This window comes from Heterocephalus glaber, unplaced genomic scaffold (assembly GCF_053883595.1).
Source record: "Heterocephalus glaber isolate CG9 unplaced genomic scaffold, H.glaber_assembly_v1.0 deba00001572, whole genome shotgun sequence".
Lineage (NCBI taxonomy): Eukaryota > Metazoa > Chordata > Mammalia > Rodentia > Bathyergidae > Heterocephalus > Heterocephalus glaber.
In genome coordinates this window covers 6,554,988-6,699,166 of record NW_028258357.1, presented here as the reverse complement: position 1 = coordinate 6,699,166, position 144,179 = coordinate 6,554,988, and the positions used below count along the sequence as shown (strand labels likewise).

At 35.1% G+C, this 144,179-nt stretch overlaps 1 long non-coding RNA gene, 1 other non-coding gene and 1 pseudogene across 3 annotated transcripts; 2 read left to right on the top strand and 1 right to left on the bottom strand.

Annotated features, from left to right (window-relative positions):
• Positions 1-80,931: 80,931 nt before the first annotated feature.
• LOC147823555 (U6 spliceosomal RNA) lies at positions 80,932-81,037 on the top strand. Its single transcript, XR_015443688.1, has one exon. It is a non-coding gene; the product is annotated as a U6 spliceosomal RNA (small nuclear RNA).
• A 6,521-nt stretch (positions 81,038-87,558) lies between these two features.
• Positions 87,559-92,628, top strand: LOC101725785 (nucleolar GTP-binding protein 2 pseudogene; annotated as a pseudogene).
• Positions 92,629-106,963: 14,335 nt separating this feature from the next.
• LOC110346228 (uncharacterized) lies at positions 106,964-117,431 on the bottom strand. Of its 2 annotated transcripts, XR_002390144.2 has the most exons (4): positions 117,070-117,431; positions 115,986-116,077; positions 114,230-114,396; positions 106,964-112,816 (listed from the first exon to the last, which is right to left on the bottom strand). It is a non-coding gene; the product is annotated as an uncharacterized LOC110346228 (long non-coding RNA). The 2 variants fall into 2 exon arrangements; XR_002390143.2 differs by lacking the exon at positions 115,986-116,077 and having other exon boundaries at positions 117,070-117,401.
• Positions 117,432-144,179: the final 26,748 nt, after the last annotated feature.

The window sequence follows — 144,179 nt, the reverse complement described above, 5'->3', positions numbered from 1 at the left end:
TATTCAGCCCTATGTCATAATTTAGATCACAGCAATCTTGATCAGTTTTTCTTTCCACAAGATATCACAGAGCTATGTTACATTGATGAAATTATGCAGATTGGATATAGTGAGGTAGTTATATCAACACTATATACTTATTAGTAAGATATTTGCATGGGAGAAGGTGCAAAATAAATCTAATAAAATTTCAGAATGTTTCTAGCAATCCGATGTGTATACCATGTCAAGATAGCCCTTCTATGCCATCACTAAGTGGGTATTATTGGTCCCAGTGAGCTATAAAGTTGGATATACAGAATTTTCCATCATTAAGTAGAAGTAGTGTGTATATGATAATGCCCAAATAGACAATGAGAGTATAAATCAATTTCATGATGAAATTTTCCTAATGTTGCCCTTGCTCTTTCTATATTCCCATTTTTATTTTAACCTCCACTAATGACCTTATCGGTAGTGTAATCAGTTTTGACAGAAACAGAAGACCTGGGTCAGGTTTACAGAAGATTCTATGGGACATTCAGGAAACATCCCCAATGTTAGAATTACAGTGTTACATCCCCTCTCTGGGATATCACTAAAGGACAGTGATAAAAAGAGTTCTCTGTGATTGAAACTTCAAGTGGTGAACACAGTTGTTTACTTTTCTTGAAAGGAAAATCATCAGATATCTGATAGATTCCAATTCATGGATTACAGCCAATGGCTTGGCTAGATAGACAGGGACTTTGAAAAATCACATTTGAAAATTGATCACAAAGAAATATGGTTAAGAAGTGTATCAGATAAAAATGTTCTGAGGTATATTAAAAAGCTTTGCACAGCATAGGATATAATCAGCATAATGAAGAGACAACCTACAGAATGTGAAAAATCTTTTTGCTAATTACTCTGACAAATGGCTAATATTTAGAATTTATAAAGAAAGTTAAGATATCAGTGAAAGAAAACAAGCTGAAACAGGAGCACCCAATGCAAGGCTTTATTGGGAAGGACCTGCTGGGCTACCTTGAACAAGAGAGAGGGCAAGACTAACTGGGGTAAGGTTTATATAGGGCTGTGCAGTGGGAAGAGTATTGTGAGAGTTGAGCAACAGGATGCCAGGATGTGATTGGAAGGGGAGGATCACGTGGGTAGCAGGGTGCAGCAGCAAGTTAGGTTTTGCTTCTCCAGAGGTGGTAGGTTTCACACACCCCTCCATGGCTCATTTTCATAATTGGGAACCATTTTAAGAATGGGAGACATTTTAGAATGTAGGACCATTGGGGCCATTTTGTCTGGTAGAGAACTCTTATCAATCAGATCCTCTCAAAATAAAAAAAAAAATCAATCAAAATGGGCAAGTGAAATGCATAGATATTTCTCAGAAGTGCAATTTGCCAAGGAATACCCGAAAAAATGCTCAGCATCTTTGGCCATCACAGAAATGCAAATTATAATAACATTGAGATTCTACTTTACTCCAGAAAGAATGGCTATCATCAAAAAATCAACTGGTGAGGCTGTAGGGAAAAAGGCAACCTTCTATATTGTTGGTGGGAATGTAAACTTCTACAACCATTAGGAAAATCAGTATGGATATTTCTCAAAAAATTGAAATTCCATTTGACCCAGCTATCCCTCTGCTAGATATCTTCCCCAAAGAATTAATGACATTATGCCATGGTGATACATGAATACCTATGTTCATAGCAGTGCAACTCAAAATAGCTAAATTTAGAAAGTGGCCTGCATATCCATCCACAGATGAATGAAGACAATGTGCTATCTATACATAATAGAATACTACTTTGCCATAAAGGACAGATTTGAGTAATTTGTAGGAAGATAGATGTACCTTGAGAACGTCATGGTAAGTGAAACAGACACACAAACTTAAATATTCCATTACTTCTCTTATTTGAGAAACACAAAATAATTAATTTTTAAAAGACAAATAAATAATAGACAATAAACAGGGAGATTATCAGGAGCCATTCTACATAATTTTTGGGAAATTCATTTCACAATTAAATTCTGATTAGGCCTAGTCTTTTTGTCTACAGGCCGGCTATGACATGCCAAAATATTACTACATTTTTGCCTCCAATCATAGCTGAGACCTCAATGGTCTTGTGATCCTGTGACATTCAAGGGAAAGATTACGTCAGTTGAAGACATCCTGGTTCCTTGAGTACTGAGTAGTAAGAGAAAGGTTTCACCTAGGGAGGGACAAATTCCTTATCAGTTTAACTCACCTCACTACTGTTATAAGGTCTTTGCTCATCTTACTGTCCTAATCAACATAAACTTCTCATAGAACTAAGATCCTCATTATCAAAAGATCCTTATGGTCAGAAGATTACCACCACCCTCCCTCCGAGACATCTGATATTTCCTCCAATTATAAAATCCTTGTCAATTTAGGATTATCACTGCCCTCTGAGTCACCTGATACTCTCTATGAACCCAATAAATAGTAGCAAGCTCAGGGTGCCTTTGTCTTTGCTACCCAGAGCAGCATTGGTCAGGCCCAGAACCCAGCTTCTTCTCTAAGTCTTGTTTCCCATCTTTATTCTTTAATTCACCTTGTGCTGTCATGGCTCACAGGAGACCAGGGCCCTGCAGGGGTTCTAGTAATGCCCCCTTTCCCTGTTTCCTACAAGAGATGAAGCCTTTGCAAATGGAAAAGGGATCTAGAGAAAGAGGAGAACTTTAGACAGGGGAAGGGAAGAAAAAGAATTAAGATATATTAAATGTACTTCCTAAAATGAATTAAAACATTATGAACTGCAAACATGTACTAATAAAAGATATAATAATAAAACAATATATGGTTAAAGCCTAAAAGTGTAAAAAATATAAAACTATTAGTGTCCTATGTGAATTTTTGCCAAAGTTAACATCATTGGAAGAGGAATTTAATATCCAAGTGGATAGGATGAGCCTTTCTTTGAATACCAGTCAGCCTGTTTTCCTGAGCACTTCTATCATTGCACAGTGGGCTCATGAACAAAGTGGTCATGGCAGTAGGAATGGAACTTGTGAAACAGCCACACAGACTTTCACTCATCAAGGCTAACTTGGCTGTGCCCACAGCCGGATGCCCAATCTGCCAGAAGCAGAGATCTACACTAAGCCTCTAATGTGGCACCATTCCTTGAGGTGATTAATCAGCTACCAGGTGGCAAGTTGATTACACTGGACTGCTTTCAACGTGGAAAAATCTGCATTTTTTCTCATTAGAATAGACAGATACTCTGCATGTTGGGTTGCCTGCCTGATACACAATGATTAGGTCACAATCATAATCTGTGGACTTAGGAATGTGTTACCCACACTTAAGTACCCCATGTAATATTCTCAAGAAGCCTACTTTCTGCAAAAATGTGAGAAATGTTCATAAAATTTACTAGTCTTGTTCTCTACCATTGTGAAGTAGACATGAATAAAAGGGTAATTTCTCCCTTTTCTGTCTTCATCTTCAATGTCCATTAAGACAGGCGGATTTTTTCTTCTTGAGAAATAAGAATGTTTGGCAGGAAAATGAAAGACAATTCCACTCTTGTCTCTGTGTGTCCCTTTCTTAGATCAGACTAGTGATAGAAGAAACCACACCAGTAGACCAAGTTTCCATGGTCCTTTTAAGAAAAGGGCTGAATATTTTTTATAACTAAATATGGTGGTGGTGTAGCTTTTTAAAAATGTAAGGCTGGGCCGGGGATTTAGCTCAGTGGTTTCGCTGCCTGCTGCACAAGCACAAGGACCCAAGTTTGATCCCTGGTAAAAAAAAAAAAAAAAAAAAAAAAAGTAAGGCCTTTTGTAAATTTAAATTTCTTTCTTTCTATAGTTTTGGGACTAATCTCATTTTTAACAAGGGTAAAAAGAAGGAAGAAATAGATCGGTTTTTTCCTATGTAATGTCCTACAAATGTAGCTATAGAAAACTGCTTTTCAGTTTAATAAAAACTATGCTTGATAAAGATCCCCCCACATAAAATGCTTTTTTTCTCTCTTCTATTCCAGTACCATGTAAAATAAAATATATTGACTTCTTATCATAATATATAACTATTGTTAATAATTTTTGAGACATAAAGGAAAAAGATTAGCATCACTGAGTAATTTTGCTTTCTCTTTTAGGGAAAAGGTTATTGCATTTTGTCTTGTACATAGAATAGCTGTCTATTTTAGGTAGATTGAAGATATTACTATTTTTTAAAATTAGAAATTATTTATGGCTTAAAGAAGTATTTAAAATGCCAAGTTAATAGAGATGGAATGTGATGACTAATTTTAGGTATCAACTTGACTGAGCCAATCATCAGATATCCAAATATTCCATTAAACTTTATTTCTGGGTGTGTCTGGGAGGGTGTTTTTTTAAATATAATTAACATTGGAATATGTTGATTAAAACAAATTGCTGTTCTCTTTGTAGGTGGTTCTCATTCAATTCATTGAGGGCCTTAGAACAAAAGACTGAGAAAGAATTCTTTCTCTATGTCTAATGGTTTTCAAGCTGAACATGGTTTTTGCCAGCCTTTGGATGCAAATTGAAAATACACCATAGCTTTTTTCCTCTTGGGTCTAGATTTTATAATCCTATTAACCAATTCCTCAATTCCTTATAATAAATCTCTCTGTCTGTCTGTCTTTCATCTATCTTTGATTCTGTTTCTCTTAATTAAGTCTGTGTTTCTGAGTAGTAAAACTTTCATCTTCCTGAGCATCTGTATGATCTACCAGCAACTCTCCAAAAATGCCAGCAAATAACCTGTTAATCTGTCATTCAATTGGAGAAAAGTTTACAATCTAATGTAGTAAGGGAAATGCCTCCTTGACTCCTCAGAATAATTTAAATTTATGTCTCTTTGTCATTAAAGATAAAATTCTTTTCTGATAGTGCTTATGAATTGTGTTTGTGTCAGGGCCATATATTTATTACATTCTAGGATCTGGTATATGCAGGTGAAACTCTTTGATATAGAAATTTTATTAGGACCGGCTGAAGTTCATGGTACGATAGAATTATTTAGAGCTGGTGGACACAGTGAGGTGAACATTTGATGAATGAATTACTTTGATAAGGAAGTAGTTTACCCAGCTGAGTGATTTATGCCCTCAGAAGGGAGCTATTTACCATACAGAGTAATCTACTGTCCTGAGAGAGGCCTAGACAAGCAATGCATTGTTCAGAGGAATGGATTTTCAGCAATTTCCTGAAGTAAAATCAGTCATAACTTTGTTGTTCCAATCTAGACTAAAATTTTCTTGAGAAGTGAGATCTTGTTCATAACAACTACTAAATTAATTTATGGTCCTATGAAGATCTTATCCTGTGTAGATACATGCAAGCTGTTTTTAATGTATAGTAGAGCATTCCTCTGAAACTTGAAGACCTGTGTTAGACATATTCTCCTTTTTCTCTGGGTATATAGACATATGGAGATGTAAGGGGTTTTTCATAGCCTAGAAACATATTGTATCAATATTAAGTCATTCAGTGAAGTATATCAAAATAAGAATTAAAAATATATTTCAAGCTAGAAAGAAGTACTTTTATCTTTAATGGCACAAAGATTTAGAATTTAAAATATACAACTCCATGACAAGTACAAGGTCCTAATAACCTCATTGAACATGGACATAACGTACCATAAACATGAACTAAGGTCAACAATATCAACAAAAATGAAAAGAGAGAAAGAGGAGCTAGAGGAGTGGGGGAGAGAATAAGAATAAATAAAGAAACCAGCTGTATTATGTACATGTACCAGTGCTCCAAGATCACCGTAAAATGCATGCACTGCAAACGTGTTAATAAAATAAAAATTTTAAATATTCTTATTAGATAAAAAGAAAATATAATATACAACTTTTTCAATTACTATGAAAGTATTCCAGAACTAAAACAAAAAAAATCCTAGAAATAAAAATATTTATAAGATGAATTTTATTATGAATGAAATTTTACCTAAGGGCATAGAAATACATATTGAAGTATCAATGAGACAATTTTGTTGAAAAATAAGCAAGAATTAAAATGTGAGCTTATCCAGTGATGTTTAAAATATTCAGAATTGGAACAATCCCCATTGCATATTGCGATTATCCTAGAGTATGATTTGATGATGTGTTGCAAACACATGCAGCCAATTCTTTCTAGAAGTAATTCCTCTACAGGAAAATGTGTATCAGATTCATGTTCAGGGAAAGCATTATAGATGTGTTTTTGTATAAGGAGATTTCCAAACTTCATGCCATGTTCTAACAGAATGAAGGTGTAAACAGAGAGGAAGAAGGAAAGGCACACACAGCAGCATTTTACAGACAGTTCCAGGAGGCTTTGTCTTACCTTTTACATGAGAGAATAGGAAGTACATTCATTTTAAGAAGCCAATATCCACCTAAAAATCAGCTGTTCTATAACACTATGGGAAGAGGCTTTTACATTGTTTCATTGAGCAAATTAACTCCAATTTGCTTCAACCTCTATAATCTAGTCTCTCCTTAGAATAACTACAGAGCTCATTAAAGTTTCCCTCAAACAAAAAATGTTTTTTCTTTTAAAAATATCCTGCTACTTCCATAGCATTGAAATGATGCACTCATGTTGTTAAAAATAGCCATTGTTTCATTTTAAGGCAACATGATTAAAAACTGCCTTTATAGAATATTCTGTTTTAAATTTTAAATTATAAACATGTGGAAATAGAAATGAATTCAGGGAATAAAGAAAATTGGTAACAATATTTTTTGGAAAGTGGAACAGAATATTATTTAACTTGAACTATTTATTTAATGCATTTTCCAGATACTTAAAAAAATAAATACATTGAAATATGAGAGGAGAGATAGCAACTGCTATACATAATATCAGGACATAAATTTCATTAATGGGGGTATTGATCATTTATCTCATAAAATATACTTAATTATTCCATATCTCTCACATCAATCACCATAAATCAATAAGCCATGTTCCCTTTTGTCACGTGTACACCTCCTATTACAGTGGAATGACTTAGACACAGTTGGTACAGATGTGAATCAGTTCCTGTTTTTGGACTCAGCAGATTCTCACTACTCAGCTCTAGGGGCCAAAACAAAGTTTGTGCTGAGCCTGAGTATTGAAGTGAGCACAGGAAGGTGCTTGTGTGAAGGCTGTATGTCTAAAATGCTATACGACTACAAGTGCAAGAACTTTATGCACATTTTTGACTGGTCATGTATGTGTGAGTGTGATATACATATATATGTGTGTGCATGTGTGTGTGTGAGACAGAAATAGTTTGAAGAATAAAGAAGTTCACAGATGTCCGTAAGGGCATGACAAAGTCTGAATTTGTTGTTCAGGGCTTGTGTAGACATCAAAAGATTCCGATGAACTGAGTACTGTCCTAAGATTTGGCTTTTAGGAAGTGGTACATCGATGCTTCTATAACCAATGATCCTAGTCTCCGGGAAGCTTTCAAAATATACAGAAAAAAATGAAATTTAAGCCAATAAATTGGTTTATTTGAGAATTTTCAATGTCCACATAGTCCTGTATCTTTAGTGCATGAATGTCAGTTCCTCCCTTAAGTAGCCAGAGTATGAACTCAGTGTTCATTTCAGTTGTTTTTATTCTAGTAATGCATTTAACCACACTTCAGCTAGCTATTCAGGGACTCACCACTTCTGGTTCCAGCTCTGGCATGATTATCTTTTAAACCCCTAACACTACAACTCGACACAGCTTATCTCTTAAGTATAGCACACATGTGCGGCATACGTATCACCATATTCTCAGCTTATCTCATAAATCCAACATTGTACATGCATTCATTTTGCTATCCTAAATTTATTTTTTTCTCAGTCCTCTTCACTCCCTAAGAAAATGGTGTAATTATGCACTGGACCTAAGATTAGTGCTGTAAATAAGTGTCAAGGAGGGCAAGACTGTACAGTGAGAGAATCAAAACCTGGAAATATTAAATTAAATGACAAATTGAGTACAAACAATACCAAAAAGTAATAAAATAGTTTAAAATATGGAGGCATTTTTATTATTTTGATTGTTTTTTATTTTCTTACCATTCAGACTAAAGGTGTAACACTCTTCACAGAGCACCAAAGAGCACCACGGAACATGCAAGGATACACAATCTAAGCAGGCTTTAGAGCACTGCGTACTTTCCTCTCTTACAAGTGAGAGACCATATGGGAAAACCAAGCCAAAACTGTAACAAAAGCCTCTTATATGCACTTTTGAAAGAACTCAATCTTTGCATTACTCTGAAAGTCTCCAGAGCACATGTGACCAATAAAGGGCAGTCCTACTTTTAGCACAGGTATTATTGTGTGAAACTCACAGAAATTAAAGAACTTATTTAATTTTATACAAGTTCAATATGGCAGGATGAAAAATATAGCAGACTCCAAAATCTTGTTATCTATAGACATTGCAGTTTAAACATCGACTTCATTGAGATAATCTTATTTTATTTAAAGAGCTTACATACAATTGATCAAATAAACATTAAACATGAATTAGAGGGCCAGGGATTTAGCTCAGTGGTGCTGCCACCTGCCTCAAGCACAAGGTCCTAAATTCAATCCCTGGTACAAAAAACAAAAACCAAACCAAACCAAAACAAAACAAAAAAAACCATGAATTAGAAACTCATTCTCTAATATCAAATTTGATTTTTCACAAATATTGATGTTTTGAAAGTATTAACAATGTTCTATGAAAAATTACCAATGTGGCTATAATTTTCCTTCTAGCTCTAGTACTATGTTTATAAATTTGAGTATTCTAGTCAATCTTTTATTTTTCATTTCTTTAAGACAGTAAGAATCTGCATTCTTTACATATTTAATAAAAAAGTTTTCAAATAGTCCACTTTTGTTAAACTAGTGCTCTATAAACTTTCCCAACCAGTAAGAAGAAGAAAAGTAAAATATTATTATCCTTGGGAATTTGTGAGTAGATTCCCAGGAGGGTAACCATAATTGTGAAATTTCTTTATGATCTTATGCTTATCCTAAATTATTGATGTGGATTTTGCATTCTATTTTGTAATATATTCTTGCTTGTTTTAATAAAATCTGTTTTAAATTATTTACTATCTGGAAAAAAAATCTTCCTGTGTTTTGGTTTATGGATATGTTTATATTGCTTTGAGTGTATCATGGGAAATAAAAACAGTCACATTTACCCAAGCAATTGTTGATTGAGAATATTGTTTGCCTTAAAAACAATTTCTGCTAAGTAAACTGATTCTTTGAGTAGCCCTTTATCATTTGGGTGAGCAATGTATTAAATTATTTTGATATTGTCTTTTATTATATGTTATTTCTTTCATATAAAAGAATAATGACTTAGTCTTAAATTTGAAATCCCTAAATTACCCATATTCTCCAGTAAACTACTTCATACATGTGTAAGTAAGTAGATTTTCAGAAACATTTTCCTAAGTCATGATAATGTAATCTAAGAGGCAGGCATATGCTATGTTTGGATGTGATTTAAATGTATCCTCAAACTGTTGTGTGTTCCAGTCTTGGTCCCCAGTGTGGTAATGTGGAAAGTGATAAGACCATTGAGAAGACCTTAGTGTGACCTCTTGTTTTGTCATAAACTTCTTTTGTCACAATGCCATCTACAAAACATCTACAATGATGTTCGCATCAGGGCCCAGTCTATGCCAATGCCTTGCCTTCAACTCTCCACAATTATGAACTAAATAAATCTCTTCTCTTTATAAAGTTAACATACCTTTGGTATTTTGTTATAGTAATAACTCAAACAGCCCATCTGTTAGGCATATCTCAGTACTAATACTATAATCATAGCAGAAGTGGCTGGTTCCATGCTAAAACAGGATATGATTAGAAAAATTGAGAATGGAAAGAAAGTATTCAAAATTAATACCTGCTATTTTTATCATTACTTGAATCAAAGATAAAATATAGTGTGACTTCACAAAATTCCTAATGTAAATATACCCGAACAAGAAACTTATGACTAAGAAACCTGAGAAAAGAATAAATTCCTAAATTGTGAAAGTTATTTTCAGATGACATCAGTAAAAGTAGAATACATTAATGGACATTAGTGGAGCAAAGGTGTCTTTATGCCCCTCACAAACAAGAAAAGACTATAGTTTAGAAACTGTTTCAAAGGCCAAGTCATGTGAGAAATTTTAAATTAGAATTATTATTATGGTAGACTATCATTTTGCCAAACAAAAGTATATTTGATGAAATGTAAGTGGTCATTTTTTTTTAATTTATGTTTTATTTTCCTGCTCATTCCATTGACATTTTCAAGGATACTACCTTAGTCATAGTAATTTCTGTCCTCCCCATCCGAGGTACAGCAGGGAAGAAAGTGTCCACATTTTGTTCTGTATGATCATTTTCTTGTGCCCATAGATTATTTGATGAGTAGAAGTCCTCTTACACAGGAAAAGTCAATTAACTCTTTGTGTCCTAAAATATGCTGCAAAAGATTGACTTGATTTAAACACATTCCTTTTTTAATGATGTGGTTTTTAAAGTAAAACTTGGTTTAATTATATGGACTAAATCATATATTTTAAGCACTTAACTTTCAAGTCCCATGATGGTCATAGTAAAAGAAAGAAAATACATTAAAAAAGGCAATAATAGGTAGTGTGCACACACACATGTGTGTGTGCTCCCATGTGGCCACTTATGTGAAGTCATGCTACTCTATTTTGTTTCTGAATAACAGAGAGCAGATTGGGTGAGTGGCTAATTAATAAATTAGGATGAAGTGGATAAGTCAGAGAATTCTGACCTGCTTTGCAGAATTTCAGAGAAGTTCTGGATATAGATACTGCAGGTGCCACAGATATGAAAAGGTAAATGAAAAGTAGCACAGAATCTCAGGGGTGGTGTGAGGAAAATTCATGGCAATCAGTTGGTTCATGCAGTGCCTCGATTTTCAATTTCTCCTTCTTTGATCCTTTTGAAATTTTATCTTGACAAAAGCATTGAAAAATAGATGTAACTTCTTTTTTTTTCAAATTATTATCCATTTGTCCTACCATAATTGTATATAATTTTATCTCTTCACTGATTCTAGGTTTTTCTTTCTGTTGCATTCATTGCTACATTCATGGACCTGTATTACCCATCAGCTTTAAATATTAGAGAATTATTGTGCATTTAGTTAGCTGGTAGGTCAGTTTTCCTTAAGATTATACATTTTTAGATCTTTTCTGGCTATTCTTGCTTGGACACTTTCCATGAACTCTAAAATTAATTTAGCTAGTTAAACAAAATAAGCAAAACAAGTTATTTTTATGTTTATGAGGTTGGGTTGGGTTTATAAATTGTCCTGGAAAAAAAACACCTTTATGTTGACCTTTCCTATTCAAGCAAATAGGTAATTTTCCATTTGATAGCTCTTTATCACTTACAATCAAAGAACCAGAAAACACAACTACCCATTTATTGTATGTTTTTTTAAAGCTATAGATTTTGGAATCTACAGAGAAAATTTAATTTGTTTTAATTCTTTGATTAGAAAATTTATAGAATCAAATCCCACAAGAAGTTGCTTAATACAACAGGTTTGATGTCAGATCTAAGATGAAATTTATTTCTTCTTTACCACATATTTCCATTGACAGTCTTATAAGAGAGTTCGGCAGATATTTTCATTTAAATAGTTTTAATTGGAATATCATGTCAATGGATTATTTGCAGTATTTCTTTATTTTTAACTCCTATGCATCCACATATAAATTCTTGAAATTTTGAACATGAGTGATTTTTTAGATATATTCCTCGCTAGTATACATAAATTGACAATCTATTCCATACTACCTTGTTCAAGTCTGTAATTCAACAGAATTTGACCATCAGTGTGTATCTACTGTAACTTTTCCCCTTTTGAGCCCTACGCACTAAAACTTGCTGAGAGTTTTCTACCCACAGATATTGTTTCAAATTCACCCCTTCTTATTCACATTAAAACTTACGTTTTTTTCTGGTTTGTATTTTCTGCCATGTCACTAACATTACTGTTAAGGGAAAGGTCACCAATGGCTCCCATGTTATTCATTTTGATTGCCCATGGAGACTGGAAAGATGCCTGATTTATGGTTTGAATTTGGAATGTCCTATAAAGACTCATGTGTTGAAAGGTTGGTTTCCAGAAGATGGCGCTATTGAGAAGTTTGTGTATTTTGCCCTAAGCCTTTGGATTTTGCTGACTCTGCTTACTGGTGCCCTGAGATGAAGAGCTTTCTCCTGCCACGTATGTCTGCCATGATGAATTGCCTCATCATAAGCCCAAAAGCAACCAGTCCAACAAACACGGACTGAAACCTCTAAAACCATGAGCCAAAATAAAATTTTCCTCACTTTAATATGATTTATCAGATATCTTGTCACACCTATGGAAAGCTGACTAATACACCATTGGCCACATTTCAATTCACTGAACTTTTATCCTTCTCATCCACTGTCCAAGGCCATTTTGATCACTTTAAACGTTTTTAGAACACACCAAGTTGTTGTCTGTCTCTTGAGCTTCTTACTTTCAGTTTCTTGTGCTTGAAATATTTGCCTCTTCTCCATCCCTAGCTGGCTTTTCCTAATTTTTTAGGACTTGGTTTAAATATCCTCTGAGAGAATCTTCACTGATCAGTCAGTCCCTAGGTATAAAGGCACTATTAACTCCTCATTCATTATCTTGGCAGCAAGCCTGCTTCACTCATAATGCTTATCATTTTTGGTTCCTTATTTATGGTCTTATTAACCACTGTGGCTCCATTGTCTAGCAAAGATGTTATTATTGATAATTTCTCAATCAACATTTTTGCATGAATGAATTGAGACACAACCCCTCCTTTGAGACTTCATATGTCTTCATCCTGTAAGAAAAAAATGAAAGAGGCCAGGGATTTAGCTCAGGGATTTTGCCTCCTGCCTTGCAAGTGCAAGGTCCTGAGTTCAATCCCTGGTACCAAAAAAACAAAAACAAAAACAAAAAAAAGAAGAAAAAAGTGAAAGTTTGAGAAACCTGCTTATATTCAATAGCTATCAGTTAAGTGTACATTCTTGACAACTTCCAGAAATATAAACTGATCATAAGAATGATAAGCGCTCACTGTGGGTGGCTTAAACAGACTTTTAGAATGCTTATAAGCACACTTTTGGTGTTTACTACTTAAAAATAAAATATCCCCCTTCTCTAGTCAGATATTAAAGAGATACCTTTAAAGACTCTGAGACATTCTTATGGGTATTAACCTTTATTCTTAAAATTTTTAGCATTGTTATCTTAGCTAATTGGCTGCAAATTCTTGTACTCTGCTTAATCACAATAGTTAGTTTCTGCCCCTGCCAACCATCTAGTTAGAAAGGAGGGGAAAGAATTCTTTATAACTCTTTTATATCCTAGAAGACAGGCTAACCAAATATGAAAAGGGCTTTTGTGAAACTTTATCTGAAAAATACTTTATTTTAAGTTAACTTCCCTTCACTTTTCTTCTCTGTAGCCCTTGGTAGATTCATGGCTTTTCAACTGTTTTAGTTCAGAGGTAAGGTGGAGAGGCTGCGTGCCTGAAAAGAAGATGACCCAGGTACAAATGAAAGGTGGGGCAGCACAGTATGAGAGGAGGCAGATGTCCAGAGATCAAGGCCTCAGACATGGTAAAGAAAGGGAAAAAAATTACAGAGGGCATAAGGACTAATGCCTCAAGATTTCAAAGATGTCGCTTTCATCGTGATCTACAAGAGAGAAAGAAGAAAGGATTGATGTTCAAAGCATCTTAAAATTTCTGCTGCCCATAAAACTCTGCCTTGCATCCTTTGATTTGACTGCTAACAGCAGTGCATTTTCAGGATCATGGAGGGGTCTCGAGATCACAAATGGAATATAGTTACTATAAGTTTTTTAGCACTTAAGAAATTGAAAAAGAATTTCACTGAAAATCATTGACTTCTATACAATTTTCCAATCTCTGACATTTTCTATTTGTTCAGTTTGTTTAATAGGCAAATGCTGGGGGAGGATTGAAGGCAGATAGGATCAAAGAAAGATGTTAATGTGAAAAGTAAGCTACTGGGAAAATGCCCTCTGTGTGTGCACTGCTACTTGTTTATCTTGGCCAGAGAGTGAAGAGTAGAAAACAGACCTCCTCTTCCCCATTTAGATCATAAGGAGAAGACTGTTTAGTGAATACTAGACTTGGAAGCACATGATTATTGCTATAATAAACTGACACAGTCCTTGCCCCTTGAAATTTTCCTCTTGTTCACATATTTTCTTCTTCCTTGATAATGGAATGAGCCAAATGGCATGAGTCAAAAATAATCAGAAGGTACAAATGGTAGAATGAGACCACTGTAAGGTAAATCTCTACACAACCTATCTCCTGGGGTAGCAAGTATTGGAAGTTAAGCATTTAGGAATAGGGTTGAGATGTAGATAGAATTTAATAGAGCAGTTTTATTTTGCTTCCTCTTGCATGGTTTCAGAAGAAAAGAAGAGGACAGAAATATCTTTTACTCAGAGTTCACAACTTTGTGGAACTACAGGAAAATAATTAGAGAAAACAGTTAAGACTATAGTTAGCATGCTTGACATTTCTCTGTGATGGCTCAGTTCAATAGATAGAAGGCCAGATAGTTCTGCCCAATTGCAGTGTGTATCCACTAGGGTATCTTTAGCTGAGATTGTTCAGAGAAGATCTTCATGGCAAGTTCCATGAGGCTTAAGAGACTTGAGACTGCAAGTTAGGTAAGATTGACATGCCTTTCAGATCATTCCGCATTCATTTTATTTTGCTGTATTTCTGCTTATTTTCACACTTATTCTGAAACTCCTTTTTTGTGTGTGTTTCATTTCCAAATTTGAAAAGAGTTGAGTGATTTTGTTTTCTATGCATTTGTAAGCAGTGAAGTGAATAGAAAACAATGGAACCAATCTTACTGTCAATTACTTAATTGTACATTTTCTATCTGTCTCTCTTTTTATAATGGAAAAGATTCTGTTAGTGTTTTTCCCATCGTTTAAGCCCTACTTAGTATGATTTGTGTTCTACAGTCCGTTTTGTGAACTTGGTATTAACAATTCTGTCTATGGAGAAGAGATATTTCTCTAAATCCTCTTCCATATGGTCCAAGCTATAGCCAAGGATACCAACTCATGCATGACCTCAAAGATGGAATTAAAGCAGACACCATAACTTTCAATAACTGAGGACCACCAGATGTGGGACTGGTAGCCTCCACATTCTAGTCCAACTCTAGGCCATGACAACAAACTGAGGTTTTATGCTAATCCAGAAGAGCTTGACTGTACTTTATAGAAAGGAAGCAATTTCCAGAGACCTCTGCATGACTATTTCTCTTTTCTTCTTTGTGCTACTTTGGCAGCCAGATATGACTGGTTCCTGGGATTTTCCTGAAAGTTCTGACCTTTTCACACCAACCAGTACTCCAAGTGTCATGCTTAGTCACTCTGATCCTGCAACAGCACTCTCTTCCAAGAATTTCACATCTTCAGTTCTTTCTACATTGATGTATATTAAAATTCTTACACCAAATTACTTGTCCACACAATATTTTTAATGGCTATGGTTTTCTAATTAATCCCTCATTAAGAGAGATGTTTTATATTTGTTCTAAGAAAGCTTAGAATTAAAAATCTTAATGACCCTTTGCCAGTGGTAGGCAGAACAATGTCTATCCATGACATTTCATGGCGTAATGGTGATTATAATTCTAGTTTTAATTATCTGGAGTCAAGTGTCTAGAAGAAACTATGTTTTGGATGGTTACATAGCCACTGCCACTGACAATTACAGTGGAAATAAAGAATGTAAGCACTCTGATGTTAGTTTTCTATACATATACTGAGGTATATGGAGGAAGAAAAAAGATCAACACAGTGTTTTATACTACTAACTCAAGACCAGAATAAGTAAGTAGTGAGTTTTTACAATTTTTTCTAAAAAAAATTGTATCTTCTATCACTAAAGATTTAATATTTGTACAATCAAAATCTCTTTTCCTTTATAGCTGGCTATATTATACATTAAAATTGCTGCCTTGCAAATTCTCTTATTAAATTCAGAGTATTGATCAGGAAACAGTCACATTAGAAAATGAAATTGGGAACATATAGGCTAACTATAATAAAGCTTGACACTTAAAATTCTGAGAAGTCACCTTTGCAAGTCTACACTTGCTGGAGGAGGGTGGCTGGTAAAAGGACCTGTGATGATCACTGATAAGAAAATAATACATGTTTGGTAGGTCTGGCAGGTTTAAAACTGTCCCCAAAAGATATTAAGTTCTCTGTTATCTGAAAACGTAACCCTATTTGGAAGAAAAAACCCTCCCAAATATAATCAATTTAAGGACGTGGAGATAGGAGATACTTCTGTACTATCTGTGTAGACATTAAGTCCTTATAAGACTGAGACACCACACCACACGGGAAGACAGGAGAAGCTGCAGTGAACACAGAGTCAGGGATTGGGGCAGTGCAGCCACAAGCCAAGGAATGCTAACAGTGAGCACAAGTTGAACACAGAAAGGGGCAGAATCTCCCCCAGAGTCTCGAGCGAGTGTAGGACATGACTTGGCTGACTTTGGCCAAGGAAGCTGATCTTGGACTTCTGAGCTCCATAGGTGCAAGAAAAAACATTTCTGTTGTTCTAATTTACTAAGTTGGCAGTAATCTATTTATAGCTCACTGAAACTATTATAATGGAAGAACTCAGCACTTCTTCAAAACTCACTGCTGGCAACTCTAAGATTTCTAGAGCTGCGAGCAAACTCAAATTCCATTACTCTTCAAGAGGTTGGGTACAAAGTGTCATTAGTAAAAAATACCTTAAGCACCTGTTAAAGGTAGAGAAGAATATAAAGGATAGCAGTAGAAGGATACGATGCTGGAGAAGGATGGATGAGTTTATTAAAATGTATATACATTCCTGTAAGTTCTGGATTTAATAATAATTAATCTGAGCAAATCAAAGTGACTCTTAACAATTCCCTGGATTGGGTAACTGGAATCAAGAAACAGTCACCATAAGCACAAGGGAATACTTTCCACAGAGATGACAGCTTTCAAAAGCCTCTTCATGACTTCACATTTGTGATCTTACTTCTGTATCAAGAATAGTACAGCATCAGGAATTTTTCTGCAAACTGAGCTACCCAACCAAGCCTTTGCTCAGGCTCTCCTGATAAGTGACTTCCTTTGTTTCTCCAACTCCTGTCTCCCAGATCTCAGCTTCACCAGATCCAATTTTCCTTTTCTCCATAACAGTTTCAACTATCTCTTTTTCTGACTGGAAAATGACTGGTACAAGTAGTATTTTAATGACAGTGCATGATACAAAAAATTTTAAATTTTTTGCTGGTATGGTATAAAGCAACTCCTTCATGAATATCACATATTCATGAAGTGTATAATAACAATAATATGCCCGTAGAAGGGACTATCCCCATACAATAAGTGTGTGTCAATAAGTAGAAAAATACATAATTAATGTAATTTCTATCTTTCTTTTTTAGATTACTTTTAGTGGTATTCTGTAAATAATATCTATATCATTAAGACTTGATTGACAGATGAAAATCTAATAAGTCTTCTACTACTATAAATGCTGTGATTTTGGATTTTTTTTTCTGATCATGTAAAAATTGTTAGTTTGAAGATAACCCAATTTCAACATTTTGGCTTAGGATGGAATTTAGAGATTGATTTTTCTTTTTAAATTTATTTATTTATTGGTACCAGGGATCGAACTCGGGTCCTTGTGCTTGTGAGGCAGGCGGCGAAACCACTGAGCTAAATCCCTGGCCCTTGATTTCATTTATTTATAAATTCACTTTCTAATTCTTTTGATTGTTTGAAATGAACTTTACCACACTTCTTACTCCAATAGAAAAGTCACCCAAATAGAGAGCAGAACTGCATTTGTAACAAATATGTAAGCAAACAAACAAAAAAATCAGTTGTTTAAATAACATTAAAATTTACTATATACAGCAAACTTTCCCAAATCATCTAAATTGTTTTGTGTTTCCTCTAGAAAGCAGGTGGTCTGATTTCCCTTGACTTTACACAAAAAAATCTCTGCTCGTCTGATAGTTTCATAATGTTGGCCATCTTGCATTTAAGGTTTTTCTTTCCTAAAACTAGTTTGGGGAGTAATATCTATTACAAAGGCCGTGCCTTTCAAAGATGTGTAAAGAGAAGTTAGTGGCACAGAACAGTAGGTAGTAAAGCATGGCACAAGTCAATGAACAACAAGGTCAATTACTTCATAGCTACATGTGGCTCAACACAGCTGGAGGGAAAAAAATCATCATGCTTGGCCAGCACTGTGCAGATGTCTAATAAGGGAGCCAAAATTATCAGTTTATGAAGGAAGTGGTAGTCTGTCAGGCAAACTGCCTATCAATATTTTAAAAACTGGGAGAAATAAGAATGGAATCAAAAAGCACAGGCCTCTGCACTCCTTTAGAAGACAGACACAAAGTACTAATATTGCTGCTAAATTCTATTTTAAACCAGTATCAGACTTTCTGTGAAAGCAGCAGTCCTTATGGTATTTGCAATTCTCCAAGCAAAAATAGGATTTTTATAGTGGTAATCAGGGCACAAAACTTGTTGGAGGAAACTAAAGTTTTATGAAAGCTTTAGTAGATTCTGTAATTTTACAATTTTTCGTTATACAAGACTTCAAAGAGCAAGGATTTTTATTTTATTGTGAAGTGTGTTTACCTATAAAATAGTTTGTAATGACACACGCAATTGAAAATACATGAATTAATACAAATTTATACACAGAGGAAGGAGTTGTGACACATGGAGATAGTTATGTTACAATAGATCTTGTAAAAATACCTTCAACACTGAGAAAAGATAACATTGTAAATCAAGATGTTACCTTTTCCTTTTCTCAAAGTCCCAAGATTTTAAGGTCACTATGGGCTTTGAGTGCCTCACCATGGGATTTTGGCCTTACGACTAGCAAGCACAGTGCCTGTTGACGCCAGTGAGAGATTTACTTAATCTGTTAAAGACCAAGTGTCTAAAGTCTGCTTTCTTCTAAATAAGATATTTCTAGGATATACACATTTTTTAAGGAATTAATGCTACTCTGTACCCACATCACTGCTCTTTGTACTTGTCTGGGGCTGCAAAATCAATTATAGAAACATTAAAATGGAGCGGTGCTCAGCTAATGATGCATAATGTCGGAGGTGTAGCTCTTTGCTTTTGTCTTCTTTGCACATATGCTTTTTGAAGTGAAAAATCAATTAAGATGACTAGCAAAACACACCATAGACATTCTGAAGGAGTCTTTTTCTATTTTCTAATGTGTTTAGAGAGCTTCCCAATCATTAACAAGTCATATTCAGGAAACCTCTCCTATTAAATGGCTCCTTTTCAGCTTTATAGATGAGGCAATTGACTTTCACTTAGTAAAATGCATTTATTCTTTTCAGTCATTCAGAGGATAACTGGTGGGTGGTTATCTCTGTAGTTCAGGATCTCTTTGGAAGAGATATTCCCAGGTGTAAAGAGTCAATAAAACAGAAGCACTGTCAAACACATTCTTAAAATTTGTATCCATGGGTTAGACCTGGATTTCTCTTTCCATATTCACAACAATTAGAAATATTGTGAGCTTTTTTTAAATTTGAAGAGTGCTAAGTGAACAAACAAACAGTGAAAAGCAGAGCCTATAACCTTTCCAACCCTCTAAAATATATATTTACACATTTCACTTAGATGAAGAAAGAATAAAAATTAGAAAATAAATGAAAAAGACAATTCTACTTTTTTGGAAAATTTTCAGTGATTATACTTTCATTTGGTTTTTCTGCTTTACAGTTATTTTTCTATTTAGATCAGTAAAAGACTGAAATCAATCTTTTGTATGGAATGAATGACAAACATTTATAACCTATATACTAATAATTCATCTGCCAATGATTTGCATAAATAATAAAATGTGATAAAATATCAAACCCAATTCTCATTGAATTTTCAATGAATTCTCATTCATATTCATAATTTTAATTTACTATTATTGTATTTATTTCTTAGCCAAACAAATTTTTTTTAGGTCTGCACTTTTACTTTAAATTGTATAATGTCTAAGTAGTGGCATTATCAAGAATATGGCTTGTGCTTCAAATTCTAGTTGATCATTCCAAGAATAGGTTAACTTATGGTCTTTCCTGACCTACCAATTTATTTCCATTATTTAAAGCATTAGTTTTATTATAAAAAGGTATTTGCAATAGTTTTTCAACAAATAAAATTATCAATTTTTGTATAAATAATCCTTCCTTTTTATACTGCAGATGATTAATTATATTAGCCATGAAAGCATTTAAAGTATCCGCGCTAGAAAGTGAAGGGAGGGAAGGAATGGGAAAATGATTTACAATATCTCGGACTTTAAAATTCTATCAGTTAAAGGTAGGCTGCAAAAAAGAAACTTGCCAGAGCTAGGTTGAATTCTCAAAACTTGAGCCAATCAAAATTCTTTTAAAAACCAATTTTTCATTTTGTAATGATGTACTATGCATGATTTCTGAGAAGCATTTTAAATGCAGTGAGTCAGAAAGGTTTTCTGTCCCCTGGGAAATAACCTCGGAGGAAAAAGTTACATCTTCCTTAGCTGCTGGGATGGTAAATGTCAGATGAACTTTGTTGTTCTCATTCTGTCTTGGAACACAAGCTACATTTCTGACAAGCTGTCAAGCCGCCCAAAGGTTTGCATACCCTTCTTCTCAGTAGGTGATGTCTTCCCCAGTGAGAATTGAAATGGGAAATATATATAAAAATAGGATGGAGAGAAGCAGGCAATGAGATAATTAAGGGTTTTCTGATCATCTAATCCTTGCTGAGGGAAGGGATCAGCTTTTTAATAGGACCCATTTTGAAATGCTTTGCCATGCGGATTACAGCGTGAGAAGGGAGGTTCCTTTATGAAATTGTGTAGTGTGATTTCTAAGTTACATATTTGAGTATAATTTTGGAATTTTATATTCTAAAATATCTATACTCCAATGTATAATATATATTTTTTTATTGCCAATGTATTTATAATACATAAATTTGAGGTAGACATATAAAAGGTGCTGGCGACCTGATTTGGTAGAATGTTATTTTGAAGATTTTTTAAATACTAGTCTGTGAAAAATTATTTTGTCCTGTGAATATTAATTTTGTATATTGAAAAATGTCTGCTGTTTCATATTTTATTATTTCCTTTGTCTTGTCTAAGTAACCACTGGGAACTTTGCATGTTGCCATATTTTTTCCCTTAAACTCCTTTTAGTAAGTTAATGTGTCCTTTTATTCTGTTGCTTTAAGGTTTTTGTTAGAGCAAAATTGGAAAATGGATATGTGCATAAAAGGGCAGATGTTCTAGAGTGAGCCCTGCAGCGCAGGGTGACAGTGAAAAGCCATGCTGTTAGGCTCTGGCACATCGTGCCTTTCATGAGCAATCTGGGTGAGGATTTGAAGCATCTGCATGAATTATAGGTTCCTCAGAGGCCTTCAGAGTGGAAAATGTGGGTAGCGCTTTGTTGATTTCTAGCCTCATCTTTGTGAGACCCCTGCAGTCTCCAGTTAACCTACAAAGGGAGGTGTCACCTTTCTTATTTGTAAAGATTTAAAGGTTCTAGACAAAATTAGAGGAAAAAAAGAAAGAAAGGTGCTTTTTTAACTCAAAAACACAGTAAAAAGCTGAAAAATTTCCCTTTTCCTGTCTTTGACTTGTGCTCCATATTTACTTCAATCACCGTGCAGCATTTGGTTTTGGTAGATCCTTTGAGAAGGAGGCTGGGTATTTTTTCCCCATTGTTTATTGGTACATTTTAGGTATATAATACAGTTACATTCATCATTGGGATCTTGTACCTTTACCTGACATATCTTGGATTTCTTATTTTTTCCCCATTCCCCTACCCTCCCTTTCCCCCTCCACCCTTCGCTATTTAAAAAGACTTTGTTTCCATTTTTTTTCCTTTTCTCATATTTTTTCTTTTCCTTTCTTTCCTTTCCCCTACCCCTCTCACTTCCCCTGCTCCTCTAAAACTTTTCTTCCTATTACACAATATCAATTATACATTTTGATCCTTATTTACACTTTTGGTTTTTCATACCAGAGAAACTATTCAGTATTGTCATGTGTGTCCTATTTATTTCACTTAAGAGTATGGCCTCAATATGCATCCATTTAGCTATAAATGTCTCTAGTTTCTCATTGTTTATGGATGAGTAGTACTCCATTTTATAAAAAAGGCACATCTTCTTTATCCAGTTTCCAGTTGATGGGCACTTGGGCTGCTTCCAAGTTTTAGCTATTACAAACTGTGCCTCTATAAACATGGGTGCACATATATCGGTGTGGTATGATTCTTTTAATTCTTTTGGAAAGATACCCAGCAGAGGAATAGCTGGGTCAAATGGGACCTCTACTCCTAGTTTTTTGAGGTATCTCCACATTGATTTCCACAGAGGTTGCACCAGTCTACACTTCCACCAACAATGGAGAAGCATTCCTTTCTCCCCACACCCCTGCCAGCAGGTTGATTTCTTGATAGCAGCCATTCTTTCTGGGGTGAGGTAGAATCTCAGTGTTGTTTTCATCTGCATCTTTTGAAAGACCAGTGATGTTGAACATTTTTTGATGTTTATTTGCTGCTTTTCCTTTGAAAAATATCTGTTCATTTCAGATGCCGAGTTTTGAATTGGGTCTTTATATTTTGGGGGGTCTGATTTTTTTTTTTTAGTTCTTTATATATTCTAGACAGTAGACCTTTGTCTGAGGATCAGCTGGTAAAATTTTTTTCCCACATTGTAGGTTGTCTGTTAGCTCTGTTGGTGGTTTCTCTTGTAGTGCAGAAACTTTTTAATAAGATGAGATCCCAGTTTTTGATTCTTTGTGCTAGTTCCTGTGCTACTGAGGATTTGTTCATAAAGTCTTTTTCTATCCCAGTGTCTTCAAGAATTCTACCTAACTTATCTTCCAGAAAGTTTAGTGTTTCTATTTTAATATTTAGATCTTTAATCCACTTGGATTTTAGTTTGGTGCATGGTGAAAGATAGGGGTTGAGTTTTAATCTTAGGCAAGTTGACATCCAGTTTTTCCAACACCATTTATTAAAGAGGCTATCTTTCCTCCAGTGAGGATGTTTGGCTCCTTTGTCAAAGATGAGGTAGCTGAGTATGTCTGGAGTTGTTTCTGCATCTTCTAGTCTATTCCACTGATCCTTGGGTCTGTTTCTTTGCCAGTGCCTTGCTGTTTTTATCACAGTATAGTTTCAAGTTGGGGACTGTGATACCCCCTGGCATGTCTCTGTTGCCTAGAATTGCTTTTGCTATTCTAGGTCTTTTCTGGTTCCAAATGAATTTTGGGATTGTTTTCTCTAATTCTGTGAAACATGTTGTTGGGATTTCAATCAGCATTGCATTAAATCTATATAGCAGTTTTGGAAGTATGGCCATTTTCACTATATTGGTTCTTCCTACCCAGGAACAAGGGATGTCTTTCCATTTTCTTATATCCTTTTCAATCTCTTTTTTTCAGAGTGTTGTAGTTATGAACATAGGAGTCTGTTGCTTCCTTTGTTAGATTGATTCCATTTTTTAGATTGCTATTGTGGAAGGGATTGTTTCCCTAATTTCTCTCTCAGTGAGTCTGTTATTTGTGTACAAGAAGACTGTTGATTTTTAAGTGTTGACCTTGTATCCAGCTACTCTACTGAATCTGTCAATTAAGTCTAGAAGTCTTTTGGCAGAGTTTTTTGGGGTCTTCTATGTAGAGTATCATATCGTCAGCAAATAATGATAATTTAATTTCTTCCTTTCCTATTTTTATTGCTTTTATTTCTTTCTCTTGTCAAATTTCTGTCGCTAATGTTTCCAAAACTACATTGAACAGGAGTGGTGATAGTGGACATCCTTGTCTTGTTCCTGATTTTTGCATGAAGGTTTTCAATTTTTGATCATTTTGTATAATTTTGACTATTGGTTTTTCATAGATAGCCTTTATCGAGTTGAGACCATCTATTTCAATTTTCTGCAGTGTTTTTATCATGAATGGGTGTTGAATTTTGTGGAATGCTTTATTCTACATCTATTGAGATGATCGTATGGTTTTTGTCCTTGACTCTGTTAGTATAGTGTATTACATTTATTGATTTACATATGTCAAACCATCCTTGCATCCCTGGGATAAATCCGACTTGGTCAGGGTGTGTGATCTTCTTGATTACCTTCTGTATTCTGTTTGCCAGTATCTATTGAGGATTTTTGCCTCTATGTTCATTAGGGAGATTGGCTTGTAGTTCTCTTTTTTGGTTGGGTCTTTCCCTGGTATTTGACACAAGGCCCTCACCTCTGGTGCTACCCCCAGGGTTGTCCTTGCACTAATGCTGGATAATGAACTTCAGTTTGTCAAGAGAGTGAGTTGCTCAGTGCATAGCTTTGTGAATACACACACATACATGTTCTCCAAGTACTGAAATTAAGTCTTACATATATGCCAAGTGGAAGAAAAGTGAATATGTATATTGAGTATGTGTATTTTGTGAAAACATGATTTGACATGTACTTTAAAGTACTTTCTTTAAACAAAAATTTTCTAAAGTGGTAGTACTATCTAGCCTGAGAAGATGACTTTCACATACATGGATATATCTTTATGGACAAACTCATTGAGCAATAATCTATGCCTTCATTGCTTTATTTTGGCTTCACAAAATACAAGGGTTTTCTTGTGGCTAGTGAGTCATTCTGCATTTCAACAAGATAGTTCCTAGAAGTCTTTGGAGAAAAGTTTTACTTCAGGAAAAGCCCAGGAGATGAGGATTTAGGATGAGCAGAAAACACTATCACTCACCATTTTGTGGCTTTATACTTCTCATTGTATACTAAAAAAAAAAACAGTTTTGTAGTGATAAACTACTTAGTCACCTGCCCCATTTTCTTGCCGACCAAGCTGAGGATCACAAAAGCCTCAGAAATTATATCTCCAGGAGCAGATCTCAAGCATTTGGGCCACAAGGTGAGTCCACATTCAAAGAGCAACCTGGTTACTTTTGCTGGAGAAACTGAATAGAAATGAAGTGTTTTTATTTTTAAAAAGCAAACAAATAAAATTGAAACAAAACAAACCTATAGGAAGAACCCCAAGGGAACCTGCCTAATGATTAATTCTTCTGAGATAAATTGAAGATAGAACAAATACAAAATTACAGACTAACCAACTTCAATGTTTAGTATCTCCATTGCTTTTTTTTGTCCTAAGATCTTACCATCATCACTGCTTAACTGGATAAATAAAATGAATATTTGCATTTGTATTTGTCCTCCATTGGAAACTAAAAGGCTTCTCCAAATTTAACTGCTAAGACCGTGAACAAATAGCTTTTCAAATCTCATAGAAAAGGCAGAGGAATTTTCTAGCTATTATGGAGCCAGTAGTTCCATCTATAATTCATCAATTTCATTGTATTTCTATGCATAAATAGCCAAAGAGTTAGTACGAATAAAAGTTGCCTTAAAGCTTTGCTGAATATCTGAGCAGTTTTCGATGAGGAATATTGAATAAAAATACAACATAGAGTTTACAACATAAACCAAACTGCAAAAAAAGCCTTTAGGCTATAATGATAGGTATAACTATGTATGTTTTAATTTACAATCACAAATCACATATGACAGCAGTAGCTCCTATTTACACTTCTTTTTTTGTATGAAAATTCATCAGAAAATTATTATTTTTTCTGAATATTAGGAAGAAAACAATCTTGCTCATAAACATATACGATTCAAAATAGTATACATAAGTTGAAAAACAAAAAGCTTAGCTAAAAGCCTTGTAGTCATTGGCAGCAATAAATGTTGACTTAGTGAGTGGATACAACAATCTAAAACATCTCTCTACTTTCAAGAAACCTCATACTCTTTAATTTATTAAATTGTGCTGAAGTCAAGAATGACCTTTAAAAAATCTCTTAAGCAAAATCCAGTGATGTCAGGTTCCTGGTAGGAAATTCTAGCAGTGTCAGCCAATATCCTACTGATGTCTTCATGATTCCACTATTTCCATAAAATTTTTGCAAGAGAACCATATGAACTGAATTGTAAAATAGATGTGTTTTTTCTTTTGTAAAAATACAGTGTTAGTGTCCAAGATCCAATAAAGTATTTGTTTTTATCCTTGGATTCATAATAAACAACTAGGAGTCTTTTCATGGATGTGATCATAATCAAATCCATAAATTTGTTAATGAACATGCTACATTTATTTCTTAATAATTTAATGTAGATTTCACCTTATTATTTATTCTGGTGTTAGTAGATAAATCAAGGATGTATTTAGCAACTGGTATGAATTTCCGTTCTGTCTCTTACTGTCTGGGATATGAAAGTCTAGTAACTTAAGCCTCATTTGCCTCATTATTAAAATAAGGATTTTAATAGTATCCTTATGAGTTTGAGGGAAGAGTAAATGATCTAAGTGTCCAGTAAGTTCACTCATTTAACACATTATTTTAGTTACTTTCAAATTTTTCTGAGCTATTCTTCTACACCTAAAGCTACCATTCTGATCTCCCCAGGCATAACATTTAGTGAGATTCTATACCGAAAAGTCTTTACTTCTTGAATACTTATCTCTTCATTTCCATTTCGGTCTATTATTTGCATCAATTGCTACAATCAATTTTTCTCATTGATCTCCAAATTTACAGGATGTTTTGCTATTGTTTGTATTTTCATGCTTCTTGACTTGTCTATGTTGTAGATTATTTTGCAATCCACTCCTTGGAAAATCCCACTGTGATTTCTATGATGTTATCCTCTCTTGCCTTCTCTTTAAAAAAGCAACATAGCTCAGTTGTGTAAGAGAACAGGTTTTGGGACCAAACTACTTCATTTCAATTCCTAGGTTCAAAACTTTCTAGTCATGTTACCCCAGGGAAGTTGGGAAAAGTCTCTCTGCTTCTTGGTGTCTGTAATGAAGGAAATATTGTAACTGCATTATAGATCTGGTAGGAGGACTAATGAGTTAAGGCTACAAAGTGTTCAGAATTGTACCTGTCACAGAGTGCTCACTATTATCTTTTTTACCATATATTTACTTCTCAATCTGGTCTTTGCCTCCTTTCCTTCAATCTTACTTTTTGTCTCTTTTGTGGATATATCACATAAGTTCAGTTATTATACCACTATTTTATCTATTTGAACACTTTCATAGCTTAATATAGTGATTTTTTTTCTGATTGTACATTCATTTTACTTTTCATCTGTAAAAGCCTTTATTTTCAATTTTTTATAACCATATGTAGGTAGTACACAATGTTTCCATTTCTAGTGGGGAGTTGGCATATGTATGTAATACATCTTAATTCTTTTTCATCCCTTTTCCCTTCTCTCCATCTCCTCCACCCAACTCTTTATTCTCTGGCTTTTTTTGGTCCATGTTCACCATGCATGATGTTTACATTGCTTGTATGAAGTTAATATAGGTACACGATACATCTTAATTCATTTTGTCAACCTTGTCTCTCCCCTCCTTTCACTCTCTCTCTCCATCTGTTGATTCTTTTCCCCTTTGAGAAAGAATATCTCCCCACTTCTTCTTATCTATCTTTTATTTTGTTCTTTATACTTAAGATTTATCATCTAAGAGAAAGCACATGATATTTTATCTCATGTGTCTGATTTACTTCACATTTGATCTCAAGCAGCATCCGTTTTTGTACAAATCAAACAAGTTTGACTTTCTTTGTGGCAGAGTCATACTCCATTATGGGTAATATGATATTTCTATATCCATTCATCTGTTGATGGACCTATAGGCCACTTTCAAGATTTAGCTATCATGAATTCCTTCTGTGGTAAGTTGGAATCTTAGTTTTGTTTGAATTTGCATTTCTCTAATGGTCAATGATGTTGAGCATTTCTTTACATATTTGTTGACCATTTGTACTTTTTCTCCTGTGAAGTGTCTATTCATTTTGCTTAACCATTTTTGGAATGGGTCATTTATTTTGGGGAATCTAATTTTTTTCTTAGTTCTTTGTATGTTCTAGATACGAGTCCTCTGAAGAATAGCTGGCTAGCTTTTTTTCCCATTCTGTATGTTATCTTTTCACTCTGTTGGCTATTTCTTTTGGTAGGCTTTTTAATTTGATATGATCCCAGAAGCTTTTCAATTTGATATGAGCACACTTGTTGATTCTCACAACTATTTCCTGTGCAACTGAGTTGCATTATGTCTACTTAATTTTTCTTTTTCAGTTTAAATTTATTTCTAAGTAACATAGTAATTGTACAAATTTTGTGGTAAGAATGTGATAGTTTGATATACACATACATTGTGTAATGATCAAAGTAGTGTATGAAAGGTCGCCAAGAAGGGGGAACACACAGACGTTCAAGCAAGCTTTATTGGGGTGGCAGTCTGTAGCCTGCCGGGCTGACTCACAGAATGGAGACCAGCAACTCCATGGGCTGAGCTGGAAGACTGTATAGGGATCTGGCAGGTGGGAGAGCACTAGGCCATTGGTGGGGGTGGGGAATTGGGGCTGGGCTATGTAGCAATAAGTTTCCGTCTCACTGCTTTCGGGAAGCCCCTATCTCACTGGAACATCTGACTAAGAAACCAGTGGGGCAGAAAGACCTTAACTAGGCAGAAAGTCACTAACAAAGGGAGGTCAGGCCTTAGCTATGCGGAAGCTCCCTGTTCCTTGTGGCCGGAGTGGGGTAAAGGGAAAGGAGAGGAGGGGGCTTGCTCTGTGGGGCTCTGAAATACCTAACAGTGTACTTACCAGATTCATCATTCCAAATATTTGTTTCTTTGTGGCGAAACACTCATAATCTTCTTTTCTACTTATTTTGAAATATATTATGCATTGTTATTCTTGATTTTGTTTTGTTGTTTTTACCAAATCTTAACTAAAAATACTCTGTCCTTAATTTTAATATCAGTGTCAAACAGTTGGAGTTTTTATAACTTTGTCAACTCAATCATTCTTTCTACTCTGCTTTTTTTAAAAGTTAGAATGTTTTGATAAATATTTTTAGTTTTTTGTAAAGTTGGCTCATCTACTTCCACCGTACATACTCACAGAGAAAACATTGTGAAGCAATAATAAAACTCTTAAAATATACCCAGGCTTGAAACACAAAAGGAAAGCCTACAGTTACCAAAAATAAAGCAGCAACTTCAGGAAGACTCTGAAAGGAGTTGGTGTGAATCGGTCCAAGAATATATCAAACCACATAAAGACATTATGATCTGGAAGCTGGAGAGAGAAAACATTGAGCGCGTACAGTCAGCCTTTGATTACACCTGTGTCTATAGTAAAACTGACATCCTGACCTTGCTGTATGCCGTGTTCCAGATAATGGCTTCTTCTTTAATCCATAACGTTTTTAATACTTCATTATGTTCTTTCTGTCTTTCCAAGAAAGATTTAATAGATGTAAATGGAGAAAGAAAAAATGATGAATTTGCTAACATAATATTCAACTAGAACAACAGCAAGCATAAAGGGCTATTGTTTTTGTTAAACAATGAACTTTACAAGTGAGCCAGAAAATAAAAATGTGGCAAGAAGTATGAATATAAAAATCAAAGAACATAGTAACAAGTAACTTATGACACTATAAAAAGCAAAACTTTTCACTCAAGCAATCATAACAATAAATTATTTATAAGAAATTAATTAAATTCAGAAATAATCTCAATTAATTCAGTATAGACCTGGAAAAGTAAAACCTATCATACACTGTTAATAAAAATATAATCGATACAAACCTTTTGCAAGCATATTATATAACACAAATTGTGTGTCTTAATTGGCAAGGGTATCCCTTAATTTTCATATGAATGTATAAGTTAATACAAATAAAATTAAAGTAATAATATATTTTGGGGAGAAATTCTAAGTGGATTCTCTAATAGATTGATTAGATTGATCTAAGTGGATTCTCTAATAGAATCTAATAGATTCTCTAATAATTGATTCCCAGAAATCTACATGAATCTTTATCTATAAAGAGAAACATGTGATATATGTGATATGCATATAAATATGCTAGTGCATATGTGGTTTTTAAATATGAGTATTTATAGTACAGTAGGGTATAACTGAATTGGCATTGGTTAAATAATTATAATATTTTTATATGAAATAATTTTATTCTGAAATTATTTCAGAGAATAATGGCATAAAAATGTTCATGGTACATATTTAATTTAAAAGCCCTATAGGCAATTTTATATAAATAAAATTTCAATTATTTATGTACAAAAAGAATAAAACAATAAATTTTATCACCGATTTGTTGAAATATATTTGATTTTTCCTTTAACTTTTCTAGACTTTTCATATTTTTGACACAAGAGAACAATAATATATCAAACTAATATAAGAAAACACCACTTTAAAACAAATTATTGAAGTAATCAAATGTAAACCTTAAGTTAGAACACTTATTTTCTTAGTATTGCAGTTCGTTTCTCACAACTGTCCCTTGGAAATGACCATACGAAAATCCACATTTGAGAAAATGCTATGTGCTTGTAAAATAACGTATTTGGGAACACTGAAAACTTGGTTCATTAAAATAAGACCTCCTGGTATTTTATTTTGAAAATAATAGCATTGAGTGGTAGCAGTGATCCAACTACCAGGCCAGAGACTGATGGAGGTGAGTTTAATTATGGAGAGGAAGAGCCATTAGTATTTGATGAATATGAAAGAGATTGCAAATGAAACCATCTAAAGTTATATTCAAAGAATAGGAAGGAAGGAAGGAAGGAAGGAAGAGGAAGGAAGGAAGGAAGCAAGAAAGGAAAGAAGGAAAAGAAAGGGAAGGAAAGAAGTTATCATTAGGCTATTTGCTATTTTTGTTATATATTTCTGCATTTTCTAAGTTTTCTATAATGTACATGTATTAACTTGCAGATCAGAAAAAGACATTATTTTAATCAAAGAACTCATTATTCATTAACATATTTTAATTTTAATATACTTTTCCCTCTTCTCTCTGTTCCAATCTCAGATGAAAGGGACTTGGTGAAATCCTCTAGCTTAAGAAAGGAAGGTAGGCGCCAATACTGTCAAATATTGCACTTCTCTCTCTTTCTGTCATCCCTGGGAGTGACACTTCATTTTGAAAGTGGCCTGCCTTCCGGAGCTCAGAGAGGGAATATCCTGTGACCAGCCACAGCTCTCCACTGCAGTTTCCTGGTTAAGGATCTGGACTTTGGAGCCAAAATAATTGCAATATACTCACTTTACCACATTTGACTCATTGCTTCAGTTATGTAAGACCGAGGCCCTTACCAAACGCTCCAAGGAGCTGACTATAGTGAAGCACACCCAGGGATCCCAGCCGCGCCTCCAGAATGCAAGGCCAAGGGCCTTACCAAATGCTCCAAGGAGCTGAAGTGGAGCACACCCGAGGATCCCAGCGGTGCCTTCAGAATGTAAGACCAAGGCTTTACCAAACGCTCCAAGGAGCTAGCTACAGCGAGGACCACCCGGGAAGGAACACACCGGCCATGTTGGAAAACAGACCTTTATTAGTCTGGCCAGACGGCACTCCCGAAGCAAAATAGCTCAGAGAGGCACCTGGCTCAGAGTCCGAGGTTATTTTATAGGGGGTTAAGGGGGGCGTTTAACATGTGGATTCACAGAAAAAAAAAAAAAAGAACAAAGGTTAGTGGCTCATTGTCACATGCTGATGTTCAGCAGACATCCTGACTGACAGTTACGACCACCCTGTTTACAGATTGTCCTATAGATACTGGGCCCCGGGACATTTGGATTTAGGGCAAACAGATGGCTGAGTAACCTCGCCCTAGTACTGATTGTCCATTGTCCCGAGGCAAACACACTCCAACCATCAAATTTACAACAGAATCTAGGGGAGTAATTAACTTTTGAATCACACAGTCCCACAGTTATGCTATCTCTAACATGAGAAAATTATCATGCCTGCCTCATAAAGTTGTTATTAACAGAATGAATGTAAGTAAAGTGCTACAAACTGTACTGGGAGTTTTAAAAAATTCAATAAACTTGATAAACATTATCCTCCTCCTTTTTCTTTCTGTGCTTCCTATATATTTTCCATTTTCATTTCGTCTTCCTTTTCATGAAAATCCACTCATTTCATGCATCTTTACTTTAAGGATTTACTGGGGACTAGTGACATAAAGAAGCATTTATCACTCTTCATATTATGTTTTTATTACATCATGTAGGAATCTGATGGATTAATATGTTGGCTGCCTTAAAGTACTAAAATAAAATAATTTGAATTAGGCATATAAATTTATGCCTCATTACAGGATGGTCAAAAAGATTATGTACTACAGACTAGCAGCATATTTTAAAACATACCATTTTACACATGGCTGTTAACTGTACTTGTTTACTCCTACTGCTTTTGCTACCAGCCCTATCCCTCTATTTGTATATCACTACTGAAAATAATAAATGCTATCATTTATTGACCACTGAATGACATAGGCTGAAAAGTGTTGTTGTGCCCAGATTGTGAGGTCCCAAAGACCACCCGGAGGCCGTTTCCGATGTAAGTGCATGAGAGTCGTTTATTCAAGCTTAAGCAGGGACTCTCAATTGTCACCGACACAGCGGATCGAGATTGAGAGCCCTGAGTTCCAAATTAGCGGGGTTTTTATAGAGGTTACAGCAAGGTTTGGAGATTCTCTACTTAGCAGTTACAATGATTGGTCAGCGCTTAACATGAATGAAGTGTACATTTCTGATTGGGTGAACTCATCAGGGGTAAGGGGTGATTACGTATAGGTTTTACAAAAGAAAAGAAGGACTAAGGTTAGTGGGCAACTGTCACGTATTGATGGTCAGCAGACACGGTGACTAATGGTCACAACCACCCAGCATTGACAGTCAGCCCATTAACAGACTGTTCCTACAGATAGTGGGCCCAGGATGTTCATTTCCTGGATAAACAGATGGCTGAGTAATTAACTTAGGGACTTTGGTTTGTTACAGATTGTGTCTTTTGTCCTAGATCAAGCACATTTTAATCATTAATGTGAGAGGACAAAGGAGACTACTCCATTTTGGGCAAAAGTGGAGTCATTCTGGTTTCACATAAGCAAAATGGAGTCACTTTGGTCTCACAGTGTCCCTCCAAAATATCTACATTCTAATACCTGGAATAAGTGAATATCCTACCTTATATAATAAGAGTGACTTTGTAGATATGATTAAGCATCTTGAATTAGAAAAATTATTCTGGATTTACTGGGCAGCTCTAATGTAATTGGAAGAGGTTTTATGGGAGAGACAGAAGAAAAGGGATCTTGTAAATAGAGAGATTTGAAAATGTGATGCTGCTGTTACTACCTTTGAAGATAGAGGAGGACACCATGAGCCAGTGTATGGAAGATCTATAGCTCTAAACTCCAAAAAAGGCAAAGAAAAGGGTGGTCTACTCGGAGCCTCTAGAAGGAACTAACCCTGCTGACAACTTGAGTTTAGCCACTCCACTAATTTCAGACCTTTGACCAAAGGAACTGTGCAAGAATGAATTTATGTTGTTTTAGAACACTAATTTTGTGGTAACTTATTATAACAGCAAGAGGAACTAGTGAAACCATTTATTATATGCTATATTTGGATTGCGAGCTTGATGTGGGTTAAGTTCAACATGCAACAATCCAAGGTCCTTGTGCTCTAGAAGCAGGGCATCTACATACCTTTATAAACCTTTGTGGTTATAAAGCATAGACCCTAAATTCTAAACAGCTGGACAGAGAAGTCCTGATTACTTGATTCTAGGTCTCCAGTAGATTTTCACATCCCATATTCTTCATGCAAAAATACGGTATTCATTCATTCAAACAGGGATTTTTTTGTAAGGCTGAATAAATTATATAAGTTCAAACAACTTTGAAGTACCCTTTATTTCTCAATATTTGCCCTAACAAAATAAAGTAACTAATATATTTTTAATAACACAGGTGAAGAACTAGAGACATCTTCTTAGGTATCATCTGAATTGAAAGATGTCATATTTTGACACAATGTATAGATGAAAATAAAACACAACATCACAAAGTCACCCATGTAAAAGATACAGCCATGGGATTAGTCTGAGAAAAGAAATATCTCCAAATATTGCAGAATTCTATTATGAAAGTTGTAGACTGTTACTATGTCATGAAATATACATCTTTTACATTTTCCTTTTGACACATGCAGATGAAGCTCCTGGTGTGATTGCATTTATGGAAAAGCTGATGGCTGGGTGTTAAAATGTGAAAAGTGACAGTAATTCTTAAAGATGGGGAAAAAAAACCCTTCAGAATGATGATGACAGAAGATAGTGTGAATGGCGAATACAGATTTGGTAGGCATAGCTTTTATTTTCCTGTATTATCTTTGACAAAAGTATCACATCTTCAAAATGATACCTAGAGTGAATAAGGAAGGCTAAACTTTGTGTTTTCTTTGCCAGATTATTACATATAAAATAATGACTTTTTCTATAGCATCTCAGTTTTGTGTCAGTTTTGAAAAAATATAATGCTCATCAACATTCACATTTTTAGTACATACAAGTGTATGATTTTTGAAAATGGTCGCAGGTGTAGATTTTTGCATGAGCAATCACACACACTGCTGTGATTGGAAGCACTAAGGCCTGAAAGAGAGAGGAAGCAGTGACACGGTTTTGTAAACATGTAGAGAGTGTATCTTTACATTTATTCATGACTTACATGCAAAGTGTGTCTAAAACAAAAAAGGGCTATGAGAATTTTAAATTGCCTAATGGTTTTGTAAGATTTTGAAAGAATATTTATAAATCTGCTAAGTGTATTTCAATAGTTTTGCACTAGGTAAATGAAGATAAATTTATCACAAGAAAGGATTTTGGTATTTGGATACTAGATTTACGCTGATTGAGCCCACATGGAGTATTTATAAGAAAGACCTTTAAGGATAATGCACTGATAAATCTATGAGATTGTGATTGGAGGTCCAATTAGGGATATGCCAGGCAGGTAGGAGGTGCCAAACATATGGACACATAGTCCTGCCATGTTTTGGTGTAGAATTCTTTGTTTAATTTATTTCCAGGTATGATTTTTTTTCCAAGGAAGGGATATTTTTTGTTAGTGTTTATTTATTTTACATGGGGATCTGTATTTTATAGTCTAAATATGGTTACTCAACATAGGCAATTACAAATTTTTCTCTACAGAAAATACTGTTTTCCTTATACTAGTCCCAACAACTGCATCCCCTAAACACTATAAATGTGAGAACAACTGTTAGAGACTTTACCCGCATTATTTCTAATCCTAATAAAAACTTTTAAACATAGATATCATTTAATACCCATCTCAGTGATTTCACATTATTATTTCCTGTGTAATGAGTTTATAGGATAAAATCAGGCAGCACATTTTTATTCAGCAGTTTTTATTTCCAATAAGAATATGAGGATCCATGAAGAAACTGCATTTGTGATTTGAGATTATCAATACAACTGTTTAACAATACAAGAATCACATAAAAGGCCATAGACCAGGCACTGAAGCCCAGAACTCTCAGGCAGTTCAGCTTCCATACCTTCCTCACATGGCTGATGCTCCTCTCACCCTGCCTGCTAGCCTGTGAGTCCTGGGGATGTGCTGGCTTATGTGTTCACGCTGTGACACCCTAGGCATTTGAGGCCCCAGCACACTATTACAACGCTCTCCAAGCCGTGATGGAGCCATCCTCAGGCTGCCAGGGCTACTGGTTTTCAAGGCCCAAATCTAGGAAAATGGAAAACATGCTGAACTTGTGGCCAGGAATTCCCCGTCCGGTTCCTGTCTGCATCCACTGCTGTGATTCCTCGCCTTCCTTGCTAACAGTTTGGCAACCTCGGCCTTTCCATCAGCTCAGATTCCTGGGCCCTTGGTTCTGCCTTCACAGAAACCCTAGGCTCAGAAACCTTACGCCATTGTTGCAGCCTTCATTTCACTCCACTTTAAGTACAGACATTTTGTGAATGTTCAGCCACAAAATGATAAATATAAAGAAGCAAAATAACTTCATTTCCTGGAAAGTATTTCCTTGTCTTGGCACTTGTTTTTTTCCCACACATGCTGATGAAATTAGCTTTCTTGCTTTATCACCAGCAAGTGTCATTTTAAGCATATTTTTTTTGAAGCTTTTATTCCTTCAAAATCCTCAGACCCTGTTTCCTCTGGTTTGTCTTATTAAAAAATCCACATCACCTTTATATTTGTAATTTTTCTGTGGTATTATTTCTCTGGAAAACAACTGATTCAGAATGGTTCCCCTCTGAAACAAATGAAGCAATAAGTGTATGTAACTCGAGGGATTTTTGCAAAGATGAAATCACTTAACACACATAAGATGCTCTTCAAAGGCATAATAAATCTCAACTATTATTATTTTTATTTCATTGATGAGGACCTATGCCCACCACCTAATTAATGGCAACATTAGAATTTGAGAAGATTAATATTCACTATAATTCCCTTTGGGTGGAAAATAATGTTTTTTGAAATGTATTACTTTATCACAAAATACAGAGAGATGGGACAAAATGGACTATAAAGCACTTGCTGCCAAAACATCTATTCTTTTTTTTTTTTTTTTTTTTTTCGGTACCGGGGATTGAACTTGGGTCCTTGTGCTTGCGCAGCAGGCAGCGAAACTGTTGAGCTAAATCCCCGGCCCCACAAAACATCTATTCTTAAATATGTTGATTGTAAAACATTAAAAAGGAAAAAAAATACTAAAATAAAATATGTACATAGTAACATTTCAGCTGTTTAATAGCATCAGTATAGAGTGCTGTTAATAAGTTTTATTTAGAAACAAGTCTTTTCTTTTTTTTAATTTTGGTTCTGAATCTTGCTTCTATTAATGAAATGAACCCATGTTTCAAGTCAGATCTAAGACCTCCACTTGTCAACTGTCATCTCAGGCAAGTTGTTTTATTTCTTGAACCTTAATTTCTTCAACTATAAAATAATGATCTTTGAAGCAGACCAGTATTAATTAAGCACTTAGGAAGCTTTTCTAAGTGCTTTACATGGATTAGCTTGTGTAGTTCTCAGGGAAATGAGAGCGCAGGTCTCAATTCTCGATGCACATTAGAATTATGAAAAGATTCTTGTCAAATAGCAGAGACAATTTCAGGATGGTCATGAGGTGACACCATGAGATATGTTAAACCTTTCCGAGGTGATTCCAATACGCATCCCAAATGAGAAATACCAAAATAGCACTAAATTCAGTTAATGTTCCACTTTTAGAGGCTGCCCGTCTGCTTGGTCGTCTGTTTCCTTCTGTCTTCAAAGCCAGAATGCCTGGTCAAATCATTCCCACTCTGTATGGCTTGGACACCAACATTTCTGCCCCCACTAATTCACTGTTTTTTCCCTGTTTTAAGGTCAGAGCTTAGGAGCTATACATCTATCGTACCATAACATATTCACAGGTTCTTGAGATTAAAACACAGACACACGAGGGGAGTCTTTATTCTGCCTATCACAGTCTCGATAGTTTCTTCTTTTTCCCCAGGCATTTTAATGGCAGTACTATCAGGACACAGTTCTCTTCTCTCTCCTATCTTCATTCTTTGGCCTTTTCATCACTAACAGCCTTAAATACGATTTATACACAAAGAATCTTAAATTTGTATCTTTAGCACAGAGGAACAATTTGCATTATCCAAACTAGATACTCATGTCCTTGACAACTCATTAGATGTTAATATTTTCAACCCAGTGAATCCCAAGCAGCAATCTTGATATGCACCACCCTCAAATTCTGCTTCACTCCACAACCTTCCACAACTCATAGAATGACAATTCCATCCTTGTTTGCCTAAGCCAAGTGTCTTAGATTCATCACTAATGCTTTTATTTCTATTCCACTCTATCTTCCCTCTATCATAGCATCCTATTGTCAAGGTCTTCAAAATACAGGTATGACTTGTAGAACTTATTCTTAGGTAACATTTTTCTTATGAGGAAGCACCTCTAATTTTTAATACCTTTATTGAAATGTAATTTACAGGGCCAGGGATTTAGCTCAGTGGTTCTGCTGGCTGCCCTGCAAGTGCAAGGTTCCTGGTTTCATCCCCAGTACCAAAAAAAAAAAATTATAATTTATCCATTCTAAGCATACAATCAACAATTTTTAGTTTGTTCATAGAATTATGCAATCTTTATCACACTGATTTCAGAACATTTTCATCAGCTTAAAAGAAAAACTAATAGTCATTCCCTATCCCCCACCATAACTACCCCCTCCCAATCCCAGGCAATCACTTATCTACTTTCTTTCTCCCTATTTTCCCTACATAATTGTAATTATATATAATTTGATCAACATTTGCCTCATCCATCTCTCCCCTCTAAAGACTCCAGGCTCTGGTAAACAATATAAAACCTTCTGCTTCTATGAGATCAGTCTTTTAAGATTCTGAGTATGAGTGAGATCACAATGTTTATTATGGTACCTCTTGAATTTTGAGTTGAACTTCAGGAAATGTATATGTCCCTAAAAATGGGAAGGGGAAGGAAAAAATGAGAAAAGAGAGGAAAAATAGAAATGAAGCTTTTCTAAATAAAGAGTGGAAGAAATATTGAAGGGAGGGTAAGGGAATGGGAACAAATAAGACTCAAGATATATCATTTCCATGTACAAATTCCCTGTGATGTATGTGATCTCATTATGTATACTTAAAATGAAGCAAGAAACAATTAATTTAAAAAATCTTCTAGATGAATTTTAGAGGAAAAATTATATCTATAGCCCCCAAATCCAACTCAATAGACTCTTTTCCAATGTCCAGAAATATTAACATTTTAATACATTTAAATGAACATTTTGACAGAATGATGTGTGAGAAAATCTTGAATACATTCCAAATAAAATTCATAAAATGTCAAAATCATGTGGAAGGATTTTAAAAGTTCCAACAATGGAAATAAACCCTGCAGACTTTTCTAAAATGGGCAATGAGGTGAAAAATACCAACAAAACAAAATTTTATCAATATCCATATGAAGAATTTGATTAAAAGCATTTTCTATTGTGACATATTTCATGACATATATAGCTTTTTATTATGTTTCAGATATCGTGTTTGGTACTACATTGTAGTTTTAATATTTGAAAATAATTGAGAAATTGAGGCAGAAAGCCTAGCTTTAATGAGTGGCTTGCTTATATATATATTCTTACCACTTACCAATAACTCCACGGCTTTGGTCCTGTTCTGAGCCAGCTATTCCTCATCAGGGTGACTGAAATTACCTTCCCAAAGGGTCTTGCTGCTTTTCCCTGTATGGCATTTACCTCTACTTTACCCTTGCTGCAGGTACTTCCACTTCTTTTCCTCTGGCTAATTCTCTTGTCACACATACAGAACTCCCTCACTTCTCAAGCACTTCAGTCTCACAGCTCATAGACCTCCGTCCTAGTGTTCCCTGCCACTGGTGTCATTCTTCCTCACAGTACCTTCTTGGTTTATATTCACTCCAATTAGTTTCTCAGATTTCACTTATGCTATGAGCCTCACCCGGCTGGCATATTTCATCTTACAAACTGCTTTCTCTACATCACAGCCTGTGTGTAACTCATTTTGTCTTTTTTCCCTATAATATTTAATATTTTTATCATGTTATTTAAGTGACTTATTTATGTTTAGGGTTTACTGTTTTGCCTTTCCTTCATCTATAAGATCAGCTTAATGAAAGAAAAGAATTTTTTACATTTTCTTGCCTGTAACAATTGTCAGGAAATACTTGTGGAGTAAAGGACTGAATGGATAAATGACATTTCATAATATTAGTGAAGCCATGTCTGACTACAGGCTGTTTGATTCTTGTCTATATTCTTAAACTTTCTTTCTTCTTTCTGTATATCCACACACACATATACATTCATGTATGTCTATATATTTAAATTTACTGCTGTCAATATTTGAATAACAATTTCAATAGAAAATGTCATATTTTATTAGAAAATCTAACCCAAAATTTCATATAATATATGAAATATTTTAGGGTAGAATAAGAAAACCTTTCACTATAGAAAAGTGTTTCAGCTTTACAATAACAATTTTGAATATTAAGTTACTTAATATGTAAATGAAGTAAAGCATTCAATAGGTATTCAAAATGGAAGTAATTAATATTTATAAAACATGAATAATGATAGCTCTGGATTAGATTGCCTTAAGGATTAAACTCTATACACTATGCAAATATTATTCAAATATTTGTTTCTTCTGTTTTTCCCTGCAGTCTTTACATTGAAGTTCAATATATAATGGTTTATAAACATCACAATTTTCATTTACTGCTTCCTATGAAAATATACACTAAGGGCAGATATAGTTTGTTGTTAGAAAGGAAGAATAGTGAAAATTATGAGTTTAGAGTCAATCAGCCTCTAAATTTTCATTTTACATTTCCATTTTCCTTATCTGTACAACAGAGAGTATTGTAAACCTTTGACACTGCTAACTAGAATAAGGATTAGGTAATATTTCAAACTTAGCAAGTTGTGTATATTAAATATGTGCAGTTTTTTTAAAATGCCAATCATGCTTTAATAAAGTGGTTTTAGAAAAAGTATAAATCAAACTGGTATCATCCTTAACTTCTCATGGTGAAAATTATAACTTTAATGAAACCCAAGGCTGAAAAGAGCATGAAAAAAAGGTATTTTCACACACTCCTTGGAGTGCACAAACTTGCTGGAAAGTAAAAAGACAATTTATATCAAACCTTAATTATAAATTTAATCCTTTGTGTCAATAATCAGCTGTGAAATTGTAAGGATTTACTCAGAATATTTATGGAGAAAAAAATACTAAAGTATGCATTATAGTCTTATTGGTAATAACAATGGCATCATAAACAAAGAACTATCTTATCCCTAAATTAGAGATTTCTGAAATTTGATAAGAACAGATCCTATGTTGTAGAGTTGTGAATAACTTTCTGTTTACAGTGTCTTTTAAAAATATTTAAATAAGATTGTATACAATGTTATGTAAAACTCAAATTTCCTACAGATGAAAGTGTAGAGATAATATCTGTATCACTGGTCATTCCTTTTATTCAGTGCTGAGGAAATTAAAAAATACTTTTTAATCTTAAATAATTATATATATATAATATGGAATAAAAATTTTAAATGTACATGTCAGAGAAAAAATATTGGAGGAGATTTTGCATTCTGAAAGCAATTTCAAATGTGTTTCTAGTCCTCTCGAACAAATTTCACCCTCTTCTCTTTTTATGAGTAATACAAAGGAGGATTTTATGAAGAGGTAACTATATGAAGTATTTTACATAATGTCTGAAACATAATAGGTGTTCAGTAATTTTTAGTTCCACAAGCCCACTTGAAGTTTCACAATATGTTGAAATTGAGCCCTCTCTTGATTGATCTTTTTTTTTTCTATTCCCTATCACAAGCACAGTCGCAGTAGATATGTTCTAAAAATGTAACTGTTATGAAATAATCAAAATACAGAATAATTTTGTTGGTCAACCAAGAAGTGTCCTCGTTTTCGTTGATGGAATGTATGCTGGTTACTATTTTCTCCCGACCTTCCCGAACTTTGTGTATCCTCACTACTTTTTTACTATCACCTTTTCTCATCTTTTTAAAAGTTTCTCTTCTCTTGCATGTCAAATTTGGCATTTTATAGATCCAACTAGACAGCCAGAGACTTTTTGCTTTTCTGGTCAGTAGAATGACCAACCAAAACATTTTCTTTCCACTTAAAGCCACCATTTTCTTTCCTTCTAGTGTAAAAAAACTCAATCACCTATTCTGCTTTCTTTAATTGTAAATATATTGCATCTCCTTTATCTCTCTCTGCCAGCCAAACTTTCTCCCCCATCTTTTATTTTGCCCTCCTTTGCCTTTCCCTACTTTGTTTTTTAAAGGATAAACTGATTACATGAAGACTAAGCTATTACTAAGTAGATGATAATATTTATATATAATTCAATTTATTATAAATTTGCTTGAAGTTCAAATATTGAAAACTAAATTATATTACACATTAAAAGAAAATTCTACAAGTGAAGAATCATTTCCTTTAAGTATTTATTTTATAAACTTAGATGATAATATACTTGGTTTCTAAAAATAAAGCATCTCTAAACTGTACACAATACACACAGATGTTTAATATATACGTATATGCACAGCCTAGAACAATTGATAAAAATTAGTATAGAAAGAAAGTTATGCTTAGCTCTTCAAAATTCTGACCCTTTGTGAGATTTAAACAAAGAAAAGGGTCATTTTTGAAAGGAAAGATTTTGAAAATATTGCTGTCAGCAACAGAAAATGATAGACAGGTAGTTCTCTCAAGCAAAACTTTTAATTGCAAATGGAAAAATCTTGTCCTTAAACTCTAAATGAAAACATAAAAATTGAAGGAACACTGATGAGGGATTCCATAAAAATACAATACATATATTTCCTGCTCAAATAACAAATAATTTTGGGAAAAATCCCTGGAATGAGATATGTTTACAGATTCACGCATTTCACTTAGGTTCTTCAGTGCAGAGTATAATAGAATATAACGTAGATAAACTACTTGAGATACAAGTGAGTTTTTTAAAAAAAACAAGCCTTCTTTGAAGCCCAAAGAAGTGTCTACATATATATGTTTTCAATCAACATCTGTTAAATGAATCAATGAATAAAGGAAGTCTCCTTATTAAGTAATCAGTTACCCAGGCATATAATATTTTAAGAATTGTGAATTATGGTAACACTTTTATTTGTAGGAATAATGGTACATGTGTTTAGAAATATTTCACTTTGGAGTGATTATTAATATTTCCTTTTTTACCATATAATGCTGCCAAGTGGAAAGAAAAAATTAACATTTCGTAAGTATTTCAGGTCTAAGAATGCTGAAAGTCTTGACAGAAAGGCTGTTCCATTTATTTATCTCATAGATAATTGTTGAGGATCTACTATGTGCCAAACACTATGTTGATGGCTGAGATACAAAGTTAGAAATACAAGGATTCACTATGAAAGACCCCTAGGTATAGAAAGCATGAACCATGTAGTAAACAAATGTATTGTGAAGAACACAATCATATAATAAGTAAGTTTGTTAAATCTTGTATGTTTAGAGAAGATGATATTAAATATATCTGTATGCTTTTATTAAGCTTTCCAAGAGGAGGTAATAGTAGGCTAAGACTTTGTAGTAGAGTAGGAAGTTTTATATATATAGAGAAAACTCATGTTCAATGAGCAGAGAAGACTAACAGATGAAAAGCTCATGTCTTAAGATGAAAGACAAGGAAAGAGTTAAAGTACACAGGTAGGCAGGGGCCACATATTGTTGAAAATATTTAAATTTTAGAGCTGGGATCAAATAACTTATTTTACTTTTTTCTTTCTATGTCCTTTTATGGGTACATTTTAGGTGTACAATATAATGACATTCATCATTGGAAATTTGCACCTTTACCTAGTCTCTTGGTCCTTATGTTTTCCCCCCTTCCCCTGAGCTCCCTTCAACCCCTCCATCCCTCCCTATTTACAGACACTTTCTTTGCTTTTTTTATTTTCTTATATTAATTCTATTCCCTTCTTTCCTTTCCCCTACCCCTCCCACTTCCCCTTCCCTTTTTCCCCTTTTCTTCCTATTTCACATTATCTATTATACCTTTTAGTCCTTATTTACACTTTCAGTATCTCACACTAGAGAAACTATTCAGTATTTACACATGTGTGTCCTATTTATTTCACTTAAGAGTATGGCCTCAAAGTGCATCCATTTAGCAATAAATGTCTCTAATTTCTCATTTCTTATGGATGAGTAGTACTCCATTTTATATAAAAAACCACATTTTCTTTATCCAGTCTCCAGTTGATGGGCATTTGGTCTGTTTTGAAGTTTTAGCTATTACAAACTGTTCACATATGTCAGTGTGGTATGATTCCTTTAATTCTTTGGGGAAGATACCCAGCAGGGGAATACCTGGGTCAAATGGGACTTCCAGTCCTAGCTCTTTGAGGTATCTCTGTACTGATTTCCACAGTGATTGCACCAGTTGACATTCCCACTGGCAGTGGAGCAGGGTTTCTCTTTCCCCACAGCCCCGCCAGCATTTCTTATTGGTTGATTTCTTGATAGCAGCCATTCTTTCTGGAGTGTGGTGGAATCTTAGCATTGTTTTCATTTGCATCTCTGAATTGACCAGTGATGTCGAACATTTTTTCATATGTTTATTTGCTATTTCTACTTCTTTGTGTGAGAAATGTCTGTTCATTTCAGATGCCAATTTTTGGATTGGATCTTTAAATTTGGGAGGTCTGATGTTTTTAAATTCTTTATAGATTCGAGATAGTAAACCTTTGTCTGAGGGACCGCTGGTGAAAATTTTTCCCACATTGTGGGTTGTCTCTTCACAATGCTGGTGGTTTCTCTTACTGTGCAGAAGCTTTTTAGTAAGAAGAGATCCCACTTGTTGATTGTTTGTGCTAGTTCACGGGCAACTGAGGTTTTGTTCATAAAGTCTTTTCCTACACAAATGTCTTCAAGAGTTTTACTTAACCTCTGTTCCAGCTGATTCAGTGTTTCCGTTTTAATATTTAGGTCTTTAATTCATTTCGATTTTAGTTTAGTACATGGTGTGAGATATTGGTCTAGTTTTAGTCTTTGGCAAGTTGAAACCCAATTTCTCCAGCACTATTTATTAAAGAGGCTATCTTTCCTCCAATGAGGGTATTTGGCTCCTTTATCGAAGATGAGGTGGCTGAATGTGTCTGGAGTTGTTTTGGCATCTTCTAATCTGATCCACTGGTCCTCAGGTCTGCTTCTTTGCCAGTACTATGCTGTTTTTATCACAGTAGCTTTGTAGTAGCTTTTTCAAGTTGGGTGTTGCAATACTCCCTGCCATGTCTCTGTTACCTAGAATTGCTTTTGCTATTCTGGGTCTCTTCTTGTTCCAGTGAATTTTTGGATTGTTTTCTCCAGGTCTGTGAAGTATGCTGCTGGGATTTCAATTGGGATTGCATTGAATCTATATAGCAATTTTGGAAGTATGGCCATTTTCACTATGTTGATTCTTCCTACCCAGGAGCAAGGGATGTCTTTCTATTTTCTGATATCCTCTTCAATCTCTCTTTTCAGAGTGCTCTCATTTTCAGAGAAGAGGTCTTTGATTTCTTTTGTTAGGTTGATTCCTAGGTATTTCAGTTTTTTGGAAACTATTGTGAAAGGAATTGTTTGCACTATTTCTCTCTCAGTGAGTCTGTCATTTGTGTAGAGGAAAGCTTTTGATTTTTGTGTGTTGACCTTGTATCCAGCTACTTTACTGAATTTGGTTATTAAGTCTAGAAGACTTTTGGTGGAGTTCTTGGGGCCTGCTATGTAGAGTATCATGTCATCTGCAAATAATGACAATTTGACTTCATTTCCTATCTTTATTTCTTTTATTTCTTTCTCTTGTCTAATTGCTGGGTCGAATGTTTCCAAAACCAGATTGAAAAGGAGTGATGATAGTGGACATCCTTGTCCTGTTCCTGATTTTAGTATGATGGATTTCAGTCTTTGACCATTTAGTGTGATATTAGCTGTTAGTTTTTCATAGATGGCTTTTATCAGATTGAGGTAGAGACCCTCTACTCCAATTTTTTTGTAGGGTTTTTATCATAAATGCGTGTTGGATTCATCAAATGCTTTTTGTGCATCTATTGAGATGATCATATGGTTTTTGTCCTTGACAAAGGATATAGATATAGTGTATTACACTGACTGATTTGCATATGTTGAACCATCCCTGCATCCCTGGGATGAATCCCACTTGGTCAGGGTGTATGATCTTCTTGATGATCCTCTGCATTCTATTTGCCAGTATCTTCTTAAGGATTTTTGCATCTGTGTTCATTAGTGAGATTGGCCTATAGTTCTCCTTTTTGGTTGGGGCTTTCTCTGCTTTGGGGATCAAGGTGATGCTTGCTTCCAGGGATGAATTCGGGAGTATTACTTTACTTTCAGTTTCGTTGAAGAGTTTAAACAGTAGTGGCAGTAGTTCCTCTCTAAGTGTATTGTAGAATTCAGTGGTGATGCCTTCAGGACCTGGGCATTTCTCAGTTGGTAAGTTTTTAATTACGTTTTCAATTTCATTGATTGATACTGAGTTGTTTAGGATTTTATGTCTTCTTCATTCAACTTTGGTAATTCATACATGTCTAGGAATCTGGCCCTTTCTTCTGTGTCTTCCATGTTATTGGCATATAGGTTCTCAAAGTAAGTATTGGTGATCCTCTGGATTTCTGCTGGGTCTGTTGTAATTTCATCCTTTTCATTCCTAATTGCATGGATTTGGGCATTTTCTTTCCTTTTTCTGATAAGGTTGGCTAAGGGTTTGTCAATTTTGTTGATTCTTTCAAAGAACCAACTCTTGGCTTCATTGATTTTTTGTATTGTTCTCTTGGTCTCCATTGCATTGATTTCTCCTCTGATCTTTATAATTTCATCCTTTCTATGGGCTTTGGGTTTGTCCTGCTCTTCTTTTTCTAGAAGCTTGAGGTTCAGCATCAGGTTATTTAATTGGGCTTGCTCTGTTTTCCTAATATGAGTATTCACTGCTATGAATTTCCCTCGTAAGACGGCTTTCATTGTGTCCCATAGATTCCAATTTGTTGTAACGTCATTGTCATTGAATTGAAGGAACTCTTCAATTTCTTCTTTAATTTCCTCTGTGACCCATTGGTAATTCAGGTATGTGTTGTTCAATTTCCATGTGTTTATGAAGTTTTTGAGGTTTCTTTTGCTATGGATATCCAATTTCATTGCACTATGGTCTGATAATATACAGGGGATAAGTTCAGTTCCTTTGCACTTACCTAAATATATTCTCTGAGTGAGGATGGGGTCTATTATGGAGAATGACCCATGTGCAGCTGAAAAGAATGTGTATTCTAATTTTGTGGGGTGGAACACTCTGTAAAGATCTGTTAAGTCCATTTGTTCAAGAGTTTGATTGAGTTCTAGTATTTCGTTACTTGTTTTTTGTCTAGTTGATCTATCTATTTGCGACAATAGGGTATTGAGGTCCCCCACTACTACTGTATTAGTGGTTATATGATTTTTCATATCTGTTAGTATCTGTTTTGTATAGTTGAGTGCACTAGTGTTTGGTCCATAGATATTTATGATTGTCATCTCTTCTCCTTGCATTGTTCCCTTTACAAGGATGTAGTGTCCTTCTTTGTCTCTCTTAATCAGTGTGGATTTGAAATCCACTTGGTCTGCAAAGAGGATAGTTACTCATGCTCTTTTTTGGGTTCCTGTCACATGGAGTATTGTTTTCCAGTCTTTAACTTTCGGTCTATGAGATTCTTTTTAAATTAAGTGTGTTTCTTATATGCAGCATATTGTTGGATCTTGCTTCTTGACCCATTCTGCCAGTCTATTTCTGTTGATTGCTGAGTTGAGACCAGTAACATTTATGGTTATAACTGATACATATTGAGTTATCATTTTCATGACTTTTTCTTTTTGTTGGCTTCTCCCCCTTAGCTTTTAATTTCTTGTTGTGCCCAGTGGATTCATTCTTGTGGGATTCCTGGATTTGTGATCCTCATTGTCTTTTCCTAGGATTTTGTCTACAATTTTTTGGAGTGCTGGTTTGGTATTCATGAAGTTCCGAAGGTGCTCTTTGTCATGAAAGTATCTTATTTCTCCATTAATTTTGAAAGATAGTTTTGCAGGGTACATCAGTCTAGGTTGGAGTTTGTTTTCCTTTAGTGGTTGAAATAAATCACTCCAAGCACTTCTTGCCTTGAAGGTTTGCATTGAAAGGTCAGCTGTGATTCTGATGGGCTTTCCTTTGTATGTGATTTGTTTCTTTTCTCTAACTGCCTGTAGAATTTTGTTCTTCTGTTGGGTTTCTGGCATCTTAACAATTATGTTCCTATGTGCAGATTACTTTTATCTAGGCTATTTGGAGTCCTATATGCCTCATTTATCTGTATGTCAGGTTCTTTTCCCCTGCTTCGGACGTTTTCTGCCATCACTTCTGTGAACAGTTTTTTATGTCATCTGCACTCTCTCCTTTTTCTTCATTGACTCCAGTTAGTCTTATGTTATTCTTCTTTGGATCGTCTAGCAGCTGCTGGATTGATTTCTCATGGTCCCTTATAATTTTAAAGAAAGTTTTCTTTTCCTGATCCCTAATTGCAATCTTATCTTCTAATATCTGAAATTCTATCTTCACATTGGCTCATTCTGCTGCATAGACTTTCAGTGGAGTTTTTAATGTCCTGGAAATCTGTTTACATCTGTTTTATGGATTCTCTTTGTTGCGTATGTTGGGATTCCATCATGTTCCTCATCTCCACTATTTTTTTTATCTGTGTTCTCTCTATATTTATTAATCATGTCTTGCACTATGGGCACAATCTCTGCTGTTATGTGAGAAATTATTTCTGATTTCATTTTTTCCATGTTGTCTTTTGTTGCCAGTTCAGGCAGTCCAGGTGGTTGAGTATCAGAGTGTTCCATCTTGTTTTCCTTTTGGGTTGCTGTAGGTGATCTGGAAGTCTGGTTCTGAGGCTTGTTTATGTGTCTTCTCATTTGGATGAGGGGTGGAGGTGTGTGCTGGTGGTGCCCGCGTGGCTCACCTCCTCTGCACTGGGAGCTGTGGCATGCCTATCTGGAAGCCTCTTTTGTTGTGGGAGCTATGGCTCATTGACTGGAAGCCTCCTCTGCACTGATAGCTGGGGCATGCCTGAAGAAATAACTTTTAAATGGTTTTCTTTATTTAGCCAGAGACTCTAATAAGTTTAAGGCAGAATTTTATATGTACAAATGGGTAGATATTCATGTAACCTGTAATAACATTTTATTTAGATATTTCTATTTTTTGTTCAAAATTTCTTTTTAGTAGAAAATATATGTATTATCAAAATATTAGTGTATTATGAATAAAAATAAAACTATGAATAAATATAGGTATTATATGTATGAGTGGGATAGATTATAGATGTTATTGATAATTTTAAAAAGTACCTTTAAAAACACTGTGGCTTACCTAATTTCTTTTCCTACCAAAAGCATTTTTGGTTAATGATTATGTCCTTTTATTAATTCCAATAGCAATTTTTCCCTCGTACATGTCAAGTATCATAAGAAATGGAATCAACTCTTCTTTAGTAATAAGCTTGATTTTTAAATATTATGCTCAAATTTGGGGAAATCCAATGAGGATTTTTGTCATTGTGAGCCTATATTCTACTCAAAAGTACTTCCTAATCTCAAAATTCTTTTGTAATATTTTGTTGGAAGGAATTTCCATAAAAGCAGGTTTTAAACTGCAACAAAATTAGTTTTTATTACATTAGATTTATTTCTGACCAAGATGCTAATATTCATACTGATCATCAAATTTATTTCTAATGCTTGTCTCCAGATGATTTTAGGATATTTTCAAAACTAATCTGCTCTCAAGAGAAAGACATTTTTTTCAATATTATGAATAGTTAAATAATGTTCTATAAGCACAAAAAGCAGTTCACAAAGAGAAATTACCAAAATATTTTAAGTAATAACTTGTCTATTAGAATATATGAAAAAAAGAATATATGAATAGCCTGTTTACATGAATACTATAAAAAAGAAAACGTTAAATGGACAATATTGTCATGGTTATTAAGATTCATCAATTTTATTTCTTCTGAGTAATATCTTTGTAAGTAAATAAGAAGCAGATCAATTCAGTAGAATTTATCTCAAATACTTTGCCTGAATTGAAAATAAATCATCTATTGTGAGGTTGTTTTAATATAAAAAATTAAATCTCACATGTATTAAATTATATTTGAGTTTATAAAATGTAATATTTACTAATCAATAATATATTAAATATAAATGTTAGAAGTCCTATTTCATCTATATATTGAAGGCATCTCATTTTATAGTCAGCATGTACTAAAATCAGTAGCTTCCTGAGATATTAGTGAAAATTATTTTAATGAAATTGTAGGTGATAAATGAATTGATAATACGTTAATTACCTCCCATTTCTGCAATAATAGAAATAGTTTCATATAATTTGAAACATCAAAGAGCTTTTGCAATTCTACCATAAGATTGATTTTATAACAGATAACTTTCATTGATAAAACCCAAAAGACAGAGTCTTTCTATGAGAAGTTGACTTATAATAATAAAAAATGCTTCATTTTTAAGTATCACATTCCAGAATTCTCTCATTTCTCCTCTTTTTCAAAGGAATAGATATATCTTAGAAGTTATCTCAAAGCAAGCAAGCATATCAAGGTGGATCCTGGAATAAAGACTAATGGAATGTAGAGTATGAAAACAAACAGGAAATTTATGACAAGATTGTAATGAAAACTTCATATGAATCAATAATATTTGTTGATATGTGACATAATTAGAATATATATTGAAAAGACCTTTGTTGGTTTAAAATATTTTCATAGGATTAAAGAAAAGAATATATATCAGCCGAGAATACCACTGTATAGAAAAGAATAAAGTAGAAGGTAAAAGTTGGATTAAAACTAAATAGAAATTGTAAATGTAACTACAGAGAGAAATATCACAAAGCTAGCCTATTAAATGATGGTATGCAGTGAACTTTCAACTGTCCAGAAAAATGAGAAATCTGACCTTGTTTTAAAAAGTTTCAGTAAATGTCCCATGTACAGTACAGAAAATTTCATTAGTGACAACATGGACAAAGTATCCGGACGAACTGACACACTCAGTCTAATTTTTATCATCAAAAAGTACTGCTTTGTGACAGATGGAAAGCACATAGACAGTGATACTGTGATTTTAAAATCTATAACAACAAAGGTAAAGTATGCTGAACATATCTGTCCTGAGCCATTTGGAAAGCAGGTTGAAATATTTTTTTTCAAGCTACGCTTCAAATAGACTGATTTCAGAATCTCTGCAAATGGAGAAGACAAATCTGTATTTCTAGATTTCCCGCAGATAACCTGTGGTAACTGGTAGGAGCTGGTCTCAAGAATGCAGTGATTTCCCATTATTCAGCTTTCTCACAGCTCCGTGAAGCTTTCTGAATGTTGCTCTGTGTTTTTGCATGAAGAAAGGGTTTCACTGAGAGGAGAACTGAGGATCAGCCTTTTGGATTTTTAAAAAATATTACTTCTACAGGAGTACTAACAGGATAGCTTCTGCAAATTCTGCAAACCTTGGCTTCAGTTTACTTGTTTTCTTTTGTTTTTTAATGAGAGTGACAGACAATGGAGGAAATGATAATACTTTCAGGAAATCAGACAAGTGTAGCCTAGCACAGCTGGCTATCTGCTATTTTTCAATCCAGTTCTCTCAAGCTTTTAGCTACAGCAGATTTTGCCCACATTCTGGCAATTGGCTGTCAGTCATAGTTTTCTGTATTGGAAATTTTCAAAATTGTCTGCCTTTTCTGAGTATATTATTGGAAGTTAGAAATGTATGTAGCAGGGATTTTCAGCCTGATTGCATTTTAAACCTAACTTTTGCCTCATTGATTTTTTTTTTTATGACAGATCCAATCTTTTCATTTTCCATTTTCTTCAGTCTTAAAATGCCCTATTGACCTATGAGGAATTGAAAAGCAAAGAACAGAACTACAAATTTCTATTTATTTGTGTAAATTTTGTCCTTCTAAGAAATGTAAAATAAGGTCATACTGACTGTACTTCAAACACCTCAAATGAGTAAAGGCAACAAATACTTATATTCATCATGTAATTTGCTGATATTTTGCAATGTTGACTTAAAATTTACAGAATATCTCTACTTACATTATTTCATTATTTCATCTGTATACAGATTATTTCTTTTTCATCCCTCCCTGAAAGGCAGGTATAATAATGTAAGATCCAGAGAAGTTGAATAATTTGACCACATGGTGAAGAATTAAATGTATTTTATATCTTCCCATAGCAGATTTGTCCTTGATTCTTGATAATAATTGAACTGAATACTTATTATATGGATAACATATTGTCTTAGTCTGTTTTCTGTTACTAAATATATAATATCACACACTAGGAATATTATGCATAAAAGAGGCATATTTTGGGTCACAGTTCTGGCCAAAGGTCAAGGGATCATATATGGTTATAGCATTCTTGCTATAGAGTTCCAGAAGGATACAGGGCATCATATGGTGAGAAAACATGTATATTTGTTCTGGTTTCTTTCCCTTTTTTTATAAAGTCACCAGTATTCAACCTTCAGGGACCCTCACATGATCTCATCTAAACCTAGCCATTGCCCAAACGTTGTACCCCCAATACCATAGTCAGATTATGTTTAGACTTTTGTAATACTTCACAAAAGTATATTAAATTTCAACATGTGTTTTTAAAGCAAAAGAATTAAATTCATACTATAGTAAATATATTTTGTTAACAATAGAGATATTTCTGTTCTTGACTCCTAAACAAAAGTAAAATTCAGCCAATTTTGTGAGGTTAACATTTGCAAATTAGAAAGGAATTTCTTGGAAGTTCTGGTTAAGTTCTGTCAAAGCTTTTTGAGGGTTTAGAAGGTAATTCCAAAATGAAAATATCTTATATGTATCTGCTGACATCTCATGCATGAGTTAGGGAAAAAAGACAGGTGACTACAGGGTATGTAAGTAGGCAGTGTAACAGTAAGTCAACTTGAATGCATCATTTCAGTATTTTGAGTATGAATTATTGTATCAGTTCTTTATCAAACTAATATTTACACAGAACTGCCTGCACTATTGCCCCTGTCCCATAAAAAAGATAGCTTCATTTATTCTCTTCCTGTAAATAGTACAATATCAACTCAGTATTCCATTTACCAGTGTAATTGCTTAAGGTATACATTAAATAATGATGAACATTGATGAGCTTCACAGAGATAATGCATTTATCTTATTGTGCATCTTGGCTAGCCAATTAAAAAGGGGCTGGATTAAGGAGATCTCTGTTTTATATACCATGTTCTTGTCCATTTTGTGTCGCTATAACAAAATATCTGAAACTGCATACTTTATGAGGAAGAAAGTTTTATTTAGTTAATATTTCTGGAGATTAGTGATCATGATATTGGAATCTGCTTGGCTTTACAAAGGTCCTTATTACAGACAGCATAAAAATCATGGAAAGGTGTATAGAAGAGATGAAATAGGAAGCAAGACATCAGGGAGAGACCAGCCTGACCTGTGAACAAACTGCTTTCATGGGAACTGATCCTCTTAGTTAGAGCAGCCTTAATCCCTTCTAAGGGCAGCACTCAGATGACCAAATATCCTTTCACTAAGCCCTAGCTGTTAAAGTCCATCGTCTCAGCCTTGTGACGGGGGTGGGGGGTGGAGAGGGACTGAGATTTCTGCACATAAACTGTTGTGGGAAACAGTGAAACTATACCAAACCATAATTTACCATTTTTCCACTTAATCACCTTTCCTCTTTAGTCTTGGCATTGCTTTTTTTTTTTTTTTTTTTTTTTTCTGTAAAGTGAAATTTGGAGACTAAAGGGAATTCCTTCACTGATCTTCAAAATCTACACCCATTGGCCTTTGACATGAGCAAAGTTTTTACATTACTAAAATAAAATAATAGGGATCTTTTTTGAAGTTAGTGGAGCTGAGGTTGGGGAGAGGTAGAAAAAGACTAACCCTGTGATAGGATTTTCTTATTGTGAAAATTTCTTTGATAGTTTTTTCTTAATTCTTTAACCTCTGATACATCATGTCTTCTAGTGAATTCCAGCAGGTGAGAAAATTAATCAGCAAATAACAAATTGATTTTAATTTGAAGTATAGAAAAGGAAACACTAGACAGCTCTTTGTAATCTTATGTATTCCATAATTTGTAGATTGTAATAAATATCGTGTGAGAAGTGATTACTGTGTTTCTCACGATCACTAGCACCACCCTTGTAATGATTACAAAGCAAGGAATGGTAATTAAAAATGACTTATTGAATTACCAACTTTATATTGGATGAAATAATAGCCTTATCTTTGGATAATGCTATGCTAATAAATGCTCCTGCCTATTTTATTTTATAATCAGGTATTCTTCCTAGAATTTCATGTGTTGACACTTTAGTCAATTGAACAGTCAGGTAAATATTCCATCTTTATGTAAGGGGATATTATAGTTCCAAATTGCTAAATAACTTCCTCAAATAAAAGATGGGAATAGATTAAAATCTCTGTCTTTAATTCCTAATTTCTCTTTCTATACTAGGTGTAAAATACGTCCAAATGTACATAGCTGTAAATTGATCAGTATTTTTTGGTGTTCTATGAAAACTTACTCCAAATTACTCAAAATGATAACATTATAAACATGTTTATCATCATCAAACTGCTAAAATTATTGAGAGTTTACAAATTCTTTTGTTTTTCTTTATAGGCATTTGATTCACTGAACAAGTTTATGTTCTATTGTGGCATCCTTCATTTTATACATAACAAAATAGAATTTCAGAGAGATTAAGAAATATGCTAAAAAGTCTAGTCAGTGTTAAAACTGATATTTCAATGTTCCAACACATGGGTAACTTCCTGTACTCTGAAATACCTCATCCTGTATTTGTATATATGTGTGATGTGCACAAAATATACACAATGAACACACCCATACACATGCCATTCATACACATACTCATAAGCCTTATATAGACCATGACTAAATTTATTTTTCTAACATAAAGAAAACTCTGTGGGATGCTATTTTATTATCGTATATATAGGATCAAAGTATAGATACATTAATTTTTTCTTTGATATTTGTGTGTAAATGTACATATTAGTGTATGACTGCTCAGAATAAAAATATTAATTTCTCAATTCAACAGCTACTGGATAGACAAATGGACATATAGCTTTCAAAAGATGTTTAATTGGGCCAGGGATTTAGCTCAGTGGTTCTGCTGCTTGCCTTGCAAGCACAAGGACCCGAGTTTGATCCCTGGTACAAAAAAAAAAAAGATGTCTCATTTATGATAAAAAAATTTTCCTCTGTAGTATAATTATATATAACTATAATCATCTAAATATATGGTAATATGATTTGTGTTTGAGTTACCATTATTAAACATCTATTTTGTGCTCATAATGTCCTGGTATTGTTTGTATATATTATCTACATGCCATCCTATAATTTAGCAAGGTCAGAAGTATTATCCCCTATTTAACATATAAGGAAATGAAAACTGAAGAAGGTATATGACCTTTCCTGGATTGCACAGCTAATACTATTTATAGCCAGGTTTCTCTGCTTACATAGCACAGGTTTTTCCTCATGCTGCTTCTCATAAATTCAAACAAATATTTAAAGAGTACATACTTGTGCTGATTTCATTCTAATTATCACCCTGTATCAAGGACTTGTGATTTTGCTCAAGGGTATAACACCTTCTCTCTCACCAAATATCCACAGTAGTAGATGATTTTTTAAGATTCTCTCTCGAAGGCATTCAGTAGAAACCAAAAAGTTTTTGGATAATTAAATGTAAGTAGAAGCCCAGTATTCTGTGAGTCTGTGAGAAATTTTCTTTCCAAAAAATACAAAATAAAAAATAAATGCAAGATGAACCACCTAGGCACTATATTGTCCCTTTCCTTTATAAGTTAATCCATATGAGTTACTAACAGTTGTGGCAGATATCCTTGGACCATGAGTTGAACAGCATAAGAATAAATACTTCATGACCTAAGAAGGACAGAGTGAAAAAAAATCAGAAAGAACTTTATTCCCTGGATACTTCTTGATTTCCTGTTATATAAACAAAAAATATCCTCATGATAAAGTACTATCGATTAGATATTCTATTTCCAACTGGCTTCAAATGAAGAAAGTTCTAATGACCTAAAAATAGGTGTTTGAAAGAGAAAGAGTAAATACACCAGAAGCAGTAACTCAGAAATATCTATAAGTAAGATAAGCTATAGAGAGGACTTTCAGAATAACATTGTGAGAGACTTTATTGACTATTACCCAAACAAACAACTATAAGAAAAAATAAAATATGAGATGTCATAAAAAATAAAGCAAAAGACCCATTGTATTGGGGATCCCTGCAACAGATCCTGAACTCCTGCTCAGTACTATGATATATGGTGAGAAGAAAGTCTTAGAGACAGAATCAGAGAGGGAGATAGGGAACTGGGATGGCCAATGCTTGATTAAGCAAAGGCCCTGGCCAGCCAGAACCACTGATATTTATTGGCGACACAATCATTTTTAAGTTGGGGTAAGGGGGCTACATGTAGGTGCTAGGGATATGTTGCTGACCCAGGCAAGACTTGTAAGAGAAGAGACAGCATTCTTGCATTAAGAACAGAACACATCAGATATAAGTTGTGGTCAATGATTAAATCTTGTCTTTTCAATTAAGGTTTTAATTCTGGGTATGGAATTTGGGGGTGAGTCACCTTGACCTTGGCTTACATTGGACTCCTTAAAACAAGCCAATTGCAGGGTTAACTCTTTACAACCTGAAGTGCTTACAGCCTGCTTTGGGCATAATCAACAGGGTGGTCTCCCACAACGTTGTCATTAATTTCCCTCAAAATATTCCTCCATACTTCAAATACACTTTTCCTACTTGCCACTTTCTGAAGCAGTTCTGGAAGTCCTATACCTTAGTGTCTTTAGTTGCAATGCCCTGGCTGTAATGTCCTTAACTGGTTCAAAAGGTTTACCTTCCATAGTGATTTTGACTTTTGAGAAGAACCAGAAGTCATACAGTGCCAGATGTAGTACATAAGGTGGATGAGGACACACTGTAATGTTTTTAACAGACTTCTTTCCTTCCCATTGAATGGCACTACAGTGGCTCTAGGCAACAACATTCACCACATGTTTAATCACTTCGTAAAGACACTCCAGAATAACTTCCAGGTCTGCTTCAGAACATAGCACTAATGATGAAATAAATGTGTTCAAAGCAAGGGGGAGAATTTTGAGGGGAATTAATGGCAACATTTTTTTACTATAATATTTTTAAATTTAAGTAGTCATGGGGCCAGGGATTTAGCTCAGTGGTTTTGCTGCCTGCCTCGCAAGTGCAAGGACACGAGTTTGATCCCTGGTACCAAAAAAAAAAAAAAAAAGAAAGAAAACAACCAAATTATCCTTGTCTTTGGGCCGGGGATTTAGCTCAGTGGTTCCGGCGCCTGCCTTGCAAGCGCAAGTTCCCAAGTTCGATCCCTGGTACCAAAAAAAAAAAAAAAAGTAGTCATCATATATTATGATCATCTCTTCTATATAAAATTATAAAGGCAAATTTAGAATATAAAATGATAAAAGACAACCATTTTGATTATCTTGAAATTGTTCTAAACACAAGGCAAAAATAAAAACATATACTTATGAAAACCTAAAATCTTGATAACGGCAATGTGAGCCTATGATATTTAAGCTGTGACCTACTCTTTTTTACTCACTATTAGAAAAGGTCTACTCTAGTGTAGTCAAGCTCATAGGACTAACTCTTATTCAGCTCCTTATGCTGGGTGACAGTTTTTTTCTGGACATGGGCAAGCCACCAGTATTCTCATGGCCTTCCTTCCTTATTTTGAAAGCTTTATTTTAGGAAAGTGCATCCAAGAGGTCTAGCATTTGTTTTATCCATTCAGTCCCCACCCTTAAGAGTGGAGGTTCTTTCACAAGCATGGCTGATTATGAACCATGGGGCCTTTTCATCCCAATCTCAGCTTGGTTTTTAGGGTGGTAATTCCATGCCAAGAGAAGCAAGCCAAGAAGAATAGAGAGTACTGATACCAACGAATGCCCTGTTTATAGAATAGTGGTGTCACTCCAAGAGAAATGGGCTAAATGTCCCTTCTGCCTCCAACTATGAAGCACTGAAACAGAGGTTCTGTTCTGGAACAGAAGCAGGCTATAGAACAGAGAACTCTATGGTACCTTCCTAAGGGGACTGATGATGTTTAACATAATGTGAGGAAGTTCAACTTTAAGAATGTTGCCAAAACAGTTAAACTTTAGGTGGTGAACATGTAAGAGGAGGTTTGTGGTTTGAAGACAGTAACAAGTGAAATAGTAGGCAAAGCAGCAGTTCAAAAAGAGTGCCAAAGGAAAAGACAGATGTAACCAGCCCCATGGAATTGGAGCAAGCCTAAATGAGCTTTGAGGAATATACCTGCAAAGAAGTCTGAGTTTAATGCAATAAAAACAGTAGAACAATCTATAAATTGGGGCATGGTTGAAAACAATAGAGCAATCAGGTAGCAATTAGTGTATGCTGAACTATAGGTATGCTACCAACCAGGTTAAACAAACAAATATAACAAGGAGTTTAGGAAAAGACAGAGAAAACTACGGTTATCCTTGGAGTCAGAATTTTCATTTGAATGTGTGCAGTTTGTGTTTTCAAGACTGGCATTGATGTCTGACCAATGAAAAGGAAAATATACCATGATGAATTACTTTAAGTTACTAAGCAAATAAGCAAATTATGTTATACTGGAAAATCTTGCCAGGAAAATTAGGTAGGGTAAACACTGAAAAAAGCTATCCAGGATGGAAAAAAAATAAAATTTTCTTTATTTGAAGTTCACATGTATGTAAAGAATCATAGAGAATGCATACACACATTCACAAACACACACAAATTGCTACCAATAAACAAGTTGAATACTGTAAAACCCATTCATAAAATTTAATTGCATCAATACAGTGTATTACTAGCATGAGGATAAACATACAGATCAATGGAACAGAATTAAAAGTATAGAAATAAACCCATTCATCTATTATTTGATTTTTTACAAGGGTACTAAAGCAATTAGATGAAGAAGTAATATTTCAATGAACAATTATTAACAATTGGATATTCACACAAAAATTATGAACATCAAACCATTCCTCCAGTCATAAATGAAAGCTAATTCAAAATGGATCAACAATATACATATAAGAGATAAAACTATAAAATTCTTAAAACATATGAATAAATCTTTATGCCTTTAATTTAAGCTAAAAAATTTTAGATATGACACACAAAGGATAAGCAACTAAAAAAGTAAACGCGATATCATGAAGAAAGAGAAAATATATCCCTTATAATTAGAGAAAATATTTCCCCAAACTTGTTCAGAATAAAGGGTTTGGGTCAAATTGACTAGACTGCACATTCACAGATATTTGGCTCAACATCAGTTTTGGCTGTCTCTGCAAGTTTGTGGGTGAGAATAGCATTTGGATCCATAGGGAAGGAAATGGATTTCGCTAATGTGGTTGCACATCATCTAGGCTTTTGAGGACTTGGATAGCACAACGATTGGGAACAAAGGGAGAACTGTGCTCCTCTGCCTGAGTGCTTGAGCTGTCCTCAGACTGAGACTTTTACTGTCTGCGGTTTCAGTTGTCAGGCCTTTAGATTTGTATTAAACTACACTTCTTGCTTTCTTGGGTATCCACTTTGCAGATAGCAGATTATGGGACTTCTTAATCTCCATTATTATGTGAACAGATTGGTATCTCTCCTCCTCCCTCCCTTTCTTCCTCTCCCTCTTCCTCTCCTCTCCTCCTCCTCCTTCTTTCTCTCCCTTCCTCTCTCCCCCTCCTTTTCAATATATCTGTACATATATATTGCTTTTGTTCTCTAGCTAACCCTGCCAAACATGATCTGCACATAGGAAAAATAACCTCTTAGAACTCAACCGATGAAGAAACAACCGAATTTTAAAAACAGACAAAGTATTTGAACAGCATTTATCTAGTGAAAATATGCCACATAGTGCTCAATATTGTAGTCCTTAAGAACTGCAAGCCAAAACCAAAATAAGATAGCATTACACACACGTTAGGATTGTTTTAGTTACAAAAACAAACAATAACAAAGGTTGGCAAATATATGGAAAACGTGGAACCCTCATACTTTGCTGATGGCATTGTAAAATACTGCTACCACTTTGGAAAGTAGCTTGTCAGATGTTTGAAAAACATTGCCATATGTTCCATCAATTCCATCCTTAGACATATATCCCAGAAACGTGGGAACATAACTTCACACTAATACTTGCATCCAAATCTTGACACTGTTTCATTTACAGTATCCCCAAATTGAGACCCAAATTGAGATCAACTGATGAGTGAATAAACAAAATGTGCTCTCCCCATAATATAGAATACTACTTAGAAATTTAAAAGAACATTATAATACAGGCTACAACATGGATAGTCACTGAAAACAACCTCAAAGAAACAAATCACTGAAGTCCACAAGTTTCACAATTCCATTTACATAAAATAATTGTCTTTTTTGGAATGGGAGATTTGGGTGGTGGGTAAAAGGATGAACTACTAATCTTACAATATATGGTATTTCTTATAGAGTTTGTTTATAATGTCCAAAAGTAGATTGTGGTGATGATTGCACAATTCAGGGGATTTAGTTTTTAAAAAACCCTTCATAGGTAAATTGTAGCATTTGTGAATCATACTTTTAAAAAAAGAACAAATACATTTCAGATTAACCTTACTGAGTGATATATTAGATAATTATTTCAAAGTAATTCATAAATAATCTTATAAAAACTGGAGAATATCAGAAAACATCAGTGAATATAACTACAAAAGCTGAAAAATACTGAAAAATGTACAAAAAACTTTTTGAAAGTCTGAGAAAATTAGCAGTATAGTAAATATTTACTGGAAAAAGAAGATCAAAATTCAGATTTGAGTCTGGACTTATTATGCAGAGTCATTTACTAATTCTGAAGAACAAGCAGACAAATGGCTGGGAAATAGGGCTGCACATGGAAATATCTATTGGACTAGAAGAATGAAATTCAGAGGCCACAAAATTCAGGGACGTATGGGTTTTTTTTTTTTTTTTTCAAATCCTGAAGGACCATGCTATAGGAATAAAGACAGAAAGAAGGTAAATCCTCAAGGGGACTTGAAACACTTGTGAAAATGCAGCAAACCTTTATGACTGATATTTGTTAAAAGAAAGAAAAGCTAAACTTTAAAACCTCTGTCGTAAGAACTCAGAGACTCTATTTGGAAATACATCCCTGGGAGCCTTTTTATTTCAATAGACTATGACCCATTGTAAACATTTTAAACTGAGTTCCATCAACACACAAATACTAAATTCACACATGCACTTCATGAAACACTTTTTTGGTCTAGCATTCTCATAGCTGTTGTTTTATTTATGTTTAAAATTATAAATATAAGCAACTAAATTTTTAAAACTCTTACTAAAGAACTTCTTCTTCCAGGGCATTGGAAAAGAGACTACAATAAAGATAATCACAGAAGATTGTTTATAATTTGAAGCAAGCAATTGTCAATGTACAAGATCCATGTACTTTATTTTTTAATTATTATTTTTATCAGTACACATTTTTAAAAATTTTGATTTAGTATGTGTTTACAGTACATCTTGATTACATTCATCTTGAGTTGGTATTGCACATAACATATCTTCATTCTCTTCTTTGTCTTCTTCACCTCTCCTCTCTCCCTGTTCCTTCATCTCTTGTTCCCTTCCCTTTTGCAAAGGATCCATCTTCCTATTTCCTATTATCTATCTTTTATTTTGCTCTTTCATTTATTTACATTTTGGTTTTCTCACATGAGAGAAATCATGCAATATTTCAGCTTGTGTGCCTGATTTATTTCACTTAACAGTACGATGTAAAAGTGCATCCCTTTTCTTACAAATGACTCAAATTTACCCTTCCTTATGGCAGACTAGTACTCATTGTGTATAAATACTAAATTTTTTCCATCTATTCATCAGTAATTTCTTAACCTGATAATTTATGATATTCAAGAAAAGAACACGAAGTAGAAAATATTTAAACATGACTTGCACAGAATACACAACAATTATGGAGAATTCATAAATGCTACTAGAAGATATAAAATAAATGGAATGCATAGAAAACAGCATTTTTATTAATCAGATGCTACATATCATGAATATATTAATTCTATTAAATGGAATTTGTAAAATTGGTGTAATTCCTATAAATATTCCAACAAGATTTCTGGAACAAGTGAATAAATATTTCCAATAGTTACAGAAGAATTATGTTAATAAAAATTGGAAAATACGAGGAATATTAAGATTAATCATGAGCTGTTCAAGGAGACCAAAAATACTGATATAGAAATTGATAAATAAAGAGTGAAACAGAGTTCAATGGCAAACCTATGTACAAGTGATAATTTGATTATATGTATGTATGTATGTATATAGAATCACACTATATATAACATATATAGTATATATCATCACAAACCAGTTATAAATGATAGGTCACTTAGTATAATCTGTTTTTAAGTAGGAAAATAATTAAATTGCATATTCAGTTAATATTCTCTTCAAAAATAAACTCAACATTGATAAAATTCTTAAGTGAAAAAGAACTATTAATGGAAGACAATCTAGACTACATTTGTTACTGTGTGGATGGAAAAACTTTTTATATAATATTTCAATAAGAGAATATTTTAATAACACTTTTTAATAAATAATTTTATAAAACTAAGCGTTCTCTCTTTTTTTACTATGTGTCTGTGTATGGTGCTGGGGATTGAGCCCAGGGATTCATACCTGCTAGGCAAGCTACTTCTCCAGCCCAACTGAGGATTTCTGATCAATAAAGGATCCAGAAAATCTATAATATCTTAAACATATGTTACTTGGAATCATATTTTTAAATATTTATAACCTTGGTAATTAGGAATTAGCAACAGAAGTAATAGCACTGTTTAATCAAAATTTTTCCTTTTTTCCAACTCTTTACACAGCTTCCCTGAGGGTAGAATTTATGTCAGTGCACCAGACTTTGGTTGTTTCCCTGCATGTTCATGAGCTATAAAGCATATAAATAATGGAAAATTTGAAGTTGTCAATTCCATAACTTTATTAAAGGCCAACCTGACTGATGAAGACAATGTTTGTGTCCATGCCAAACTCCACGTGTCTAGGGGCCAACTCCCAATTTGATGGTATTTGTAAGTGGACCTTTGGGAGGTTAGGTATTTTAGATGAGATCAAATGGATGGGATCCTCATGAAGGGATTAGTATCCTTAAAAGGGGAGACAAGTTCTCATGTAAGTAGCATTTACAATAGTGATCAAAGCAGGCTACCAAGGGTAGGAGATGAGAGGAATAGAAGGAGTCTAGGTAACATGTACTGAAACATAGGAGGAAAATGTTCCAATGCTCTATAGTATAGTTGGGGGATTATAATTTACAATAATTAATCATATATATATATATATATATATATGTTCCCCCCCACTGGGGATCGAACTCAGGACCTTGCACTTGCAAGGCAGGTGGCAGCACCACTGAGCTAAATCCCCAGCCCTATCATATATTTTATAAAGAACTTGAAGAAAGGAATTTGAAGTGACCCAATACAAAGAAATAGTTAAAGGAGATGGAAATGCTAATTATTCTTATTTGATCATTACAAAGCATATACTGTATATGTATCAAATTATCACACTATACTTCATAAATACAACAAATTTCTATATGGCAATTAAAATTAAATTGATAAATGAAAAAGACCAAATAACTTTCCCTCTCCTCATTGAGAGGTAGGGTGAATCATCACCAGAAATCAAATCAAACGGTTCATTGGCTGTGTCTTTCCACCCTCCAGAACTATAAGAAAGAAACTAAGCCATCCAGTCTCTGATATTTTGTTATAGCAGCTGGAGCAAAAGAAGCACTGAGTAACAAAATGAGTAAATTAATTGTGGGTTACACATAGCTTTGAATACAATAAAACATAATAAATAGTGTCATATTGATTTTAAAATCAATACTTACTGATATAATTGAAATTGATACAATTGAAAATACTTATTGATATTGATATTGTATTGGAAATACAATACTTATTAAAATGTATGTTGCATTAAAAGTAAGCAATTACATAGCTATATATATATAATAGTTTCTTGCAATTAGCAATACATTATGTTAGTATTTGTCAGGAGTTTATTGTTGAGGATGTAGAGAGGAAAGGAGAAAACAAAATAAAATTGAGAAGCTATGCACAGAATGATGGAGATGGTATGAGTAAAACTGAGGTCTAAATTAAATATACATATGTAAGAAATATAAGATATGATTACTTTTTAGATCTTGAGAATACTGGTACTTGTAGTAGTAATATTTTATAATTGAATATGTTTTTCAACTTTAAAGCTACCTTTGATTTTTGCCATTCTCAAATTGAATAAGCAAGTGAACTTTGTACTCTTTGATCACATATACACCATATATCCCTTCAAAAGGATCTACTAATCCACTTAAGAAGAGACCACAATACAGTGGAATCTTGGGGTCCCTTGTTCACAGTTGTACATTCAAAATATGTAGATGTCCTAGACACACTGAGAACACTGAACACTTATACATTAAATGAATAAATGAATGATAGTCATTAATAATGACCGAAGAACAAGAGGGGAAAAAAGGTTCACAATGTAGAAAGCTCTCACTAATGTTGATTCTCACAATAAAACTGTGAGGTAAGTTTTATTATTGCTATTTTGCAAAAGAGAAAACTGCAGGTTAGGATGACTCAGTAACTTTCTTAAGACAAATAGGTTAGTATTTCAAAGATCCATTGTATAACTATTTCTCCTGACACTAAGAGATTCATAGATAATTTAAATATATTTTTCAATCTTAATAAGGAAACACTCAAAGTAATGAATAATTCAGTAATATAAGAGAAAATATTACACAATAATTTTCAACTTTGTGCTCTGCTCCTTTTTTCCCCAAAGATCCTGTTTTGCTCTCCTTTAGGCTGTTAGAGATGAGAAACAAAGGAAAAGTTGATTAGTAATATGATTGTAAAATGTTCTATGATCCTCCCCGATCTGTTGGACCCAGCAGACCAATTTCAGCGTTAGAAAAAAATAATATATACTTAGGAATCTAATAAACCTAAATTGCATTGAGAGAAATTATACTCAAACAGCAGAGAGATTAGGATAAATAATTAAACTTCTGAAAAGAAAATTGCTTTTGTAATTCCCTAAAATATGCTGTCAACCCACTTGAGTTTTTCTTTTCTTTGTTATGAATATTAGAATTCTGTGTAAAAAAGTTTTCCTTATGTGTACAATAAATATTAATATCATATACCCATTAATTATTAACATTCTTAATTGCATTTGCTGTCTTAGCAAATGAGCATATCTAAAATATTTAAATACTTCTTAATGTAAAAGGCACACCAAATGTTATAAATCTGAACAATATGATAAATGAAGGGTTTATTGTGTCTTGAGTTGTACACAAGGTAACTGTATCATGTTAGGTGGAATTATGAACTTATTGCGTTCAAATGAAGATTAAGTGTGCTCTAAGAAGATGTGTTTTGGCGTCAACATGACAAGGGATGGAATGTGGTGGTTAAATTTAACTGCGTTATTTTTATTGGCTTGGGAGTGGGTCATGGAGTTATGACCTTGGGTACTATAGCTTCTCCCTGGCCCCTTCCTCTCTGGCACAGCACTTCTGACCTCTTTATTGGCTGGCATGAAGTAATCATCTTTACTTTGCCACACCTTTCTACCACGATGTTTCTGTTTTAGAGACAGCCAACCATGGATTGAATCACCTGAAACTGTGAGCCAATTTAAAATTCTCTTTCTTTAAGTAATGGGTGTTGGGTGTTGTGTCTTGTCGTTGGGAAAGATGACTAATACCATAATTTAAGAATTAATCAGAAGAAAAAAAATCAGTTGCCATTTGGGAAGATGACTTAAGGAATCAGAAAGATGTCTAATGTTTATAAGATAACCACTGTATCACCGAATACTTTTTGTGAAAATTGAGCATCTTTATTAAACCTGAATTTAGTAACAAAGGCTTTATTGATTAACTATTTTATTAAGTAATACCTAACTTTTTAATCTTTTCTCTATGTAATTTTTATAGCAATATGGAAATAGAACTGAATCATATTGGTGATATTTAAATGAAATTTTAATATTTGAACCCTTAGAAAAAAAATATTAAAACTGCAGGTTGGGCATGGTGATACATGCCTGTAGTCCTAGCACTCAAGAGACTGAGGCAGGAGGATTTCAAAGAGTTTGAGGCCAGCCTGGGTACTTAGTGTGTTCAAGGCCAGCTTGAACTGCATAGTGAGAACCTGTGTCAAAAATAAATAAATAAATAAATAAATAAATAAATAAAACTGCCTATGTCAGTTTCATTTAATTTTATTGTGGCAAACATTATAATCATCTGCATAAATCCTGACATAGTGACTTTTAAGAATTTTCAAAAATTTGATAGCGAGTTGACCAGTATCTTAATGATGGTAATCTTTATCTTTACTTTCCTTTTCTCTTTTCTTTTCTGTTTTACAAACAGCAGTTGGGTATGGTATAATAGCAAAAATCTGTAGTTCTGTCATGATGAAAACAGGCAAATTTTATTTGTATTCTCAATAAGGATGGTGTGGTAGTTAATTTTGGTGTCAACTTAAATAAGAAATGCCCAGATGATTGGTTCAGCATCATTCTGTGTGTATCTGAATGATGGACTTACTGAAAAGGACCCAACCTGGATGTGGGTAGCACCAACCAATAGGATGAACCTGGATGGAGTAAAATGGAAGAAAAAGGAAGTCTCACTTCTGTTTCTTCAGAGGAGTTCTGGTTTCACCATCACCGGTGGACAGGTTGTTGCTGCAGACTCTTCAGCTTTGCAGTGGAGACTCTTCAACCTTCTAGCACAGACTTCTCAGCCTTTCAGTACACACCTTGTGGCTACTTGATATGGACTCACACAGGAGTCTGGAGTTAGCTCCAGGCCTTTGACTTCTGACAGGGTCCTCTGGCTCTCCAGCACACAAATTGCCCTTTTGGATTCTTCCACACCTGAATCTGCAGGTGCCCTTGACAGCCAACCATATATTCACAGTCAGTTCCCATAGTGAATGCTGACTGATACTCATGGCCATTCTAGAACTTCCTGACACTCTCTGGGCCAATAGTTAAAGATGGTAACTTGATGGAAGTGGGAGTTTCCAAGACTGTTTATTGTATAAGTGTCTAGAAGTACATCCCCAAAATCATTAAAAGATTTCCAAAGATTGGGATGTGTTGGACAAAAGAGAACTCAAGTAGACTGAAGAAAACTAAGAATTTCTATGAAACTGAGAATTTTCCAAAGAGCTATTTTTGTATCTTATAAGCAATATGTAGCAATTTTTAAGTTCCCAATAAATTTCCCTTTTCTTGAAGTCTTGAACATAGATTTTATGGAGCAACACCTCTGAAAGCCTCTCTGGGAATTTTTCTAATGATAATTCACTCTCAACAGGAGGTATAAATTTTTACTTAATGATATTTCTTATCATGGCATAGCTTTACACCTATAGTGGATTATAGTTTTGCATCTTCAAATAGCCAGGTGGAACCTAGTTTCTCTCCATGGCCTGAATTCATTAGAGTGTTAACATAGGTGTGATATACTGGAGGAAAAATTTAGTGCTATCTTTAACAACAGTGTATGCTTCTTCAGACTGAAACAAGATGATATTTATCTCTGTATTTGTGCTAACATGTTCATGATTTATTCAGGTAAAATTACCCAATCATCACCAATAATTACACACACAAATGTTATTCTTTCCTGTTCATACACATGTGTCTTCACATATGTATGTATATATTCATACATAGAGAGAAACAAAAATCCTGTATTTTCAGGGCTTACCCCTAGTCAAATATTATTATTATTATTATTATTATTATTATTATTATTATTAGGCCCAAGATGTACAGAACTCATAAGCATCTATAGTTATTCTCTAGGAAACTAATTTTGCTTACTTATAATAGACACTTTTCAAAAAATATGATTATCTTTTAAGTTGGTAATAATTGATAAACTTTTCCTTCAGACTAATGTATATGCTCATGGTTTTATATTTATGGTACAGTTCAAGATGTATATTAAAATATCTGAACTGCTCACTCTATAGATTTCCTTATTATCTAAATCTCACTGCCTATATACTCAGAGTGAGGTTCCTGATGCTCACTGTTGTTTTTTCCTTTTCTTTCCTGCAGTAGGCAGATGGATTCAGAGGCATATTCAGACTCAGGTTCTATCCCTTTGCAGGCACAAAAGGTAGTGATGCACTCTTTCATCAGGAGGCATTTATTGTGTTTATCTCTATTGTAATGGTTTCAGCTTAGATACATTCATTCATAGGGCTTAAAAGTGATACTATTCCACTTTTACAGTTTAAAAATGTTAATACATAAATACATAAAAGATACTTCCTCTCACTATTTGATTTTCAAATGCTCCATTTTGTATACAAAAGGTAGGGTATATATGTTTGCCTCTCTCTTTATCTCCAATTGTCAATGTAATGAATCAGTTCCCCTATTTATCTCCAAAAAAGCTCATGGATTTTAATAAAAGGTTTTGACTAATTTGAAACCATTATATAATTTCTCTTATCAATGCTCAACTTCACCCATCTTTGACCAGTGGATGCTTAATACTAGCCCCAAACTTTTTGACATGACTCTAGAAATCTTTGTTAGCTTCTTTTATATCAAGGACTATGACAAAGTATTTTCTAAAAATTTATATATTTATTATCCCAATCCTGGAAGCAGCCATTCCTTTAAGACAGTCTAATTTAATTTAGTGGGAATGATATTTATAATCTAACATTAGAGGTGCTCAGTGGTATTAAGTTGCTAACATCTCAAAATTTTGTTTATTTATTTATTTTTATTAAATTCTTTTATTGGTACATTGTAGGTATACAACACAATTACATTTCTCATTGGGAATTGTACCTTTACATAATGCATCTTGGTTCTTATTTTTTCCCCATTCCTAGCCCTCCCTTCACCCCCTCCACCCTTCCCTATTTACAAAGACTTTATTTCCATTTTTTCCATTTCTCATCATTTTTCCTTTCCCTTCTTTCCTTTCCCATACGCCTCCCACTGCCCCTACTTCTTTGGACCTTTTCTTCCTATTTTGCATTATCGATTATTCATTCTAATCATTGGTACATTTTAGGTATACAATATAATGACATTCATCATTGGAAATTTGCACCTTTACATAGCCTCTCTTGGTTCTTATTTTTCACCCTTGCCCAGCCCTCCCTTCAACCCCTCCATTCCTCCCTATTTACAAAGATTTTGTTCCTATTTTTCCATTTTCTCATGTTAATCCCATTCCCTTCTTTCTTTTCCCCTAGCCCTCCCACTTCCTTCCCCTTTGCCCCTTTTCTTCCTATTTCACATTACCTATTATACATTTAGTCCTTATTTACACTTTCAGTTTCTCACACCAGAGAAACTATTCAGTATTTACACATGTGTGTCCTATTTATTTCACTTAAGAGTATGGCCTCAATGTGCATCCACTTAGCTATAAATGTCTCCAATTTCTCATTTTTTATGGCTGAGTAGTACTCCACTTTATTTAAAAAAACACAATTTTCTTTATCCAGTCTCCTGTTGATGGCCATTTGGGCTGTTTCCAAGTTTTAGCTATCACAAACTGTGCTGCTATGAACATGGGCACACATATATCACTGTGGTATGATTCTTTTAATTCTTTGGGGAAAACACCCAGCAGTGGAATAGCAGGGACAATGGGACTTCCAGTCCTAGTTCTTTGAGGTATCTCCATACTGATTTCCACAGTGCTTGCACCAGTCTACACTCCCACCAGCAGTGGAACAGGGTTCCTCTTTCCCCACAGCCCTGCCAGCATTTGTTATTGGTTGATTTCATGATAGCATCCATTCTTTCTGGAGTGAAGTGGAATCTCAGCATTGTTTTCATTTGCATCTCTCGAATGACCAGGGATGTTGAACATTTTTTCATGTATTTATTTGCTATTTCTACTTCTTTGTGTGAGAAATGTCTGTTCATTTCAGATGCCCATTTTTGGATTGGGTCTTTAAATTTGGGAGGTCTGATGTTTTTAAGTTCTTTATAGATTTGAGATAGTAAACCTTTGTCTGAGGAAGAGGAGGTGAAGATTTTTTCCCACATTGTGGGTTGTCTCTTCACACTGCTGGTGGTTTCTCTTGCTGTGCAGAAGCCTTTTAATAAGAAGAGATCCCACTTGTTGATTGTTTGTGCTAGTTCACGGGCAACTGAGGTTTTGTTCATAAAATCTTTTCTTACACCGATGTCTTCAAGGGTTCTACCTAACCTCTGTTCCAACTGGTTCAGAGTTTCTATTTTAATATTTAGATCTTGAATCCATTTTGATTTTAGTTTAGTGCATGTTGAGAGATACAGGTCTAGTTTTAATCTTTGGCAAGTTGAAGCCCAATTTTTCCAGCACCATTTATTAAAGAGGCTATCTTTCCTCCAGTGAGGGTGTTTGGCTCCTTTGTAGAAGATGAGATGGCTGAGTGAGTCTGGCATTGTTTCTGCATCTTCTAATCTGTTCCACTGGTCCTCAGGTATGTTTCTTTGCCAGTACCATGCTGTTTTTATCACAGTAGCTTTGTAGTATAGTTGCAGGTTGGGGATTGTGATACCCCCTGCCATGTCTCTGTTACCTAGAATTGCTTTTGCTATTCTGGGTCTCTTCTTGCTCCAAATGAATTTTTGGATTGTTTTCTCAAGGTCCATGAAGTATGCTGCTGGGATCTCAATTGGAATTTCATTAAATCTATATAGCAGTTTTGGAAGGATGGGCATTTTCACTATATTAATCCTTCCTACCCAGGAGCAGGGGATGTCTGTCCATTTTTTGATATCATCTTCAATCTCTCTTTTCAGAGTGCCACAGTTTTCAGAGAAGAGGTCTTTGATTTCTTTCATTAGGTTGATTCCTAGATATTTCAGGTTTTTGGATGCTATTGTGAAAGAAATTATTTGCCCTATTTCTCTCTCAGTGAGTCTGTCATTTGTGTAGAGGAAAGCTATTTATTTTTGTGTGTTGACCTTGTAACCAGCTACTTGACTGAATTTGGTTGTTAAGTCTAGAAGACCTTTGATGGAGTTCTTGGGGTCTTCTATATAGAGTATCATGTCATCTGCAAATAAGGACAATTTGACTTCTTCATTACCTATCTTTATTCCTTTTATTTCTTTCTCTTGTCTAATTGCCATGGCTAATGTTTCCAGAACTATATTGAACAAGAGTGGTGATAGTGGACATCCTTGTCTTGTTCCTGATTTTAGTGTGAAGGATTTCAGTTTTTGAGCATTTAGTATAATATTGGCTGTTGGTTTTTCATAGATGGCTTCTATCAGTTTGAGGTAGAGACCATCTGTTCCAATTTTTTGTAGGGTTTTTATCATAAATGCATGTTGGATTTTGTCAAATGCTTTTTCTGGGTCTATGGAGATAATCATATGGTTTTTGTCCTTGGCTCTATTGATATACATTGATTGATTTGCATATATTGAACCATCCCTTCATCCCTGGGATGAATCCCACTTGATCAGGGTGTATGATCTTCTTGATGATCTTCTGCATGCTGTTTACCATTATCTTATTAAGGATTTTGGCATCTATGGTCATTAGTGAGATTGGCCTATAGTTCTCCTTTTCGGTTGGGTCTTTCTCTGCTTTGGGGATCAAGGTGATGCTTGCTTCCAGGAATGAATGTGGGAGTATTGCTTCCCTTTCAATTTCATTGAAGAGTTTAAACAGCAGTGGCAGTAGTTCCTCTCTAAATGTCTTGTAGAATTCAGCAGTGAAGCCATCAGGGCCTGGGATTTTCTTAGTTGATAAGATTTTAATTACATTTTCAATTTCATTGGTTGATATTGGGTTGTTCAGAATTTTTAGGTCTTCTTCGTTCAACTTTGGTAATTCATATGTATCTAGGAATCTGTCCATTTCTTCTGTGTTTTCCATCTTATTGGTGTATAGGTTCTGGAAGTAGGTATTCATGATCCTCTGGATTTCTGCTGGATCTGTTGTAATTTCACCCTTTTCATTCCTAATTGCATGGATTTGGGCCTTTTCTTTCCTTTTTCTCACAAGGGTGGCTAAGGGTTTGTCAATTTTGTTGATTCTTTTGAAGAACCAACTCTTGGCTTCATTGATTTTTTGTATCATTTTCTTAGTCTCCATTGCATTGATTTCTCCTCTGATCTGTATAATTTCCTCCCTTGTATGAGCTGTGGGGTTGTCCTGCTCTTCTTTTTCTAGAAGCTTGAGGTTTAGCATCAGGTTGTTTTATTGGGCTCGTTCTGTTTTCCTAATATATGTATTCACTGCTATGAATTTCCCTCATAAGACTGCTTTCATTGTGTCCCATAGATTCCCATATGTTGTATTGTCATTGTCATTTAATTGAAGGAACTGTCTGATTTCTTCTTTAATTTCCTCTGTGACCCATTGGTTATTCAGAAGTGTGTTGTTCAATTTCCACGTGTTTATGAAATTTTTTGAGTTTCTTTTGCTATGGATCTCCAATTTCATTGCACTATGGTCTGATAATATACAGGGGATAACTTCAATTCCTTTGCACTTACTTAAACATGTTCTATGTGTGAGTAAGTGGTCTATTTTTGAGAATGACCCATGTGCAGCTGAGAAGAATGTGTATTCTGATTTTGTGGGGTGGAAGACTCTGTAAACATCTGTTAAGTTCATTTGTTCAAGAGTTCAATTGAGTTCTAGTATTTCATTACTTATTTTTTGTCTAGTTGATCTATCTATTTGTGACAGTATGGTGTTGAGGTCCCCCACTACAATTTTATTAGGGCATATTTGCATTTTCATGTCCATTAGTATTTGTTTTATATAGTTGGGTTCACTAGTGTTTGATGCATAGATATTTATGATTTTCATCTCTTCCTCTTGGGTTCTTCTCTTCACAAGGATGTAGTGTAGTGTCCTTCTTTGTCTCTCTTAATCAGTGTTGGTTTGAAATCTACTTGATCTGCAAAGAGGATAGCTACTCCTGCTTTTTTTCAGGTTCCTGTCGCATGGAGTATTGTTTTCCCCCCTTTAATCAGTCTATGAGTTTCCTTTTGAATTAAGTGTGTTTCTTGTATGCAGCATATTGTTGGATTTTGCTTCTTGACCCATTCTGCCAGTCTATTTCTTTTGATTGGTGAATTGAGACCATTAAAGTTGATGGTTATCACTGAAACATATTGACTTGTCATTGCCATGACTTTTTCTTTGTATTGGGTTCTCCCCCTCTACATTTAATTTCTTGTCATGCCAGATGAGTTCATTCTGCTTTGCTTCTTGGGGTTGAAATCCTCAATGTCTGTTCCTAGGCTATTGTGTAAAATTCTTTGGAGTGCTGGTTTGGTATTCACGAAGTTCCTAAGGTGCTCTTTGTCATGAAAGTATCTTATTTCTCCATCCATTTTGAAAGATAGTTTTGCAGGGTACATCAATCTGGGTTGGAGGCTGTTTTCTTTTAGGGCTTGGAATATGTCACTCCAAGCTCTTCTTGCTTTGAATGTTTGTGTTGAGAAGTCTGCTGTGATTCTGATGGGCTTTCCTTTGTATGTGATTTGTTTCTTTTCTCTGACTGCTTGTAGAACTTTGTTCTTCTGTTGAGTTTCTGGAATCTTAACAATTATATGCCTATGTGTAGATTTTTTTTTTTTTGATCAAGGCTATTTGGAATCCTATACGCCTCACTTATCTGTATGTCAAGTTCTTTTCCCCTGCTTGGGAAGTTTTCTGCCATTATTTCTGTGAAGAGATTTTTTTATGTCATCTCCACTCTCTCCTGTTTCTTCACTGACTCCAGTCAGTCTTATGTTATTCTTCTTTGCATCATCTAGCAGCTGCTGGATTGATTTCTCATGTTCCCTTATAATTTTGAAGCAATTTTTCTTTTCCTGGTCACTAATTGCCATCTTATCTTCTATATCTGAAATTCCGTCCTCACATTGGCTCATTCTGCTGTGTAGACTTTCAAAGGAGTTTTTCGTGTCCTCGAATTCTATTTGCATCTGTTTTATGGATGCCATTCATTTCCTATGTTGGGATTCCATCATGTTCCTCAGCTCCTCTCTAGATTTATTAATCATGTCTTGCACTAGGGGCACAATTTTTCCTGTTATCTGAGAAATTATTTATGATTTCATTTTTTCCAGATCCCCTTTTGTTGCCAGTTCAGTGGGTCCAGGTGGTTGAGTATCAGAGTGTTCCATCTCTTTTCCCTTTGGGGTTGCTGTAGGTGATCTGGAAGTCTGGTTTTGAGACTTATTTACATGTTTTCTCATTTTGACTGGAGGGGGGGGTGTGGTGGCTGTTGGCACCTGCATGGATTACCTCCTCTGAGCTGGGAGAGGTAGGACAGGGGCCAGGAGTATTGGTAGTGATGGTGGCCCAAAAGCCCTTTCCTGTGGGCTGGGAGCAGTGGGAGGGATAGTGATTGGGAAGCCCCTTCCTCTTGTCCAGGAGCAGTGGCACAGTGGCTCAGAAGCCCCTACCTCTGGGCCGGGAGTGGTGGGAGGGATGGTGGCCCAGAAGCCCCTTCCTCTAGGCCAGGAGTGGCGGGACAGAAGGTGGCCCAGAAGCCCTTTCCTCTAGGCTGGGAGCAGCAGGAGGGATGGTGGCAGGAAGCCCCTTCCTCTGGACCAGGAGCAGTGAGACGGTGGCTCAGAAGCCCCTACCTCTGGGCTGGCAGCAGCGAGACTCTGTACCATGGTCTGGTGGTCCGGTGTCATCTGCATCTTTGTAGTGTGGAACCAGGTGGCTGCCTGTCTGTAGTGGGCTGATTCGGTGTGTTCCACATGACTGGTGACCTTGGTAGGGCATGCACAGACCTGCCTGTCTGCAGCAGGCTGATTCGGCATGTTCCACGTGACTCGGGACCTGGGTAGGGCCTCAAACTTTTTAATAGACAGACCTTGAATGTGTCTGCAGACAGCAACAAAATTCTGTATAAGTATACAATAATAGTGCCAAATTAAATTCAGGATTACAGAGTTTTGAGTTAAGTATATTACATCTATATCTCATTTGCTATACCTAGTGAATAATGATTCACTTGGGCACAGGGAACTGTAAAATCAGAAAATACTATGATTGATTGTATAGTTCTTACTCTACACTCTTTTAACTCATTTTTTCTTAGTTCAGCAAGTAATCATGTATTTAGTCCTCCTTGCCAGTTGTTAGATCGATATCTCTTCAGTCAGAAGTCATGTTGTGCTTCTGTAGCTACTTTTCAAGTAGGTGGTTTAATAAATGCTCATGGAAATAATAATCTTATTATGAGGTTTTATTTAGTGATAAATGTTTAGCTTTACCTTTGTTCTTGAAAGTTGGTTATTTTGGAATATAATAAAAAACTTTAGCTCTAATTTTCCTCTTAAGTTATCTTAAATATGCTACTCCATTTATTTTATGACAGTGAATTCCATTATGAAGTCTTATAATAATAAAATGTATGTTGCTTTATAAATGACTTGTTCTTTTTCCCTAAATCTCCAAAGAAAATTTTTCTTGTTAGATCCCAGTGATTTTACTATAAGCTGAATTTGATTTCAGACCATTACAGGTTAAAATTCATAGTAACATGGATTTTTTTTTCAGAAAAGTTTCTTAAATGATAGTTTTTAGTATTTGTTCTGTTCACATATTTGGTTCTCATCATCAGGGACTGATATACTAAATATGTTGGATGATATCACCTATGTTAGATATTGTTATTTTTTCCAAAATTATTCTATTATTTTTTTCATTTTTAAGAAAATAAGATTTGTTTATTTTATTATGATTGTTTTTGTTTTTTATTCCTTGTAGTTTTGTCTTCATGTCTGTAAAATTACTTTTTTATGTGTTTCTTTTCCATAATTATTTGCAAGTAGAAAATAAATCTTTTGTCAGTCAAAGATAGTTTTCATTTATTTTGTGGTTCATTTATTTTTGTCTTTCTGATAGGATTTTATTGTTTAAAGCAATGCTACTTTACTGAATACATGTTTCTTTGGGATGTGATCACAATACTTCATTATGTTTCAATGTTAAATTATTTTTCTAAAATTTTAGAAGAAATTATAATACTTTGTAATCTTTCTAAATTTCAAAGAGTGCCTTTTTTGTGAAAGTTTTCATGTAGTCCTCAGAAATATGATAACTTGTGTTTTGAAATGCACCAATTTAGTTGTGCCTTCCTTTTTTTTTTCTGTGCCTCTCTTTCCTTCTCTATGATCCCTCTTCTGCTCAATTTGGATTCTTCTTCTAGAATATTTCCCCTAGTAAAATTTTTTTTCTAGTAAGGGATCCTTGGTTGTTCAGTTTTGAGATACCCTAGGTTGTCATCTGCTTTCGCATCTTTAGAGATTACTGAAGGGTATTTGCACTTACGCACTGTTGGGCTGGACAACATCTCTTCCAGTTCTAGTTACTGTGAATTCACACTGGCTGTTTATTTTTTCTGCTATTTCTAAATCTTTCAGAACTTCTGCTTTTATCTCCCTCTTCCAACACAGACTCATCATCATCTGATTATCTTTATCTGCATGTAATTTGAACTTCCTAGTTATACTTTGCTACCTAGATTTGTTATAAACATTACCCATGAGATTTTGGCTTTGTTACTTCTCTGCTCTTATATGGAGATTAGGAAACATTCAAACACCATACAACCACTATCAGCATCTTCTCAGAATTGAAGTATAAAATTGTTGAGATATTCATTAACTATTTGCTCATTTCCTAATAAGTTCCTACTTTAGTTCCTCAGGTTGAAATTTTTAGTAAGGGATTTCTTAGATTTATTTAATCAGCATTTCCAGGATTTGGATTTGAGTAGGACTCTACTCTTACTGAAACCTGCTGCTTACTTGATGAACTCTGAGCGATGTAATTATAACTTGAAAACAGTGATAAGGTCATAGAATTGGAAGAAGGAAAGGCATTAGGTAAATGCCAGAGAAGAATAATAGCAATATTTGTCCTATAATAAGAAATAGAACTCAAATTTGAGAAAATAACAATGAGGAGTTTATTGATGAGACATAAACTAGTGAGCTGAAATCCAAAAGTTTATTAGTTAAACTTGTAAACTTTAGTTCATGCTAGGTGGAAATTCGGAATACTTCAGGCTACTGATTTTCAACAGAGCTGCATAGCACATTTTATCCCAAAATGTTATTTATTATAGAGGACTGATATTCAGGCACTCTGAAAATCAGTATTGCAGATAGGCATACATGCCAGACAGCACATCCAGACTCCATGCTCTGTGTCTAGTCTATCCCTAAACACTAAGAGCTCTAGCTGTTGGAGTCACGTACTGTACTCAATGCACTATTCACTTCTATGGGTACAAAGTGCCTAGGAAAATCCAAATCTGCAACCTTTATTAAAAACAGCAGAACAAATCTGTGATATCAGTTAGACTTCTAACCTGGAGTTCATGCTAGTGAGACATTCAGAACTCTGCTGCCTTCTGCTTTTCAACAGAACTGAATAGCATATTTTAGGCCAAATTACTATTCACTATTGAGGCCTGATATAAATGCACTGTAAAAATCAGTATTACAGATAGGCAGATATTCCAGAAGGCATAGCCAGACACCATTCCTTGTAATTAGTTTATACCAAAACACTGAGATATCTAGCTGTTTGCAGTTACAAACTGCACAATATTCATTGTTCTTCCATTCTATTGTACAGGTCCAAGAGTGCCAAGGAAAATCCTAGCCTGAAACCTTCATTTAAAACAATAGAACAAGTCTGTGATATCAGTTAGACTTCTAAGGTAGAATTAATGCTAGTGAATCATTCAGAATGGTGATGATTTCTGCTTTTCAACAGAGCTCAACAGTATATTGTAAGCCAAACTGCTATGACTATAGAGGCCTGATATATATGCTTCCTTATCATCGATCAGTATGGCAGACAGGGAGATATTACAGAGAGCACAGCCAGACTCTGTTCCCTGTATATAGTCTATACTCAAACACTGAGAGCTGTAGCTGTTTACAGTTACAAATTGTTCTTTATGTATGATTCTTCCATTTACTTCTACGAGTACACTAGTTCTGAAAAATATTCTTTAACTGTTCTATAAGTAGAAGTGGGCCAAGGAACATCCAAGTCTACAACCTTCATTTTCTCATAATCCTAAAACTAAACATAAAGCTAACACTAACCCTAGACATAAGCCTTGGCCTTCGCCCAAAACCTAACCCTAACACTAGCCTTAGCTGTAGGGCTAACCCTAGCCCTAGCTCAAAACCTATAACCCTAACACCGACAGTAAACCTACCCTACCCTAACTGTAACCATAAAACTAACTTCAACATGGCCAAAGCCCTAGCCAAAGTCACAGACCTACCCTAGACCAGACCAAACTCTAGCTCTAGCCATAAATCGAAACCTAACCCTAAACCTAGCAATAGCCTTAGCCCTAGACCTCTAAAGTTCATCCTAATCCTAGCCATAGTCCTAGCCCTGACCCAAACCATAATCATAACCCTAAACCTAGTCCTAACCCTAGACTTACCCTAATCCTAAACCTAAACCTAGGTATAGCCTTAACTCTAGCCCTAAACCTAACCCTAACCCTAATCTGAAAACTACCCCTCACCCTAACATTAACCCTAGCCCTAAACATCAGCCTAACCCTTGCCCTAGCCTTAGATTGAGCCCTAACACTAAACCTAAACCCTAACCATAAGCCTAACAGAAACCTAAACCTAATCACAACACTAACCTTATGCATAACCCTAGTCTCAGCCCCAACCCTAGCACTAGCTATAACTCTAAACCTAAGCCCAAACTTAACATGTACCCTAAACCTAACCTTAACGGCCACTTTCATCTAAAACAGCAGAACAAATCTGAGATATCCATTAGATCTTAGACTTCTAAACCAGTGTTCATGATAGACTATCAGAATTCTGCAGCCTCTTGCCTTTCATCAGAGGTGAAAAGTATTTTTTAGGCCAAACTGGTATTCAATAAAAAGGCTTGATATAAATAGACTCTGAAAATCAGTATTGAAGATAAGAAGACATTCCAAAGAACAGACAGACTCCATTCCCTGTATTGAGTTTATATCCAAAGACTGGGAGCTCTATCTATTTGTAGTTACAAACTTCACTTTATGCCCTATTCTTTCATTCACCTTTATGCATAGAGCAGTGATAAGAAATATCTGAGTCTGAAAATTTCTTTATAAACAGCAGAATAAATCTATGATATCAGTTCAACTTCTAACATAGAGTTCATGCTAGTGGGTGGTTCAGAACTCGGTTACTTCTTGGTTTATAAAAGAACTAAATAGCACATTTTAGCACTGCTATTCACTGTAGAGGCCTGACATACATGCATGCTGAATATCAGTACTGCAGATAGGCAGACTTTTAGTAAGCAAAGCCAAACTACATTTCCTGCATTAGGTCTATACCCAAAAGCTGAGAGCTCCAGCTGTGTGCTGTTACATACAGCACTTTATGCACTATTTGTACATTCATTCTATTAATAGAGGAGTACCAAGTAAGCTACGAGTCTACATCCTTCATTTGCCTTAATCCAATCCTTAAATCTAATACTAATGATAATCCTAGCCCTAGTGCTAGTCCTTTTGCTACACCTAACCCTAAACCTAACACTAAGCCAACCTCTAGCCATAAACATAACCCTATAAGTAAAGCTAACACTAGCTTTAGGATTAAGCCTAATCTTTACCCTAGCCCTAGACCTAATCCTAACACTAAACTCAATCCTAACCCTAAACTCTAACCCTATATCCTAAACCTAACTGTAAAACTAACCCTAAAACTAGTGTTAACCCAAACCTATCTCTAAGTCTAGCCTTATCCACAGCCCTATACTTAAAATTAACCCCAATGCTAATGCTAACTAACCCCAATGCTTAAAACTAACCCCAGCCCTGCCCCTACCATAGCCCTAACCTTTGTACAGCCTAACTTCACCCTAAACTTAATATTGCTTTTTTTTTGGTACCGGGGATCGAACTTGGGTCCTTGTGCTTGCACAGCAGGCAGCGAAACCACTGAGCTAAATCTCCAGCCCTCTAAACTTAATATTAACTGTAAACAAAACCCTAAAACTAAAGTTAATACTAGCTGTAGCTCTAATGCTAACCCTAGCCCTCACCCTAATTCTTACCCTAAACCCTAACCCTGAGCCTAAACATAAACCTATTCTTAAATCTAGCCCATCCCTAACCCTAATTCTAGCCCTAACCCTAATCCTAAATGGAACTTTTATTTAAAACAACAGAACAAATCTGTAATACTATTTAGCCTTCTAACCTAGAGTTCATGCTAGTGAGACATAGAGAACACTGCTCCCTACTGCTATTCAATGGATCTGAACAGCAGTTTTTAGGCCAAATTGGTATTCACTATACAGGCTTGATATAAATGCACTTGAAAATCAATATTGTAGATAGGCAAACATTCGAGAGGGCACAGCCAGACTTGATTCCCTGGATTTAGTATATACACAAAAACTGAGGCCTCTAGTTGTTTTCAGTTATAAGCTCCACTTTAAGCACTATTCTTCCATTGACTTCTATAGGTAGAAGAGTGGCCAGGAAAATCTGATTCTCTAACTTTCATTTTCTCTTAACACTAAACCTAACCCTAGGGCTAACTCTAGCCCTAGCTCTAACCCTTACCCTAACTATAAATAAGCTAAAATTCAAAATTAAATTATTAATGTTCAATATGAATACAATTTTGTTTTAAAGTCAAAATGAAAACAAACTAAAATGATGAGATTTGGAGTTTGTATTTAAAGAAATGTGTACAAAAATAATCTCAGCAACTCACAGCCACAGGAGCTACTCTGAGTACGGGTAGCTTATCCCCATTATTTATCTAAAATTCAGATCTTTTGTGCTCATTTTGGCAGCAGATATACTAAAATTGGAATGATATAGAGAAGATTACATAGTCCCTGCACAAGGATGACATGAAAATTCATGAAGGATTCCAAATAAATAAATAAATAAATAATTAAAATTCAGAGATTTTGAACTATTCTGAGCTCATGGTTGATTATTATTTTAGTCTAAGTTTCTATTATTGATATTTAATAAACTTAAATAAAATTAATAGTATATTTCATAGAAACATATTTTATTTAGAGATAAAATTATTAAATTGTCTATTATCTCTAGATAACAAAGTCTAAGGGATTATTGTGTATATTATTTTTTCATAAAGTCCTAATGTTTTATAAATTAATCATTTCACTTGGGCCTCTGAAACAGCAATGTTCTTTTTTCACATTTCCATTTTCTGAACCACTTGAGACAAATAAGATAAAACAGCCAGCAAGATTGAGATAAAATGGCTCATTTTATCACTGAGGATGCTGACACAGAGAAATCAGACACGTATCAGTGAACTGCCTAAAACTAAATCTCCGATGTATACATTTCAAGTTTCTTCATGGTTTGGTCTCTGTTCATGCAAATATAGAAGGAAGCAGGCAAATATAGGTTTCCTGTGGATAGACTGAGTCCACAGGAAGAGGAAGGTTAAGCCATGTATACCCAGATCATAAGGATAAGCACATGGAACAGATAACTGCCTCTAACTTGAGAGAGAAGTTGATGAAGAAGTTCAAAATCATTATGCTACAGTTCTTTAATAAAAGGTATGGGGGCATTGGCCAGAGGTATGTATAAAATGGATACGCAGAGGTAAGAGAAACATGAGGCCACATGCCCAAAACCTCTTGGAATGTGTGTTTAGAGATTAAAAGATAGCCTACTTGGCCCCAAGTCCAAGTAGGATCAAAACAAGTTTCCTTAAAGAATGAATGTTCTGCCCCTTACCATACTCCAATTTACCACTTAAATTGGCCCTAAGGTCAGTCGTGTAACAGACCACCCTGACCTTACCTTGTCTTTTACCTGTTCTTCCCCATTCCATACATGAATTTCTGTACTGACAAATTTCCTTGATCCTTTATCCTCGATAATTGGTTCTGTCAACAAAAAGCCAGAGACACTTCAGTTTGGGGTTGTCTGTATAAAACTCATGCAGGGAGAGGAGTCTCCGTTAAGGGCAGTCTCTCTGGGCCTTCTTGGAGTTTGAATTGGACACTGACTCTGAGTAATCTTTCATCCTTTGTGCTGTACCTCATTTGTGAACTGTGACAAAAAGGAAACAGTTTGGCCATATTATGATTTTGACTTTCAAACAAAGTTGTATCCATACTCAATATTTACAATTTAATTTTGAATTTAGACTTATTTGTAGATTAGGTTAAAAGGATTGCAGAGTTAACTACATGAATAGTACATTTTTGCCTGGGAAAGTAATATAATTTTTCTTTTGAAAATATAGCAGTGAAAGTTTGAATGGATATTTCTTCTCTCTCTCTCTCTCTCTCTCTATATATATATATATATATATATATGCATCCAGTAATAGTATCTCAAATTTTGTTGACCTTGAATCAACTTTCATATTTGAAGAAGAATCCTGGAGCATATTGTTTTTATCATGGTTTTGTTCTTTTTCCCAAAGAAATGCACTTTTTAAAATCATAGGCTGATATATATATTTTTCACCTTCACCCTCTGCTAATCTTTTCAGGTTCATTAAAGCTCTGCAAGACCTCAACTCTTGTGGGATCATAAAGAAACAATATGTGACAGATATCAGAGCTCTTCACACATAAGTGGAAAAGTTATGCACACACACAGAATAATTATAGTGAAAGGGCTTGGAAAACTATTTTTATAATAGCCTTAGTCAAATTGCAAAGATAGGTATAATACAGCATCAATTCCTACTGTGCATTGCTAGTGCTTATTTAAATCACATACCAAAAAGATAAGGCATTGAAATGGAATGTTCCAAAAGTAGAGAGAAATTCAAGGATTTCTGTGACTGGTACCTTTCCCAGAAAAGTAAATCCTCAAATTAATTTCCTTGCATGTTGGAGTCATTAATCAACTTTTTAATCCTAGAAATTTAGAAATTAGAATTAGAAATTAGAATTAGAAATTTAGAAATTAGAAATTAGAAATTTGTGTTATCTGTGCACAATCCCATGAAGAGGGAATTACCATAGACTAAGACTTATTTTGATGTGGACATTTTTTTTTTGTCCCATATAAGATACTTAGGATAGTGTTGAAGAGGATAAGATTATCTTTATTACCATAAAGGCATCTTCACCTTTTAGCTCAGAATTAAGGAAATTAAAAACTAGATTGAAAATGATTTTAACTCTTTAACTGAGCTTTAAAGCTTTAAAGCATAATGTTCTTCATGAATCTAATTTCTTTTTGTTACGCCTTTCTCTTGAACTTTGTCTGAATATTACCTCCTCCAAAAATTACATTCTGCATTTTATCAAGAAATACTTCTGGGGCCGGGGATTGAGCTCAGTGGTTTTGCTGCCTACTGCACAAGCGCAAGGACCTGAGTTTGATCCCAGGTACCAAAAGAAAAAAAAAAAAAAAACTTCTGTTATGACTTACTGCCACAGTAATATACTATGAATTGCATTTTCATGTTAATTTGAATGCCAGTTTATATGTAATCAAAAGTACAATTAAATAGAAACATTTGTGAGACTATATCATATTCTTCAGTACTTTTATAGATTTATGATTGACATGAATGAGCTATTTACAGATCATTTCTCTCAATCGTTATATATCGAGAACCTCATGTATGTTGAAAGCAATGTTTTTCCTTTTTGTAGCAGGGATCAAACTTGGGTCCTTGCACTTGCGCAGCAGGTGGCAAAACCACTGAGCCAAACCCCCGGCCCCTGCAGGCAATGTTTTATCTCAAGGAATACAGTTATAAATAAAACTATCAATGTCCTCTGCCTTCCTAGAATTTTGAATCAAGTGGGATGAAATGTATGATATAGATAATTAATAAGATATAATTAATTAGAAATACACAATATAGATAATAAACAAACTATGTTTTATATTAAAATGTGGTGGATATTTTATTTCATTTTATTTATTTTTTCCCCCATTAACTTTATTGGTACATTTTAGGTATAAAATACAGTTACATTCATCATTGGGATCTTGTACCTTTACATGAGTCTCTTGGTTCTTATTTTTTTTCCCCTTCCCTTGTCCTCCCTTCAACCCCTCCACCCTTCCCTACCTGCAAAGACCTTGTTTCCATTTTTTTTCCTCTTCTCATATTTTTTCCTTTCCCTTTTTTCCCTTCCCCTACCCCTCCCAATTTGCCTGCTCTCTTAGACCTTTTCTTCCTGTTACACAATATCAGTTATACATTTTTTAAATTACAATATTAAGATCTAGGAGACATTACCACAGATTTTACAGAATTTAAAAGGATATAGAAAGCATATTACAAAAATCCTTTTTGAAATAAATTTGACAACTTCTAAGAAGTAACTTAGAAGACAAATTAATGAAATTAACTCTGGAGGAAATATAAAATTTAAATAGCACCTATTAAAGAAAGTATATTCCTAGCTTGAAAACCTACCTATTTGACAACAGCAGGCTCATAAACATTTTAACTGATAAATTATATCTAACAATTAAAGCAGAAAAAATAAGGAACACTTCTCCCCTCATTTTAGGAACTCAACATTGTGCTAATCCTAAAACTGGATAAAGATAATAGAAGAAAAAAGTATGAATGTAAATAGAAATTTGTTTCACAGAACAAACTATTAGAAGTCAGATCTGGCAGTATGTAGAAAGTGGTTTTGTTATAGGGATGGCAGTGTTGGTTCAACATTGGAAGATCCACCCCCAAAAGTCATCATTTTAACAGAGGAAAGGAAAAAGCCATATGATCCTGTCAGTAGTTGGAGAAAAAGTACTGGACTAAATTCTACAGCTGTTCATGGTAAAAGCTATCAGGAGCCTAGAAGTAGAACAGAAACTTCTCAACAAATTAAAGACATGTACTCCATACTTCCAGTGAGAATGCCTTGTATGAATGGAGAAGATACAATGCTTTCTCCTTAAGGTGGGGAACAAGGGCAAATATGCTTACTCTTTATCTGTCCATTAAACTTTGAAACCCAGTCCCCACCAAAATAGTCTGGCAATAAAATGACACACCTAGGATAGGATTGGCATGGCAGAAGCAAAATCTTTATATGTAGGTGAAGTGATCATCTACAGAGAAAATAAAAGGAAATCTCTAGGAGCCCCTAGAACTTGTACTTGAATTTAGCAGGATTAGAAAACACAAGCTATATGTATAAATTCAGATCTGTGTATACTTGCTATAAATGAAGAACTAGATATTGAAATTTTAAAGTTATGTAGGAGTACAAAGGACCCAGAAAAGCCAAAAACAAAAACAGAAACAAAAACAGTGTTGGAAGACATTTAGCACCCAATTTTAAGACTTCTTCTAAAGCTACAGTAATCAAGGCAGTTTTGGTGTAAGGAAAGACATATAGATCATTGGAGTAAAACAGAGAATCTAGAAATAGAACCACACATATATGGTCCACTGAGTTTTGAAAGATTATTTAACATTAGCATTTTATAGAGTATAAACTCAATTCAAGAGCTGAGGAAGAGATAGTGTCTTCAGCAAATGGCACTAGAACACGTGGTATCCATATCTAAAAAATTAACCTCAGCCCTTTTTTTCCATACATGAAAATAACTTGAAGGGATCTATAAACCTAAGTAAGAAAGCCTAAAAGTATAAAACTTTAAGAAGAAATTATAAGGGAAAATATTTATGAATTCAGGGTAGGCGAGAACTACCTAGGATACAAAAACCATGATGTATAAAAGAAAAAAAATTGATAAATGAGATTCCATCAAAATTTAGAACTTTAAATGACTTCATTAAAATAAAAAGTAGTCCAGGCCGGGGATTTAGCTCAGTGGTTTCGCCGCCTGCTGCACAAGTGCAAGGACCCAAGTTCAATCCCCAGTACCAAAAATAAATAAATAAATAAAAGGTAGTCCTTAAACAGACCATATTTACAAGTCATATAACCTATGAGCAGAATATATAAAGAATTCTTAGAGCTCATTAATAGACAACCCAATTAAAGTATAGGCATAAGAAGATGATAAATAGCCGGTATAGCACAAGGAATGGTGTGCAATTCTAGAATCAGAAAAATACTAATCAGTACAATAACAAGATTGAATTATACACTCATTAGGGAGATGAAGCCAAAAGTTTTAAAAGCCTTGTCATGACATTTTCTTTTTGATGGATTCTCCCCCTTTGTGTTTAATTTGTCATGCCCAATGGATTCGTTCTGCTGGGTTTCCTGGGGTTGTGATCCTTATTGTCTTTTCCTAGGGTATTGTCTAAAATTTTTTGGAGTGCCAGTTTGGTATTCATGAAGTTCCTGAGGTGCTCTTTATCATCAAAGTATTTTATTTCTCCATCAATCTTGAAAGATAGTTTTGCAGGGTACATCAATCTGGGTTGGAGGCTGTTTTCCTTTAGGGCTTGAAATACATCACTCCAAGCTCTTCTTGCCTTGAGGCTTTGCATTGAGAAGTCTGCTGTGATTCTGATGGGCTTTCCTTTGTATGTGATTTGTTTCTTTTCTCTCACTGCTTGTAGAATTTTATTCTTCTGTTGGATTTCTGGAATCCTAATTATTATATGCCTATGTGTAGATTTTTTTAGATTAAGGCTAGCTGGAGTCCTATATGCCTCACTTACCTGTATGTCAAGTTCTTTTCCCCTCATTGGGAAGTTTTCTGCCATCACTTCTGTGAACAGTTTTTTTATGTCACCTGTACTCTCTCCTCTTTCTTCATTGACTCCAATCAGTCTTACGTTATTCTTCTTTGCATCGTCTAGCAGCTGCTGGATTGATTTCTCATGTTCACTTACAATTTTAAAGCAACTTTTCTTTTCCTCCTCACTAATTGCAATCTTATCTTCTATATGTGAAATTCTATCATCACATTGGTTCATTCTGCTGTGCAGACTTTTGATGGAGTTTTTAATCTCTTGGAAATCTATCTGTATCTGTTTTATGGATTCCATTTGTTTCCTATGTTGGGATTTCATCATATTCCTCAGATCCTCTATTTTTTTATCTGTGTCCTCTCTAGATATATTAATCATGTCTTGCACCATGAGCAAAATCTTTGCTGTTATCTGAGTAATTATTTCTGATTTCATTTTTCCCAGATCCTCTTTTGTTGCCAGTTCAGAGAGTCCAGGTGGTTGAGTATCAGATTGTCCCCTTTCGTTTCCCTTTGGGGTTGTTTTAGGTGATCCAGAAGTCTGTTTTTAAGGCTTGTTTATGTGTTTTCTCATTTCCACAGGGAGTGGGGGTGTTTCTGGTGCCCACGCGGCTCACCTTCTCTGCCCTAGGAGCTTGGGATGGCAGCAGGGGAGCTTCTTTCCAGGTGCTAGGACCAGCTCAGCTTCTCTGCCCTAGGAGCTTGGGATGGTGGCAGGGGAGCTTTCTTCTGGGTGCTGGGACCAGCTGAGCTTCACTGCCCTAGGAGCCTGGGATGGTGATGGGGAGCTTCTTTCCAGGTGCTGGGACCAGCTCACCCTCTCTGCCCTAGGAGCCTGGGATGGAGGCAGGGAGCTTCCTTCTGGGTGCTGAGACCGGCTGAGCTTCCGTGTCATGGATATTTTAGAGAAAGATAAATGAAGTGAAAAGGACAGAAAGAATTTATTTTGCAGATTGCACAAGGGTGAGAGCAGTGTGAAACAAGCTCAGAAAAGATAAAGTGCTAGCAAATAAATAGCAGATCTTGCAGGGCATAGCAGGTTAACACCAATACCTGACTTTTATGCTGTATGAAACAGAGGGTTTGGAGGATGGGCATGCCTGAATGTTTTGAGTAAATAAGTAACATAATTTTACTTGTGTTAAAAAAGATTGTACTTGCTGTTGAAGTGTCGAGATTATAAAGGACCCTAGCAGGAGGAGATGAGTCCAGTTTGCAGGTAATTTTAATGTTAATAATTTTACTATACACTCCCTAATGATCATAGATGCAAAAATCCTAAACAAGATACTGGCAAACAGAATACAGAGGGTCATCAAGAAAATCATACACCCTCACCAAGTTGGATTTATCCCAGGGATGCAAGGAGAGTTCAACATTTCTAAATCAATAAATGTAATACATTATATTAGCAGAGTCAAGGACAAAAACCATATGATCATCTCAGTAGATGCAGGAAAGGCATTTGATAAAATCCAACACCCATTCATGATAAAAACCCTACAGAAAATTGGAATAGAAGGTCTTTATCTCAACCTGATTAAGGCTATCAATGAAAAACCAACAGCCAACATCATACTAAATGGTCAAAAACTGAAAACTTTCATGCTAAAATCAGGAACAAGACAATATCCCCACTATCACCACTCCTGTTCAATGTAGTTCTGGAAACATTAGTCACAGCAATTAGTAAAGAGAAAGAAATAAAAGGAATATAGATAGGAAAGAAAGAAGTTAAACTGTCATTATTTGCTGACAATATGATACTTTACATAGAAGACCCCAAAAACTCTGCCAAAAGACTTCTAGACTTAATTGACAGATTCAGTAGAGTAGCTGGATACAAGGTCAACACTCAAAAATCAATAGCCTTCTTGTACACAAATAACAGATGCCCTGAGAGAGAAATTAGGGAAACAATTCCTTTTACAATAGCATCCAAAAAATGAAATATCTAGGAATCAATCTAACAAAGGAAGCAAAATACCTCTACGCTGAAAACTACAGCACTCTGAAAAAAGAGATCAAAGAGGACACAAGAAAATGGAAAGACATCCCTTGCTCCTGGGTAGGAAGAACCAATATAGTGAACATGGCCATACTTCCAAAACTACTATATAGATTCAATGCAATGCCAATTGAAATTCCAACAATATATTTCACAGAACTAGAGAAAACAATTCAAAAATTCATTTGGAACCAGAAAAGACCTAGACTAGCTAAAGCAATTCTAAGCAACAGAGACATGGTTGGGGATATCACAATTCCCAACATGAAACTATACTACAAAACTACTGTGATAGAATCAGCATGGTACTTGCAAAAGAACAGACCTGAGGATCAGTGGAATAGATTAGAAGATGCAGAAACAACTCCAGACATACTCAGCCACCTCATCTTTGACAAAGGATCCAACAACCGTCATTGGAGGAAAGATAGACTATTTAATAAATGGTGTTGGAAAAACTTGATTTCAACCTGCCAAAGATTAAAACTAGACCCATACCTATCACCATGTACTAAACTAAGATCAAAGTGGATTACAGATCTAAATATTAAGACAGAAACACTAAACTTGGTGGAAGATAAGTTAGGTAGAACTCTTGAAGACATTGGCATAGGAAAAGACTTCATGAACAAAACCTCAGCATCATGGGAACTAGCAGAAAGAATCAACAACTGGGATCTCATCTTATTAAAAAGCTTGTGTACTGCAAAAGAAACCAACAACAGAGCTAACAGATAGCCTACAATATGGGAAAAAATTTTAGTAGGTGTACCTCAGCCAAAGGACTACTATCTAGAATATATAAAGAATTGAAAAAAATCAGACCTCCCAAATTCAAAGACCCAATTCAAAAATGGGCATCTGAAATGAACAGACATTTCTCAGACAAAGAAGTAAAAGCAACAAACAAATATATGAAAAAATGTTCAACATCACTGGTCATTTGAGAGATACAGATGAGAACAACACTGAGATTCCACCTCACCCCAGAAAGAATGGCTGCTATCAAGAAATCAACCAATAACAAATGCTGGAAGGGGGTGTGGGGAGAAAGGAATCTTTCTCCATTTCTGGTGGGAGTGCAGACTGGTGCAAATACTGTGGAAATCTGTATGGAGATAACTCAGAGAACTAGGACTAGAGGTCCCATTTGACCCAGCTATTCCTCTGCTGGGTGTCTTCCCAAATGAATGAAAAGAATCATACCACAGAGATATATGCTCACCCATGTTCATAGCAGCACAGTTTGTAATAGCTAAAGCTTGGAAACAGCTCAAGTGCCCATCAACTGGAAACTGTATAAAGAAGATATGTTTTTTTTTAAATTAAATGGAGTACTACTCACCCATAAAGAATGAAAAAGTAGGGTTTATGGGGGTCCTTTTGGATGGCCCGGGAAAGTTCTGAGCTCATTTATCAAGTAAGCCAGATCAGTCATTGTCCCATTGGCAAGATGGTGAAGCCCAAGTACAAAGGACGGAGCACCATCAACCCCTCCAAGTCCAGCCCCAACCTGAATGGATTATAGGGAGCAGGAGGACAAAACATGAGGAACTCGGCTACAATCCAGGGCCTAAACATGTATAGGCAAAAGGAGCGCAGGAATAGTTGTGGTAAAGTGATTAAACCCCTGGAGTATCAATCAACAGTGGCTTCTGGCACAGTGGCACGAGTAGAGCCAAATATTAAATGGTTTGGAAACACATGTGTGATTAAGCAGTCTTCATTACAGAAATTTCAAGAGGAAATGGATATAATTCTGAAGGATCCATATAAAGTTGTTCCGAAGCAAAGCAAGTTACTGACGTCTCTTCTCCATGACCGAATCCAGCCTCATAACTCCAAGGTGCACATTCTTGACACCAAAAGTTTTGAAACTACGTTTGGTCCTAAGTCACAGAGAAAGCAGTCAAATTTATTTGTGAGTGATATGCAGTCACTGATAGAAAAAGCTGAGATATCCACTGAGAGCTATGACCAGGGCAAGGATTGCGATTTGGTAACCAAAGACACTGGTGTGAGAAATGAAGCCCAAGAAGAGATATGTAAGAAAGGACAGTTCAAAGAATATGGGGTGAGCTCTGCAAGGTGGTAGATTCATCAGATATTGTAGTCCAAGTTCTTGATGCTAGAGATCCAATGAGTACCCATTCCCCCCACACTGAGGCTTACTTGAAACAGGAAAAACACTGGAAGCATCTTATTTTTGTACTCAACAAATGTGACCTTGTTCCAACCTGGGCAACAAAACGATGGGTTGCTGTCCTCTCCCAGGAGTATCCAACACTTGCTTTCCATGCGTGCCGAGTCTTACTAACCCCTCTGGCAAAGGAACATTCATTGAGCTTCTGTGGCAGTTTGGAAAGTTGCACACTGACAAGAAACATCAGCATTGGCTTCATTGGCTATCCAAATGTTGGCAAGAGCTCCGTGATCAACTCATTGCATTCCAGGACAGTTTGCAACATGGCCTGAATTGCAGGTGAAACAAAGGTCTGGCAGTATATTACCTTGATGAGTCGGATATTCCTCATTGACTGTCCAGGTGTGGTTTACCCCTCTAAGGACTCAGAGACAGACATTGTGCTGAAAGGAGTTGTTCAAGTTGAAAAAATTAAGTCTCCTGAAGACCACATTGGTGCTGTCCTAGAATGAGCAAAACCAGAATATATCAGTAAGACATACAAGATTGATTCATGGGAGAATGCTGAGGACTTTCTTGAGAAGCTTGCTTTCCACACTGAGAAATTATTAAAGGGTGGAGAGCTTGACTTGCAGACTGTGGGCAAGGTGGTCCTTAATGACTGGCAGTGGGGCTGGATCCCTTTCTTTGTCAAACCACCCAATGCAGAGGCACCTGCAACCCCCCAGCTTCCTCCTTCCTCATCTTTGGAAGATGCTACTGAAACAACCCAGAACAACTTGGAAGAGATTGCAGAGACCATAGGTGAAGTTTCAGAATCTGTTATTGAGAAAGAAAAAGAAGAGGACTGTCCCTGTGATGCTAACTCTGAAATGCAGCAGATCCTTGCATGGGTTTGACAGATCTTCGGCAAAATCAGTGTCATGTCCCAGTTTTCTGGGGATGACCTAGTTCCTGTAGAGGTGTCAGACAGCGAGGAAGAGCTAGAGAGCTTTTCTGCTTCTGAGAAGGAGGAGGAGGAGGAGCAGAAGCAGGACCAACCAGATGTCAAGGAAGAGGCTCATCAGGGGTCCCAAGAAGAACAAGTAGAAAACGACACCAAAGCAGTGATAAAAGCCCTGGAGGAGAAGATTGCAAAATACTGGAAGTTTTTAAACAAAGCCAAGGCTAAAAAGTTTTCAACAGTCAGGATATCCAAGGGGTTAAGTGAAAAGGGTTTTTCAAAGTCTGAAGAATGAAAAGAAACACCTAAAGAAGAAGAAGTAAATGAAACAGCACATACTAAAAAGGAAAGGAAGCGGAAGGCACAAAAGGAAGAGGAACAGTCAAGTAAAATTCAAAGGATGCTTACATCTAAGGAACGAAAGGGAGCAGCACAGCAGCAGCAATCCAAAAAAGTTGGTGTATGCTACTATGAAACACACAATGTGAGAAATAGGAACTGGAACAAAAAGAAGACCAATGACTCAGAAGGACAAAAACACACAAAAAATTTAGACATAAGCAGTAACACCTAAAGAGTTGTTTATTAAATTATACCAAAATGTGCAATAAAAAAAGAACAAAAAACTAGAGTCATTTATAGCTAAATGGATGCATATCAAGGCCATACTCTTAAGTGAAATAAATAGGACACACATGTGTAAGTACTGAATAGTTTCTCTAGTGTGAGAAACTGATAGTGTAAACAAGAGTTAAAATGATTAAAATGAATAATTGATAATTTGAAATAGGAGAAAAGGTCCAAAGTCAAAGGGGTGAAGGGAGGGGAAGGGGAAAGGAAAGGAGGGAAAGGAAAAACTATGAGAAAAAAAATGGAAATGAAGTCTATGTAAATAGAGAAGGGTGGAGGGGGTGAAGGGTGCACAGGTAACGGGGAAAAAATAAGAAGCAAGATACATCATGTACAGGTACAAACACCCAGTGATAAATGTAAACGAATTGTATACCTAAAATGTATCAATAAAAGAACTAAAAAATTTAATATATTACTTATAAGAAAAGTATTTATGATTTATACATAATCATAATGGTTGTATGGTGGTCCCTAAACATTCATCCAGATTTTAATCCCTATAATATGTGGATTTGACTTTATTTGGAAAAATGAGTGTCTGTAGATGTAATTAAATTAAGGAACTTGAGTTGAGATCACCCTGCATTTTCCAGATAAGGTCTAAGTCCATTGACAAGGATTTTTATTAGAGGAAAACACAGAGGGAAAATAGACAACATGAAGAAGCCAGGTGCAGACAGACAGATTCTATAATGATGTAGCTACATGTCAAAGACCCTGGTATTCACTAGAAGCTGGAAGCAAACAATTAATTCTCCTCTGTTACATTCCTAGGGAGAGCGGCACTCTGAACATTTTGTTTCAGACTTTTGGCTTCTGGGACTGGGGAAGAATAAATGTCTGTTTTAATTTACCCACAGAAACTAAAGCAAGCACAGAAAAATTATATGTCATCCAAAAATCAAGTTCTTAATGGGTGAATCCCTTATATTTACTTGTGGAACACATAATGTCTGAACACTTATAACACCCCCATTTAGTACAATATAACATATTGATTTTTGCTGTACACACGAAAGTAGTCAAATTCCTATCAAATTGGTTCAGGTCATGGTGTTCAAATGGTCTCTTGACACAAAATGAGGCATTAAGCTTCAGGAGAATTAAGCTCTCTCTCTCCTGTTTTGCTTATTGTAGTAAATTATACATAATATAAAATCTATTTTGTAATCATTTTAAGTATATAATTTACATTTTTGTGGGACCATCTCCATCATCCATATCCAGAACAGAACTTTTTCATCATCCTAAACTGGGTAGCTGATAAACAATAGCTTCCCAATATCTTCTTCCTGGAAACCATTTTTCTACTCTCTGCTACATAGATTTAACCTCTTTTCCCTCTACTGTACTGTGTTAGATACTTTCCTCTAGTTGCTGAGACAAAATATCCTGACACCCAAAGTTAAAGGGGAAAGGGTTTATCTGGCTTACAGTTCGTGGAGGTTCAGTCCATAATCAGCTAGCTCCAAGGCAGGGTGGCAGAAGGGCAACAGTTCATGGCAGTAGAAGACAGCAAAAGGAACAAGAGAGTTTAACAGCATCTTTCAGCCTCCTTTATCTTGTTCAGACTACCAGGGATTAGGGTGGTGCCAAGCCAATCAGTGTGCTTATTTAGTAATCACATACCTTTAATCCCAGCATCACACACTCTAGATTCAGCCATCTATGACCCCATGAGGCTTTGGGGGGACATCTAGATCCAACTGATAACACTTGCTAATTTTGGTTGTTACATCAACTGTTTGTACATGCAAGTTACATGCAAAGAGCAAGACGATATTTAGGCAGCAATTAAAAGTATTTTAGTTTTTAAATATTTTTCTTTTAATTTTGTTATGAGCTAAAACAACAATTGGTTGTCTATGAGATTTTAACTTTTCTGCCTATATTACACACACTGTTGCTTATACTTACAAGGTAAAGAAAATTTTACCTTGGAAGTATAATCTAGTAGTTAAAAGGATATAACTTTCACCTAGAAGCCTTTGTAGTGTTCAGAGTAATAATAACTTTGGCTGGAGAGAAGGCCGAGAAAAGTGGCATAATTTTGAATTCCTTATTTGTATAAAGCTCCTGAGTATTTTAAAAGCAAAACAATTCCCCTTCTCTACCTCCAACCTCACCTGAGGTTTCTACTGCATCCCTAAGTGTCAGCATAGTGGTGGAAAGGTTAATGGTTCCCACCTGAACTTGACTTCAGGCGTACTCAGCACAGAGCCAAGAAGTATCAAAAGATAGACTTTAATGCTTTCACCCATAGCTCTTGCCCTCAAGTTCACTTATGACTAAGTTTCCAGGTTTCTGTTTTCATTAAGCTGTCTGCCCTGTGGAGACATATTTGAGGGAATTTAAGAACTTATTTGCAGAGGATCAAATTGTGAACATATGCACATGCTCATGTCATGTAAATTGGAAGGTGGCAGCACATTAATAGGGCTTGTGAGACTGATGGTAGATTCCACAAAAAGGCAAACATTCACCAAATCACTTCTGCCCTTGCAAATCAAGAACTTTCACATTGTGTTGGCTTAGAATTATGAATTTGAATAGAGATTTTAATGTGTTGTTGGGATTTAAGGGCTGTAGTACACTTCTACACAGATGTTATTTACCTTCATGAAAATCTCTACTTCCTGACAGATCTAAGAGGAAGCTTTAGTTACATAAGCTTGTAAAGGCAGTCACCTTCTCCCAAATATACTACCTGGAGAAAGATCCTGTTGAATTTTATGTAGGAAAGGGAGGTGTCCAATTAAAATAATAGGAAAATGGAAAGCAAATCTTCACAATGGAGTTCTTGTTTCCAGAAAAGCACTCTGAAGTTTTAGCACACAAAATTCTCCCATCCAAGTACTAACCAGGCCCAACCCTGCTTAGCTTCCGAGATCAGATGAGATCAGGCACGTTCAGGGTGGTATGGCCATAGACAAGCACACAAAATTCTGTAACTGTCATGCTTGTGTTTTGAGGGTCAGCATCTCAGATGATGCAAATATATTTTGCATGTACAACAATTTCCTAAACTGTGACATTTTTCATTTATGTTAATTAGAAGCTGATCTGGTGCATATATATGAGCTTACATTTAGTTGCCCACTCCCTAAGAAAATAAACAAATAATATAAGTTTTCAGAGCAATTAGCAATTTCCTTCTTAGGTGATATGTTAGACTTGTGAATGATTGTTTTGGGTTACAGAATACATGCCCATCTAAAAAAAAAGTGGTTGTTATGCATTGATTTTTTTCTCTAGGAGTGGAAAGGAATAAGGAACAAAAAGAATCATGAAAAGGACAAAAATTTAGCATTCAGCAGGACTGAGGTAGGAAGATTTGAAATGACTGCAACATTTTTTTTTCAATGTGACTCAAATTACAGGAAAGAAGAGTAATTGCTAGTATTATGATGACCAAAATATGGTGCCCTGGGCTCTCATCCCAGGCAGGCAGGATTAGATTGTTCTTTTAGCTGCATCATACATGGCAATGTCATACATATTAAGGAAATAGTAAACCTTCCATCTCCTTTCACCGATTTTCTTTATTTCTCCCCAAATGAAATGGTAAGATCTGTCACCTGGGGGTAGTTATAATAATCACAGCTGCTGATATTGCTGATGGCAGAAACAGAACTGGATCAAGGAAAATGTGACCCCAAGTACATGGTTTTAGACTCTGGTTGTGACAGCTAATGCAATCATTGCCGGAGGAAAATGAGTCCCTTGACTAAACTCACCCTGATTCGAAATCTGATGTAAAAAAATGTCTGGTAGAGTGAAAAGGCCGCATTGGCGGGCATGCCTTGTTGTGCACATAAATGTAATGATTGAGAATTGCTAATTATCCTTGCGATTCTGTATGGTGTTGCATCTCACATGCACTTTAAAATATGTGTTACTTGTTGAGAAGCTGCTCTCACAACTTAGGTTTTAATGGGGTGAATAAAAAGCCACAAGTGCAGAATGGAGAAAACAATATCATGACTAAGAACAGTTTTTTTTAGAAAATACATAAATATTCAATAGCCATCACCACACCCTATTTCTGTAACTCAAGATTGCAGGTGCTTTTCATTTTCCTTTGGAGTACAATCTGAAGGCTGTCCCAGGCATCACCCTGTGGTCAGTAGACACAATTCACTGGCACTCCGGGAGAGATATCTTGTGATGCTCAATATGGAATGGACCTTATGTTAAGAAAGGTCAAAAGGGCTATTTGAAACTTGTGCTAATAATAAACATTTGAAATGAGTTACACTGGTCATTTTGTATTAGCTTTTTCTTTCTACTGACAGCATAGTCTTACTAGGAAGAAGCTGATTTGAACGTTAGATAGGGATAATTGCTTTTAAAATCGAAATATTTACATGCAAATGAATGATTTTTCTATTTAGATCTGAGCATTTCTTCAACTATTAGTTTATTATCGACATCCTGCTATTATGAGGAAGATTTTTTTCTGATTTATATGTAGTGATTCTTGCTAATAACTAACTGGGTGTACCTGTAAAGAACCAGCCTGACTTTTTTATAAAATCTGTAATCCTATCCTGAAGCAGATTAATTTTTTCAAGAATTTTTCAAACAAGGATCAAAAAATTGGACAAAACAAATGACTTCAAAGTTGGCTGCTTTGAAGATCAAAACACATTGGGTTGACAAAATCTCAAGATGTTTTATTTCGATGGTCAACAGGTACTTGTTGATGGCCTGCTGCTATAGGCCAGGACCACTGAAAGCTAAGTTAACAGTAATAAAAAATACAGACATCACAATACTACTTTCTACTAGCTATCTTTTAAAACATGGAAATACATTTAGAGTCAATATTGCTGTGAAGTCTCTCTTTATGGAAAGTATGTGCACCTGTGTTTCATTTACTGAACACATAGACAAGAATAACTCTTCTGCAACAAAGTGTATAATGGGTGGTTGTCACTATGAGAAATAAGCTATGGTCCCTGACCTCAGGAGGTTTATTGTTTAGAAAGAGATACTACCATGTCTTTGATACAAGGTAGTACAGAAAATAAAGTGACTGTCTTTAAATTAAAAAAAAAAAATGTTTTGACATTTATGTAAATTTGCATGAAGGAAGGAAACAAAGGGAAACTGTCCTTCACACCTGGGTCTCTTCATCTGTCTAATTACAAGTGCTCTTTTATACTTAGCTCCCACTCAGGACCCTGTTTGAGAATTGTATTGTGATATTCAGAAGAGGGAAACTATGTTATGTTTTAAAAAAAAGCTTGATACTGCAGACATAAGACATAAATTTCAAAATGTTACTTTTAAAGAGCGTTGATTACATATATTTCAAAGCTGCCATAGTGCCTGTCCAGTGAAATGTTATCTCTTAGTATCTTGAAGATATAAATTTATTTTTCTCACTGAAGGATGTATGACCTTTTGCTGTTATTGTGGCTGATTTCTTTATCAGGAGCAGGATAAAAATCTATGTCTTAATATTCCTGTAGGCTCCAGAATCCCTTGCAGATTCCTTACATGCTCAATTCCCTTATAGAAATGTGTGCAGTATTTGCATATAACGTACACACTTCTTCCTATGTACTTTAAATTGTCTCTAGATTATACTACACAATACAATATGAATATTTATAAATAGGTGTTGCATTACATTGTTTAGAGAATAATGAAAAGAAAAAGCTATACATATTCAGATCAGATCAAATATTTGTAATATTTTGTATTTGTGGTTTGTTTAATCCACGGATATAAAACCCATGAATAGAGAGGGTTGCCTCTGATTTAAAAATGAGTGAAGCTGCATTCCTTAAAACTCCCCAAGTACATTTCTATCAAAAGGCCTCTATTCCTCCCTCTATAGTACTGAATTTTTTTTTTAAATGAAGTTTATTAGATTTCAGAACTGTCTGGTTTACTAATTCATTTACCTTTAAATTATTGGAATATGAGCTCCGTAAAGACATGGCCTGTATCCACATGTGTAGAGTACCATAATGGATACATTAGATCTTTAATAAATATTTGTTAAAATGTGATGAATTTTTATTTTCATAAGTAGAAGGGATTAGTTTTGATTTAAAGAGTTAAATTATGAAAGATGTCGTTTGAGGTCCAATTTGCACATAAATATTAACAAAAGTGGGATAAGAAAGGAAAGCTTACAGAAGAACTTGAACAAATTAGACAGCAAAAGTATATGTCTGCTTTAGTCGCGTTTTCTTCACTGCCTCCCTTAATCTGTCTGCTTCAGTGTCAGGACATGAGCAAAATGTTAATACATAACCCTCATGGCCTGGAGTCCAGCCGTGGATACAGTACTTGTTCCTAACTGAAATTACCTGAGTCTGATCTTTTTGATCTGGATTTCTATCAGCAATCTGGTCTTCTGAGCTTTGACCACAATCTCTGATCAGGCTAGACATCTCCAAAACTTTCCAAACTTTTGTGAAATACATTACATGGTCAGGTTTGTCACAGAAATGACACTACTTCTCTGGTATCAAAATGTGTCTAAGTCACTTTCCTTGTTGCTGGGACAAAATGTCAAACACCTGCATCTTAAAGATGGAGAGGTTTATTTTGGCTCATATTATCAGTTCATGGTCAGTTGCCTCCAGGGCAGAAATGGCATGGTGCAAAGGCCCAAGGAGAGGCCAGCTGTTCATGTCATGGTGGCCAGGAAGCAGAGAACGGAGGATCCACAGAAGGATTCCAGATTATGCCCCCAGTGACTGGCCTTTGGCCAGGTCTCAGATCCTGTGTAAGAGCAAGTCAGGTCTAACTCCCCCATTATCCAATTACCATCCAAATCCTGCCTCTGAGAGTACAAGAGTTTTGGGGGTTATTATTTACGTAAACCATAACAGTATCATTGATACCAAGTGATTCTATTAATCTGGCAAAGAGTACTTTACTTGAAATAAAGCCTCAGTTTGAGAGATTGGCTTGAAATATGAATTATGTACTCCTGATTTGTATTGTTTATATTGGCCACATTAATATTTTAATAGAGGAAGTGACATTATAGAACAGCAATTTTTAAAAATCTGATTGTTATAAGTAGCATGGAAAGAAACTAGGTCTTAATGGCCAGACAGTACTATTTGGACTTCCCATTGAAAAAAGTAAGTTATCAGATCCTCAAAACTTCATTACAATCTTACTGAAAAGGAAATGCCTCTAGTAAACCATTCTAAGACTTCTTTCTTTGTAGATACATATTTAGAAATAAAGAGAATAAATAATAATAAAGTATTATAGATACAAAAATAAAATTATATCCAGTTGAAGGTAATACTCCAGGCTGAAGTTCGGTTGAGTATGGATGAATACAATCCCACCAAATTCTTACTCTTTCATGTACATCTATTTGAACTCTGTTTAAGGATTTTATTAGGAACATTGACTTCTTCTCAGAAGACTTTATGAATGTATGCTCATTCTGTAACTTTCCTTTTTCATTCTTTCCTGACACATTCTGTTCTAAAGCTTGTTAATCTTTTTTTTTTCTCTTCTCAGCATGTTTGTTTATTTCTTTTTTTTGTTTATTTATATATTAATTGGTACATTTTAGGTATACAATACATTTACATTTATCATTGGGTGTTTGTACCTGAACATGATGTATCTTAGTTCTTATTTTTTCCCTCATTACCTATGGCCCTTCACCCCCTCCACCCTTCCTTATTTACATAGACTTTGTTTCTATATCTTCAAAGCAGTGGTCACAGTTAGAACCTAGTTGCTGGTGAGTTGAGCCAGTCACTTGGTCATTTTTAGTTAACTTGGCAAATTTCTTTCACTTTGAGCCTGTTGCTTTTAATTCTCAGAATATAATTTTATATCCTTAATTTTACATTTTGGGGTTATGGTATCACTCTAAGATACTGAACACAAGATTAGCTAAAATCTCATGTTAAAGAAACTCAAAACAATTATGAGGAAGTCAGTATGACTTTTTTTTTTCCTTAAATTCTTTTATTGGTAACAAAACAGATGAATGAGGCTCTAGAAAAATTCAAATCAGTATGACTTTTGAGAGTGGAGACAGAATGAGATCTGGTCAAAGGTCTTGGGGCACTCAAACAAAACCATACTCAAACCATAGCATAGATCAAACATAATTATAATATTGAGCCTTATCAAATGGAAACAGGAGAACATTAATGAAAATAAAAAATCTTTCAAAGACAATTTAGTCAGGAACTGAAAAGGTTTGATTTCCAATCTAATGATCTATTTCTAAAGGTTTATATAAAGAAGAATATGTAGGTAGAACTAAGTTGGAAGGTGATGCAACACATCCAAAGTAGAAAAGTGAGGAAAAGTACCAGCTTTTAAAAAATAACTGATTAGGGACAAGTATTCCTCAGATAATTATTTAGTGGAAGTGCAATTGTGAGTTCTTGTTTCTTCTTTATGCTTCTCCTTTCTAATTTTTATAATGGAAATGCATTCTTCAATTATAGAAGACAGAAATATATGCTATTTAAACTCTTTGAGAAGATTTCTTTGAGTCTTGTTTTATGGAACATATGTCCTACATATGCCAAAGGGAAAGATTGTTTATTTCGTACATTAGAAAATATTCTGTATTTCTTTGAGACTTGAGTCTGGAAATCTTGTTGTGACCCTTCGGAAGATGACTGGTGGTAAGAGAAGTGTAAAGTATCATGTGCATACACTCTCTCACAAACAAAATTTTCTTTCGAACATGTACAATGTAGTGCAAGAAAAATATGGGTTCCTTAGACATAGTGGTAGGTTTTTCAATATTTATTTTGATTAAAAACCTTTTAAATACCTTCTACCATATAGCACTGAAACTTTAATATTATGAAAGAAAATGAACTAAGGCTACAGCTTTCAGAAGGAGAGTTAGTAAATTGTGAGAATATTGCACTTGATCCAGTTAAGGTCAAAGCACAGATTATTCCCCATAGATTTTGATAAGCAATGGAGCCAGTATTCATCTGCCTTTGTTTCTAATCAGCCTAGGGTTCTTTTACTCAGCAAACTGCAGCTCTGCCCACTTTCCTGATGCCAGCAGTCGACACAGCCAGTTGCTGGTCACTGCCACTCCAGCCTGTCACAGCCAATGCCAACTTGTGCTGCGCCCCATAGGTCGACTCTATTGGATGCCATTTTCTGCCTCTTGTCTCACTGACTGTTGGTCTCTGGAGCTCTGTTGTGTTAACAGCTCTCAGGGTTTTGTTTTGTTTTGGAAATGACTGCTCTGGCTATACTACTCAGGATAAAAATCCCAAATTGATTTGGTGGATTTTTGGAGCCAACACTACCCAAGAAATAAGTTAGGGGCAGGTTTACAGGGACACTAAAGTGAGTCTTTATTTTAACAGGGACTATGCTGCAACATGGTGAGGGTGAGGTGAGGGAGGGAACAGAGACATGGCTGGGGAGTGCTGCTTATATAACAGCCTGAGGCCTGTGTCAGTGAGGGGCAGGGCTGAAGCAAGGGAATCTTCTAGAAGGCTTACTGTCAATGTTGGGTATGCAAATAAGGAGCCCTGATCCCTCTCTTCCTGATCTTAGCCACCCAGAGTTCCTTCTTCCTTCTTCAAAACATGCAACAGTATTTATAGAAGAGGTTGGAGTTGGGGAGAGCCACCATGTTGCCTGGCTGAACTCATGTTAGAGTGGAAAATGGCAGTTTGATAGCCAAGAAGAACACTGAAGCAAACTGTCCCAGTCCATTAGGTCACAAAAGGGAACAAAGGAAAAGGAGAGGGAGAGGTAGACAGCTACTGGGAAAGCCACCTCTGCCCCCTCCAGCCAGAAGAAAAATGAGTCAGGCTCTTCTCTGTCTCATCTTCACCATTGCTCCTATGTGAGTCTCTCTAACTAACCAATCAAAATAGGGTTGCAGCTTAGGATTTCTCCCCAGACAATGAACCACCTCTGAAAAACCATATGAAACCCATAAAATATAAATTAACTCTCCCACTCTCTCTGTACACGACACTCACTTCAGATCTGCCCTGATTCAGTGCATGTGCATATAATTCTTATTTTCCTAAATACATGCTGTTCCTGTGACTACTTTGCCAATGTTCTTTCTAAAAATTAAATTTATATGACAAGGGTTATAGCTCAGTAGCATGAGCTAGGCCCTCAGTTCAATCCTCAGCACCACAAATAAATTTATTTATTAACTGATGCATAAAACAGTACACATTATTAGGGTACCAAGGGTTGTTTTGATTTATGTATACTTTCATTGCTTTTCCTAATTAATAACCTGTAGACTTACATGTTACAGATTTATAATAAAATTAGTCTGTTTCATTTTTTGTACTTTTATAATGTAGATTTAAAGATTTTTGGAGAGGCAAGATATGGAAGTGAGAGAATGAAACTAGTTGCATATCTACTCTAAGTTGCAGTAATAGAATTATCTAATACAATTTTGAATCATGGCTCTGAAAAACTAAGAGAAAACCAACTCATTGATAATGCTATGTGGTTGAGTGCTTAGTTTTGAGGCCAAAGAAGCAGTTGTAAAATGCTTTTAAGTCACAGAAAAGGTAAAGTCTTCAGTCAGTGTTGTCAAACTCTGGCTCCTGTTGTCCCTAGAGATGCTCCCTAATAGGAAATAAATATTTACCCCCTCCCCCATTCATATGTTGAAGCCATAATAGTATTTGGAGATGTGTTGTCTAGGAGGTGGTCATAGTTAGGTAACTGGTTGAGGGGCAAAGGTTTAATGGAATTAGTGTCCCTGTAGGAGGAGAAAAGAGTCCATGGTCCCCTTTATGTACTATGTAAGGACACAATTAGCAGGTGGTTGTCTGTAAGCCAAGGAGAGAAATCTTACAAAGAGTTGAATCAGTCAACACCATTTTCTGGAACTCCTCTACCTCCAGAATCATGAGAGATAAATTTCTTTTTTTAAACTATTGCACATTGACCAAAAGATATTGAAACCAAAATAAATATCCAACTCAATTATCTGTGATTCCTATCATTTTCTTGCATTTACATCAGAATGGTACCTCCTCACTGATCAATTTAAATCTTCAGGATAATCTTCCCCTGGTGTTTTCTGGAGAAAGATCAATTTATTCAAAACAAAACAAAAAAATATATCTAAAGGATATAAGTTCAATTTAAGTTTTAAAAAGAATTATTTCAATTTGATCCCTGGAAATATGTTAGGTGTGAAGTAGATATCAATTTTGTACATTTACGCTAAAACCTAAAACAAAACAGGGTTTGTAAAAACTTCCATTTATTTTAGCCAAAATTACCTTCTACAAATTTACCTGAGTGATTTCTTTGAATTTCTACTACTTAATATTCAAAGAGACTAAGCAATCTTAGTGGTGTTATAACAGTTTTAGCAATTTGTTCAATTGAAATATTATATTGTACCTTCACTTGATTTAAAACAGAAAAGAAAAAACATCCAGGTGCTCATAATTTTTTACCTTTATAAACATATTAGAATTAAATCATCAGCCTGGTGATCTGCTCACAGGTGTTTGGCAGAAATGAATGCAGGGCGAGGTACAAAAATCAAAAAGCAGGGACAGCACAACCTGGTCTTTTTCCTGGGATACCAGAGCATGTCAAAACAGTGAAAATGCCCAAAGAGTCAGGAAGCTTTACAAAACCATGGTTTTCAGAAAAAAATTAAGGTTGGATTAGCTCTGCATTTTTAAAAACAAAATGTCCAGCAGACAAGGATTTTAAAACAAAATAGATGAATGACAAAAACACAATCACACATATAAACATGTATGAAATAGCACTTACAACTGTCTTTGCTACTGCACTATATAACTTATGAGTACCCAGTAGTTTTAATTATAAGAAGGAAGTGGTAACAATTTCCTCTTTGAAACTGTAAAAGCTATCCATATGAGAGAACATTTGATAAATTGGGGTTATTCAGACTCTCCTTATCAGGTGCTGCCAGGCTGATGTGATCTCTTATCTTCACTGAACTTCGGTGGCCTCCCACAGCCCACCTCCAGATTTTTCTTGTAATCAGTAGCACTTCGAAGAATTATCTCATCTCTCCATTACCACACAGATCCCAAACCAGTGTCTCTGTGGATTACTATCAAGAGCCTCCGGTAGCCTTTAACACAGTATCCACCTAACAGTAGGCACCATGGGTAGCAGCATGCTCTATCAGATGAACTCTAATTTCTGCTAGGTAACTCCCTTGCCCACTATGGCTACAATATCTTGACTACATTTACCGGATGTCATACAATCAGCACGGTGATCTGTCTCTGTGAAATAGGAAGAAAATGTCCGAAGGGGAAGGGTAGAGAAAAGGAAAGAAGGGAAAGAAAAAACTATGAAAAAAGGAAAAAAATGGAATCAAAGTCTGGTAAACAGGGAGGAGTGGAAGAATTGAAGGGAGGGTGGGGGAATGGGGAAAAAATAAAAAGCAAGATATATCATGCAAAGGTACAAATTCCCAATGATGAATGTCATCATAGTGTATAGCTAAAATGTACCAATAAACAACGAATAATTTAAAAAAGAGGCTGCTTTGCACCACTAGGTTTAAGAGAATTTGTTACCTAGTCTTAGCAAATGGAGCAGAAGATGAAGGGAGAGGGAAGGAAAATAATTAACTCTCTTATTAATGAAATGCTTAATTGAAATAACTTAGGATATGTATATTTAATGGTAATTTTCACCATTTCAGAGATAGGTATTATTATAAGTCTATTTTCCCTGAATACAAATTGAAATGTTTTTCTTGTTGAGAGCAATACAAATATTTTGAAACTAATTACATAATTATGTATATCTAAATTAGTTGCAAGACCTTGTAGTGATTGAGATGTCCATAGACTATTAACTTCACTGCTATGTCATTGAATAAAATGAAGAATTGGGATTGGCTATCACTGGAAAGGCTGGTATGTAAATGATTGCAAGGTGAACATTTGGTGCCTCTAGTAACTGAATACATATATATATATATATATATATATGTATATATACACTCAGTTTTGCTTAATTTCTTTGCACATTTTGCTTAATTGCTTATGGTTGTACATTAATGAAGGAATTCAAGAGTCTGGAGAAAATACAGGTCCCATTAAAGGTAATCCAGAAACCTAAGCTTAACACTGATGCTAAATGATATAAACATCCTGGAATGTACGCTTTCTCACAAGAGTACAGTGATCACAGGAGTCATCATGACATGAAGTGATCAAATCAAATGAATGAAACAGAACCAGTTACAAGAAAAATAATGTCTGGAATGGTTTGTCTATATTGTCCAGGATGTCAGGGGATATGTTAGTTCATATGAATAGGAACTTTTTTATAGGTAAGGAATGCAGTGGCTGTTTATCCTTTAAATGCCATACTTTATTAATTTGATTTTAAAAAGCACAGTCAGTTTGTATACTGCTATAGAATCGTATAAAAAAGGACCATGTTTATTTCACAAATTAACCTCATAAAATAAAATGTATTATAAAAACATTTCTGCTGTGAGACATAACTGCTTATTTTTATTTATTTGTTTGAGACAGGATCTCACTATGTAGTCCAGGCTGACCTTGAATTTGCCATGATCCTCCTGCTTCAGCCTCCAGAGTGCTGGGAGTACAAGTGTATGCCACTGAACACAGCTATTTTTAATTATTTATATATAAAACGTAGTTCATCATATGTTAAAACTCCATTAATAAATTTTAGCAATTGTTGTTATATTGGAATGAAACAATAAGATTAATGCAAATTACAAAAATCATAGTACAATTATAATTATTATTCTTTGTTGCTCTTTCCAAACTTATGTAGGGAAGCATATTTGTTTTTCTTCTTAAAAGTTACAAATTTCCAAAAAACGAAAAAAAAAAAAAAAAGGCCAGGTGTGATGATGCATGCCTGTAATCCCGGAACTGAGGAGCCTGAGGTTGTAAGAGGATCATTGTGAGTTTGAGGCCAGCCTGGGATACATAGTGAGTTCAAGTCCAGTGAACTACATAGTGAGACCCTGTCTCAAAAAACCAAATACATAAATAAATATTTCATTTTTAACTTTTTTTGTGATTTCTTAAGTTGAAATATTTTCCTTTATAATATTTAACACATCTTTGAGGTATTTTTCTAATTATCATGTTATAAGTATATAAATTTTGGTGTCACTACTAACATTTTGGAATATTGAGAATATACTCACATGGTACCAGCTAAACTATATATAGTATGTGACATATGAGAAGTCATCAGAAGTCTGTATTCTTTTACACAAACACAGACACTGAAGTAAACATACATACAACAACAAATCATAGCATCTCTAGCCACATCACTGTCCAGTGACTTGTCCCAGATCTTAATGAATTGTCAGGAGTTTATAAATTCATGCCTTCTAAGTTTCTGATGCTGATAAAAATCCCTTGTGTTCTACATCCTGAGGCTACTTCTGTCTCTTTTTCTGCCCTAACCTGAAACTCATCTCTGTTTTCTTTTTTACAAAGAAGCAACATAAAACAAAATCCCTTGGAGGTCATTTGTATTTTGTGATGGACTGAACCTAAAATTTCAGAGTAAGGAGGAGTTTATTTCACAGCAAAACCAGTAGCACAAATACAGCCAAAACCAATAACAGCAAAATCAATTAAAATCAAACATTTCCATACTAAAAAAAAAATCAAGGGTTATGAGACACTTATCCATAATCGTGGGCATTGACACAAACAGTATGTATTTTATGCAAATAATTCACTCCACTTCTTTTTAAATGGAAGACCTAGATGCAAAAGCCATCCATGCATTCATTGAAAATGCTATAGAGTCAGAAGATGCTTCCAAATCTCTCTTTTCAAGAGCACCTTAGAGTAGATCAGTTTCTGTGAACAGAATGTAAGCAATGGAGACTTCTTGGCTCCTGTACAGACAACACTGATATAGGGCAATTGCAGTGCACATGTGTCAATTACACATTTATTCAGCAAGTAATGAGTCAACTGTTGTGCAGTCACAAAGAAAAATGCCAGGAATTCAAGAATGAAAATGACATAGCTTCTGCTTCTGAGAAATTCAGGGATTCTTTTGAGAAGACAGAGCTCAAAGGGTTGGTTGTTACGGTGTGACTGAGATGCACTAAGAAACACATAGCAGAAAGGGAAACAGAGTAGATGGCAGATGTTGGCAATGTACAGAGACAAGCTATAGTGAGGTAAGAAGTAGAGTGGGGGGGGGGTTCACCTGTGGAAACTTTGAGGAAAAAAAAATGAGTATATCTGAAAGAGGAATGGTGGTGCACATCTGTGAACCTAGCACCTGGGTGGCTGAGGCTGGAGGATCACAAGTTCAAGCTCAGGTAGAGTGATTTAGGGAGATCCTGTCTCAAAATTTAAAAAAAAAGTCTGAGAATGTAGCTCAGTGTAAAAGCCTTGGGCTCATCTCCTGTACCAAAAAATAAATAAATAAGAAATGGGCTCTAATCATGTCTTAGTTACTTTTTCTGGTTGCTCAGGCAAAATACCTGTTGCTCAAAGTTCTATGAAGAAAGATTTCAGCTGATAGTTTGTAGAGGTTTCAGTCCCTAATCAGATGGCTACAAGGTCAGGTGGATGACAGAGCAGCATTGCAGAGGAGCAGCGCTTTATGGCAGGCAGAAGATAGCAAAAGCAAGCAAGAGACACACTATAAGTAACTAGCAAGTATCTTTCTAGCACATCCTTAATCCTAGCACCCTTAATCCTAGCATTGCACCATGAATCAAGTATACACTCTAGATCCCGTCACCTGTGATAAAGCTCCAGCTATGACCACATGAGACACTGAGGGGACATCTAAACACAAGCCATAGCAAACCATTTGTACATTTGCTGCTGGCATAAATTTTATCTTATGATGAAGGAAATAAAAGTATATTGATGACTTTGAAGCAATGAAAGAGTTAATGATATGATGACTTTTTTCACCAGTTAAATGTTTATGTTTCTTAGAATTTAGGAAATTTTATGGAAAACCAGAAGTGATAGGTATGTTATCCTTTTATTTAATATATATCAAATGCTTCAAAACATGCTAAAATATTGTTTTGAGATGAAATTTTTTCTACTACAAAATCCAGTTTTTATGACTAATTTGACTGACTGGATTTATATATAAAAATAGTGATTTCATTCAGACAGTTAAAAATAACTCCGCTTTCTGAATATGCCACCAGTCCTTTGTGAGGGTCCTTTTAGCTGGCTGGAGTGAGTCACTAAATGGAAAGTGACCTCCAGCTATGAAAACTCAAAACTTCAAACAGATCTACAAAGTCAACATTTGCATAAAAAACAGTGAAGAAAATTATCTTAGCACTTTCCCACCCTTTTTCTCATGTCATAAAAACTACTTGATTCATCTAAATTATCATTTCCAGCATTCTGTCATGAATTCCTTTGCTGTTGTATTTGGAAAAACTGGTCCACAAATTCTTTTTTAGGAGGTTTTTAATTTTTCTCAGTTCGCTTTGGGATTAGTAATGGTAGAACCAATGGTATTAGCATAAATATCCTGAGGCCAGCCTCCATTCTCTGTTCAAGCCATTTGTTTATATGGAAACTGAAATCTGGCAGTCTCTGAAAATAAACTGCTAAAGCAACGCAAAGATTGAAGCATAGATCGATCAAACTATATTTCAAAAGTCATAGGTGTCAAGAGGCAAGTCTATTCCAGTGAAAGAACTTAATTTTATTTCAGTGATCTTTTCTCCAGCACTTGTAATGCCTTATAACCCTTAGTCTCTCTTTCTGGGTAGCACCTGTTAAAAAGATCTGCCAACATACAAATATTTGAGCAGATAATAACGTCTTCCTCAGCCAAAAACTTAAGTTCTATTGCAACAGCTGGCGGTAGAATCAGTGATCTGAAAGTCATTTAGAGAGCTGAAATCTGCTCTGATGGGGAGAATGTGCAAAGACAGAACAATGAACTGACTAAAATGCTCTCTCACAAGGCCAAATTTCATGTTAAGACTGAATTGGATGGATTTATTACCATTCCAGTAGTACTAGGCAGATGAGCTTTGGGGAAAGTGTTTGTCCTTCCTTATACCAGGATGGATTTATTCCATATTTTAAATGGATTTTCTTCCTGTAAGAATAACCATCTTTTTGTATTGTGTATTTCTTATTCATTTTTAGGTGAAAGTCAAAATGCGTTTGGGAAATAAGCTCCCAATCCAGTCATTCATCACTTAATGTTGGGATACCTTCTTAGATATGCATCATTAAGTGGTATTATTCTTCTGTGAAGCAGCTGAGAGGATACTTACACACACCTAAATGGTAGTCTTAACTCTACACAGCTAGGCAGTGTAATATGGTTTATTGCTTCTAGACTCCAAACCTATACAGAATGTTACAGTACTGAATATTATAGGCAGTTTTAAGAAAATAGTATTTCTGTATTGAAACATAGAAAAGGTACACTAACCAATACGATTTATAACATGGTACACCGTCATAGGGCATCTACTATGAGTGTTTGGTAGGACTAAAAGTTGCTCTGGGGAAAAATGGGACTAGGAGGTCCTAAAACATTAGCATAAACCTTATAAACACTGTGTATTTATGTTACACTAAATTTGTAAAAAATATTTTTTATAATAAATTCACCTTAGCTCAATGTAAAATTTTACTTTATAAACTTTAATTTGTTAACTTTTTGACTTGCAGTAGCACTGACGATAAAAATAAATGCTGTGCAGCTGGTCTTCATATTTTTATTCTATGAACTTTTTTTCTACTTTTAAAGTTTATTATTTATTTATTCATGTATTCATGCTTTACTCTGAACTTTGTTTAAACACTAAGAAACAAACATAATTCTCCACCCTGCCTTACCCAGGTTCAGGATCACAATGTCCTTGGGTTCCTTCTCCACCTTTTCTCCCACTGGAAGGTCTCCAGGGGCATGGAGCTGACAGCTCCTCTAACAACAGTGCTTTTCTTCTGAATCCCCCAGCAGGACCTGCATGATGACAGCTATTCCTGAGCAGTTATTCTTTTTTTTTTTTTTTTTTTCAGTAACACATCTGTGGTGGGTTTGCTTAGTTTGTTTCTTTTTTCATCACAGATTTTCTTGTAAGCAGAAAATATACCATGAGCATTTCTCTTTGCTAAGGAAAGTCTTTAGGGTTGAGGTCCAAGTTTGTGACCTCTTTATGGAGCTTATTGAGGTCTCCAACAGCTTCTGCTAAATGCTTAAATTGACTTTTCTTGTAGGTTCTTCTTATTTTTCTTCCCCAAACATTTCCTTTTCTCTTGTCTGCCAGGGCCTGCACAGCAAGGGTCCAGGGCCTGAGCAGGGTGATGGAAGATGCAGAAAACAAGAGAACAAAGCAGGAGTGGGTGGGGCCTCCCTGCCTGCTGAGCTGGGAAGACTGCTGCAGCCAGTGTGTCACTTTATTTAAGGCATAAGGCGGGGACGTACAAACAAGGAGATGGGGCAGGGTGTCCTTGGTAATTTGTGGTTCTAATACATTCTGAGAATAGCTGACTGATAAGGCTGGTGGGAACAGGGATATGTAAGCTTGCTGTTCCTAGGACCATGTTAACTAGGACTACAGTAAACAGAGTACAAGGAACATTTTCTTGCACTCTGGGCTATTTTGGCAGGGTAAACTGGGGCACAAAGGGAGGGAAGTCATGAAGTGCAGGAGGTGGCAAGACACCTCCTGAGGGTGGCCTGATCGATATCTCCCCCTTATCTGTTTTGTAGCTCCAGGGTTGTTCAGTGCTGTTGCATGGCAAGGTCTATGGCATGCTGTTGGAGGACTCGTTGGCAGACTATGCAAAGGAAAATAAGCACACACAGGACAAGTTTGATGCCCCAAAACATCCAAAAGGAATGGTGATTTATGCTGAATGGGTTGAATCCATTTAGTAAATGTAGTACTGCTCGAGGAGCGCCATTGCGTGTGAGACTCTGTACTGGGAGGTGTTGTATATCATTTGATCTTAGCCAAAAGGCTGAGAAATGATGGATGTGTTGTATATCAATAACTCCTTGATAGAGACAGGCAAGATCAAGACTTATGTTTGTGTTACAAAAGATTCCCATCAGATGTGCCATCACCTGTTCCCAAGGCCACTGTGAATCAGTATATGGTAGGGCAGTAACACATACATGTTTACATTCAGCATGGCACTGTAAGCCCTGCCAAAACTGTAGGACTTTGACCTGATTTCCAATCCGAAGCACAGTCTCCTATAAGGCCAGAATCTGTTTCTCCAGTTTGAATTCTATATCTACTTGTTGAGTTCAGGCATAGGAGGTGTTTTTCAACAGCTGGTTGACAAAATGAGTGGTCTGAATATGTTGTGCTAAGGCCAGTGCAGAAACTGCCGCAGTGGTTAGGATAGTGACAAGTGAGGTGATACCTAAAATAATCCATTCAGTCATTCTGGGTCTACTAGGTAGAAGTTGGTTCTTGATTTCTTTCAACACTTGGAGACCCTGGTCATAATACCAGGGTCCGGAGAGGTTAGTAGGAACCATGAGAAATGATGGTCTGTACAACAACATCGTAGAGTGGTTTGCATTCAAGGTAGTAAGACAATTGGTCAAATTGCAGTTGCAATGCAGCCATGAGCCTCTATAGATCCCTCTGCCTATATGTGAGGTTTATGAATAAACTTGGGTTAGGGTAAGAGCCTGAAAAGTTGTAAATACTATGTGACCAGTCTACAAACTCCGCCTGTTGCAATGTGGTAATGTTTGAAGAGGCCAAAAACAATCTTCCTATGGTACATAAATGGGATTTGTAAGACTGCACAAAATATTATGACAAGGCCTCAAGGGGCAGGGAAAAGAGGCGTTCCTTTTGGACATAGAAGCACTATGATAGAGAAATGTTTCATCAAGAGTTCTGCCAGTGATGTTTTGAATAAGTGCAAAGTTAGACATCTGCTTTATGGATAAGCAAAAGGTACTAGGTCCAAAGCACATAGGCAGTCCAGGGGACATGCCTAGAAAGGAAAAGTTGGATGAACTTGGAGCTACATCATGGAAGCCATGGCCTCCCAGAAGGTAGGACACATTAGTGACTATCTAGTTTATGGAGCAGAAAGGGAGTTGGGAAGAGAAAGAGAGCAGAGAGGAGGCAAAGGGCCATCTTCAGGCTCGACCCAATGAATCTCCCCCTTTTCTGTTTGAAAAAGGCAGCTGCATCATGTCTGGTCATCTTTGTAGATCTCAGGACTGTATCAGGTGAAGGGAGTCACTCAGGTGCAGTCTTTGTATGGCTTCAGCAGGGGTGTCACAGCATGCTGCTTGCAGCAAATCCATCATCTTGGTCTATGGTGATACATTCTGTGATGATGATGTCCACAGCATCTTTTTATTTTCTGTTGAAAAATAAACATACCCAGCTCTATGTTATTAATTGTATTGAGCCGTTTAGCTTTTAGTTAGGACATACTTTGGCAACACTAGTGTCTAGGACATGTCTGTAGATCTGTCTTTATATATATATATTTACTTTCCATAAGTAGATCTAAAAAATTTAACACAAAAGTAACAAGATCTAATTGAGCTTGTGGAGGTAGCTGTACCCCGCCCACCTCTTTTTTGTTTATGTAATTGTGCCTTTAAGAAAAGGTGAGTATGCCCAACGATGGCTTGGCCCCATGAGTTATCCAATGGATCTATATCACAAGGACTTACACTATGTCTAACTGACTTAGCTATCTATAATAATTTCCTTTATAAAGAGCATTTGGAACTGTGGTTAGGGGAGAAGGGGCATAGTCTCAATCTAACTGCTTTGAGCTGTGAAGGGTCCATGTAGGGAAGACTGCAGTTAGGGACTCTCTTCAGGGAGCTAATTTAATAGTCCTTAAATAAAAATCATCTTGTAATTTGACAATTATAAACTCTCTATATAAAGTCAATCTAGTGGATTTTGGTAAAAAAATCTAGCACCTTTGTTGTTGCTTTTATCTATATGATCACTTGGAGTTTGTCAGCCTATAGGCAAGAATAAACAAAATTGCTTGAAAAATTAGAGCCTATAATCAAAGTATAAGTACTGAAATAAAGAAGCAGGTTGGGGAAACAGCCATGTTTAGAAACTTTTTAAAGGACTAAAATAGTGAGTGTAACCAGCTGGCTCTTAGACCCTTTTATTAATGGATGTCATCTGTGACTGGTTGTGATCAATTAGTTCTAAACATCACTGCACTCAGACCAGCCATTGGTCTGATATTTTATCATAATTTTTATTTTAATTTTAGCTGTAAAGAGATTGAAAATTTAATAATTGAACAAACAATTTTAACTAAAAATTTAAAAACTCATGTTGAGGTCTATAAATTTTACTGTAGTTTTGTCTATTGTCCTATAACAGGGATGAGTCACCCACCAGTGTAGTTGGAAACTGCCAGTAGGGGTCAGCAATTGAAGCCCCTTATTATGTACAGTTTTATTACTATGGTCTTGACTTCAAATATCTTTGGATTATACTTTTCTACTGAGTGTTTAAGACCAAGTTAAGATGAGACCTGTATTAATTAAAATTAACCTCTTGCTGTCTATCAAGGTCAATTAAGTCTCCACAGGCATTACTTTGAACCCTGTAGAGAGCTTCTCAGCTTCTGTTGTGTCAGCCATCAGGATGGGTCATGGCCTTGCTTGACCACATTGCTTCCTGTGAAAACATGGGAGATTTTTCCCTACAGGTGACACTCCTTTGGCACACTATTGGTTCTTATCTTTTTGGTGTCCAACAATCTCCCTGCTCAGGAGGTTGGGTGACTTACCAAAGTTGTAGGATCTTTAGCAAAGGTTCTTCATGTCCTGGGTTGTTTGCAGACCTTGAAAGGCCAGGGCCAAAATATTGGCTGTCTTCTTAGTCCAGTTACCTTTCTAGTTCTGGTCTCTAAACTTTAGTTGTTGAATACCCGGAAGAGCAGATCAATAACATTAGCTGTGCAATGGGAGTAGTGAACTTATTTACTATAATTTTATCTGGATATCAAGCACTTTGAAATATAAAACATAGTTAGAAGACTGTTATTATCATCAATCATGCTTATTCTAGTAGAAGTTTTGTAAAATGTTAACAAAATAACTTCAAATCAAGAGCTACACATAATATTTTAGCATGACAATCATGATGGTATTATCTTTGTAACACATAAATGTCCATCTTGTTATAAAATAGCCATTGTTAAACACACTCACTCTCCTCCAAAACACAAAAAACTCTTACCCAAATTGTTATCTTTTGATGGGATATCATCTAAAGAAAATGCATCAACTTATAAATTTACCTGTTATCATAAGTAGCTGGAGTGTAAGAAAAAGGCAAACACCTGAATCAAAAGGGGGTTATTACCATAAACAATATATTAAAATACCTGCATAGTCAGAAAGCATGTATGTATTTATTACACCAGAAAATTGACAATAATAATTATTATAATTATATATATGAAGGTTTATCCCCTTTTAGTTTGCTGCCAAAAGCATCTTTTCAGTAAAAGATGTTTTTCTCACAAAAAAATTTAATCTTTTGAAGATGACTAGTATAAACATATCACAATAACATATTTAGAACTTATCCCTTTGATGACAACCAATTCAAACATATTACAATAGCATATTTAAGAAATATTCATTGATGTAAGTTTTTTATAAGACTATGAAAACTATCAGGTTAGTCTGTTGTAAGAGTATGGAAACTGTTGAGGTCTCTCTAGTGAGCAAAGCCTGAAAAACATTTCTATGGGGCCGCTCCTTTGTTCACGAAGGGGCGTCCCATTTAGCAATCTCTATATCTAAGGGTCTTCATTAATTACTTTGACAAAGTTTATTTAATAACCTTTAAAAACAGATTGTAACAATACATTATTTGTAACCAATTAAAGTTTTGGAGAGATTACATTTAGACAACAATATATATTACATCATTTTAACCTGTTAGCAACCTGAGAGAAAAAAGAAATACATGCCTTTAAATCAAATAATCTTGGTCTATAAGCCAATTTAAATTATAAGCAAATATCTTTTAAAAAAAGTTTTAAAGGCAAAAAAAGAAAAAAAAATTGAGCTCAAAACAGCCATACAATTGGAAAAACAAACAAGACAATTTGTAAAACTAGAGTGCACTCATATATAGTTAGCCTACTTGAATTATGAGAATCTTTTATAATTTTTAGATTCATATTTGTAAATAAGACTAGTCAAAACATTTTGTAAGTCAATTAACAGAGATCTCTTATAGAACTGGAAAGAATGAAAGCTCTTAATGCCTGTAAATGCAAACCTTTTATAACAAACTTGTCTTCCGCTCTTAAAATTTTAAAATGCCCCCCCCCCTCAGATTGTTACATTTTAAAATTGACTGCCTGCCAATAGAACAGAAGTAACCTTGAGTTCTTCATCAACAAAGTATAGGAAAGAGCAAGTTAACTCTATAAGTACAATTCAAGGATTTGCAATGCACAAGAAATGTTTTAAGCACACCAATTAAACATTAACTCAAGTTGCAACAAAGATACATTTATCAATTACCTAAAATTTGTAACTTGATCCCTCTTGTAAAAACTCTTTATGTCTGGTAGAGCACAGTTGCAGTTTCTCTGGCTTTGTTTTGGATTTCAGACCTTTGGAGACAACATCAAGCTGATAACATAGCAGTGGCCTTGGCTCTTAAAGCCAGGAGTGTTTTTTTCTCCTATTATGTGTTATGCTCTTCACAGCTTCCCTAGCTTTTTTTTTTTGGTACCAGGATCGAACTTGGGATCTTGAGCTTGCAAGGCAGGCAGTGAAACCACTGAGCTAAATCCTCGGCCCTTCCTAGCTATTTTTAATCCATTACTTGTTTTCTCATTTCCATTCTTTCCAAGGCGAGTGCAAGTTTTGTTTTTCTTAGTGTGACCACAGAACTTCCTGGTGCACTAAAGCTAAACAGTTGTCTTTATGCTTTTGCCCCACCCTTTCTGCACTTGTGATCTTAGCAACTGAAGTGGAGGGGGAGGCAGCTCAACCTCCACCAGAGGGGAAGCACTGGGGTTTGTGTGTAAGGATGGCACATTTTCTGAGAGAGGCGATTCCACCATGTGAGAGACAGCAGATTTGGCAAGCAGTTGTCCTAAAACCCAAACTAAACAGTTGTCACCAGTGGCTGATTGCTGCGGAGCACAAGATAGTGCAACTACTTTCGATTGTGCTTGCAGTGGCACAGAAATGGAAAGAGAAGCCAAGCTGCAAGCCCTGATTTGTTCTCTACATCCGAGTCTGTTTCATCTCCCTCTGAGGAGCAATTAGAAAACTCAGAGGAGAGCTCCTCTGTTGGGGCCCAGGGCTCCATTCCTCCCACTCCCACTTCATTTGTCTCTAGCCACTCGGAGGCCACTTTCATGTTATCATAACCCTGAACTACCTGTTTAAGGTGTGGCACTGCGTTTTGTACTATGTCCATGCCCTGCTCTAGGAACCAAGGATAGGTATTCTGAACCAAAGAAAGGAAAGAGCAAAGCTGATCTAGTTTTATATTAGTTCCCCTGCCTTCACTGAGGCATCCAGCATCTGAATGTACAGATGCCTTTCTTTAGAATCACTTTGTCCCATGCTTTACAACCAGTGGTCTACTCACCTCCCCTCCTTAGTGTGCGCAAACGGGGCTGTCTTCTCCTCTGTCAAATGGTAGTTCCCAGTATTCAGGCCATGTTGGCTGCCAGTTGCCACAGCCTGCACAGCAAGCGTCCAGGGCCTGAGTCAGGTGGTGGAAGATGCAGAAAGCAAAAGATAACTAAAGCAGGACTGGGTGGGGAGAAGACGGACTGCTGCAGCCAGTGGGTCACTTTATTTAAGGCATAAGAAGGGAAGTACAGAAAAGGAGATAGGGCAGGATGTCCTTGATAATTTGTGGTTCCAATACATTCTGAGAAGAGCTGACTGATAAGGCTGGTGGGAACTGGGACATGCAAGCTGGCTGTTCCTAGGAGCATGTCAACTAGGACTACAATAATCAGAGTACAAGGAGCATTTCCTTGCACTCTGGGCTATTTTGGCAGGGTAAATTGGGACACAAAGGGAGAGAAGTCATGAAGTGCAGGAGGTGGGCAAGATGCCTCCTGATCATGGCTGGATCCTGAGCTGGCTCCAGACACTTGTCTCTCCCTCAGCTGTGCATTCCTGTTTCATTTCCAATAACTCCTTATTACTCAATTTCTTAGGAGACAATTCTCAGAACTTTTCAATGCCATTCTTATCCATTCCTAGGTTAAAGTCCTTTGCCATTTCAGCCATAGTCTTGTTGTCTTTTACAACCTTCTCATGGTAGAAAGTACTCTGAAGTAATAGGTTACTCTTTGAATATCTTCCACATGCCATTCATACACTCCTTGGTGATATCATTCCAAGTCCAAGAAAACTTCTGATACATTTATAGAAGTTGGAAACCTTCCACTATATCATCAGTGTCTTCTTGGTCTGTTCTTCAGTCACAGCAATAGCTTGGGTGTTCTTTTCCCGAGGCAGTGGGCCTTAAAAGCTGCTACAGCTCCTTGGTAAGTTGGTTGTATTAAAGTGTTGGTGTTTGAAGGGAAAAACACCACACTGACATGGGAATGAAGATTACCAATTAAAGGGGAATGTACAGGAGCATTATCAACAATAAGCACATCTTTAAACATGTTATTCTCCAAGCAGTACTTGTCTAATTTACTGGCAAAGTATTTTGTGAAGACATCTTGGAAGATGGGCTGGGTCATTCTTCACTTCTTACACTTCTAATAGGGCACTGATACTCTGTGCTTATTGATATACTTAAAGGCCCAGAGTTCTCAAAGTGTTTCAATATATCGCCTACAACATTGCCCCAGTCAAGGCTGTTTTACCGTCCTTAAATGCCTTGAAACTTGGTATTTACAGTATTTGGTTCCACACGGATGAAAGTCCTTCCCCACATCCATTCCCCAAACAGGGATCTTTTATTCATACTGAAGATGTACTCTGGCAAGAAATTTTCCTCCACTATCAGCTTCTGTAGATTTTCTAAAAATTGTTCTGTTACCTTCACATCTGTATTAATAGACTAACCACTCATTTTCACATTATATAATAAAAAGTAATTCATGAAGTATTTAAACCATCCAGAGATAGCAGTCAAGTCAACATTGTTGTCAGATCTAGTTTTTTCTTTCAACACAGAAAAATAATTTTTGTTTGCTTTGGCCATAGTCATTAAAGTGTTAAGAGGACACTCTTTTTTGTCTTGTCTTTATCCTCATAATTAGCAATTGCTCCATATCTAATATAGGTAGTTTTTGAACTTTTTTATTCTCATTTCTTCAATGAGGCAAGTCTTTTAACAGCTTCTGTCACTGTTTTCTTGTTCTTCATGATTTTCACTCAGGTGGAATGGGACACACCTGACTGTCGAGGTGACCTACTACTGACAATATTAGCAGTATATTTTGTGTGCTTAGGGGGCACAAGAAACACAACAACTGAGATTAATTCAAGCACAAGAGAAAAGGAAGCTGCCAAGATACTTATTAAATGTGAATTGCATGAGGATGCTAACAGCATAGCTTAGCATACGTTTTTACTTGTTTTATTAATAAGCAGAATGAGAATACTCTAAAATAATGCTGAAAGTACTCTATAGCAAATGCATGAACTAGTAATAGTTTATTCATTACACTTAACAAGTATGGTGGACTGTACACAATTATATGTACCATACTTTTATATGATGGGCAGCCCATCATATATGGATGTGTTTACTGATATCAGCCTTACCACAAACACCCAAGAGATGTGTGTGCTTTAATGGGACAAAGGCTACAAAATCACTAGGTTACAGGAATTTTTCAGCTCTATAGTAACCTTATAAGACCACTGTCACATATTCAGACTGTCATTGACCAAAAAATGTTGTTATGCAGCTTATGGCTGTAAATATATTTGTCAAGTGTAGTACTTTGCTTGTACAAGAAACTTCTGACAAATTAGTGAGGTTAACAGTTCTTACCGGTAAATGCAACAAATTATAGAGTTTTTTGAAACTAGAACAGATTTTAAATTATACTGTCCAGTGACATTGAAATTGCTCCAGGACAACATCTATTGTAGGAGTGCATGAATGGGGGAAGATGAGTAGGAGGTGTATAATTAAGGCTCCAGACAACTACTGTCACATCAATCAGCATAGCTTTCTTTATATCTGCTTTAAAAATTTGGTTTTCTAAATGCTATCCTGTAGGACAATTTTTTAAAAGAAATCTATGATTAAAATGCGTATTAGGCTTTCTACCACTTAATTTAAAAGATATGGAAAATGAGAGTATCTGATGTCAATTTCAGTAATATTGACTTCAAAACTTAGTAATTTCTATAATTTTCCTTCTGTTTAAAAGAAATACATCACAATTTAAGAGTACTGAAATTTGTTTTTGCTCATAGGTTCAGAAGTTTTAATCCATACTCAGGTGCATCCAATGCAGAAAAGGCATGGTGAAAGGGCCTGCCATGGGAGAAAGCTACTCACATCTTGGAAGCCAGGAAGCAGAGAGAGAAGAGAGGAACTGAGGTGAAAGATACACCCATCCTCAGTGACCTGCCTTTTGACCAACCACCATTCCCTAACGTCACATTCAACTAGACACTCCCATGATCCAATCTCCTTCCAACAGCCCTGCCTCTGCTTGTGTGAGAGCTTTGCTTGATCTAAACAGTAAAATTTGCCACAATAACACTTTCCATATTATGGTGTGGATGTATTTATGACATATTTTGGAATATCTTGAATTTTGCACCCACCATTTGAACTGGAGAATGATCAGTGCTATTCAAAGCGTGCTCATGAACCACCTGAAGTCTCTCATCTATTGTTACTAACCTGAAGGTAGACACAGAGGTTGTCAGTAGGAACATCATCTCTGTATGACTTGTAACTAGATGTACCCACAAAGCCTCAAGCATGCATAGGTGGGGCTTTTCAGAGGTGGATGGATGTAGGGTATGTGAATATGGATTAAGGGTGTGTAATAACTAAATTAGTACACTGAGTGGTCTAGCATAGTTCTTGGTGTGGATAATGGGAAGGCCCACCCTGGGTGTGGGTGGCACCAAGCAACACATTTATAACCTGAATGGAATAAAAGGAAAAGGAAGCTTGATGCTTCCTGCTTCACTGCCTCCTGTCTACCCTGCCATGGACTGTTTTTCCTCTAGATGCCTCTCTGCCATACAGCTCTGCCTTGGAGTCAGCCAAGTATGGACTGAAACCCCAACAAATTGTGAGATAAAATAAAGCTTTCCTCCTTTAACTTGTAAGTATTGGATATTGTATCTCAGCAACAAGAAAAGTAACTAAGAGAACCTCTATCATTAAGCATACTGGTTAGTTCATTTGAGGTTTCCTTTTTCAAAGCAAAAATTTCTTGATGATACTGATTTAGATTCTGAAGTAATCTCCTTGTATCTTTGTGCGTGTCACATGCCCATCCATTATTTGAGATTGACAGGACACAAAGATTGGCAGACCCAGTGGGCAGAAAAAGAGCAGCTCCACAATGGAACTGGAAATTTTGTATGCAGAAGGCAGAAGACTATTTGGGAGAGGTATATGTCTGAAATTAACTACTCAAATAATCAATAAACTAAACTCAATCAACTTCAAACAAAATGAAACATGGGTTTATATGGCAAGCATTTCAAAATGTGTATTGTATTATGATTAACACACCCTAAGAAGATGATGTTATCCTACTGATGTCAAGCCTATGAGAATCCAGCTTTTCCTAAGTTCACAAAGCAGGCATGCAATGAAATGGATATGTGAATCTTTTAATCCAAAACCCAAAGTATTGTCTTTAGAATGTAATAAGTTGGAGGTATCATCATTTATCAAGGGTTTGAGGGAAAACTTTTGAGAGAAAGAGGGAAGTAAGAGAACATTTTCTTTGGAGTTGAGAGTTAACTTTTCTTAAGGATTGGACAAGGTTTTCAAGATGAAAAATGTGGCTGGAGAAGAAAATCCCCCAGGCACATAGAGGAGGAATGTGGTAGTCATGGAGGTCTCTGTTTTTACTGTTGTTAAACCAAAAATTGCACCAGGTAGACTTAAGTAAAGAAGACTTTCTTCAGACCATTGATAAGGAGACTGGATTCGATTTCAGTGAAACAGAGGGAAGGGTGTGCTGGTGGAAAATAGTGGGGTGTGTTAAGGTGGAGATTCAACACTGGAAGAGTGTAATGCACAGAGATATTCCTGAGTTTGCAAATGTTTTTTCTCTGTGATTAGGCCATCTGTGCTTGCTAATTGGCATTACCCAAAGGAAAAGTAAACTTTCCTCTATCTTCATACAACTAGGAGTAAGTTGCCCTAACCAAAGTTGGCTTTCATTCTTTCAATTAGGATTACATGAAGGATGCATTGCTGTATTAGAATCATTAGGGAAGGAGATGTCTAGTTTCTCTCATGCAGCCACTGTTGCGAACCTCTGTGGTAGGTCATGGAGACCGGCAGATGATCAATAGAGATCCAGAGATGACTGCAGTATTGTGGTCTATGTCATTCTCATTTTTTTTCTCTCCAGTTTCTTTTTACATAGTTAATGGCTGCATCATGTTATGTTACCCTGAACGTAAACCCTGTGTGTTTTAATGTTTTGGTTTTAAAAACTGCACAATAATTCATAATGTTAATCATTATAAATTATGGAATGAGTTTCTCATCCTTAAAAATTAGTTTTTAATTTTCTCATTTAGAAATAAGGCTTTATTAAATAAATTTTGTATGTCTGGTTTTCCGTATGTGATGTTACTTCCTGGGACAGATTCCAAGAAATAGAGTTTCTGAGTCAAAGAGTGAATATTCACAGAAATTATGCTTCCTAAATGTTACCCAGGTAGGTTCTATAAATTTACAGTCTCAGTAACAGTGTATAAGAAGTTACACAATTTTCACTGGCATTTAGCCTTATACCTAAAAAACATTTCTTTCTTTTTACTAATTTTTGACCAATAGTTTGTTTTTCCTAATTTATTAGATTAACTATCTTTTCCTTTCACTCACTTATTAAATCAATTATGGTATCTTATTTATAGTCAAAGATATTTAACTTTGAAACTGAAAAATTGTGCTAATGTCTCCTCTTAGTCATATTTATTTCTAGCTTTGTGAATTTTAGGTAAAGAGTCTTGTTTTGGTTTTGACCCATTGAGTCTAGGCCATGATGAAACTGACCTTTAGGTGATGTTCCTGTGGGATATATTTTCCCCCAGTTTGCTATTTAATTTTGTTAAAATTGTAAAACTTTGATATAATGGTATTTTATTAGTTGTATTTTATTTTATTAGTATTTTCTTGATTTGAGGACTATTATACTTTCTGCTGTTTCTGTTTGTTTTGCCTTCTTTTGAATATCTTTCTCAATAGGTCTTCAGATCAGTCAGAGTGGGGATAAAGTCGATTTTTATTAACTGCATTTTCTTATTGCAGCATCACTATCCATGTCACAATGTGCCAACACCAATTCCATCTGCTTGATAATATGTTGTTTTGCAGGAATCAAAGTCCTAGGACAAAGATTAGAATGAACTGTACTCTTTGATGGGCTGCATATTTTAGCCATCTGAAAGGCAGTATCTGTACAGCAGAAGGAGAGCTACCCATTTCTTTCCCCCTTTGGCACAGGCCCTACATCTTTGACTAGAGGAATAACATTGAAAAGGGGAAAGAACTCTATCAGAAGCTCTCCATTTTTTCTTTTATGTGACAAGGAATGTGAATTAATTCATACTCTCATTTTAGTTTCATGGATGTTGCAAAATTGGAATTTATCCCTAGAATTTGATAATTTTCTAGGTGCTCTCAGTCTTATATTTGCAGTTTTATTTTTCTTTTAAAGTCTTCATCTAAATTTTATGGAAAATTAAAAGAGGCTTATTTTTAGATCATTAGCAAGACTCATTTTGAATGGAAAGTTTTTAATTTCTATTTTTGTGTTGTTTTTCATCTTTTTCTGACCAACATATGGTGTGTCTGGAAATGTTTATCAGTTCCTTTTTTTTGTGGATGGTAAGCTCTTGCACTAAATCTAAATTTGAAGAGCAAATCACTGGGGGTAGACTGAATCTTTCTTTATGCCCAGCAAGGCTTCATCTAATGTACCTCTCAAAGAATGAAATGGATCTTCCCCTATGCAGCAGTTTCTAACTCTAGGTAATCATTCATGGTTTGGAGAAGATTATTTGTTCAAAGGCTACTCAAGAATAATTATAATCCTCCAAACACATTGTTTCCAGAATTATTGGTTCCTGCATTTCTTTATGGAGCCATTCATATGAAGTAATCAAAACCACAATAAAGTATCATCTTATCCCAGTAAGAATGACTGTTATCAATCAACTAAGGATATCGAATTCTGGTGAGGACATGGAGAAAAGAGAATCTCTACATATAATATATATAATATATTATAATATTAATATATGTTATATATTTGTATATATTAAATGGAATCAGAATATTGAATGACATTTGAAAGCCCATGTTCCTTGCAGCACTATTCACAAGAGCTAAGAAAAGGAAACACTAGGTGTCAATCAATTGATGAAGAAATGAAGAAAATATGGTAAATATACACAATGGAAAAGTATACAAACATTAAAAAAAATAAAATACTCTAATTTGAAACAACATGGATAGAACTGCAGACTCGTGTGTTAAGTGAAATAAACCCAGAGCAGAAAGATAAGTCTTTTATTATCTCACTGTTATCTGACATATGAAGAATTTAATCATGCAGATCAGAGCAGAATTGTGGTTACTGGAGGCTGAGCACGAATAGAGGGAAGAAGGGATCGAGAAAGGTTGATCAAAGGGTAATAAGGACCAAGAAGTTCTGGTGTACTGTTGTATAGTTGCTGATCATAGATAACAAAAATATTCTGAACATTTCAAAAAACTAGAAGAAAAGATTTTGAAAGATTTTACCAAAAGATATCATAAAAATTTGAGGACATAGATATATTTAACCTAATTTAAACATTACACAATATATACATGTATCAAAACATCTCATGTGACCCTCCATTAAAATGTAAAATTTTAATACTGTCATGTACTAGTTAAATTAATCAAAATTTTAATTATATATACTATATACATATAATGTATATATAATATAGATTGCCCAGTGGAAGCACTGTCGTGTGTGTGTGTGTGTATATATATATATATATATTTATTATATATGTTATATATAGTTGTTTTATATATATATACATATATATATATGTATATATATATGGCCAAAGTAGAAAATAATAGCCAAGACTGGAAAGGGGACCCTTTAGTTTTCTTTACTGCATAGGGCCCATATCTTTGAAATATATATATATATATATATATATATATATATATATATATATAATTTGAGGAGTTTTCCATAGAGCAAGGATAATTATTATCTATGCACACACATGCACATGCAAAATTAAAATAGTTAAAACATTTGCCTTTCTTCACAATCATTTTCCTAAAATAAAGTATCTTCTGTTATTTCAAAGCATTTGAACATAGAGGTGCTCTACTTAATTGATATGGCAGTTCAAGAGAACATCTACAGATGGATTATGTATTTACAAAAAGAGAACCCACTGTACAAGGCACACAGAATACATTAACATTTTAAACAAAGTTTGCTCAAAATATTGTATTTGTCATTATGATTTTCCCATGTTCTTTGAATTCAGTAATGTAAGCACGAAAAAAACAGAAAGTAAGGAAGCATGTTAATATAAGGTCATTAATATCTGTGAACAAGTTAATGTAGCATTTCTGAGAATGTACTCTAATATCAGCATTTACTTATCTAAGATGACTTCTAAAGTATACAATGTATCAGAAACTGAATATTTCATCAGCTCCCTAGGTAATTTTCAGCCTTCAAAAATCACTGAAACTGGGACCAATTTACCTATGTGGTTCATTAGAATCCTAATTGTTTTAAGTCTCTTGGTCATTCAGGATTTCAAGTTTTGAATAACTGTAACATTTTTAATCAGTAGACTCTTTAGTCTTATCTATATAGAGCTATGAAAAGCCAGTAACCTAATTGAAGTTCGAAGGCGTGCTGTTTAGGTGTTCACTTGGTCAAGCACTTGCATATTATGGTCTGTAATTTAGAGGATGAGAAATATCAGGTTAATTTTTTTTTTTTTTTGGTACCAGAGATTGAACTCAGGTCCTTGAGCTTTAGCAGCAGGTGATGAAACCACTGAGCTAAATCCCCTGCCCCTATCAGGTTAATTTTTAGTAATGAAAAATGCATGTGGTAAATACTTGTGCTCATTTTAGTTCCAGCTATTGATCTTGCTTGGTGTTTAAAATTTAAAAATTTTTAAAGTACAATGATTTATATTCTATTTATGAATAAATATAAGTATTTTACCAATATGCTTCTTAAAGGTAGCTATAGATAAAAAATAAATTTGTGGCCATGGTGCAAATAATATCAATGATTTTCTATTAAGTAGTTATTCATAACTTTATAAGTATATGGAAAGAAAGTTTAGCATGTTTTTTGGTAATAATTTGAATTTTCACAACACAGGAAAAATCAATGCATATATGTAGAACAATGTACAAAACAATGTATTATTAAAGTTACTTATGACTTACACAACTATTCTTTCTTCATGTCAAGTCTCACTAATCTGCTTACAAAGTAAGCCAGATACCTTAGCCTTATTAATACCTAACACTAATGGGAATAAATTAAATTCTTTGATGAAGACTGAATATCAAAAATTAATTTGAATGAATATATAAATTATACATAAAATATTTTTGAAGCAAATGCTAACTAGAATTCTGACATTCTTTTTAGTTCATTTTTTTTCTGCTGTAAGAATTGGTAAAATAAAATATTTTAATAAAAATTAAATGGAAGAGAATACTTACGAAAAAATATATAAATGAGAATATTGCTCAGGGCTCTAGTCATACTATGAGAATATACACTACAATCAAAGCAATCAGGTAAGTTTTAGGTTTCAGGAAGAAAAAATGGATCAAGGTATCAACAGAAAATAACAAATGATTACGAATTTGACATGACTACTGACTCAATTAGTTGCTTCTTTGTTTGGAAGACTCACAAGAAGCACTATGTTCACACTTTACTTACCTGTATCTAGGATACAGCAGGCAATAATCCTCCCAGTGATTCAGCAGCTGCAGCAAGAGATATCACATCTTTTCAAGCTCAACTTACTGCCCCTTCTACCCCTAGAGGCATATTTGGTTGCAAGCTTGCATGGATAAATTCAGTTCTGAGAAGCCACCAATTCTATGCTTACTGACTGATCTCTTACCCTTGTCACATAGACACTCTGGGAATATTTGCCTACTTGGTTTGCTCCAATTGCTGCTGCAGCTCATTTTGGAGGTCTTTCCCTACTAGCAATGAGGATAACAAATCTGAATATTCCCTATTTATTTTAATTCACCATGTATGAGATCTGTGTTGCAAGAAGGCAAATCCAGGATCCTACATCCAGACATTCTTAGGTCCAAGAAATTTCTCAATCTTTATGTATGGAGCTATATGGCTGAATAATTCTTTGATGTGGTCATGGGAGGGGGATGTCCTGAGTACTGTAGGATGTTCAGCATCATCTGTGCCTCCACCCACCAAATGCTAGTAATATCCAGAGGGATGCAAGAGATAAAAGTGTCTAGAGATATTTTCTAATGTCCCAATGGGAAGTAGAATGGCAGGAGAATGAATCATTCTTATTGAAAATTACTGGTTTAATAAAAGAATTCTGTAAATATTTTACCCTTATGTGTTTTACTTCAAGTGAACGTCTGAAAAAGTTAAAAGTTTACTTCATTGGAAAAGGGACAGAAGGCTGAATAAATTGCACTAACAAAGTTATATAGGAAAGTAAAAGTTGACTGATTCATCATATAAAATGATAGCATGCAGATAGACCAAGTAGTTAATTATCAAATATAATTAAAACACAGTAAAAAACCATATGAAAAATACAGGAGTGAGATAAACCCTCCTAAGCAAGACAGGAAATTCAGATGCTCTAAGTAGAAAGATAGACATTGTTTGCATTCAAATTTTAAAAGCTGAAATGTCAAAAGACACTTTACACAAAGTCCACGGTAAGTGAAACTATGGATAAAATATTAGCAATATAAGTTATAGACAAAGGGTTGATATATGTAATATATGAAAAACTCTTACAAATTGTGAGAAAATAAAAACTACAGTAAGAAACAAATATGAATTAACTTTTTGGAGCAAATCTACAAGGAAAACAATCATATAAATAGATATTTATAAATTTAACAGTAATTCAGGAAATGCAAATTAAAGAAACAATAAAATTACTTGTAATGTTCTGATAGTTAAGAATTAACATAGGAATACAAACCTATTTCTTTTGTACAAAAAGGAAAATCAGATTTAAAAAAGGAAAAATAGAAAAACTAATTAAAATGCATTACACACTGTACCAACTCCCCACAATGAATGTAATCATTATGTACTATGACATGTACTAATAAAAGTTTGAAAAATTAAAAATTTATTTCTGCTCTAGTTTTATAGGATCTTTATGACACTGGAATCATGTAGGTTTACCTTAACACGGCATTAAAATGTAATCATAATAGCATCTTATTAATTTTACTACACTAAATTTAAAAGATCCATGAAACAAAGACAACATAAAATTAAAAATAATCTGGAGTGTAAAAATACTTATAGAATATGTAATAATAACAGAAAGGTTTAGTGTTTGGAATTCAGCAATGCACATATCAATAAGGAGTGCACAATTTGTGCACAATCTGGAAATCAATAAGGAGCAAGTAAAAGTCCGATAGAAAATCTGGCAAATATGAACAGAATAATACACAGAAAAAGAAAGCTTTAGCAACCTGTAATGACAGAGTCACTTGACCTTTCTTATAAGTAAAATAATGCAAAATAATACAATTTAGCAAAGTATTTTTTCTCCTTGAGGATTACCAAACATTAAAATGGTCTTATTATAGCAAGTAGTGGCAATTATGTAGTAGTATGAGGAAACTTATACATATTACTTGAGAAGTAGATTTTTCATAATAATTTTGGGGACCACTTTGGCAATACCTGGTAAAAGTGAGAACATAGGTCCTTTACTTTGCATTGATTTTGTCATTTTAGTATACACCCTAGAGAATCATTTATCCATATGCACAAGGGTATAGGTAGCATGATTTCATAATTGTGTTCCTTATCATAGAAATATATAAATAAAATGTTTTTATATATCAAGTGGACTTCATAGAAAATTCTTTTTTCTTATTTAAATAAAAAATTCTTTTTTAATTATAGAACTATAGTATACATAGTAATATATATGATTATTCAAATAGCCCATGGAACATGAACCTTTAATGTGTGCTGATACTGTATTTCTAAAGACAGCTTTAAGGGCTTTCCAATCAAAGGATTCAGTTCCCACCAGTCCCACAAAGAGCAATGGTTCCCTGCACTCAAACCTGACATCTAACTCAGTAAATGCTGACAAATCCTGGAAAAGGTAAAGGAGGATCTTATATTCCTCCTTGCTCAAACAGACAGAGATGAACTCTGCACTGATGTTACGGTTTATATCTAGATGTCCACCCAAAGCCTTGTGTGCCCATAGGTCAGGCTTTGGAGAAGTGATTGGATTATGGGGGTGTGATGCTTATCAGTGGATTAATCCACTGTGAGTTTATAGCTAAATAAAATGTTGGGAGGTACAGCCTTGTCAGAGGAGGTGAGTCACTGGGGCCTGGGTATACTTCCTTCCCTCTCTCCATGGTCTCTATGCTTCTCACCACAATGCCCCAAACTGTTTCTCCTCTGCCATGCCCCTCTGCTAAACCAACCTGCCCGGGAGCTAGCCAACTATGGATTGAAAATAGAGTGAAACCTCTACCATCTGTGAGCCAAAATAAACCTTTCCTCTCCTAGTAATATGTAAATCATGTAAAACAAATTCTGAAAAGTTTAATAAGTGAAAAAGAAGTTGAATAATATTATACCATTATGTAAATTAAAATGTTTTGATATATACTTCTATAGTACATCTATGATCGATTTTTCAACTGCAGGGTAGATATTCTGACTGAACAACCCAGAAAAGGAGATGGTACTTGGTTTCTAACCTATATTTGATTCATACAGGGAAAATAATTTTAAGGAGTACCTAATAATATATCAGTCACTGTCAGAGGAGAAAAGAAAAAAATAAACAAAACTTCTGTTGTATCCAGAAAATTATGTTTATATATCAAGTAAAATATAAATGTTAAACCTTACAAGATTGGCTCATTTAATCATGAGTAACTTTGGACTAAATATTAATATCATTTCACAAATGAGACACGAAATTGTTCAGAAATTCTGCTAATTCCCCAGTCACACAGCTAATGTGTGGGAAAACTGGCCAGGAGTGAATGATTAAACTGAAGGATGAAACTGTGGGACAAAAGCTCATGGGAATGAATGGTTAAAATACGGGGCAAAAGCATACAAATAATTAAACTGAGAGGTAAATGACACGCAGGCTGTGTGAGAATAAATAAACTGTGGAGCAAAAAGCATGCAGGCTCTGTGAAAAATGAATGATTAAATTATGGAGCAAAAGCACACAGAAGATGTGAGAATGGAATTGTTGAACAACATGTTTAGATTAGAAAAGTTTGTTGTGTCTGGCCGTCGTCCTTCCTCTTACCCCAAGAAAAACTGGTTAGCCTGGAGAAAGTTCCTGGCCCAAACTGCTTTTTCTCCTGCTTTTTGTTTTTTCTTTTACCTTGATATTCTAAATAAAAGGCAGGCTTGGTGGTTTTTTCTCTTCCCCAAGCCTCCCTGAGTGCTGGGTGCTCTTGGGTGAGAAATAGCCCTGCTCGGCCTCTTGATGGATTGAACTGTTTCCTCTCTGAGGAATCTTTTTCATCCCCGCTGATCACTTCAATACTAATGAATAAAAGATCTAGATCTGAACTCAGAAATCTGTTGCCACCGCTTGGACATGTTAGTTTCATGTGATACTATGGGAAGAGAAGTATTGGCAGCAGCTATGGAGATTGTTCTTCATCCTTCAGGGATGTGAGAGGTACTGTTGACTTTTGCTAGATCTCCTTGTAAATACTTGGATGGTATTTCCTAAAAGATGTAACTAAGAAATTCCTTACTAAGGGATTTTTTTTTTTTTTCTCCAGTACTGGTGCTGGAGTCAAGGGATCTGTGTGTGCTGGTCAAGTGCTCTACTACTGGACCACATCTCCAGCCCAAGCAGAGTATGTTATGTAGTCTAGGTTACTTATAAATAAACCTGGAATTATAGCTTAGAGGATACAGTTGGCTGAAACAACAAAGGTACTCATTCTCAATTGGAATGAATAATGAAGCATGAAAACCAAGAAGCCCAGAACTGAGGAAATTTGTTTTCTCCAGATTATGCTACATATATTCTTAGATCTTATCTGTTGCTTTGAAACTGAACATTTCTCAGGGCTGAAAGGATATTTTTTGAAGCCAGACTGATAGCATAGATCACTTCAAGACCAATGCTTCGGTGTTCCATTTATGATGGGTGTTTGCTTATATCCTCCTCTAATCAGCGATTTTTGTGTTGCTCAAGATCATGATTTTTGAGAGCTTCCTTGGTCATTCAGTGTCTGTATTTTTGCACACAGCAGAAAGGTGGACAGGGCTGTAATTAAGTTCAGGGAGCTTTTAGGGTTACTATGCTACTAATAAATCAAAACAGGCAAGCTCCAAACAACTGGGATTGTGGTGATAGTAGCCAATCAAAGCAAGCAATAGTTACACTTAAAAATGGTTAAAATGGTAAATTTTATGTACAATTGAACCACAATTTTTAAAAACAAATGGGTTGTGACGCAACTGTGTGTGTGTGTGTTTGCGCATGCAAGTGCATGCACTCTCCTGCCCTCTTGCTGCATGCATACATTTTCAGCATTTGAGTGTTGACAGTGGCTCAGCATGGCTCCCTGTGGACACTGTCTACCTCATTAATAGGAAAGCTGAAGCAGTAGGCGCTTTTAATCTGTTTACTCTTCATTGGAACTAAGCTCACACACTCCTCTAGTCTGCTTCTTAATAATACACAAATGTCTATAAAGTCCGTAACTTACAATAAGAAAAAATGAAATTAATTTTGCATTGGCAATTTTGTGCAGTCAATGTTTGCCCCTTATGTGAAATAACTTTGAAAATACTGGAGAGATGCATACTTTCTTGACAGCTAAATTGTTTCTTTTTGTTCTGTCTCACACTTCAAAACTAAAAAACATTAATTTAGCTACAGATCTGTGAGCTGAATCCAGACAACTGATTACCAGGTTAGAATTTCTATACCTGAGAGCCAGGAAGTTTTCCTGACACCTAATGTGTGCAGCTAGACAGGGTAGATCTTAATTTTCTTTCACCAAGGTGGGACTAATGGTGGTATTTTAGATGAGTATTGGGAATAGAAATGATGGTGAAATATGTAAACAAGAGCATCGGGACTTTTTAGGTTGAAAATAAAGGAACAGGCCTAGGGGAAAGAGCTAGGCTCAAATTAAGAACTTAATTAATAAACTAAATCTGATAAGGAGTACACATACAGAATTATGTCACTGTAACCCAGGTAATCTCAGTGGAGTTGATATTCAGTGATCCAAATGAGAAATGTTCACACTCCACAAGAGACCATGAAGTCAAGATTTTAATAAACAGAGAAACACTAGAGGGAAACAGTATACAGAACATAATTTGAAATGTAATCTTCAGATCACCTTAAATTTAGTTCGTTTTTTATAATGTAAACAGAAAGGAAAAACCTGATGGTATACTTTTTAAGTTGGAACATTTTTATTATAAAATTCTTGGTGTAGGTTAACAGCTTTTGATAGCTTCTAGATATGGAGGTTCAAGATGATGTTGTTTAAAATATTTATTGTTTCAATAGTAGGAGATACTAGGTATTATGTCTCTTTTGGTTCCCAAGCTACTCTTATACCATAATATCAGATCCAGAAAGGTGTGATTGAAAGGTATGCACTCCTTTCCATGTGCTTACTGACTGTAGGTAGCCAGACTACTTGTCTTTGAATAACTGTGAATCTAGTGACAGTTGTTTCCCCTGTATATTGTGACATTGGCCTAAAAATCTTCTCTTTTGAAAAATTTGTTATGATAAGGTTAAGCATGGGTTTTTAAATGTGTGCTCCAAAGTAAGAATAGCTTCCATGAACACCTTCCTAAAGGTATTATCTGGTAAAAGGAATATTGCAAAGTCCCAAAATATCAGGAGTTATAACCCTAGAAGATTAGTATGTAATTCAGTTACAAAGTCAATCAACCATAAGTCATAAATCCATAAGAAAACAAGCTTAATTAGTTTGGGTGCATGCCTCATGAAACTACTTGTCAGGGAACTTAATTTTAAAGAAACAACAAACTAAGCTTAGATTAGAGGTAATAAAAATTCCTTTAGTATTTGGCCATGAAAAGTCATTTTGTTGGCATGTGTGACACAGAATATTATATTTCAAGATTAAAGTTTGTTAACCCATAGTTAAAATTACAGAATCTCTTTGTTGATCTTGTGTGCAACAATCTTAATTCATGCTATATAATTTTTCCTCAGCCAGAGTAAAATTCTCCTAGGGAGATCATTCAAGTACAGTTGATCATCTATGAATATAAACTTCTCTTTAACTAAGCCTTCCTGAAGGAACATGCAATTCTGTAGGATATTTATTTCACTGAGTCAAACCTGGACTGCAATTCTGTCTATGATCCTATCGAAACTACTTATATTGTGCTAAGATGTCACTGATGGTCTGTGGGAAATGGTAGAATTCAGCTATCTAGTTGTAAGAATTGATCACAAGAAGTTTGTTAACTAAGAGAATTAAGTCATTTCTGGGAAATTCCACAAGTCTGTTTGTTAAAAGAATGCCAGAAAACTTTGAGACCTTGTAAAAGTCTCACAGGAGAAAAACAGGTTTTCCTAGTTTTCTTTTTTACCATTTTCCAGTATCAGAGGACCACGACCCAATGACTCTATGGGTGGTAAGAGAGATATGACTCACTATGCACATCTGCGACGTTTATGGTGGGCCAATGGGCTTGATTTTGGCTAAAGTTGTCCAGCTCTCTTGATACTATCTGATAAGAAGAGGGCTGCGGTGTGCTCTTTGATGTATGGGATTGGTGAATGGAAACAGGGGACTTGTGAATTCGCCTGTAGCTTTTATGAGTCACTTAAAGTCACTGGTTATCATCAGAGGTGAAAATCAGAAAGACGATAGCCAGAATAACTAAGCTGCTTTCCTACATGTATAAAAGCCTTGCTTCTTCCCTTTGTGATTGTCGAATAGTGCCAGAGGAATTAAACTGCTGTTGGTCTCCCAGGCTGTCTCCTTTTCTTTCTTTAAAAGTCAGTGCTTTCCGGGGTTCCAGATCTCCCTCTAGAGAGACCATCAACAATGGTCATAATAGATTTTAATATTGTTAAAAGGAAAATAGGGCTAAGTGGAAGGACATATGACTATGTGGAATTTTCTGTCTTTTTTCCCTCTGGAACAAGGCAAGTGCTCTACCACTGAAATATATCCCTAGCACCCAACTTTGAATAGTTTGAAAAATTCCTCATGTAATATTTTCTTCTAAAGGAGTCCAATCTTACAATCATAATTCTAATATTCTCTAAGTTTTTGTAGCAAACTTTATCCCATAATTGAAACTTGAAACATTATACTTTTTTTTTTGACCAGTCATTTAAATGTGTGAGAAAGGTGAATTTACTACATTTGATAGATGCAAATGAAACCACAAATCTTTAGGTTTAGGATCTACTAACTAGAATCTAGAAATAAGTTTTTTTTAACCTTATGAATATTGTATTTCTGTGAGTTCAAACTCCATTGTACAGTGTATCCCACATTTAAAATTTTATGTTTTTATCAAAATTGGGAAATTTAAGCAACATTTGTCCAAAAAGTAAAATGTGAATAATCATTCAAGTTCAGAAAAATTATTATTAGAGTCTGATGTATGACATAACAGTTATACAGGCATAGATGAATGCGTTTAGAAATCAACCATGGTAAAGAAAAGAATAATAATCAGTAGCTCATTTGTAAAAATGTTATTCAAGGTAATCAAAAGATATATACTTAAAAGCATTTGTTTTATATTACTTAATAACTGGTTAAAATTTATGAAATGACTTCTTTGTGCAAATTGATAACTGGTGAATAGTAAAAATTTTAAGTAGTTCAATTTAAGAATTAGGTATCAATATACAGAGAGACGGGGAGAGGAGAGAAAGAGAAAGTCTTCCCTTCATCAATCAAACATTTATTTATCTATTTGAAATATTTTTGTATGAATGATAAGTAAACTCTTAATATATATTATTTCATAAAATGAGAGTGGGAGAGAAATGTGTTCTCAACACTCACACTCAGGATGATCCATTCAAACTATGTCAGACCATGTTCCTCTAGGGAAATCCTCCCTGAGCCTGACGCTTTACTCAGATGTAAAACTCATGTCCATCATGAGAAGGTCTGTGTGTTACCTTTCTGACTTCATCAGACCAAATCCTCTTCTTCACTCATATTATTTATACTGAGCTTTTCACGATGTCTTGGACATACCTGATACCAATTGGCTTTACTCTAACATTTTGCACTGGCCCTTTCCTTGGCCTAGAATGTCTTCATATTTGTGAATGGATTATATTCTTACTGGCTACGTGACTCTGCTCCCCATGGAAATTTTTCTTTGAAAATCTGATATGAAGTAGTATAAAACAACTGCCAGATTCATTATCTACTGTCATTTGGATCTCTTTTTCCTCCATTATTTTCATCTCTATTTTATGCAACACAATCTTATTTGTGATGGGCTGTCCTCGGTCACTGGAATGTAATCTCTCCAAGGCCAGGACCTACAATTTTGAGCTTAAATTTAAAAACAAATCTTGTATTACCAAAAGTGGCACTCTTGGAAAAAAAGAAAAGTAATTTTGAAGAAATTGGTATTAAGAATTTTGTCTTTAAAGTATCAGATGATAATAATCTGACCTAGACTGGTAAGAACTTGGGTTTCAGTAAATGAATATTTATAATCTCTTATGTTCATCTATAGAAAAAAATTTGAATGTTATGTTGAGCAGGAAACACTGTCCTCAATTCAGGATCAACAAGACCTAAAGACAGTACACAGGAAAAATTAAGAAGCCATAGGCCAATCATTTTAAGCCTTTGCTTACAAGATTTTCTGAAGATATTCATTCCACTAATTTTTTTTGAGAGCTTGTTACATTTAAAGCACAATTCTAAGTATAAAGAGTTTTGAATAAACCAAAATTGTTTCCCAAATTTGAAGATGACAAATGAACTAGTAACCAAATGAAGAAAATAATTTTGATAATGATATGAAGAAAATAAAAGAGAATAGAAACCAGATCATGAGGGAATAAATTGAAGAATTAGGAAATGTCTCATTTCCTTGACCTATTATTAAAGTGATACTGTGAATAAATCTGAGGGAAGACATGCCAGGCAGAGGGAAGGGGATAAGTAAAGACATTAATACCAGAAACACTTCGGTGCACAGAAGAGCAAAATGGGGTTTGAAGGCTTAGAACACAGGGTGGTGTGGGAGTAAGGTAAAGAGGAGTAAGGGAAATGAGGTCAGATGGGTAACAAAGATTAGACTCTAGAGGGTTTTGCCCATTGTGGAAGGGAGGCTTGGTTTATGGCAAGTGTCATTTGAAGATTTTAAGTAGATGAATAACATGATTTGCTTTTAAAATGTGTTCTTCATTATGTCGGATTTGTAATCTTTTGGCTAGATTTCTTTGAGTAACTTTTGAGTATAAAAAGTTTTCAGTGACATTAAATATATGCATATAATGCCTTCAAAATGGAAATGGGGCCGGGGTTTAGCTCAGTGGCACTGCACCTGCCTCACAAGTGCAAGGTCTTGAGTTCAATCCCCGGTACCAAAAAAAAAAAAAAAAAAAAAAAAGGGAAATATGTTCTAAGTACTGGAAGAAATCTAATGTTGTACTTTCATAACTTTTTATGTGTAGTTTCGAATTTTCTGTTTTTACCATTCAGAAGTCTGTCCTAATTTGTCCATCCTTTTATTATCTTTGACCTAAATACTCCAAAATTTTGTGAAATGGAAAATTAAATATAATTGGGAAATTTATATATGTTTAAACTAGATTTTTGTTGTTGTTGTTGTTACCAGGGATCGAACTCAGGACCTTGTGCTTGCGAGGAAGGCGTGGTGCCACTAAGCTAAATCCCTGGACCTAAACTAGATTTTATTAAACCAGGAGTTTTTTAGGATCACTACTTACATTTATTTCTAGCTCAAAACAGTAATCATTATTCTCCAAGTTTGCCTCATTTATCTATTGCTTTAACTATTGCATGGGTATTGGTTTCCTGTGATGCTAAAAATGTATGGCCATAGACTTTTTGTCTTAAAACAATAAAAATTTATTCATTCACTGTTCTGGAGGACAAATGCCCAAAATTAGTATTGTTAGGGTGAAACCAGACTGGCCACATGGCCACGTTCTCTCCAGAGGACCTATCAGGGAATCCACCTTGACTTTTTCAAATTCTAGTAGCTTCCAGCACTCCTTGCCTCTGGCTGCATTGCTTTGATCCTGAAGGAAACATTTTCAAATCTCTGATCCATCTTCACATCACCTTCTCTTTGAGGTGTACTAAATCTCCTACTACCTTCCATAGCTGAACCAGCATCCAGGTTAATCTCTTTAAGTTAACATTCACATGTTCCAGGTATTCACAATGGATATTTTTGGGAGGCCATATCCTAATCTATAGACTATGAGTGAATATATCTGTATGTACATTTTGTCTTGTGTAAGCCTTCTGTTAGCCTGTGTTTATTTTTTAAAATAATTTTAATATGTTGAAAAGGGAAAGAAAAAATTGTAGGATGTTTGGATTTTTAAAGAGTATTCTCATGTTTGCATGAGATGTGGGATCATAAAAGACAATTCATATTGATAAATTTGTCAGTCCCATAAGAAATGAAGTCCCTTTGTTAAAATTTAATGTAGCACTTCAGTGGTGACTAGTTTTCTGATATTTATGACCCTTAATCTTCCCAGATATCACCAGTTGCCAGCATATCCCAACTTCACAATTCTTGCTTAAAAGTTGACTCCATTATTATTGCTAACTGGTCCCAGAATGGAGATTAAATCACAACTGCTACAGGGTCCATGTATTTACTGTGAATCTTTCTCATTTCTGGTATTTCTTCCTTTGGGTTACCTGTCACTCTTAATGCTGATCTCATCTACTGAAGCAGAATTCTGTTTCCTGGGATCCTCTACTTGCTTTTTTTAATCAGAAAGTGAGTACAGAAATTAAATTTCTGGTGATAAGTGAAGATTATGCTTGCTTTATAACTTTTGTTTTTCCTGATTTGCTGTAAAAGGGCAATTTTTCCAACCTATCATCTTTTTGACAATGTATTATAACCTTAGTATAATATTTAGCTAATGTGAAGTTCCAAGCACACTTTCACATTATAGAAGTTTCTTCCTAACGTGGTTATTCCGTTTTTAATTTCATAAGGTCATCAACTTGATAGAAAGGAAAGAAGACTAAAATATTTGGGGATATTATGGAGTAGGTCACAGTGGAGAAAACATTTGAGATGGATCTTGAAAAGTGAAGAGGCAGAGAAAGTGAGAAAAGTCTACAAAAATAGCTAAGAGAATGTGTCAAGAAAAATGTGTGAAATGGCTGTGTATTCTATGAAAGGTGAAATGTTTAATGTCTTATGAATACAGGTTGTGATAAATTGGAAGTTACTAAGTTCAGGAAATAAGATGAGATGATTGTTTAAATGATTTTCTCCAGCAATTAAACAAACAAATATTTTTTTCAGAGCCTATAGCCAAACTACAAAATCAACTTGAGGGACCATGAAGGGATGAATGGATAAAGAACCTGTAGTGTATATAAACACACATATATAAATGAATACATATGTATGTGTGTGCCTTTATACCATGTGCTATTATTCAACCTCTTAAAAGGAAGTTTTTCTTTCATTCATGATAATATGGATACAACTGGAAAATATTATACAAAGAAAAATGAGCCAAACACACTGAAACAATACTATGTATCTTCACATAGACATAAATCTCAAGCAATTGAACTCAGAGAAGTGTAGAGTAAAATGGTCTTTACCAGACTGTGGAGTTGAAGCATGGGGAGATGATAAAAGGTAAAAAGTTTCACACAGGAAGATTAACTCTTGTTTTTTCTGTAGATCAAATTCACACCTTGCTAAAGATAGCTAATAACTGAGTACTGTGTATTTCAATATCAGTAAGAAGAAATTAATAATGTTCTCATCACAAAAGTGTTAAACATTTAAAATGATGGATATTTTATTAGCTTAATTTAATCATCCTATATTGTATTCAATAATTTGTCAACCACTTTGTACCCCATAAATATATACAACTATCATTTGTCAATGTATATTAATTAGAAAAACAAAGTTTTTCTGGCTTTTCACAGAAGAGGAAGTCCAAGATTCAAAGAATGAGAAGCATTCAATGCAAAATTGCTGACTGGATGACAGAGAGGACCACGTGCCGAGGTTAAAACCAGCCTCTAAAATCTGAGAGTTGCTCCTAGCTTGGGTTCAGAAAGATAATAGAAAATTTAGTCACATAGCTGCAAAAACTAAACTTTTCCAAGAATAAAAATTAGCTTGGAAGTGGATATTTTTCCCCAGAGCTTTCACAGAAGTTAGGCCAGCAAACATGATTCCACCATGGTGATGGTCTCAGCAGAGAATCCATTATGCTATGCAAGACTTCTGACTTTAGAAACTTAGTTAATAAATGGTTGTACATTTATGTTGCAAATTTTGTAGCATTTTTATTTACAAAAAACTATATTAGAAAACAAATATAGATAGAAATCAGTACAAACTAATGAGAGGAAATTATAAATAATAAGTTTGAAAATGGATTCAAAATTCCTATTAATTTCAATAATAATAAATTGGAATTTTAAATAAGTTGAATTGTTTCTTTCAAAAGCCTGATGTCAGCAATATCTGACATAAAATATGGAAAATAAGTATCTGTAAAAGGAATTTGGCATATTATCAAAGAGCTATTCTTACAAAAAGAGGAGAATGGACTGTCATATTTTAAAGCTTCTAAAATTTTTCTGTATTTTTTATGTTGAACATGTATATGCAAACTCAATTCACTGAGGCATAAATAATAAGGACAATTCAACTTTTAAAAATTGATTATACGCATTATACATTTAGAATGTTAAGGGAAAAATTTTTACAATGCAAAAACATTAAAAGTAAGAATTAAAATGTAAAAATCATCATGATGACTTGAAAGCGCATTAAGCATAATTTTAGGATCTAGGGAATCCAGTAAACATAGAGGATAGTGTGCTGCTTTGCTAGCAACACCAAGGTGATCACGAGACATCCACATTTATGATAGTCTGGACTGAGGAGGAGAGAATACATAATGATACTGAGTTTCGAGAGTAAGTTTCAAGCACATTGTCGGAATATTTTGTGCCATGGTTTGAAGTCTGGGCTTTCTCTTTCTTTTCACCTTAGGTAAAGAATATAAAAAATAATCTTCAAAGTTACATGATCTAATATATTTCTTTGAAAGATTGTCTGCTCACATTGCACCAAATGGGCTGTAGCTATACGAGGTAGCTTTCAGACTGGCCAGTTGAAAGTTCTAGAACACAATGAAGTGAAGAACTGAGATATGCAATAAGGATTGAGAGTTGAGATCACAGTTGTGAGCAATTTCTCAAGCAGAATTAACTGGAATATGGTCAATTAAAGTTAATTTCAGAAAACTTTTAGTTTATAGGAATGAACAAATGGCCACCCCATTTGATTAGCGAACACAGAAAACATGGAAATAAAGGATTAAGTATGATACAATTGGTTTTGGACTTGAAATTCAGGCAAATTCACTAGAAAAATACATATGGGTCATTGTAAACATGATAATCAAGTTGATATTTGCCAACATGTGTCTAAAATAATTCGTAAAAATTTTAGAATGCAAAAATCAATTTAGAATTCAGATGGTACTGATGCAAAAGCTACCACCTCTGATTATGAAGTTTAAGAAGATACTTGTAAAAATAGTAAATAATTGTGTTGTTCAGATGAGGATTAGATATGAATTATTATAAAAATACTGAAATTATTAAAATACTTTAAAGTTTTATGTGGGGTAATGGAAATAAATTTGTGATTGACCTGAAATATTTTTCTTTAGAAACTTCAATGGTGAAAAGTCTATTTCAAAAGATTTGTGTAAGAAAGCATAATATTTCTATTAAAAAGTCACATAGGAAAAATGTTCTGATTGCCTGTTTTCATTTAATAGAAATCTAACATGAAAAATAGTGTAATGTTGCTAATTAAAACACTGAATATATTAAACTCAGTTTTGGGACTCATCAAAAATAAAATTTTTATTTTATTTATTTTATTTTCTTGTATTTAATTTAGATACAAATGTTTTTGCTAGATGAACATGAGACATTTTGGATTGGGTCATTGGTGGTGACATCAAATTTGTTAATCAAATGAGAACATCTTTTTGGCAAATCATATATTAGATTCAGATGTAATTTGTATGACATTTAAAGTAATTACTCTATAATTAGATTTAAGTTGTTATGATGTTATATCTTCCTTGAGTATATTTTTGGGCTATCATAGTTAACTTTATCAGCTTATGTTTCACGATGCCAGATATCTGGTAAAACATTATTTGTGGGTGTTTCTAGTACTTATTTGTTGTGAATCAGTAGATTGAGTAAAGATTACCCTCACCAACGCAAATGGGAATCATCAAATTCATTGAGAATGTGAAAGCAACAACAACAACAAACAGCAAAGGAAGGGTGAATTTTCTTTCTGCTAGATATCTCTGCTCTCACTTCTTTTCTTAGACATTGACACTAATGATTCTCAGGTCTTCAATGTATCAATACTTACACCATCACTCCTTTGTTAATCAGGCTTTTGGGTTTGGAACGGAAGTATATCCCTGGCTTCCTTGGCCTGCAGGACACAGATGGGAAATTGTGGGACTTCTTAGCTTTTATAAAGTATGAGCCAATTCCTCATAATAAATCTTTCTATATATCTACACATATTCACTGTTTATTCTCTGTCTGTCTCTGTATGTGTAGGTTTTGGTGTTTTTTGATAACTCTGAATAGTACAAACAAAAGGTACAGATAATTGATATATAAGTACCATGAAAAGAGCCATAGAGGAAAAGAAATTTAAGGATTACTTTTGTCCATTGGTTCTAGGATTTCCTGGTATTGTCAGTTCATCATTTTATTCTAATTAAAGTTAAAGATGCTGATGAGCATTTCTAGTAGTAAAGACCACTGGTAGTCAAGAGTATGAACTGTTTACATAGATATGCAACATATTGAGATGTGTTATGTACATGTACCAACTCCACACAAAGAATGTAAACAATATGTACTGCAAACATGCAAAACAAGGAAGAAGATCATGGTATAAGTGGAGGGGGATGGAAGGAAAGAGCAAAGGTATGAAAAAGGAATTAAGACACATTATATACATGTACCAACTTCCCACAAGGAATGTAAATATTATATACTACACTCGTACTAATAAACAAAAATAATTTTTAAAAGAATAAAAAAGCTAAGTAACTAGGCATGTGATTCTCATACAGAAATACAAAAGAAATAGCACAATGTTATAAATATTGCAATGATTAGAGGACTTGAAAGAAAGCAGGGATGTTGATTGCTGTCACAACCCATTTAACTCATATACCATACCTGGGTTGTTCAGAAGTCAAATGGATCTTGGAGAATGAAAATGTGTTGCATCAGCTTAACCTAGTATCAACTCTAATTCTACTGTCCTACCAGACATAGATTTATTTCTTAAAAAATTAGCATGTATGCTAATGTTATGGATTACATATAAAATGTTTCCCAAAAGCCTCACATTCAGAGGTGGAGCCTCGTCAGAATGGGCCAGCCATTGATGGTGTGACTTGAAGTGGTAGAAACTGTGCCTGTGTTCTACCTTTTCTCTCTGCCTCCTGGCTGTCATGGATTGAATAGCTTTTTACCACCATGCTTTTCGATTATACCTTTCTGCATTGGACCAGCTGATAATAGACTGAAACAGTAAGCCCAAATAAACCTTGCCTCCTTTAAATTGCAGGTGTTGACTATTTTGCTCAATGATAGGAAATTAAGACATAGTTTGGTAACAGCGAGGTGGGGTCATTGCTCTGGTTGTACCTGACCATGTAGATAAGCAACTTTTTGGAATTGTTTTATAGGAGGAGTGTAGGAGGATTTGGAGATGTAAGGCTAGGGAAGCCTTAGAATATTGGAATCCAAGCTTGGTGGGAGATTCTGTTTGGAACTCAGATTGAAATGCTGATAGAATGGTTAGGGTCAGGAGGTTTCCATTGGGAAAAAGGTTTCCACTGACAGACTAATGGCCAAGTTTATTACACCCTGGCAGAAAATGTCTTCCTTTTGCTGATGTCCTGAGACTCTGCTGGAAACTAAGATTGGGGTGGTAGATTAATTAATCTGGTAGAGGAAATTTCAAAGCAATCCAACATTCAGTCCAGCATGCATACTGCTGACTGCTGTTATCTAGATCTACAGTGAGAATCAGGAACAAAAGGCAGATGTAAAAACATTATATTTTATCAGAAAGGAAATGCTTGGAAAGTTGGAGCCATGGAATTCATTCTGTTTGAAAAGACTAACATGAAAAAAGAAGGCAAGTACTTTGCATGGAAACAATAGAATAGATGGCTTGAAGGTATCTCAAGAATCAGCAAGACTACACACATCTCAGTCTCAGATGTGTAAGAATATAAAGCTTTCAACCACAGGGGACCCTAATGGACAAGGGATGCCCTGGGAATTGGTTAATTTTGTGTTTGCACAGAAATATGCTGTGCAGTTAGTTCTGATGCTTGGGCCATATGATCTAGCAGATCCATTTGTGCTTAAAGTGTCAATAACTGTTAAATGCTGTTTAGTAGGCCCATACAGGTGAATTTCAGCATAGGCCTTTAGGACTTTGGAGAAGGGCCCTACCATCACCTGCAGGTTAATACTCTCTTTGAGAAACAGCTCTAACCTGATACTGGGATTTTTAGAATCTAAACACTTGACCATGGGCCAGTAAGTTGTCACATGACCTTAGCTACACATCTTAAACTAGTTATTTGACAGATTAAGTCATAATGTTGGTTGTCATAGTAGTACTTTGTCATTGAATGGAAGTGATATATTTGTGATCTTCTCCAAGGAAGGCTTGAGGATACATGTAAGTTCCATGAAGAAGTGGCACAAATGCCTATGGTCTTATTCCTTCTATACTGCCTTCTCTCTGCCAGCCTGGGCACATAGCCTCAAGGAAAATTTGCTACAAGGAGTTGGTAGAGCTAGAAAAAACTCACATCTAATTTATAGATAGTTGATCTACATACACCACCTTAACTGGAGAGCTGTATCACTGCAATCCTTAATGGCACTTCCCTAAAGGAAAGTAG